Genomic DNA, 144,179 nt, shown 5'->3' with positions numbered 1-144,179 from the left:
TCTTCTCTAGCCGCGGTGCATGATGCGTCCGATGTCATCCACACTCGCCGGCATTCAGGTCCTGAGCAGGGCAGTTCAAAGTATTTCAGTGTGTTTGCGCAGGACTGGCGAGTGTGTATTAATTAGACGCGTCATGCACACAGGAGTCAGAAGGAGGACGAAAGAGGCGGCGCCGGCACTGGAGAGCGGAGATGCCCATATGGCCAACCTAGCGACCGTTAGGTAAGTATTATAAAGTATTTTTTATGTTCTCACAGTGGCCTGGGCTCTTATATACAGGATGTTAGAATTCTGTATTTAAGAGCCCGGTGGTGGTGGCCGCAGCTTATACGCCAAAAAAGGGGTGACAGGTTCCCTTTAATAGGAATCTTTAGGAAATATGTTTTCCATTGGATGACATATTTCAGAAATGGTCTTGGCTATACATATTGCTTTCAAGAGAAATACCTCTATAATATATTTCCATAGGAAGGCACAGCACACCAGCGGATGGACTAGTCTCTGCTATGTGCTTGATGACTGATAATAGTAGCAAAAGAAACAACTATGTGGGCAGTGTCTATGCTTTGTCTGTGGATTTTCAAATTGAAAACAGATCTAAACTTGATTCACAAGTAAAGGCAAGTTGCATTGGTCCAATTAGTTTGGGTCACCTAAGCAAAAAAATACAAAACATATTAGGTGCAAATTCACTCAAATTACCAAGGACACTAATGAAAAGAGACAAGAAAATCTAGCTAAAACCAGACAAACATCACTACTTTTGATCACAGTCTCATAGGAGTGAATGTACTACATTAATAATAATATTTATTACTCATATAGCACTATTAATTGAACAGCGATTTACATACATACAACACTGTCCCCATTGGGACTCACAAGCTAAAGACCCTATTAGTATGTCTTTGGAGTGTGGGAGAAAACCAAAGAACCCAGAGGAAACCCACACAACCTCCATGCAGATCTTAGCCTTGTTGGGATTTGAACCCAGGATCACAGTGCAGCAAGACTGGAATGCTAACCACTGAGCAACCGTGCTGCCCTATGACTTAACTTTCTGTTATCCTCTCCATCAGCATTATCATTAGACATAATGAGAACACCATCTAAGATGTCAATAAGGGGTTAAGAGTGAAGTTACATAGTGCTTGGTCTATATTCTTTTCATATGGTGTCCAGGGCTGCTGAAAAGTACTATAATTATCTGAAGCCAATGCAGGAAAACCTATTGTCCTTCTGTGCTGCTGACTAGAGATGAGCGACCATGATCAAAAAATATCAGAAAATTTCAAAACCATACAATCCTTGGCAGGATCAAAAAAACGAAAATTTGACCAAACAGTCGGAAATGTTTGGTTTGGATCAATACATGTTCTGTTTGCAGAAACCATCCTCTCCCAGCCCCATCACAGCCATGTGAAGTATTGGAAAGGCTATGATTGGCCAGGGAAATCACTGAAAATATTCACTGCTTTCCCCACCTACGGCATCTCTGATTGGATGCAGTGAGACCGCGCCCCCATCCTCTCTGACAGCATCTGTGATTGCTTGGAATCACACATGCTGTCTACGACCTAAGACTGGTGTAAAATACATAAATTAATTAAAACAATAGCATGCAGTCTGCCCATATATTGATAAAGCCCATGACTACAGGCTGCAGCCCCCAGCCATGCACTGATATTGGCTGTGTATCAAAATAAGAGGAGCGACATGCAGCTTTTTTTTTTTTTTTTTTTTTAATCTTAAATAAATAATTTAAAAAAACAATGTGCAGTCCCCCCAATTTTGATACCCAGCTAAGATAAAGCCAAACAGCTAGGGGCTGGTATTCTCAGGCTGGCGAAACCCATGTTTATTGACCCCCAGTCTAAAGATAGTAGCCTGCAGCTGCCAAGGATTGCCGCATCCATTAGGTGTGACAATCCAAGAACTTTTTCCGGCTCTTCCCAATTGCCCTGGTGTGATGGCAATCAGGGTAATAAGGGGCTAATGACAGCTCACAGCTGTCACAAATCCCTAGATTAGTAATGGGGAGGGTCTATGAGACCCCGCATTACTATTCTGTAAGTAGAAAGAAATAAACACAAACACCAAAAAAGTTATTTATTTGAAATAAAATACAAAACGATACCGCACACTTTCATCACTTTACTAACCCCCAATAGACCCAGGTCCAGCAAAATCCACACAACAGTCATATTGTTTGCATACTGTAGTGTATTCCATTGCTGAATTATGTCAATTGTTATTAGATTGGATATTGACAATTTTGGTGAAATCCTATCACAAATTTTTATTAAAGCTCCTAAACTATTACAGGTTGGGGTCTTTTACCCATGGCTATTCTTGGCCCTGAGGAAAAAGAGGTACTTGACAGCTTTTCACTTTCCCACGTATCCAAATGATAAAATCAATGGTGATGCAACATTTCCGTGACATCAGACATGCTATGTGCAGCTATCTTAACTGTCTGACGACTATAGGTACTTAAGCTCAATTTACATTGAGCATTCCTTTTGACATCCATTAAGTTCCTGTGACATCATACCTTCTATGTGCAGCCACTGTAGCTAACTAAAACCTCTGGTGACCAGCACTCATTTGGAATTCACCACCCATCATTTCTACACTATGTATGTCCCTATGCCTTTGACATCACATACTTAAGTGCCCTTTAGAGCACTCATCAGGCATGTCCTTGACAACTTCTCTGGCTACATCATAAACAAAATGTATCCCTAATGCAGTGCACTGACTATGGGTTGATGTTTCCATGTTTTTATTAGCTTCTATAAAATAAACTTTTGTGTACTATTTCAAGGAGTCACATGTGGACACTAATTTAATCCACTGTAAATATTCCCCTTTACAAAAAGGGCCCAGGGCACGGAACCGGGCAACTGCTACCAAAGTGACATTTCCCAGATATTCACTGCCCGGGACTGAGTACCCCATATCCCTGGGCGCGGCACTCATACACCAGAGACCAAAATTCTACACAGTATTCTAAGTGTGGTCGCACTAGTGGCTTGAATAACAACAAAACTATGTACTTCTTTTTTTGGAACCCATTATTTTATTAGACTTGGAAACAGCTGCCTGACACTGGTCAGTAAAGTTGATTTTGCCATCCACTCATACACCAAACTCTTTTTCAGTGACAGTTTTATCCAGTGTTTAACAATTGAATACATAATTATACATTTTATTTTCTCTGTCTAAAGCCTGCTTTACACGGGACGACCGATTGTGCGATTTCACAATCGATCGTACCCGCCCCCGTCATTTGTGCATCATGGGCAAATCGCTGCCCGTGTCGCACAAAGTCGTGAAACCCCCGTCACACGTACTTACCTGCTGAGCGACCTCGCTGTGGGCGGCAATTGTCCACTTCCTGAATGGGAAGGGACGTTCAGCGTCACAGCGACGTCACACAGCGGCCGGCCAATAGAAGCGGAGGGGCGGAGATGAGCGGGACGTAAATATCCCGCCCACCTCCTTCCTTCCACATAGCCGGCGGGTGCCATGGGACGGAGGTAAGCTGCTGTTCATCGTTCCCGGGGTGTCACATGGAGCGGCGTGTGCTATCCCGGGAACGATGAGCAACCGGCGCCATTTTAATTAAACGAGATTATGAAACCAAGCGACGAGTACACGACTCATGATTTGTTAGCGATACCGCGTCGCTCGGAGGTGTCACACAGCCCGATGTCGCAAGCGATGCCGGATGTGCGTAACAAAAACCGGGACCCCTGCGATCTATCGCACGATAGATCGTCTCGTGTAAAGCACCCTTAAGTGACCTTTCATTTATCCAAATTAAACTTCAATTGCCATTTTTCAGCCCAAGCCTCTAGCTTACATAAATCTTTCTGTACTATTAGATTATCGTCCTCTGTACTGATTATCCTGCAAAGTTTAGCATCATCTGCAAATATTTTACTCTGTATGCCCTGCCCCCTACAAGCTCACAGTGTTCGGACAAATTCGATGGCCGCTCGCTGTGCCTTCAGATGTAGCATAGCTGAAATTATTATGGGACCTTGTGTGGATTACGTCAGACCTTGGTGCTTGAGGGGTTAATAAATTGGTGAAAGAGAGTTTTTTTATTTATTTTTTTAACTAAAGGATTTTTTTGTGTGTTCGTGTTTATTTATTTTTATTTATAGGATTAGTGATGGGGGGGTGTCACAGACTCCTCTATCCATCACTAATCCAGGGTTTAGTGGCAGCTATAAGTTGACATTAACCCCTTATTTCACCAATTGCCATCGCACCAGAGCAATCGGGAAGAGCCGTGGAAAGTGTCGGAACTGTCATAGGTAATGATGCGGCAATCTTGTTACTACAGGCTGCTATTTTTAGGTTAGGGGAGGCAGTAACCAGGGGCCACCCTATCCAAAATATGAATATTCCAAGCTTTATCTTGGCTGAGTATGAAAATTGGGGGGGGACACCATGGGCTGTTTTTTTTTAATTATTTATTTAAGTATTAAAAAAAAAGCTGCATGTGGTTCCTCTTATTTTGATACACAGCCAAGAAAAGACCGCAGCTGGGGGCTGCAGGCGATATTCATGGGCTTTATCTGTGCTGGTATCAATACATGGAGACCCTGCGCCAATTGTTTTATTTATTTATTTATCACCAGTATAAGGACACAGACAGAATTTGTGGTTCCAATCAATCAAAATGCTGTCTCAGTTGGTGGAAGCATGGTCCAATAGCAGCCATTCACAGATGTACTGCTTTAACCCTTATTTATTTGCTTTCGTTTACAGCCCCCCCCAACAACATTTTAAAGCACATCACTTTTGCCCCCCCTGAATTTTATGGGTTCAGCTAGGATCGACGATTGAATCGGCTAGGATCGCCAATCCGATTGGTGATCATAAGCGGGCTCTGCAATCCTGAACCAATTTGATCCTTGGCAGGATCGCTTTTCTTTAATTATGGGGCCTTTTTTACTTATTTCCCTTGTGAAAACTTGAAAGCTGGAGTTAAAGCAACATTTTTGGGGTAAAAATAACGATTTTTTTTTCTTCACAGTCCAATAGTATAAAATTTTGTGACACATTTGTAGTGTAGTGTAGTGTAATGCTCACTAATTCATTGAGGAGTGCAGTTTGTAAAGCAGGCTCACTTTTGGGGGTTTTCTGCAGTTCTGGCCACCTCAGGGGCTCTGCCAATGTGACATGGTGCCCCAGAAATATTCCAACTAAATCTGAACTCAAATATGGCGCTCTTTCTTTACTTTGTGCTGTACCTCAGAACTAGTTTTTGACCACATATAGGGTATTGACGTACTCAGGAGAAATACCAAAACAAATGTTATAGTCCATTATCTCCTGTTATCCTAATAAAAAAATATAAATTTGGGATTTAAGCAACATTTTAGTGGTTAAAAATTTATTTTTTCATTTTCAAGGCTCAATGTTATTAAATTCTGTGAAGTACCTGGAGGTTCAAAGTGCTCACCAAACATTTGGATAAATTCCTTAAGGGGTCTAGGTTCCAAATTGGGATCTCATATGGGGGTTTTTCCACTGTTTAGGCACATCAGGGAATCTCCAAATGCGATATGACATACACTGATGATTCCAGATAATTTTGAGTTCAAAGAGTCAAATTACGCTCATTCCCTGCCGAGCACTGCTGTGCGCTCAAACAGTAGTTTTTCACCACATGTGGGATATTGACATACTCAGGACAAATTGTTCAATAAATTGTATTGTGCATATTTTCCTGTTACCCTTGTGAAAATTAAATATTTGAAACTAAAGAAACATTTTTGAGGTAAAAATGTATTTTTTTTTCATTTTCATGGCTCAATGTTATAAACTTCTGTGAAGCACCTGGGGGTTGAAGGTTCTCACCAAACATCTATATAAATTCTTTGAGAGGTCTAGTTTCCAAAATTGGGTCACATTTGGGTGATTTACACTGTTTAGGCACATCAGGGGCCCTCCAAATGCGACATCAAAACCATTACCTATTCCAGACAATTTTTCGCTGTTGAATTCAAATGGCGCTCCTTCCCTTCCGAGCCCTGCTGTGCACCTAAACAGTAGATTTTCACCACACATTGGGTATTGGTGTACTCAAGACAAATTGCACAAGTAATTTTATGGTGCATTTTCTCATTTACCGTTGGAAAATGGAAAATCTGGGGCAAAAGTAACATTTTTGTGGGAAAAAGTAAAATTTTCATTTTTTTCTTCCACATTTCTATAGTTCCTGTGAAAATACTAAAGGGTTAATAAACTTCTTGGATGTGGTTTCCAACAGTTTGAGGGGTGCAGTTTTTAGAATGGTGTCACTTTGGGTATTTTCTGTCACCTAGGCCTCTCAAAGTCACCTCAAATGTGATATGGTCCCTAAAAAATGGTTTAGTATTTTTTGTTGTGAAAATGAGAAACTGCCGATTAGTAGAGATGAGCAAACCTGTGGAAACTTTGTTTCGCGGGTTCAGATGAACTTTAAATTAAGATTTGTTTAGAATACAAACTTGACCTGAATGAAAATCACTAATTGGGCAGTTTGGGTCTCCACCCACATGCAGGTAGCCATAAACATAAACTTCCAGGAGTGGGTGAGAGGTGTTTTTTCTTTAATTCTTTTGGTACACACGTTATCCGATCATGCCGCCGTTACCCTCAAGGTATTGTAAAGCTCGATGCAAACCACTTACAGTGTTTAAATGACTTGCACTAAGGGGTACAACAGCATTATCATATGTAGTGTACACCCAAAAAATAAAATGGAAAAACCCTGCCCATCTTCTCCCGGAAGTGATTTGTTGATGGCTGGCTGCATGTGGGTGGAGACCTGAACTGCCCAATTTTTGAGTTCCATTTAGGTTCAGGTCCAGTCCAGGTCCCAAACCAAACTTTATATAAAGTCCGGCTAAACCCGCCGAAGCGAACTTCAACTTGTCCGCTCATTTCTGTTGCTGATAAACTTTGAACCCTTCTAACTTCATAACAAAAAAAATATGCTTCAAAAATTTTGCTGATGTAAAGTAGACAAGTAAGAAATGTTAGCTTTGCAAGCTTTTGATATTCATTGCAATGATGCAAAACCTCTATTTGCCCAGAAAATGTGTATTATTATTATTATTATTATTTATTTATTTATAGAGCACCATTAATTCCATGGTGCTGTACATGAGAAGGGGTTATATACAGAATACATATACAAGTTGCAATAGACAGACTGACAAAGAGGGAAGAGGACCCTGCCCTTGCGAGCTTACATTCTATAGGATTCTGAAGAGGAGAAAGTAGGTGGGGTGTTGGTCGGGCGGCAGCTCAGCACGGTGGTGAGGTGGCGGCAGCTCCGCACGGTGGTGAGGCAGCAGATCCGCACGGTGGTGAGGCAAGAGAGGTGGATCAGTCAGGCAGCAGAATTAAGTGTATAACACTAAGAAGTCTCCAATTACTTTATCACTGTGTGAAGCCCCTCCAGTGTTGTGTCGGTGCATTACCTTCAGGGACTCCACTCGGCTGGATCTTGTCACAGGTAGGAGATCTTCTATTTAGGATTGTCGTGACGCCACTCTCAGAATTGTGGTCAGTGGGGACCGCCACTGCAGGTTAAGGGATGCCTGGGGCTGATGGTGGGTGCAGCCAGTTGTAATAGCCTCCTGAGAGTGAGGCAAGCCCCAGGGCCCTGTGTAGGTGTGTAGAACCACAAGGCGCAGAATAACTCAACACAAGCAGAATGTCTTTCAGGGGTTTTACTCACAGAAGGTGGCAGGGTGAGTAACCCGGGCGTAGCTGGGATGAACCAGGCTGGAACCAGGTGTCCTTCAGGCTGACTGATGAGGGTGGCTACCGACTCGCCTTCCTTAGCCCTTCTGTGGTTTGTGGTAACCCCGACTTTTAGTCCCTATGGGGGTCACCCAGGGAAGTAGCTGCTCCCCTCGTTTGTTTGCCGTTTGCTTGTCGCCTGGACCAGATCACTCCAGCTGCTTGCCTCCTGTGAACTATGGGCCCTAACTGTGGCTACGTGACTGCGGCTTTTGGGGTGTTGTGGCGTGGGCTTTAAGGGCCCCACACCGGCAGGTTTAGCAAGGAAAGGTGGATCTATCCCCGCACCGGGATCTGCCGCCCGTTTGGGCCTGGTACTCCCTGACAGTCTCCGTACTTTCCACTACACTGCTCTCTCTCCAGCTGTGTGTGGTGTTCGGGCAGCACTACCAGGTGACCGTTCTCCCCCGTCGGTAGTCACTGCGCGGACGCTGTTAGACTGCAACAGCTCCAGGGTCTGCTTCTGCTCTTCCTGAGCTGCACACTAAACTGGCTCACTCGTGGGACCTGCACTGCTACTCCTGTCTGAGCTCCACTTCCATGCTCCTCACTCCTCCACACTCTGCTTCAGACTGTTTACTCCTCCTTCTCTTTTCCCCTTGTGCCTGCCTACGCCACCTAGCAACCAGGCTCTCTACCACACCCCTTGAGTGGAGATGGAGGCTTTGCACCGGCTTCGCCCCCTCCTGGGATCCCCAGGGGTCCTCCCAAAGGTACATGTGTGAGACCTGATCACTATGCGCCTGTGTAGTCACACCTCGGTCAGCCTTCTGGATTACCTGTTTGTACTGTCCCCAGCATGGGTGCAGTACTCAGTGGTGCCTGACCAGGTCAGGGGCGCCACAACTGCATTAGTACACTACAATAGAATTTAAGCCTTTATAGATTCCGACATTTGATGAGCTGAGTACTTTGACTTACTATACCTAAGCATGTAAAAGCTTAAAATAGCATTTCCTGGCTGTCCCTCATCTCTTGTAGACCTTGGATTAGCCCTCTGATTGGCTGTACTAGATCATGTGATATGATAACTTCAAGCCATAATGGGTAAATCCATGCAGTCACACCTGACGTCATTAGTCCACTCTCCTGCTGCTGCAGTCTTCAGCAGTATGCAATATGGAGCTCGGTATTCATTTATTTTTTACATTCTTGCAAACTGATCACAATTTTTTTAAATTTTCAGAGTTTCAGTAAATTCAACTCTATGTTGAATCTCGGCAGATTCATCCACTTATCTCTACCATTACCCCTTTAATATCAGTGCTCACAATTCCCATATCTCTGATGTCACTACGTGTTCTGGGGTTTTAAGAAAGGGAAGTTAGCCAATATCATTTGTATTCTGTTTTATTGCTCTTTGACATCATCTATCAGGTGACCTACAATCATGGACCCCTGACAATTCCTATTATGACATCATCCAAACAATGTATTTGGCCCTCTAGATGTCACTTTTATTTGAGCTTTAATTAGGACTAGGGATGATCGAATACCTCAAATATTCGGCTTTGCGAATATCCGACGAATAGATCGCCGCTATGCGAATACTCAATGCACAATGTAAGTCTATGGGAAGCCTGAATAGTTCTGAATAGTTGTCATTCGGGTTTCCCATAGACTTACATTGCCCATCGAATATTCGCGAATATTCGAATAGCAGCAAGCTATTCGGCAAATATTCACGAAGCCGAATATTTGAGGTAATCGATCATCCCTAATTAGGACCTATCCACCTTTAGGCCACCCCTGCTATTAGGTGCATCACTAATACAGATACTGCCACTCTATTCATGAGGGTTAGTGTGAAGCCCCCGCTCACCTGCAGGTCACCTCAGGGTCTTCACGTGCTTGGAATCTTCCGGCAACAAGTATGTCAGGTTAACTTCAATAGGAATCATGACGCCACTCTCGGTAATTGCGGTCAGGGGGTGACTGGCACTGCAGTTTAGCGAGCATCTGGGGCTGATGGTAAATGCAGTCTGGTGTTATGGCCTCCCGAGAGTGAGGCTGGCCCTAGAGGCTCAGGTGTAGGTGCGTGTGTCGCGGGCGGAGGAGGGGACGCTGCGCTCTCCCACTGCTCGGGTCCGGCCGCTGCTGCTGCGGCTGCCGCTGCTCGGTGGTGGATCGAGCGGTGGGCCGGATCCCGAGGACTCGAGCGGCGCTCCTCGCCCTTGAGTGAAAAGGGTGGGGATTGATTGTGGGGGATTTGAGATTGTTCGTGACGCCACCCACGGTTGTGGTGAGATTGGTGACACCACCGCTGCTCTGGATGGGGGATCCCGGGAGCGATGACAGGGAGCAGCCTGGATGTTAGTTCTCCCCTCCGTGGGTAGGGGGTTGATTGTCCCGGGGCCCGGTGATGGCGTAGGGATGGATGGCAGGCGGGTTACGGGGCCTGGTGAGGTGCAGGGTCGCGGGGGCAGCGCTGTGCCGTACGGCACGGTGGTACTCACTCAGCCAATGATGTACACAGAGTCTCCGGTAAAACAAACGGCTGGATGGACGGGTCCCACAGATGGCTGCGGTGTTTCTCCTCCCGGCAGGTTGATGGTGACTGCCTTTCCCTGCACCTGTGTAACGTGTATGGTTCCAATGGGTTCCCACCGGTAACCCGCTCCCCAGCTTGGATGGGTGCTGAAGGAGCCCCTTTTGCCTGCAGGCTCTGGCCCTGGGAACTTTAGCCATGGCGGTGACTGTGTTTCCCTCTCTCGGTTGGACTGTTGCCTTCTGTTGGGACTTGGCTGCTGGGAAACCCAGGAGGTTCCCTTCGCTAACGGATTTGGCAAATTCACGGTGACTCCTAGCCTTGCCGGGGTCCGTAAGCCCCTGCCGGATGGTGCTGGCTTCTCTTTGCGTACCGGTCCGGTACCGCCGGGCCACCGCCCGTCCACGGTCCTTATGGATAGCTACAATAGGCCACTCCTGCAGACGGTCACCACCGTCTGCCAACCTTGCCGATCCGTCCGGGCCACACACCCGGACCACTTTCTGTCTGCTTAACTGCCACTTTACTCCTCTCTCAACTCTACTCAAAACTGATCCAGACTCACTGCTTTTCCCGCCTCCAGGACTGTGAACTCCTTGGTGGGCGGGACCAACCGCCTGGCCCACCCCCTGGTGTGAACATCAGCTCCTGGAGGAAGGCAACAAGGGTTTTTGTCTGACTTTGGTGTGCCTGACCGGGAGTGTGGGGTGTGTTGGTGTAGTGCTCGTGACGTCCTGGCTTGTCCAGGGCGCCAAATTCCCCCTTAGTAAAATGCAGACCGTCCGCGGGCTGCCCGTCCATCACCGGTTTTATTTTCACAAACTGAAAAAGATAAACGGTAAACAGAGATTACAAGTATAATAACATCTTCTCACATCGGGAGGCATGGTTACTTAAACATTGCTAAACGGTAACGGCTTCCGCTCTCTCCCACCCAAGTAACCTGGCCCTGATGCTGCCCCTAAGCAAACAGGCAGCACCCCTTGATCCCAGTCCAGCACAAGTTACCCGAGCGGGTTCTGTCCTTTCCAGGGGACCCACGTCCATGGGGAACCCCTGAAACCCCCGGAGGATTGCAACCGGTTGTGGTAGTGGCGGGCCTGGGCCATCACTTCCCTCCAGGCCCATTATCCAAATCAGCCTCTCCGGAGGCGGTAACGGTTAAGCCATAAAACACATTTTATTTACAAACCACAAGTTCGTGGTTGCCCTGCCAGTTCTTAGGCTTGTCCGTAGCAGTTTCTACGCATTGATTGCAAACAATCCCCACGGGGACAACAGTGCTTCGTAGCCAACGGGCTACCACAAACAAAACTGTAGGGTCCCAACGGAGATTGTCAGCTGGGTCCCAGGGGCCATCCACAACACCTGGCTCCGATACAGCTTCCTCCTGCAGCTTTCCCACAGTCCACCATTGAACAGCACGAGCCCCCAACGCCACCCTCACACAGGGGTGGCACTGTCCCACAGGACTCCATTTTCAGCTGCCGATGATGCGGGTACGACTGCTCCTCCAACCGGACTCCTTAGCCTTGAGGGCCGTCTGGAATGTCAGCAGAGTCCCAATGGGGACCGACAGCAAGGTAACCGGGAACCGCTACCATGCTCTAACTTTTCTTTCTTAATCAGCAATCCCGCGGCGCAGCTGCCTTTGCTGCCGCTCCCAGTGCAGAGCACTTTCTGCTTGCTCCGGTTCAGGCGGGGTGGGGGAGGGGCCCAGCCGGAGTCCCCCGTGCTGGCTACGACCGGTACCTTCGGTAATGAGGGTCCCCGCTGTGACATGGCCTGCTCTGCCTCCTGGCAGCTGCATCCCCGCCGTGCCTCCGGTGCATCTTTGCTGATGGGCTCAGCCTTTGGCTTCTTCCATGGAAGCGGATCAGGGTGGTCACGGGCTTCGGCTGCAGGTCGGTCCGCCTGGGCGGATTGGCAGGGTACCGCTACCGGTGGTGGTGGTAGCGGGCCTAGTGGCGGGGCAGCAGCAGCCAACACGGGTAGCGGGGAAGGTAGCAGGGCGAGCGGGTATGGACCGGGTCCCTCGGCCGCGATGACCGACCCACTAGGGGTACAGGGGCATGGGTCACTTACCCTCCCTTCCAAGACTCCCTCCACCTCGCTTCACCGTATGGCCGCCACCACTTCCGCCATGTCGGCCTCCCACTTCTCCAGGAGGAGCTGCATGCGGACCTGCAGACGGCGGCTTAGCTGGACGGTCCGGACTTCCTCCCACGTTGCGGTGCCAGGCGCGGGGACCACGGTGTTGTCGGTCGGACTCAGCATCTTTAGCAGCGGCCTCTTCCAGGAACCAGTAAGTGGCTGCAGGGTCCTGGCGTCCCTGCTTCCATAGCCGCGGGCTACATGCGGCCAGACGCCATCAGTACCCCTTAGTCTCTTTCCGGCTCCTCCTCTACAGGGGTGGGGTTTTGGCCTTCGCGCCTCCACTGCTCGAGGAGACGCTCGAGCGGGAATTTTTCGCGCCGAAGGTGGCGGCTTCTCAAATTTTTCGGCCGGACACCTCCGGCGGTCACAAGGCGCACCTCTACCAGATGGCAGAGCGGTAAGATCCTGTTTGTGACGCCAAGTTGTCGCGGGCAGAGGAGGGGACGCTGCGCTCTCCCACTGCTCGGGTACTCACTCAGCCAATGATGTACACAGAGTCTCCGGTAAAACAAATGGCTGGATGGACGGGTCCCACAGACGGCTGCGGTGTTTCTCCTCCCGGCAGGTTGATGGTGACTGCCTTTCCCTGCACCTGTGTAACGTGTATGGTTTCAATGGGTTCCCACCGGTAACCCACTCCCCAGCTTGGATGGGTGCTGAAGGAGCCCCTTTTGCCCGCAGGCTCTGGCCCTGGGAACTTTAGCCTTGGCGGTGACTGTGTTTCCCTCTCTCGGTTGGACTGTTGCCTTCTGTTGGGACTTGGCTGCTGGGAAACCCAGGAGGTTCCCTTCGCTAACGGATTTGGCAAATTCACGGCGACTCCTAGCCTTGCCGGGGTCCGTAAGCCCCTGCCGGATGGTGTTGGCTTCTCTTTGCGTACCGGTCCGGTACCGCCGGGCCACCGCCCGTCCACGGTCCTTACGGATAGCTACAATAGGCCACTCCTGCAGACGGTCACCACCGTCTGCCAACCTTGCCGATCCGTCCGGGCCACACACCCGGACCACTTTCTGTCTGCTTAACTGTCACTTTACTCCTCTCTCAACTCTACTCAAAACTGATCTAGACTCACTGCTTTTCCCGCCTCCAGGACTGTGGACTCCTCGGTGGGTGGGACCAACCACCTGGCCCACCCCCTGGTGTGAACATCAGCCCCTGGAGGAAGGCAACAAGGGTTTTTGTCTGACTTTGGTGTGCCTGACTGGGAGTGTGGGGTGTGTTGGTGTAGTGCTCGTGACGTCCTGGCTTGTCCAGGGTGCCACACGTGTAGAACCACAGGTCGCAGAAGAACTCACACACAGTCCAGAAATGTCTTTCAGGGTTTTAACTCACTTTATGCTGGTAGAGTGAGACAACCCGGGTGATGCTATGATGGACCAGGTGGAAATGTCCTTCAGGCTGATATAGGGGTGACTGCTGACTCGCCTTCCTGCACCTTTGTTTCGGACCACCCCTGACTTGAAGTATATCGTGGGATGCGTCCAGGGAAGTCGCTACTGCCTTTCTCCCCTTTATGACCCATTTGCTGACAGCGTGGACCAAGGAAAAGATAGCTCCAGGCTCGATCCTCCTTATGGGCCCCCTCGTTGCTGTTGATGCTGCGGGTTCTATGTTGGTTGGCGTGGAACCTCTAGTCCCACCGCCTACAGGATTTAGCAGACCACTAAATGAATGTCTGGCATTAGGGACCTGTACCCCGTGTGTGCGTTCATTACCAGGAGTCCTCGTACTCGACTCCTTACTGCTCTCCTTCTTCGGGTGTCTTTCAGTCTGACCCAGTGGTAATGTTCTCCCCCGCCACCAGCCACTACAGGTGCAGGGTCTGACTAGTGTCCTGCTCTTCAGCTCTACACTTCAGACACGGCTGCTCCGCTCCTTCTCCTCTGACTGCCACTGAACAACTCTCCATCTCCAGTCCCACTACCCACCACTAGCTGGGATGCGAGGGCTACGCCCCCTCCCTGGGTCCCCTTTAAGCTGTGTGTGTGTCCTGGCTACTTCGTTTCTGTGCGTACACACCCTACTCAGCCTTTGGGATTACCTGTTTGTACTGACCCAGCATGGGTGCAGTACTCAGTGGTGCCTGACCAGGTCAGGGGCGCCACATTAGCATTTCTTGTGACATTACTCACCACTTAATTCCTCCAGCTGTGATCTCATGATGAACCATTCTGAATACTAAGTATCAATATATTTTCCTAAAAACCCCTTTAACAGATGGATATACAGTATAAGGTTCAGTAAAGTATAGTTTGCCAATACAGTATGTATTCTAAAAGAAGAGATTCCATAGAAAATATGCGACACCAACCACAAAAGATATAAATATAAGTTTCAGAATACAATGGATGTTGCTATAGTGAGTTAATATTTTTAATCAGCATTAAAAATTAAATATTAAAAATTTAAACGGTGTCTAGCAATGGCTATAGCCTGACGATTATTCAACCAATTTGTTGTATTAGAAAAAAATCTTTCCAATCCCTAACGAAGGGTGGAAAGATTAATAACCTTCCATTGTATAAATATAGTTCTGTAAATCCTCAAGCCATCCTCCAGTCCATTGAAGATAAACTTGCCTTCTGGTCAAAAGTTCTCTTATCTTGGAAGCACAAGGTTAATCTCATAACAATTACCTTCTTGAAAACATGTAGACATCTATTTAGAAATTCTACTATCTGGCTGCCTCAGTACTATTTCTTAGGAATAGAGCAAATTGGTTTGCCTTTTCTTCAGGGGTATTTCATTTCACCAAATCGAACTTAAACTACTGGAGCTTCAAGCCTCTTTCCATTATGGACTGATAGATCTTACCATACTTGCATACATTTCTGTACACTCAAAGATACAATCCACCAATGGCTTTACCCTTAGAGATTATAGATGTAAAATTCTTCTTAGCATAGTAAATACACATAAATAAAGGAACTCAACAAAAACGTGTGGCCAGAACAACTAGATCAAAAAACTCAAAATAATTAAAAAATATTGTATTTTATTGGGACATATTTAAAACTACATGTAACAAACAAATAAATAGAAGTCACTAGGAGTTAATGCATAGATATACCACAGATGGGGGAACAAACAGAACCAATAGATGGGTTTAACATACAGTACAGGTCACGAGAGTTTACAAGTGACTAGACAGATATTTCAATCATAATGATCAACCAGTGTAATGTCCTAGACACAAAACAGTGTTAATACATCACCTAAAACGATCATATAGTACACAACTCACCCATAAGGAAGTCCACCACACAAGACCCAATGCGCGTTTTACTTAATATTTTATGAAGGGAGGAGTGGCCAATTTACCATTAACTCCTTTGGTAGAGAAAGTATATCAGCCATTGGGCACTGTGTTGATGTACTACTAATTAAAGATCGGCAAGTTTAGTCAGGTGGAGGTAAATTCTTTTGAAGTTTTACAAAAATTTGCATTTTCCAGAATACAAATTTTTGGCAATTTATTAATGACTTCAGTAAATTGGCAGCCATCTGGGACTGTCATTTTGCTAAATTGTAGAGTGCCTGTAAAAAAATAATTGTTTAAAAAATAATACTTTACCGCTTACCTGTCTTGCAGTCCACCATCCCCAGTATTCCAAACCTCTTTTGTTCACCTTCCCAATCACGCGCATTCTCTGCAGCCTGATTTACTCTAGGCCAGGGCTTCCAGTGTAAACTAGGCTTCTGTCGTCAGTGTGGGCCATGCCGTTGCTACACTTGGTTTTCCTGATGTGTTAACATTACTACATGGATTTAAACAGGCCGAGGAGGCTTTGTGCTTTGGGTGAAGAAGAAAAGAAGAGGCACAAAGGACTCAAAGGTCTACTATAGCAGTGTTCCGCAACTCCACTACTCAAGGTCAACCAACAGTGCATGTTTTCAGGATTTCCTTAGCATTGCACAGGCAATGGAATAATCACCTGTTCAGGAGATAAAATTATCACCTCTGCAATACTAAGGAAATTTGGAAAACATGCACTGTTGGTGAGCCTTAAGGAGTGGAGTTGGGGAAGAATGTCCTATAGGACACATGATTTGAGAATGACTCAGATGCAAATTGAATTTTTATGTTAAATTTGATTTCCTGAATTTGAATATTGGCAGATTGGATCATCTCTACTACTGTTCTTTCTCACTTTAATGCCCAAGTGTTATAGCTCTATTTTATACACTGTTGTAATAGGGATGCCATAGACGTTCATGAAACCTTTACAATATCTCTGTATACCAAAGGATATAAACATGGCTGGTGGTTGCAAATGGTCAAACAGCTCAGGTTCTGGTCAACTGCACTACTAAAATTGTATACAAAATGTGCAGTGGTTTTATTTTTTTCTGTTTTTTTCCATTACCTAGAACAGTTCAGTGTCTAATGGCCTCTTATGGAAAGTATGTCACTAACGTGTTGGCAGGATGAAGCTAAATCAGCTGGATGTTGAATATTGAAGTGTCACCCAGAAGATGTTTAGCGGTTAATGTGGCCCCATAACACAGGTTTGTTCAGGCCATGGTGGCATTCTTTTTGGCTCCTGTTCCCGTGCAGATCCCAGAACATGCAAGCTGGGGCAAGGTTTTTCAATTACCATCTGCTAAAGCAAACGAGTAGATGGTTTGTTCTTTAATCCATGTGTCGAAACCAGGAAGGTGCTACAGCGAGACATCTGGCACTCTGCCCAAACTATTTATAATTGATTTGCAAAGGGAGCAGTAGGAGGATGGATTCTGCATGCATAACATCTAAAATTATACAAAGAGCGAATACTGTACAGGCAAGATGATGCCAATGACACTGTCCACGAGCAGCACTTTGTTATTGCATCCCTAATTAGCTAACTATTCTTGAGCCCCGGCCAAAAGGACTGAATAGGTGTGAAAATTAGACATGAGAACAAATCTGCAGCCAAACTAACTCATATTTCTCTTGTTCCATGCTGTTTTACAATCATTTTCTACTCAAACACATTTTTCTCATCCTGTCTCCAGATAACTGCCATCTGAATATAGCGTAAAATCACCATATAGCAAAAGCCGTCTTATCTGGGATATTTACATCTCTCGGTGGAGGGAAGGGGTTAATTTTCTGCGTGCCATGTCTCTCAAAGTATTTTATCATGGCCAATCCATTATTGCACATGACAACACAACCATATACAATACTGAGAAATCGAGAGAGGGAAATGCAGAATTTCTGCTTCACTGTGAACCATTAATGCCATCCTCCCCCGATGCAACCCCTCCCCCCAACCTTATAAATTAAGCAGCCTGTGAGGAAAAAATAAAATAAATAAAACCCATAGAACAACCGCTTGCAACTTTTTTATGGATGTTTGGGAAGTTTAATCATTTTGCAAAATGCAATTCTTGGTCGTAAATTCTGCCACCACCGCGGATTTAGGAAGATGTAAAGGACTGGAGCGGGTTGATAGGTAAGTTTTAATCTGACAAGGCCAAAAAGCCTGCTAGATTTATACCTAGCTGGTTTCTTCCTAGTAATTACCATAGGACATACACTTACTCTATCTAAGCAGGGAAGAGACGGCTTGATACACAAGAAAGAGGCAAAGTCATCTTTGTAATATTTGCTTTTCAGAACATTGGAAACATTCTGAGTGTCCACAATTACACTTTGCGTAAGGGATTGGTTTACAGATATATACAGGGAGTAATATGTCAATCTAAAAGGAGGGTAAAGGCATAGAGCGTGGTGGGGGACACAACAGAAAAAAAATCACTTTTTGGAATTTATGACTTCAAACCAGGTTTTGTTATAAAGATCATTATATACAATGATACAAGGGTTAAATAGGGGAAGGTGGTGGCGGCTGGCTTATTAAGGTTCGCTAAAATGTCCAAATCTTATCGATATGGCCAAACTAATTACGGTAAATTAGCAGAACGTGTCATCATCATTTCTGATTGGGGACCATGCAATCAATCCTAGGGTTGGGAACATTTTTCCTAGTATAAACTGGTCATATAACGACTTTATTTATAAATGAAATATGTAAAAACTATTCAGATCACACAATGAAAATAAGTCATATGGGAGACAAGACTGTGAAACATAATTTATTCCCATGAGTGCACAGGACAGCCAGTCATCAAGTAGAAGCAGATTTAATTTCTGCACTTGGTGTCGACTTCCAGACTGATATAAACAGAGTATGTTGTGCAAAAAAATTCCGAATGTGCTAGTGTCAATCACTGGCAGCTAGAGATGCAGTGGAGATGGGTTTGCCTATGTATTACAGTGGGTTATCGGAAGGACAGCTGCTACCGAGTAAAAAAACAAATTCAGCATTGCTACATCTGTATATGGACAATACAATGCCTGGGGTCACATGAGCATACAAAAAAATTCATCCAGAAAAATGGGACGATTTTGTTCTCACTTGTCATCCGTGTTCAATTTATTTTATATCAATAGTTATTAATCATTTACAGCAATATATACAGGTTCCTATGTTACAGAATTGTAATGTATCCCTAAAAATCAGATGCGATACTGTGGCATCCGCTTTTTTTTCTTGCATCCATAGACTTGAATGGGGGAATTTCATCCGGTTTTGAGCATGCTGCAGTTTTTTCACACACAGATTTTGCCAGTGAAAAAAATTGGTCATATGCACTACTAACATTGGTCCGTTTTTTTTGCGAATGACACAGTAAGATAGGGTCATGTGCAACAGGCCTAAATCATAGTTATCTACAGGCTTGATATTGATGTGGCAGGAGTGCAAAATGGTGAAGGAGTCATAGCTAAACTCTGCCCAAAACAGGGGGAAAGAGGACCTGACTAAACTGCCCAAAATAGGGGGGAAGGAGGGCCTAGTTAAATTCTGACTAAAATACGGGGGACAGAGGACTTGGCTAAACTCTGCCCAAAATAGGGGGGAAGAAGGGCCTAGCTAAACTCTGTCCAACATGGGGGGGAAGAGGACCTAGCTAAACTCTGCCCAAAATAAGGGAAAGGAGGGCCTAGCTAAATTCTGCCCAAAATAGGGGGGAAAGAGGGCCTAGTTAAACTCTGCACAACATAGGGGGGAAAGAGGATGTAGCTCAACTCTGCCCAAAATAGGCGGAAGGAGAGCCTAGCTAAATTCTGCCCAAAATAGGAAAGTAGGAGGGCCTAGCTAAACTGTGCCCAAAATTGGGGGGAAAGGAGAGCCTAGCTAAACTCTGCTGAAAATAGGAGGGAAAGAGGATGTAGCTCAACTCTGCCCAAAATAGGGGAAAGGAGGGTCTAGCTAAATTCTGCCCATAATAGGGGGGGGGAAGCCTAGCTAAACTCTACCCAAAACAGGGAAGTAGGAGAACCTAGGTAAACTCTGCCCAAAACAGGAAAGTAGCAAGGCCTAGCTAAACTGTGCCCAAAGTGGGGCACCTAGCTAGACTCTGCCAAAAATCAGACTTCTTTGGTATTTAGGGGTTGTACTGAGAATTCTCATGGTGGGGTCTAAATTTCCTAACTTTGATAAATATTGGTCAGTAAATGCAAACATTTACAACAATCTAAAGGTGAATGATAATGATCCGTTCACCTGTTAATTATCATATCCTTTGTGCCGACATAAAAATCATTATTTGTAATCAGATCATCAACCCTCACGCGGTAATTATGGGTTTGGGGAAACAAACGATCAACACTCACCCATTAGTAAGTTACAGTATGTGCCACCTTTAATTACATCACAGTGAGGAATCATTCAGATGTCAGTTTTTCAAGTATAAGTGCTATCTGTTTTTTTTCACGGATAGCAGTCATGCCTATGAAAGTCTATGTATGCATAAAAATTCATAAAATCTATGCATCTGTTTACATGTCAGTGATTTTTTGCAGAATGATTGGTCTGTGCAAAGTCACGGAGATATGTCCAATATTGATTCGAGTATTACATCAAACTTGGCAATGAGAATCCATGGCTTCATGAAAAAATCATGCAGCACTCAGATGCTATCCAGTTGCTTCTGTTTTCACTGACTGATGAGAAAAAAAACATTTTTTTTCCACCTTTTCCTATCAGTAAAAAAAACTAAGACCAAACTCTGATGAAAATCTAATGAAACTAGGAAGAAAATCACTGATTAAACTGGTCCGTTTTTCTCATGCGTAAAACAAACCTCATGTCTGAATGAGGTGTGAGGTAGCGTGGTCGGCTGCGCGGCAGAAGACACGGGATCCAGGCACCAATGGTCACAGCACACGGTTTATTGCACAAACCAAAAGTCCAAAACAGCACACATGTCTTTCTCTGGCAGAAACTCAGGGAGTTGTGTTCACTCCCTCACACTAGGGACCCACGCCCATGTTCCTGTTTCCTTTTAACCCTCCTTTCAGCCTGCAGGGAAACAGCATTAACCCTGGAGTGGAGTTGCTTTCTATAAATGGAGGGAGCACAACCGGGGCGAGACGTACCGGCCGTCATAGACAACCCCGGTCACAGTCTCACATACCCCCCCTCAGTTCAAGCGTGCGGGGTTGAACTCCCGCCATCAAACACGGGCCGCGGGACAAGGCATCGGCGTTGCCCTGCAACCTACCGGCCCGGTGTTCAACCGTAAACCAGAAGTTCTGCAGAGAAAGGAACCACCGGGTAACCCGGGCATTCCGTTCCTTGGCGGACCTCATCCAGACCAGCATAGAGTGATCAGTCACCAAGCGAAACTGCCGTCCCAGTAGGTAATAGCGTAGGGACTCCAAGGCCCACTTGATCGCCAGGCACTCCTTCTCCACTACGCTATAATTCCGCTCGGGAGGGGTGAGTTTCGTACTTAAGAAGGTGACGGGGTGTTCCTCCCCCTGAACCATCTGAGACAGCACTGCCCCCAGGCCGATCTCAGAGGCGTCAGTCTGTACTACGAACTCCTTCCGGAAATCAGGGTTGACAAGAACGGGCTGTCCGCACAGGACCCCCTTCAGGGCCCGGAAGGAGTCCTCGGCCTGCGGAGTCCAGCGCACCATGACGGACTTCTTGCCTTTGAGAAGGTCCGTCAAGGGGGCCGATAGTCCCGCAAAATTTTTTACAAACCTCCTGTAGTACTCCACAATACCCAGGAAGGCCCTAACCTGCTTCGTGGTCAGGGGTCTAGGCCACTTCTGGATCGCCTCAACTTTGTTAATTTGGGGCTTAATCACTCCTTGGCCTATTACGTAGCCCAAGTAGCGGGCTTCCGTGAGCCCCAACGCACATTTCTTGGGATTGGCTGTCAATCCGGCTGTTCGGAGCGCGTTCACCACCGCTTGTACTTGTTCCAAGTGGGTCTGCCACTCAGAGCTGTAAATAATGATGTCATCAAGGTACGCTGATGCATATGCCTGGTGGGGTTCCAGCACCAAGTCCATCAACCTCTGGAACGTGGCCGGAGCGCCATGTAACCCAAAAGGCAAGACAACATAGTGGAAGAGACCCTCCGGCGTAACAAAAGCGGTTTTCTCCCTGGCGGACTCCGTCAGTGGCACCTGCCAGTACCCCTTGGTCAGGTCGAGTGTGGTGAAATATCGCGCCTGTCCCAGCCTATCAATCAGCTCATCCACCCGGGGCATGGGGTAGAGATCGAACTTGGATATTTCGTTCAATCTCCTAAAGTCATTGCAGAACCTTAAGGAGCCATCGGGTTTTGGTATTAGGACAATGGGACTAGCCCATTCACTCCGGGACTTTTCGATGACCCCCAGGCGTAGCATTGTCTTCACTTCCTCTGATATGGCTTGTCTTCGAGCCTCCGATACCCGGTATGGCTTCAGGCGTACCTTCAGGTGAGGCTCGGTGACAATGGCATGTCGTATCAGACTTGTCCTACCAGGCAGCTTGGAGAAGACATCGGGGTTCTGCTGAACCAGCCGTCTGGCCTCTCGCCTCTGTTGCTTGATGAGGGCTTCTCCAATCCTTACTTCCAGTTCGTGCTCTCCGGAGGTCGCTGGAGCCGGGTTTGAACGACCCGAAGAGGAGGGAGATGGGGAAAAATCAACCATCAGGCTTTCCCGTTCCTGCCACGGTTTTAACAGGTTGACATGGTATATTTGTTCAGGTTTCCGCCTACCGGGCTGCAATACCTTATAGTTGACCACCCCGATTCTTTCCTTTATCTCGTAGGGGCCTTGCCACTGAGCCAGGAATTTACTCTCTGCCGTGGGGATCAATACCAACACCCGATCCCCGGGTTTAAAGGTCCGCACGGTGGCTTGTCTATTGTAGCGGCCGCTTTGCGCGGCCTGGGCCTCCTGTAAATGCTCCTTCACAATTGGCATGACCGCGCTTATGCGGTTCTGCATTCCTAAAATGTGTTCAATCACACTTTTATGGGGGGTGGGCTCCTGCTCCCATGTTTCCTTTGCCAGGTCCAACAATACTCGGGGATGACGCCCGTATAACAACTCAAAAGGCGAAAACCCCGTGGATGCCTGTGGCACCTCTCGGATGGCAAACATCAAATAGGGAAGCATCATATCCCAGTCTTTCCCGTCTTTGGAAATCACCCTTTTGAGCATGGTTTTCAGGGTTTTATTGAATCGCTCCACTAAACCGTCCGTTTGAGGATGATACACAGACATACGCAACTGCTTGATCTGGAGTAGCCGGCATAGCTCTTTGGTCACTTTAGACATGAATGGGGTCCCCCGATCCGTAAGGATCTCCTTGGGCACCCCCACCCGGCAGAACAGAGCAAACAACTCCCGAGCTATAAGCTTCGCCGCAGTATGTCTGAGAGGTATCGCCTCTGGATACCGGGTGGCATAGTCAACGATCACTAGGATGTGTTGGTGCCCTCGAGCGGACTTTACGAGGGGCCCCACCAGATCCATCCCTATCCGTTCAAAAGGGACTTCTATAATGGGTAACGGTACCAACGGACTGCGAAAGTGGACCAGGGGTGCGGTAAGCTGACACTCTGGGCAGGTTTCGCAGAACCGTTTTACCTCCCCAAAGACCCTGGGCCAATAGAACCTTTGCAATATTCACTCCTGCGTTTTCTTGACCCCTAGGTGGCCACTCATCAGGTGTTTATGAGCCAAGTCGAGGACCCGCCGGCGATACGGCTGGGGCACCACCAACTGCTCTACCCTCACGCCCCGTATTTCATCTACCCAGTAGAGTAAATCCTGCTTAAGAGCGAAATGGGGGTACCTTACCTGGGCACCGGGCAGCTGTGCCACCCCGTCAACCACTGTCACCCGACTCCGGGCATGTATTAATGTAGGGTCCTGGAGTTGGGCTGTCCCAAACGTATCCGGGGACGCCTCCAAATCCGGGATGGGCTCGACCATCTCAGCCTCTCCTGCCAATACCTCTAGGGGCGACCTATCGGGTTCACATTCTGTCCCTATCATGGGGACCCCTACGGCAGGCGTCCCGGATTCGGGATTGTCGGGCTCAGGTCCCGGACTGTCCAATACCTGAGGGGACTTAGGAGGCCCCTTCCATAGAGTCCAAAAATACGGCAGATCCCTTCCTAGGATCACGTCATAGGGAAGAGTGTTCATAAGTCCCACCTCATGTTGCACCTGACCGCAGGGTGCTGTGATGGTGACAATCCCCGTGGGATAGTCTCGGCGGTCCCCATGTATGCAAACCACCCCCACGGTACGTCCTGTGGCCTTTACTTCAGCCCTTAGGGTTGACCGCACAAGGGTCACTAAGCTTCCGGAATCCAACAAGCCTGTAACCGGACATCCATTCACCTGTATTTGGCACAAGTGGGGCTCAGTCTCCTGGGAGACAAGGTCCGCGGTACACACCGCCTGAGCATACATTGAACCCCGCCGGGTAACCCCACAATCCATGGGCTCCGTGGTGAGTGGACACTGGGCTTCCATATGTCCCACCCGCTGGCACCGCCAACATCTAATAGGGAAGGAAACCCCCTTGACGAGTTGTCGTTTAGGGTACATAGCCTTTCGGACCTCAGGGATGGCGGGCGCGGCCTCAGACGGGACGGTAGCGGACTCCCGCACCAGTGTCAGCGGTGGATCCTTGGCCCGAGGCTTGGAGGGGCCGGACCGACGGGCGGCACGCAAAGTCTCAGTGTCCCGTATCAAGTCCTGCATAGCCACATGCCGCTCCACCAGGCACACTAATTGGTCCAGGGTACTTGGGTCGCCCTGTCCTACCCACCGTTGAATGGTGACGGGTAAAGTGCGCACAAAGCGATCAACCACTACCCTTTCCACCATTTGCACAGGGCTCAGAGTGTCAGGCTGCAACCACTTCTTTACCAGATGCAACAAGTCATAGGCCTGGGAGCGTACGGGTTTGACTTCCTCATAGAACCACTGATTTACCCACTGAGCCCGTACATAGGTATTCACCCCCAACCGAGCAAGTATTTCGGCTTTCAGGGTCTCATATTCTATGGCGTCCTTGGTACAGAGGTCCAGGTACGCTTTTTGGGGCTCCCCCGTCAGATAGGGCGACAATACCTCAGCCCACTGGGGGGTCGGCAGCTTTTCCCGCTCGGCCACCCGCTCAAACACCGCCAGGAACGCTTCCACATCGTCCCCCGGGGTCATCTTTTGCAACGCTTGTCTCACCGTTTTCCGGACGCTGCCATCGTCACCCGGTCCCGGGGTTGTTGCTGCCAGTCCGGCACGGATCGACTTGGCCAGGAGAACCATCTGTTCTTGGTGCCTTTGTTCCTGCAATTGCAAGGATTGCTGCTGACGATCCAATGACCGGAGCAGGTGTGCATTGGTCTGTTGTTGCTGTGGATTAGCCTGAGCCAGCTCCTTTAGTATGTCCTCCATGGCGTCGCCGGGTTTGGGCTGTAGTATAGCCACTCGAATCCAGGACATGCGCTGCTGGGTCACCAGGGATGGATGCTACACCTCACCGAGCTGGCATGCCCGCATTCTCCACCATCTGTGAGGTAGCGTGGTGGGTTGCGCGGCAGAAGACACGGGATCCAGGCACCAATGGACACAGCACACGGTTTATTGCACAAACCAAAAGTCCAAAACAGCACACATGTCTTTCTCTGGCAGAAACTCAGGGAGTTGTGTTCACTCCCTCACACTAGGGACCCACGCCCATGTTCCTGTTTCCTTTTAACCCTCCTTTCAGCCTGCAGGGAAACAGCATTAACCCTGGAGTGGAGTTGCTTTCTATACATGGAGGGAGCACAACCGGGGCGAGACGTACCGGCCGTCATAGACAACCTCGGTCACAGTCTCACAGAGGTCTTAGGGCTAGTTGAGAAGTCCATATTATACGGATGGTGCTGTCTGATTTAGGCTATGTTCATGTGGCGCCCTGGACTAGCCAGGTCGTCACAGGTAACACTCACACACCCCCACCCCCCACTAGACAGCAACATTAGCCAAACAAAAATCCTTGTTGCCTCCCTTCAGGGTCTGATGTCCACACTAGGTGGGGCGGAGCCAAGTGGTTGGCCCCACCCACCAAGGAGTTCACAGGCCTGGAGGCGGGAAAAGTGACAGTTGAGTTCAGGAGTCAAGTTGAGGAGGTTGAAGTGAGGAGTGTCTGGGTTGTGGCCCAGGCACTGACAACAAGGTTGGCAGACGGTGGTGGCTGTCTGCAGGAGTGGTGAATCAACGCGGAACCGTAGGACCGGGGTCGGGTGTTGGGCCGCCGATACCGACCGGGAAGCGAAGTGAAGCCAGCACACACAGGCAGCGCTATCGGACCCCGACTAGGCTTGGAGTCACCGTCAACAGTCAAATCCGAGTGTGACAGGAACCCCAGGGGTTTCCTAGCAGCCAAAGACCCATTAGAAGGCAACCGTCCGCACCGTGAGGGTATACAGCTACCGCCTAAGGCTAGACGCAAGGGCCAGCGCCTGCGGGCAAAAGGGCTCCTCCGATATCCATACACCGGGGAGCGGACAATCGATCCATCATAGTCAAGACAGTACACAAAAGTGCAGGGAAAGACAGCCGCCATCACCTGTCCGGGGAGAGACATTGCAGCTGGCTGCGGGACCCGTCCATCCAGCCATTTGGTTTGCCGGGGGTTTTGTGCATCTCTTGCTGGGTGAGTGCACGCGTGCCATCCGGCACCGCACCGCGCTATCCCTGCAACCCTGCATCTCACCTACCCTGCCTCCCTGTCACACCACCGGGCCCCGGGACCACCGAAGCTTACCCACGGAAGGGGAAAACAACATCCCAGCTGCACCCCACCATCGCTCCCAGGATCCCCGTCACCAGAAGCGGTGGTGCCCATCTTCACCACAACCCGTGGGTGGCGTCACGAACTAAATCCCCCATACCAACCACCCTTTTCACTCACGGGCGAGGAGAGCCGCTCGAGTCCCCGGATCTGGCCCACCGCTCGAGCCACCGAGCAGCAGCAGCAGCGCCGGACCCGAGCGTTAACGCGTGCGCAGCGGCGGCGTCCTCCCCGCCCGTGACAACTTGGCGTCACAAACAGGATGGGACCCATCTACTTACCAGTAGAAGTTCGCCTTGTGATCTCCGCCGGCGGTGTCTGGCCGAAAATTTTGAAGCGCGAAAATCTCCCGCGTCTTCTCCGAGCAGGGAAGGCGCAAAAGCGAAGCCCCGCCCCCAACAAGCGGAAGTGCTGAAGAGAACCAAGGAGGGGCGGGTGTGTGTCTGCCTAATGTAGCCGAGGCTATAAAAGCAGGGACGCCAGGACTCTGCAAACATAACCGGTTCCTGGAAGCAGCTTGCAACATGTCCGCACCACCTGAGAGGCCTGAGTCTCCGGAGTCTGCCCCAGGGACGGCGGCTTGGCTGAATACCCAAGTGATGCTATTGTGCTGCCGTAACCGAGCCCAGGTACGGGACCTGCTAAATCGCTGGACCGCTGAGATGGAGTAGCTGGCTGCGGTTGTGCGGGCGCATGAAATAGAGGCCATGCTAGAGGAGCTGGTGAGTGACCCACGCCCTTGTGTCCCTGAAGGACCGGCCGCTGCGGCTGAAGGGTTCGGTCTACCCCTGGCCCCAGCAGGGCCCGACCCATCGCCTGTTCTGACCGCCCGTACAACCCCGCTCAGACCGCCATCCCCGATGGAGGTGGCAGAGTCTGTGTTGCCCCGCCAGGGCCCGGAGGCCCAAGAGGAAGCCAGCCAATCAATAGCTGGAGCGGGTGACTTAGAAGAACCGATGGCAGACCTCCATACACCGGCCAATGACGGGTCACTTGCCATTGAGGAGCCACGAGTCTGGGCTCAGCTGGAAACCGTTACCGACCTGCCAAGTCCCACCATTAATTCCCTGGAGTCAGATGACAGCAGCTCGGGGGCTGACACAGAGACGGTCTCGGAGTTCGAGGAAGCGGGTGAGAGCCTTCCTAATGGCAATGCGCCAGTAGCTCTCTATGTCCTGTGTGGTGGAGGGAACGGATGCCGGGCGGCCCTCTCCCACCAGGCCTGCCACTGGATGTTTGCAATATTAACAGCGGAGGGCGAGGCCACCTCAGAGGAAGAGGTGGATTAGGCAGCGGTCCGTCGTTGCAAACAAGTTGTCCCCCGTTGGGACCCTCAGCAGAATTAATGACAAAAATCAACCGAAGATCATCTGATTAGCTACAGTGATTATTCCGGCCGTTGCCGGCAAGTTGTCCCCGGAGGGACTCTGTGTGTCTTTACCACCCACATGAAAAACTGCTCATGAACATGGCTGAGAACTTGCAGGCCACCCACGAACTGGTGGGCTTGTAAATAGTTTTGTGGGATGGAAACCATTGCCGCCTCCGGAGAGGCAGACTGGAGGAAGGGCCTGCAGCAGAGCAGACTTGGGTCCGGCCACCACCAGGACCGGTGGCCATCCTCCGGGGGTCAGGGGTCCACCTGGACGTGGGGTCCCCTGAAGTGACAGTCAGGTGCGAGTTACCGTACCTGTTCCCGCTCCGGCAGCCTGAACCTGGACTGGGGTCAAGGGGTGCTGCCTACTTCTTAGGGGCAGCATCAGGGCTAGGTTGCTTGGGTGGGAGAGCGGAAGACATCCGTCCGTCCGTCAGTATTAAAAATGTTTTTGTGTGCAACGTTCAAGTGACCTGACAAAAATGCTTATGTTTTATATGTTTACATGTTATTTATTTGTTACCGTTTTAAAGAAAAAAAAAAAAATAAAACCGGTGATGGACGGGCAGCCCGCGGACGGTCTACATTTCACCAAGGGGGAAAGTGGCGCCCTGGACTAGCCAGTTCGTCACAGGTAACACTCACACACCCCCCACTAGACCGCAACATTAGCCAAACAAAAATCCTTGTTGCCTCCCTCCAGGGCCTGATGTCCACACCAGGTGGGGCGGAGCCAAGTGGTTGGCCCCACCCACCGAGGAGTTCACAGGTCTGGAGGCGGGAAAAGTGACAGTTGAGTTCAGGAGTCGAGTTGAGGAGGTTGAAGTGAGGAGTGTCTGGGTTGTGGCCCAGGCACTGACAACAAGGTTGGCAGATGGTGGTGGCTGTCTGCAGGAGTGGTGAATCAACGCGGAACCGTAGGACCGGGGTCGGGCGTTGGCCCGTTGGTACCGACCGGTGAGCGAAGTAAAGCCAGCACACACAGGCAGGGCTATCGGACCCCGACTAGGCTTGGAGTCGCCGTCAACAGTCAAATCCGAGTGTGACAGGAACCCCAGGGGTTTCCTAACAGCCAAAGACCCGTTAGAAGGCAACCATCCACACCATGAGGGTATACAGCTACCACCTAAGGCCAGAGACCCAAGGGCCTGCGCCTGCGGGCAAACGGGCTCCTCCGGTATCCATACACCGGGGAGCGGACTACCGTTGGGGATCCATCGTAGTCAAGACAGTACACAAAGGTGCAAGGAAAGAGAGCCGCCGTCACCTGTCCAGGGAGAGATACTGCAGCCGGCTGCGGGACCCGTCCATCCAGCCATTTGGTTTGCCGGGGGTTTTGTGCATCGCTTGCTGGGTGAGTGCACGCGTGCCATCCGGCACCGTGCAGCGCTGTCCCTGCAACCCTGCACCTCACCTACCCTGCCTCCCTGTCACACCACCGGGCCCCGGAACCACCGACCTCTACCCACGGAGGGGGAAAACAACATCCCAGCTGCTCCCCACCATCGCTCCCGGGATCCCCGTCACCAGCAGCGGTGGTGCCCATCTTCACCACAACCCGTGGTTGGCGTCACGGACTAAATCCCCCAAAACAACCGCCCTTTTCACTCACGGGCAAGGAGCGCCGCTCGAGTCCCCGGATCCGGCCCACCGCTAGAGCCACCGAGCAGCAGCCGCAGCAGTGTCGGACCCGAGCGTTAACGAGCGTGCAGCGGCGGCGTCCTCCCCGCCCGCGACATTCATACAATCAGTATCTGGTCAGTTTATTTTACCTCAGTATTTGTAAGCTAAAATCAGAGGTAAATCAGAGGAGAAATATAATAGTTCACAGAATGGGAAGGTGAGTGTACAGCTCCTTTCACAGTGTGCTTGTGCTGTGTGGTGGTTTTGTACCTCTGGGGTGGGGTGGCTTGGAGACATGGGGACTCAGCCTTACAGCATGGTTGTTGTGAGGCACCAGGTCATCTGTGCTTCTGGTACATTGTTGCTGTGGCGGTGGTTGGTACCTTTTAAGGTTTCATATAAGTTAGGAACCCATTCTGAGGTTCTTCATGACGTGGCAGTGGGCTTCATACAGTCTGATCAGAATGTTAAATAAAGAACCTCATGTTTTTGGTATATACTTTGTTGCCTAGCGGCACTAGATCAACTTATGATTTTTGAATTGTGCGGTTCATGTCTAATTCTCTAGCTATATTGCCAAATATAATATAAACACGGGCACCACTTCTCCATTTTTTAGCCTCTCCTGGTTTTTGCTTATATATACTGAGGTAAAATACGTCCTATTGAAACGTGCACCGCAGCTCAGTTTACACTGAGTAAATGAAGTACAGCGGGCAGGAGATTTCTATTAATCCATCTTCTTTGCTGGAAATTTAAGGCTATGTTCACACGCGGCATGTTTTTTGTCAGTTCATCTTGAGTACATCTTAAAATGCACCAAAAACTCACCAAGGCAAATACGCATCATAAACGCAATGCATTTTTACCGCGTTTTTGACGCGTTTTTACCAATGCATTTTTTAAGTCAAATCTATTGACTGGAAGGGCTCAAAAATGCAGCAAAAACGCAAAAAGAATTGACATGCTGCAGTTTGAAAAACGCAGCAAAGATGTAGCCAACAAAAGATGCCCAGTGTGGACAGCAAAATAGAAATTTCATGAACTTTGCTGGGAGAAGAAAACGCAAGCATTTAGGTGCATCTTTATAACCTCAAAAATGCACCAAAAGATGCACTGTGTGAACATAGCCTTACATGCTGAGATTTTGACATAGCAAAAATATGGAGAATCAAAAGATCACTAAAAAGCCATTAGAAAACATGCAAGTGGGCCTAAAAATTATAAAGACTATATTGCAAGCTGAATAATAATACTGAAATAGGGCTTTCATTGGGGAAAGAACTGCGCCCCAATCTGGATATAGCCTAGCTATATTTATTTTTGTACCTAAATTCCTGCTTCATTCTGTTATTTACGATCCATTGCCGAACAATCGAAAAGATTACAAACAGCGCCTCTACTGTTCAAAGACAGATTGTGGCATTGCAGCTAGGTGTCTTTACACGTCCTAGTAAAAAAACACAAACGTTGCATGGTCCATTTTGTCCATCCGTGTGTGTCATCCGTGTGTCATCCGGTATGGATAAAGGAGGAATTAAATTACAAGGCTTTTCCTATATTTGCAATGTTAAACACAGATGGCACACAGTTGTCACATGGATGTCATGACTTGTATGGATCCATGTATCCGTGCTGCCGGTTAAAAACAGACATGTCTTCGTGTGGATAACATGGATACGCGGTCCGTGTGAAAACATGGAGGTGTGAAGATCACCATAGATTTTTATGAGGATCCATGTGAACGTGATTCTGGGACATTTGAAAATGGATGCCACACGTGCCGGGACAAGGAGGTGTGAAGGAGGCCTAAGACTGAGCTATAATATTAAAATTTGTAGTTACTGTTTGGCTAAGTTCCCACAAGCGTATAAAATATCCTTTGATATTTATCCAGAAAAAACAGACAATTTTTTATATGTATTGTGATTAATTTTTATACATTAGCAATGAATACAATTTAAAAAAACAAAATCAGTTTCCTATGTTAAGAATTGCAATGTATGCATAAAAATCCATACAGATCCTTTTTCATTTTGCCCATCTCTAGACTTATATGAGTCTAATCTGAAATCCGGAAGAGTCTAGTGTATGCTGCGATTTTTTTTCAAGGAAACGTGTGATCCATTTTGTAAAAAATGGACATATGAACTGTCCAACTGAATAACATTAGTTTGAGTACTGTAAGATTTTTCCATGCGCAACACTCAGTCGAAAATTTGGTTGTGTGAACGTAGCCTTAGCCCTCCTTCACATGTCCAGTACGTGTCGAATCATAACCTATGGTGCTGCTATCATGTCCTTGTTTTCACATGGACCACACGGAGTCACGTCCATTTTTTCCTGCACCACGAATGATAAGGGCCAAAATAAGTCTATCAGTCCATGAGAAACACGTACAGCAAAGCGATGGCATCCGTGTGCAATCAGTGTGCTTTATGTGTTTCACTTTGATATAGGAGAAGCTGTGTAATATCTTTATCTATGCTGGAAAAACACGGATGGCACACGGATGGCATACAGATGGCACACGGATGGCATATGGATGGCACATGGATGCCATACAGATTTTACACGGATGGCAGATGGATGGAACACGGATTGCACATGAATAAATGGATGTCACATGGATGGCACATAGATGGCAAACGGATGACATACGAATTGCACATGGATGGCCCATGGATGGCACACAGATGGCACACAGATGGCAGCTTGATTAGACACAAATGGCACACGGATGGCACATTGATGACATATTATTGGAACACTGATGGAAAATGACCGGTTTTACACTTACATTTTTTATACACACGTGAAGGGGGCTTAGACCAAGGCTAATAGTACATGGAACACATTCAGATTACGTGGATTCAGATGCTTGGTTTTGAGGAGCTCTATAGAATGAGAATTGGTCTTTGTAATGGCTCTCTCCACACAGTTTCTCAGAAGGGGCCCCTCCATTATGTCTATATGCTCTTTTAAGGTATATGAGAAAAGGACTGCCCAAAGGTAATAGTTCCTTTACATTGTGTTTCCTATATTGTTGGTATAATTTATTCTATTCATAGGCTGTAATTAAGGACATTCCTTTTCTACCTTCTTGAACACACATTTTCAATCTCTATGCCCAATTCCCATCTAAATACACTATTTGCATCTAACAATATCACAGTCATCTAATTTTCCCCCCAAAAAAGGTCTAATACATTGACCAGGTGAATCCATAAAGACGAGTTTTAATTTAATGCTTTACCATCGTTAGCAACACAAAATTTCCTGCAACCGTTAAGACAAGAAAAGGAAATCAATAATTAAGGTCAAGAAGACCCTGGCCAGGAGGATAATTGCTGCATCTGGGCTCCTGTTTCGCAACAATGCCATCAGTATTATTTAGGTGCACTATATTAGGGAAATTAAAATGACTAAATTGATATATAGTATTATTGCTTAACCCCTTCATAACTGGACTTGTTTGTTTCAGTTGCTATCTTAGTGCCTATATTTAGTCCCCACACATAGGAAAAGCTAGATCAGGGATTTGTTTTACTACTCTAAATTAAAGACAAAATAATTACTTCATGACAGCTGATTAAAGTTACATCCCTCATCGAGGTAGCATGAAATAACTGCTAAATGCGAAAAGTGAATGGATGTATAAAGTTTTACATTGAGGAAAATATGCGATGCAATATATACATTATTGCAATTAGGTGAGCACCTCTACCAGTACTACTATGATAATCCCAGGCAGCCATAGTCACACACTCTACCTGATGATGAGACCCCAAGTGGTAAGGGGTCAGCAGTGCACATAGAAATGGAAAGATTGCTCATAAAACATTACCATCCACCACCAACACACTGACAAAGAGAATATATCATGACAAAAAAGAGCAGCTACATACATCTCAAGCTTGGGGGGAATTTTTAAAAAATATTAGTCGTTCACGTGAGATTTAAATGGATTCATAAGCTTGTATGAAATGGAGTTATCCCTTGCCCTTCCGAGACGCACCACATAAAGTGTCTAGCTGCAAAAACATGGTTCTTAGATTCAAAGATTTAAAGACATAGGAAATAAGTGAGTTTTAATTGGACTCTGAGAATTTTTGGTGACCTGACAGTCTTCCAGGGTCAACAAATCCCTGTACAGCTTTAATCCAGCAAGTTCTAGAGGAGGTCAGAGGTGCAGACCACACGGCCTGTATGTTTTTAGAATCAATAAGAGGGTGCCATTATTATGCAGTTCGGCTCTTGCTGCCAGATCCCAAGAGCTCATCCGATAGTCATTGGATATCACTAGAACACCACAAGATATAATAAAGAAGAGTGGAATTTTGAGGAGATCTGATAATCATAATCTTTTTAGAATAAAGATGAAAAGCCTTTTTTTCCCAATGTTCATGATTCTGTGTTATCGCTACAAATCTCAACAAGCTGTTAAATGTTTGTCTTATATCACTGCATTACAAAATCTCATAGAGACATTAAAAAAAAATCCCCATACAGATTAGATCCCACTACCATTAGAAATTAATAGAGGTGATCTAGATAGATTCTCAAAGAGGTACAACAGAAAGTCACACCACTACCACAAATAACCCATGTGGCAAACCTATCCATGTAGACCGCTATCATACATCCAACCTTGATGGTCTGAGAATAGACTATCATGTTTGCAGCAGCTCTGACCTATACTAAGCACCATCATATATGTATATGAGACTATTATGTTTGGGTTAGGAGAACCATGACTGACCTGGACAGCCCAAGCCGCATTAGACCGTGAATGTCAGACTTGTGAAACTGGCCTTACTATTTTAGTAACTACTTATATTCCATATTAAATAACAATTTTGGAGAATGCATTTATAGAATTTACAAAACACTTCCGCTTGGATAACACTATTAACCCCTTAGTAGTGATGGGCAAACCCAACCTAGAGTGTATGAAATTGGAATTGGTACTGGATATGATTGTAGTAATTATGGATGAGTGAACCTGAACTTTAAAGTTTGGGTGCATACGGGGTCTCGGCTCAAACATGGACTTTTAAAATGGTCTCTGTCCGAGTTCGGATATTCTTAGTATATTAAAATCTGTTGAAAGGCTGCAACGCACCCAGTCAACAAGCTTCATTGCATGTAGAAGTTGCCTGTACATGGCTGTGAACAAAAAAATAAAAATAACGTTGGATCCCGCCTATTTTTGATAACCAGCACAGGTAAAGCCAAGAACTAGGGAACTGGTATTATCAAGCTGGGAAGTTCTGTGGTTATTGGCCCCTTCCCAGCCTAAAATACCTACCCGCAGTCACCCCAGAAGTGGCGCTTCAAATTAGATGTGCCATTTCTGGTGCTTTGTCTCAGCTCTTCATGATTGCCCTGATACATAGGCCGTCAGGGAAATATTTTTGGGGGTTGATGTTATCTGAGTAATGTCAGCTGACAGCAACCCTTAGCTGTCGGCTTTACCTTGGCTGGTTATCAAAATTAGAGTGAAATAATTAAAAAATATGGAGTGGAATCCCCCAAATTTTTTATAACCAGCCAAGGTAAAGCAGACAGCTGGTGACTGGAGTCAATTGGTGACTAATCGCTCCACCACACTCCCTTGTTTATTATGGTCCAGCGTCGCTTCCAGCTCTGCTGCATGAAGGTGACCGGAGCTGCAGAATACACCGCCGCTCCTGTCAGCTCCACGCAGCTAATGAAGGGAATAGCGCGATCAGCTGAGCTGTCACTGAGGTTACCCGCTGACACTGGATACAGCAGTGGCCACGGGTAACCTCAGTGACAGATCAGCTGATCGCACGGCTGTCTTCAGTTGCTACGTGGAGCTGACAGGAGCGTCGGTGTCTTCTGCAGCTCCGGCCACCTTCACGCAGCAGAGCTGAAAGCGACGCTGGACCATCCTGGATTACGCCGGACATGGAGGGCTTTTTCGGGCTTATTAAAGTGGTAAACGAGGGTATATGTTTGTGTTTTTTATTTCTAATAAAGGATTTTTTCGGGTGTGTGTGTTTATTTACTGTCACTTACAGATTAATCATGGAAGGTATCTCGGGGAGACGCCTGACATGATTAATCTAGGAGTTATTGGCAGCTATGGGCTGCCAATAACTCCTTATTACCCCGATTGCCAAAGCACCAGGGCAAATCGGGAAGAGCCGGGTACAGTCCCAGAACTGTCGCATCTAATGTATGCGGCAATTCTGGGCGGCTGCTGGCTGATATTGTTAGGCTGGGGGGCTCCCCATAACGTGGAGCTCCCCATCCTGAGAATACCAGCCTTCAGCTGCATGGCTTTATCTGGCTGGTTTTAAAATTGGGGGGGACCGCACGCCGGTTTTTTTAATTATTTAATTATTTATTTCACTGCACAGTATAGACACGCCCACCGGCTGCTGTGATTGGGTGCAGTGAGACACCTGTCACTCAGCGTGGGGGCGTGTCTCACTGCAACCAATCATAGACGCCGGTGGGCGGGGAAAGCAGGGAATATGAGATTGTTTAATGAGCGGCCGGCTTTTTCAAAATAGTAAAAGCCGCCGGAGCAGTCTGAATGCCGTGCAGCGCCGTGCTGGTGATCGGGGATCGGTGAGTATATGAGAGAGGGCTGCTCAATTCAGGTACTCAGGAGTTTAGCGGTCACCTTCACGGGTGACCGCTAATCAGGACGCGACACAGACAGAGCCGCAGCATGACAATGAAGTCGGGTGAAGTTAACCCGAGTTCATTCTGATTGTGCGTCTCTTTCTGTGTCTGCTGTCATCTGCCATTCAGCTCTGCTACATGGCTGTCTGTGTCTGCTGTTAGCGGCCATGTAGCAGAGCTGAATGGCAGATAACAGTAAAAGCACATCTCTACACATTACACACGCTTGGCAAGTCAATAAATAAAAAAAAAAAAAAAGGGGTGCTCAATGCATACGTCACAGAACACATGATCTAAAGGATTGCACACAAAATTGATCAATTTAACATAGACTACTAACGCACGTGTGACAGCAAATGAACGACCTACGTGCGATCTCATTAAATCGCATATGCGACCTGGGCGTGTCACATCGCATACGAGATCGCACACCTAATTGTAAGGTGTAAAGCTGGCTTAAGTCTTTCCTGATCCCAGCTCTGTTCATCTTGGATCATTTTTAAAAACAATGTAAGCAAGGGTTACTCCAAGCAAAGTCTCCTTTTTTTCCAAAAATTGGGCCCTACACACCAACCCCTTCAGTGGCAGCACTTGTGCCCCAGTTGTACACTTCACAGGTAGATTTGCATCAAGCACATTCAAAAATACGCCTTACTTAACCGTCCCCAGGATGACCGCCGGGTAGGTAGCAAAGTATTTGCTGAACCATGACTTGTTCACCTTGGCTCCTTTTAAAAAACACAGCAAGCAAGGGTTACTCCAAGCGGAGTCTCCCTTTTTTCCAAAAATTGGGCCACACACACACCCACCCCTTCAGTGGCAGCACTTGTGCCACAGTTGTACACTTCACAGGTAGATTTGCATCAAGAACATTCCAAATCCACAAGAATTTACTCTCCCCAGTATGACACAGGGGTAGTAAATTCCTTGAGGATCCATGACTTGTTCATTTTAATGAACGTTAGCCTGTCCACATTGTCACTGGACAGACGCGTGCGCTCATCTGTCAGCACACACCCAGCAGCACTGAAGACACATTCAGAGACAATGCTGGCAGCTGGACACGACAAAATCTCCAAGGCGTAAGTGGAGAGCTCTGGCCATTTTTCAAGATTTGAAGCCCAAAATGAGCAAGGCTCCATTTGCAAAGTCATGGCATCAATGTTCATTTGGAGATATTCCTGTATCATCCTCTCCAGCCGTTGGCTATGTGTCAGACTTGTTGTCTCTGGTGGCCTTGCAAAGGATGGTCTAAAAAAATTATGAAAAGATTCATATAATTGCTGTTACCAGCACCAGATACGGTGCTACTGGTACGGGTAGACTGCTGAAGATGACGAGACCATCCCATGTTTGTCAAGTTACAACTGGGAGATTCACTCCCTGCACCATGGTTGTTTGGTGGAAAAGCCGAGCTAAGATCGAGTAACAGCTTTTCCTGATACTCCTGCATACGTGCGTCCCTTTCTATGGCTGGAATTATGTCACAAAATTTGGACTTGTACCGGGGATCTAATAGTGTGGCAAGCCAGTAGTCATCATCACTTCTAATTTTGACAATACGAGGGTCATGTTGGAGGTAGTGCAGCAAGAAGGCGCTTATGTGTCTGGCGCACCCATGCAGACCAAGTCCATGCTGTGTTTGTGGCATAGAGGTGCTAACCATTCTTTCTTCCTCTGACATCTCCCCCCAAACCTCTTTCAACTCAAATTTGACCAAGGTCTCCCTCATCCGCTGCGTCTTCCATGTCCATGGACAGTTCGTCCTCCATTTCTTCATGTTCTCCTGCATCTTCCTCAACATTTCGCCTGCTACCATGCGCCCTTGTTGATCCCTGTCCCCCATGGTCCCATGCCTGCCGCGTTGGTGATGATGAACGTCTGGACCTTGGTGATGTTGTTCTCTCTTGCACATATGAATCCTCCTGTAGTTCCTCTGCTTCCTGTTGTCCCACGCCCTGACTCCGAATAGTGTTTAGCGTGTGCTCCAGCATGTAAATGACTGGAATTGTCATGCTGATAATGGCATTGTCAGCGCTAAACATATTCGTCGCCATGTCGAAACTGTGCAGAAGGGTGCATAGGTCCTTGATCTGAGACCACTCCATCAGGGTGATCTGCCCCACCTCTGCATCTCGTTGGCCCAGGCTATACGTCATGACGTATTGCACCAGGGTTCGACGGTCCTGCCACAGTCGCTGTAACATGTGGAGATTCGAATTCCAGCGTGTCGGCACATCGCATTTCAGGCGATGAACCGGCAGGCCGAAAGACTTCTGGAGTGATGCAAGTCGCTCAGCAGCAACGGTTGAATGGCGGAAGTGAGCAGACAGTTTTCGTGCCCTGTTCAGAAGGCCATCTAGGCCGGGATAGTGTGTTAAAAGTTGCTGGACAACAAGGTTCAACACGTGAGCCATACAGGGCACGTGTGTCACCTTGCCCAGGCAAAGGGCCACACCCAGGTTTGCAGCATTGTCGCACACGGCCTTACCAGGCTGCAGGTTGAGTGAAGACAACAATTTACCAAACTCAGTCTCCAGAGCTGCCCTCAACTCATCCGCTGTGTGACTTATTTCCAAGACATTTCAAGCTAAAGACTGCCTGATGCCGTTGCGCTCTGCTGCCAGCATAATAATGAGGGGTGCGTGATTCCTTTTGCGCAGTTAGAACGCTGGTGGCCTGACCAGGCAGGCTTGGGGCGGAGGTGGAGGACCCAGACAAGGTGGAGGAGGCAGAAGCAGTGGCGGAACTTGGACAGACAGAGGATTGACACACAAGTCGTGGGGACGGCAAGATTTGTGCAGCAGACCCTTCACCATCTATCACCAAAGTTACCCAGTGCCCACTCAGCGACATGTAACGTCCCTGTCCATGCTTACTGGTCCAAGTATCGGTGGTGAAATGCACCCGTTCACACACAGAGTTTCTCAAGGAAGCGGTGATGTTGTGTGCGACATGCTGGTGTAGCCCAGGCACACCTTTCTTAGAGAAGTAGTGGCAACTGGGCATCTGGTACTGGGGCACAGCTACAGACATAAGGTCTCTAAATCTAAAATCCTGTGTGTCCACCAGGCGGTAAGGCAGCATTTCGGTAGCCAAGAGCTTACAGAGGGATAAAGTCAACCTCTTAGCTTTTTCATGGGTCGCAGGAAATGGCCTTTTATTTGTCCACATCTGAGGGACAGAGATCTGGCTGCTGTGTGTAGACGGTGGTGAGTAGGGTGTCCCTGAAAAAATGCAGGTTTGTGAGGAAAGTGCAGGCGTAGACATGATGTTGCCTTCATCCAACGTTGATGCTATCGATGTCTGAGAGAGCTGTACACACGCACTTGTTTCCCCTTCCAAACCAAATGACGACCTACCAAGCAAACTGCCTGTTGCACTTACAGTGGTGGAAGTTGTGCATGGAAAACCAGGTGTGACAGCTGTCCCCACAGTCCTAGAAGATGAAGAGCGCGCAGAAGGGGCAGGCAGTGGATGGTTCGCTCCGCTAGACAGCATTGCAGCACGGTGAGCTTCCCACTGGGACATATGATATTTATTCATGTGACGATTCATGGAAGAAGTTGTCAAACTCCTGAGGTTTTGCCCTCTACTAACAGAATCACGACAAATTTTACATATCACATGATTTGGGAGATCTTTTGCTATGTCAAAAAAGGTCCAGGCTAGGCAAGGCTTAGAGGGCATGCGACCTGCTGAGCCCCCCGACTAGTGCTCAGAGGCAGAGTGGTGGCTGAGGATGCAGTTGTAGACGTGCTACCAGTACAACTCCTCTGTCCTGGAAGGCGCAAGGTAACTTCGTCGTCAGTAGCATCCTCCTCCACCGCCTCTGTTGACCTCCTCGAGTGCCTGACTGTGGGTTGACAGTAGGTGGGATCTAGAACTTCCTCATCAAGTGTTGTGTTTGCACTCCCCTCACCCTCAGACTGAGCCTCTTCCTGACGTGAACCAATATTTAAGTTGTCATCCCAATCTGGTATCTGCGTCTCATCGTCATCAGTATGTTCCTCATTGTCTATAACAACAGGTGTTACAGTTTGTGAATAAGGGTCAACATTATGCTCAGAAACTTGGTCCTCACGGCCAAAATCAGAGTCACAAGGGTTCTGGGCATCACTGAAGACCATTTCCTAGTCTGTACTCACTGTAGCTTGGGAGCAGACCTCTGATTCCCAGGCTATAGTGTGACTGAACAGCTCTGCAGACTCAGCCATCTCAGCTCCACCAAACTGTTCAGGGCGGATGGAGACTTCAGAGCTGGGAGAAAGCAAGTGTGATTAGGATGACAACTCAGAGGACTGGTGTTTTTTGGATGCGGTAGTTGAGGTGGCGGAGAGGGCACTTGTTGGACCACTTGAAATCCATTCAAGCATTTTCTTTTTTTGGCCATCATCTACCTTTGTTCCAGTTGTTCGTGTCCGTAAAAAAGGGAGCACATCGGATTGTCCACGCTAAGTAGTAGACATCTTACTTTTGCTGGAAGATGGTCTATCTTCAGCAGATGTTAATGGAGCTTTGCCACCTTCCCAACGGACAAACCCTTTTTTTCCTTTTCCAACACGCCTCTTCCCCTTTCCATCAGCATCTGTCCTTCAATCTTTCCTGCCACTCATTTTGATTGCGACAAGATTGTGCACTTAAAATGTGGTAGTAAAAATTCAGAGGTGGTGTAGATTGCAGCGGTGGTCTAGCTGTATTAACAGCAGAATAAACAACAATAACTATCCCTGACAATGCAACTACGGCCCTTAAACTGGCAGCATAGTTTGCTATTAGAATGGCTTAGTAACAATGAGTTTGAGTGTGCAATGCAGTGGTGCCGCAAATAGCTTTGCACCAGTGGGACAATAATGGATGTCCAACAGCCACTTTTAGGATGCCACTAAGTTTACTCAGTGTTTGCTAGTATAATGGCTTAGTAACAATGAGTTTGAGTGTGTGATGCAGTGTTGCCGCAAATAGCTTTGCACCAGTGGGACAAGAATGGAAGTCCAACAGCCACTTTTAGGATGCCACTAAGTTTCCTCACTGTTTGCTAGTGTAATGGCTTAGTAACAATGAACTTGAGTGTGCAATGCAGTGGTGCTGCAAATAGCTTTGCACCAGTGGGATAATAATGGAAGTCCAACAGCCACTTTTAGGATGCCACTAAGTTTACTCAGTGTTTGCTAGTATAATGGCTTAGTAAAAATGAGTTTGAGTGTGCAATGCAGTGGTGCTGCAAATAGCTTTCCACCAGTGAGACACTCATGGAAGTCCAACAGCCACTTTTAGGATGCCACTGTTTCCTCAGTGTTTGCTAGTTTAATGGCTTAGTAAAAATTAGTTTGAGTGTGCAATGCAGTGGTGCTGCAAATAGATTTGCACTAGTTGGACACAAATGGAAGTCCTACAGCCACGTTTAGGATGCCACTAAGTGTCCTCAGTGTTTGCTAGTATAATAGCTTAGTAAAAATGAGTTTGAGTGTGCAATGCAGAGGTGCTGCAAATAGATTTGCACTAGTGGGACACAAATGGAAGTCCTACAGCCACGTTTAGGATGCCACTAAGTCTCCTCAGTGTTTGCTAGTATAATAGCTTAGTAAAAATGAGTTTGAGTGTGCAATGCAAGTCCTACAGCCGCGTTTAGGATGCCACTAAGTTTCCTCAGTGTTTGCTAGTATAATAGCTTAGTAAAAATGAGTTTGAGTGTGCAATGCAGTGGTGCTGCAAATAGCGTTGCACCAGTGGGACAATAATGAAGTCCAACAGCCACTTTTAGGATGCCACTAAGTTTCCTCAGTGTTTGCTAGTAAAATGGCTTAGTAACAATGAGCTTGAGTGTGCAATGCTGAGGTGCTACAAATAGATTTGCACTAGTGGGACACTAATGGAAGTCCAACAGCCACTTTTAGGGTGCCACTAAGTTTCCTCAGTGTTTGCTAGTATAATGGCTTAGTAAAAATGAGTTTGAGCGTGCAATGCAGTGGTGCTGCAAATAGATTTGCACTAGTGGGACACTAATGGAAGTCTAACAGCCACTTTTAGGATGCCAATAAGTTTCCTCAGTGTTTGCTAGTATAATGGCTTAGTAACAATGAGTTTGAGTGTGCAATGCAGAGGTGCTGCAAATAGATTTGCACTAGTGGGACACAAATGGAAGTCCTACAGCCACGTTTAGGATGCCACTAAGTGTCCTCAGTGTTTGCTAGTATAATAGCTTAGTAAAAATGAGTTTGAGTGTGCAATGCAGTGGTGCTGCAAATAGATTTGCACTAGTGGGACACAAATGGAAGTCCTACAGCCACGTTTAGGATGCCACTAAGTCTCCTCAGTGTTTGCTAGTATAATAGCTTAGTAAAAATGAGTTTGAGTGTGCAATGCATGTCCTACAGCCGCGTTTAGGATGCCATTAAGTTTCCTCAGTTTTTGCTAGTATAATAGCTTAGTAAAAATGGGTTTGAGTGTGCAATGCAGTGGTGCTGCAAATAGTGTTGCACCAGTGGGACAATAATGAAGTCCAACAGCCACTTTTAGGATGCCACTAAGTTTCCTCTGTGTTTGCTAGTATAATGGCTTAGTAAAAATGAGTTTCAGTATGCAATGCAGTGGTGCTGCAAATAGCTTGGCACCAGTGGGACACAAATGGAGTACAACAGCCACTTTTAGGATGCCACTAAGTTTCCTCAGTGTTTGCTAGTAAAATGGCTTAGTAACAATGAGCTTGAGTGTGCAATGCAGAGGTGCTACAAATAGATTTGCACTAGTGGGACACAAATGGAAGTCCTACAGCCTCGTTTAGGATGCCACTAAGTCTCCTCAGTGTTTTCTAGTATAATAGCTTAGTAAAAATGAGTTTGAATGTGCAATGCAAGTCCTACAGCCGCGATTAGGATGCCACTAAAATTCCTCAGTGTTTGCTAGTATAATAGCTTAGTAAAAATGAGTTTGAGTGTGCAATCCAGTGGTGCTGCAAATAGCGTTGCACCAGTGGGACAATAATGAAGTCCAACAGCCACTTTTAGGATGCCACTAAGTTTCCTCAGTGTTTGCTAGTATAATGGCTTAGTAACAATGAGATTAAGTGTGCAATGCAGAGGTGCTACAAATATATTTGCACTAGTGGGACACTAATGGAAGTCCAACAGCCACTTTTAGGGTGCCACTAAGTTTCCTCAGTGTTTGCTAGTATAATGGCTTAGTAAAAATGAGTTTGAGTGTGCAATGCAGTGGTGCTGCAAATAGATTTGCACTAGTGGGACACAAATGGAAGTCCTACAGCCACGTTTAGGATGCCACTAAGTCTCTTCAGTGTTTGCTAGTATAATAGCTTAGTAAAAATGAGTTTGAGTGTGCAATGCAAGTCCTACAGCCGCGTTTAGGACGCCACTAAGTTTCCTCCGTGTTTGCTAGTATAATAGCTTAGTAAAAATGAGTTTGAGTGTGCAATGCAGTGGTGCTGCAATTAGCGTTGCACCAGTGGGACAATAATGAAGTCCAACAGCCACTTTTAGGATGCCACTAAGTTTCCTCAGTGTTTGCTAGTAAAATTGCTTAGTAACAATGAGCTTGAGTGTGCAATGCAGAGGTGCTACAAATAGATTTGCACTAGTGGGACACTAATGGAAGTCCAACAGCCACTTTTAGGGTGCCACTAAGTTTCCTCAGTGTTTGCTAGTATAATGGCTTAGTAAAAATGAGTTTGAGTGTGCAATGCAGTGGTGCTGCAAATAGATTTGCACTAGTGGGACACTAATGGAAGTCCAACAGCCACTTTTAGGATGCCACTAAAATTCCTCAGTGTTTGCTAGTATAATAGCTTAGTAAAAATGAGTTTGAGTGTGCAATCCAGTGGTGCTGCAAATAGCGTTGCACCAGTGGGACAATAATGAAGTCCAACAGCCACTTTTAGGATGCCACTAAGTTTCCTCAGTGTTTGCTAGTATAATGGCTTAGTAACAATGAGCTTAAGTGTGCAATGCAGAGGTGCTACAAATATATTTGCACTAGTGGGACACTAATGGAAGTCCAACAGCCACTTTTAGGGTGCCACTAAGTTTCCTCAGTGTTTGCTAGTATAATGGCTTAGTAAAAATGAGTTTGAGTGTGCAATGCAGTGGTGCTGCAAATAGATTTGCACTAGTGGGACACAAATGGAAGTCCTACAGCCACGTTTAGGATGCCACTAAGTTTCTTCAGTGTTTGCTAGTATAATAGCTTAGTAAAAATGAGTTTGAGTGTGCAATGCAAGTCCTACAGCCGCGTTTAGGACGCCACTAAGTTTCCTCCGTGTTTGCTAGTATAATAGCTTAGTAAAAATGAGTTTGAGTGTGCAATGCAGTGGTGCTGCAATTAGCGTTGCACCAGTGGGACAATAATGAAGTCCAACAGCCACTTTTAGGATGCCACTAAGTTTCCTCAGTGTTTGCTAGTAAAATTGCTTAGTAACAATGAGCTTGAGTGTGCAATGCAGAGGTGCTACAAATAGATTTGCACTAGTGGGACACTAATGGAAGTCCAACAGCCACTTTTAGGGTGCCACTAAGTTTCCTCAGTGTTTGCTAGTATAATGGCTTAGTAAAAATGAGTTTGAGTGTGCAATGCAGTGGTGCTGCAAATAGATTTGCACTAGTGGGACACTAATGGAAGTCCAACAGCCACTTTTAGGATGCCACTAAGTTTCCTCAGTGTTTGCTAGTATAATGGCTTAGTAACAATGAGTTTGAGTGTGCAATGCAGAGGTGCTGCAAATAGATTTGCACTAGTGGGACACAAATGGAAGTCCTACAGCCACGTTTAGGATGCCACTAAGTGTCCTCAGTGTTTGCTAGTATAATAGCTTAGTAAAAATGAGTTTGAGTGTGCAATGCAGTGGTGCTGCAAATAGCGTTGCACCAGTGGGACAATAATGAAGTCCAACAGCCACTTTTAGGATGCCACTAAGTTTCCTCAGTGTTTGCTAGTATAATGGCTTAGTAAAAATGAGTTTCAGTATGCAATGCAGTGGTGCTGCAAATAGCTTGGCACCAGTGGGACACAAATGGAGTACAACAGCCACTTTTAGGATGCCACTAAGTTTCCTCAGTGTTTGCTAGTATAATGGCTTAGTAACAATGAGCTTGAGTGTGCAATGCAGAGGTGCTACAAATAGATTTGCACTAGTGGGACACTAATGGAAGTCCAACAGCCACTTTTAGGATGCCACTAAGTTTCCTCAGTGTTTGCTAGTATAATGGCTTAGTAAAAATGAGTTTGAGTGTGCAATGCAGTGGTGCTGCAAATAGATTTGCACTAGTCGGACACTAATGGAAGTCCAACAGCTACTTTTAGGATGCCACTAAGTTTCCTCAGTGTTTGCTAGTATAATGGCTTAGTAACAATGAGTTTGAGTGTGCAATGCAGAGATGCTGCAAATAAATTTGCACTAGTGGGACACAAATGGAAGTTCTTCAGCCACGTTTAGGATGCCACTAAGTGTCCTCAGTGTTTGCTAGTATGATAGCTTAGTAAAAATGAGTTTTAGTGTGCTATGCAGTGGTGCTGCAAATAGATTTGCACTAGTGGGACACAAATGGAAGTCCTACAGCCACGTTTAGGATGCCACTAAGTCTCCTCAGTGTTTGCTAGTATAATAGCTTAGTAAAAATGAGTTTGAGTGTGCAATGCAAGTCCTACAGCCGCGTTTAGGATGCCACTAAGTTTCCTCAGTGTTTGCTAGTATAATAGCTTAGTAAAAATGGGTTTGAGTGTGCAATGCAGTGGTGCTGCAAATAGCGTTGCACCAGTGGGACAATAATGAAGTCCAACAGCCACTTTTAGGATGCCACTAAGTTTCCTCTGTGTTTGCTAGTATAATGGCTTAGTAAAAATGAGTTTCAGTATGCAATGCAGTGGTGCTGCAAATAGCTTGGCACCAGTGGGACACAAATGGAGTACAACAGCCACTTTTAGGATGCCACTAAGTTTCCTCAGTGTTTGCTAGTAAAATGGCTTAGTAACAATGAGCTTGAGTGTGCAATGCAGAGGTGCTACAAATAGATTTGCACTAGTGGGACACTAATGGAAGTCCAACAGCCACTTTTAGGGTGCCACTAAGTTTCCTCAGTGTTTGCTAGTATAATGGCTTAGTAAAAATGAGTTTGAGTGTGCAATGCAGTGGTGCTGCAAATAGATTTGCACTAGTCGGACACTAATGGAAGTCCAACAGCTACTTTTAGGATGCCAATAAGTTTCTTCAGTGTTTGCTAGTATAATGGCTTAGTAACAATGAGTTTGAGTGTGCAATGCAGAGATGCTGCAAATAAATTTGCACTAGTGGGACACAAATGGAAGTTCTTCAGCCACGTTTAGGATGCCACTAAGTGTCCTCAGTGTTTGCTAGTATGATAGCTTAGTAAAAATGAGTTTTAGTGTGCTATGCAGTGGTGCTGCAAATAGATTTGCACTAGTGGGATACAAATGGAAGTCCTACAGCCACGTTTAGGATGCCACTAAGTCTCCTCAGTGTTTGCTAGTATAATAGCTTAGTAAAAATGAGTTTGAGTGTGCATTGCAAGTCCTACAGCCGCGTTTAGGATGCCACTAAGTTTCCTCAGTGTTTGCTAGTATAATAGCTTAGTAAAAATGGGTTTGAGTGTGCAATGCAGTGGTGCTGCAAATAGCGTTGCACCAGTGGGACAATAATGAAGTCCAACAGCCACTTTTAGGATGCCACTAAGTTTCCTCTGTGTTTGCTAGTATAATGGCTTAGTAAAAATGAGTTTCAGTATGCAATGCAGTGGTGCTGCAAATAGCTTGGCACCAGTGGGACACAAATGGAGTACAACAGCCACTTTTAGGATGCCACTAAGTTTCCTCAGTGTTTGCTAGTAAAATGGCTTAGTAACAATGAGCTTGAGTGTGCAATGCAGAGGTGCTACAAATAGATTTGCACTAGTGGGACACTAATGGAAGTCCAACAGCCACTTTTAGGGTGCCACTAAGTTTCCTCAGTGTTTGCTAGTATAATGGCTTAGTAAAAATGAGTTTGAGTGTGCAATGCAGTGGTGCTGCAAATAGATTTGCACTAGTGGGACACTAATGGAAGTCCAACAGCCACTTTTAGGATGCCACTAAGTTTCCTCAGTGTTTGCTAGTATAATGGCTTAGTAACAATGAATTTGAGTGTGCAATGCAGAGGTGCTGCAAATAGATTTGCACTAGTGGGACACAAATGGAAGTCCTACAGCCACGTTTAGGATGCCACTAAGTGTCCTCAGTGTTTGCTAGTATAATAGCTTAGTAAAAATGAGTTTCAGTATGCAATGCAGTGGTGCTGCAAATAGCTTGGCACCAGTGGGACACAAATGGAGTACAACAGCCAATTGTAGGATGCCACTAAGTTTCCTCAGTGTTTGCTAGTATAATGGCTTGGTAACAATGAGCTTGAGTGTGCAATGCAGAGGTGCTACAAATAGATTTGCACTAGTTGGACACTAATGGAAGTCCATCAGCCACTTTTAGGATGCCACTAAGTTTCCTCAGTGTTTGCTAGTATAATGGCTTAGTAACAATGAGTTTGAGTGTGCAATGCAGAGGTGCTGCAAATAGATTTGCGCTAGTGGGACACAAATGGAAGTCCTACAGCCACGTTTAGGATGCCACTAAGTTTCCTCAGTGTTTGCTAGTATACTAGCTTAGTAAAAATAAGTTTGAGTGTGCAATGCAGTGGTGCTGCAAATAGCGTTGCACCAGTGGGACAACAATGAAGTCCAACAGCCACTTTTAGGATGCCACTAAGTTTCCTCAGTGTTTGCTAGTATAATGGCTTAGTAAAAATGAGTTTCAGTATGCAATGCAGTGGTGCTGCAAATAGCTTGGCACCAGTGGGACACAAATGGAGTACAACAGCCACTTTTAGGATGCCACTAAGTTTCCTCAGTGTTTGCTAGTATAATGGCTTAGTAACAATGAGCTTGAGTGTGCAATGCAGAGGTGCTACAAATAGATTTGCACTAGTGGGACACTAATGGAAGTCCAACAGCCACTTTTAGGGTGCCACTAAGTTTCCTCAGTGTTTGCTAGTATAATGGCTTAGTAAAAATGAGTTTGAGTGTGCAATGCAGTGGTGCTGCAAAAAGATTTGCACTAGTGGGACTCTAATGGAAGTCCAACAGCCACTTTTAGGATGCCACTAAGTTTCCTCAGTGTTTGCTAGTATAATGGCTTAGTAACAATGAGTTTGAGTGTGCAATGCAGAGGTGCTGCAAATAGATTTGCACTAGTGGGACACAAATGGAAGTCCTACAGCCACGTTTAGGATGCCACTAAGTCTCCTCAGTGTTTGCTAGTATAATAGCTTAGTAAAAATGAGTTTGAGTGTGCAATGCAAGTCCTACAGCCGCGTTTAGGATGCCACTAAGTTTCCTCAGTGTTTGCTAGTATAATAGCTTAGTAAAAATGAGTTTGAGTGTGCAATGCAGTGGTGCTGCAAATAGCGTTGCACCAGTGGGACAATAATGAAGTCCAACAGCCACTTTTAGGATGCCACTAAGTTTCCTCAGTGTTTGCTAGTAAAATGGCTTAGTAACAATGAGCTTGAGTGTGCAATGCTGAGGTGCTACAAATAGATTTGCACTAGTGGGACACTAATGGAAGTCCAACAGCCACTTTTAGGGTGCCACTAAGTTTCCTCAGTGTTTGCTAGTATAATGGCTTAGTAAAAATGAGTTTGAGTGTGCAATGCAGTGGTGCTGCAAATAGATTTGCACTAGTGGGACACTAATGGAAGTCCAACAGCCACTTTTAGGATGCCAATAAGTTTCCTCAGTGTTTGCTAGTATAATGGCTTAGTAACAATGAGTTTGAGTGTGCAATGCAGAGGTGCTGCAAATAGATTTGCACTAGTGGGACACAAATGGAAGTCCTACAGCCACGTTTAGGATGCCACTAAGTGTCCTCAGTGTTTGCTAGTATAATAGCTTAGTAAAAATGAGTTTGAGTGTGCAATGCAGTGGTGCTGCAAATAGATTTGCACTAGTGGGACACAAATGGAAGTCCTACAGCCACGTTTAGGATGCCACTAAGTCTCCTCAGTGTTTGCTAGTATAATAGCTTAGTAAAAATGAGTTTGAGTGTGCAATGCAAGTCCTACAGCCGCGTTTAGGATGCCATTAAGTTTCCTCAGTTTTTGCTAGTATAATAGCTTAGTAAAAATGGGTTTGAGTGTGCAATGCAGTGGTGCTGCAAATAGTGTTGCACCAGTGGGACAATAATGAAGTCCAACAGCCACTTTTAGGATGCCACTAAGTTTCCTCTGTGTTTGCTAGTATAATGGCTTAGTAAAAATGAGTTTCAGTATGCAATGCAGTGGTGCTGCAAATAGCTTGGCACCAGTGGGACACAAATGGAGTACAACAGCCACTTTTAGGATGCCACTAAGTTTCCTCAGTGTTTGCTAGTAAAATGGCTTAGTAACAATGAGCTTGAGTGTGCAATGCAGAGGTGCTACAAATAGATTTGCACTAGTGGGACACAAATGGAAGTCCTACAGCCTCGTTTAGGATGCCACTAAGTCTCCTCAGTGTTTTCTAGTATAATAGCTTAGTAAAAATGAGTTTGAATGTGCAATGCAAGTCCTACAGCCGCGATTAGGATGCCACTAAAATTCCTCAGTGTTTGCTAGTATAATAGCTTAGTAAAAATGAGTTTGAGTGTGCAATCCAGTGGTGCTGCAAATAGCGTTGCACCAGTGGGACAATAATGAAGTCCAACAGCCACTTTTAGGATGCCACTAAGTTTCCTCAGTGTTTGCTAGTATAATGGCTTAGTAACAATGAGCTTAACTGTGCAATGCAGAGGTGCTACAAATAGATTTGCACTAGTGGGACACTAATGGAAGTCCAACAGCCACTTTTAGGGTGCCACTAAGTTTCCTCAGTGTTTGCTAGTATAATGGCTTAGTAAAAATGAGTTTGAGTGTGCAATGCAATGGTGCTGCAAATAGATTTGCACTAGTGGGACACAAATGGAAGTCCTACAGCCACGTTTAGGATGCCACTAAGTCTCTTCAGTGTTTGCTAGTATAATAGCTTAGTAAAAATGAGTTTGAGTGTGCAATGCAAGTCCTACAGCCGCGTTTAGGACGCCACTAAGTTTCCTCCGTGTTTGCTAGTATAATAGCTTAGTAAAAATGAGTTTGAGTGTGCAATGCAGTGGTGCTGCAATTAGCGTTGCACCAGTGGGACAATAATGAAGTCCAACAGCCACTTTTAGGATGCCACTAAGTTTCCTCAGTGTTTGCTAGTAAAATTGCTTAGTAACAATGAGCTTGAGTGTGCAATGCAGAGGTGCTACAAATAGATTTGCACTAGTGGGACACTAATGGAAGTCCAACAGCCACTTTTAGGGTGCCACTAAGTTTCCTCAGTGTTTGCTAGTATAATGGCTTAGTAAAAATGAGTTTGAGTGTGCAATGCAGTGGTGCTGCAAATAGATTTGCACTAGTGGGACACTAATGGAAGTCCAACAGCCACTTTTAGGATGCCACTAAGTTTCCTCAGTGTTTGCTAGTATAATGGCTTAGTAACAATGAGTTTGAGTGTGCAATGCAGAGGTGCTGCAAATAGATTTGCACTAGTGGGACACAAATGGAAGTCCTACAGCCACGTTTAGGATGCCACTAAGTGTCCTCAGTGTTTGCTAGTATAATAGCTTAGTAAAAATGAGTTTGAGTGTGCAATGCAGTGGTGCTGCAAATAGCGTTGCACCAGTGGGACAATAATGAAGTCCAACAGCCACTTTTAGGATGCCACTAAGTTTCCTCAGTGTTTGCTAGTATAATGGCTTAGTAAAAATGAGTTTCAGTATGCAATGCAGTGGTCCTGCAAATAGCTTGGCACCAGTGGGACACAAATGGAGTACAACAGCCACTTTTAGGATGCCACTAAGTTTCCTCAGTGTTTGCTAGTATAATGGCTTAGTAACAATGAGCTTGAGTGTGCAATGCAGAGGTGCTACAAATAGATTTGCACTAGTGGGACACTAATGGAAGTCCAACAGCCACTTTTAGGATGCCACTAAGTTTCCTCAGTGTTTGCTAGTATAATGGCTTAGTAAAAATGAGTTTGAGTGTGCAATGCAGTGGTGCTGCAAATAGATTTGCACTAGTCGGACACTAATGGAAGTCCAACAGCTACTTTTAGGATGCCACTAAGTTTCCTCAGTGTTTGCTAGTATAATGGCTTAGTAACAATGAGTTTGAGTGTGCAATGCAGAGATGCTGCAAATAAATTTGCACTAGTGGGACACAAATGGAAGTTCTTCAGCCACGTTTAGGATGCCACTAAGTGTCCTCAGTGTTTGCTAGTATGATAGCTTAGTAAAAATGAGTTTTAGTGTGCTATGCAGTGGTGCTGCAAATAGATTTGCACTAGTGGGACACAAATGGAAGTCCTACAGCCACGTTTAGGATGCCACTAAGTCTCCTCAGTGTTTGCTAGTATAATAGCTTAGTAAAAATGAGTTTGAGTGTGCAATGCAAGTCCTACAGCCGCGTTTAGGATGCCACTAAGTTTCCTCAGTGTTTGCTAGTATAATAGCTTAGTAAAAATGGGTTTGAGTGTGCAATGCAGTGGTGCTGCAAATAGCGTTGCACCAGTGGGACAATAATGAAGTCCAACAGCCACTTTTAGGATGCCACTAAGTTTCCTCTGTGTTTGCTAGTATAATGGCTTAGTAAAAATGAGTTTCAGTATGCAATGCAGTGGTGCTGCAAATAGCTTGGCACCAGTGGGACACAAATGGAGTACAACAGCCACTTTTAGGATGCCACTAAGTTTCCTCAGTGTTTGCTAGTAAAATGGCTTAGTAACAATGAGCTTGAGTGTGCAATGCAGAGGTGCTACAAATAGATTTGCACTAGTGGGACACTAATGGAAGTCCAACAGCCACTTTTAGGGTGCCACTAAGTTTCCTCAGTGTTTGCTAGTATAATGGCTTAGTAAAAATGAGTTTGAGTGTGCAATGCAGTGGTGCTGCAAATAGATTTGCACTAGTGGGACACTAATGGAAGTCCAACAGCCACTTTTAGGATGCCACTAAGTTTCCTCAGTGTTTGCTAGTATAATGGCTTAGTAACAATGAATTTGAGTGTGCAATGCAGAGGTGCTGCAAATAGATTTGCACTAGTGGGACACAAATGGAAGTCCTACAGCCACGTTTAGGATGCCACTAAGTGTCCTCAGTGTTTGCTAGTATAATAGCTTAGTAAAAATGAGTTTCAGTATGCAATGCAGTGGTGCTGCAAATAGCTTGGCACCAGTGGGACACAAATGGAGTACAACAGCCACTTGTAGGATGCCACTAAGTTTCCTCAGTGTTTGCTAGTATAATGGCTTGGTAACAATGAGCTTGAGTGTGCAATGCAGAGGTGCTACAAATAGATTTGTACTAGTGGGACACTAATGGAAGTCCATCAGCCACTTTTAGGATGCCACTAAGTTTCCTCAGTGTTTGCTAGTATAATGGCTTAGTAACAATGAGTTTGAGTGTGCAATGCAGAGGTGCTGCAAATAGATTTGCGCTAGTGGGACACAAATGGAAGTCCTACAGCCACGTTTAGGATGCCACTAAGTTTCCTCAGTGTTTGCTAGTATACTAGCTTAGTAAAAATAAGTTTGAGTGTGCAATGCAGTGGTGCTGCAAATAGCGTTGCACCAGTGGGACAACAATGAAGTCCAACAGCCACTTTTAGGATGCCACTAAGTTTCCTCAGTGTTTGCTAGTATAATGGCTTAGTAAAAATGAGTTTCAGTATGCAATGCAGTGGTGCTGCAAATAGCTTGGCACCAGTGGGACACAAATGGAGTACAACAGCCACTTTTAGGATGCCACTAAGTTTCCTCAGTGTTTGCTAGTATAATGGCTTAGTAACAATGAGCTTGAGTGTGCAATGCAGAGGTGCTACAAATAGATTTGCACTAGTGGGACACTAATGGAAGTCCAACAGCCACTTTTAGGGTGCCACTAAGTTTCCTCAGTGTTTGCTAGTATAATGGCTTAGTAAAAATGAGTTTGAGTGTGCAATGCAGTGGTGCTGCAAAAAGATTTGCACTAGTGGGACTCTAATGGAAGTCCAACAGCCACTTTTAGGATGCCACTAAGTTTCCTCAGTGTTTGCTACTATAATGGCTTAGTAACAATGAGTTTGAGTGTGCAATGCAGAGGTGCTGCAAATAGATTTGCACTAGTGGGACACAAATGGAAGTCCAACAGCCACGTTTAGGATGCCACTAAGTCTCCTCAGTGTTTGCTAGTATAATGGCTTAGTAAAATTGAGTTTGAGTGTGCAATGCAAGTCCTACAGCCGCGTTTAGGATGCCACTAAGTTTCCTCAGTGTTTGCTAGTATAATAGCTTAGTAAAAATGAGTTTGAGTGTGCAATGCAGTGGTGCTGCAAATAGTGTTGCACCAGTGGGACAATAATGAAGTCCAACAGCCACTTTTAGGATGCCACTAAGTTTCCTCAGTGTTTGCTAGTATAATGGCTTAGTAAAAATGAGTTTCAGTATGCAATGCAGTGGTGCTGCAAATAGCTTGGCACCAGTGGGACACAAATGGAGTACAACAGCCACTTTTAGGATGCCACTAAGTTTCCTCAGTGTTTGCTAGTATAATGGCTTAGTAACAATGAGCTTGAGTGTGCAATGCAAGTCCTACAGCCGCGTTTAGGATGCCACTAAGTTTCCTCAGTGTTTGCTAGTATAATAGCTTAGTAAAAATGAGTTTGAGTGTGCAATGCAGTGGTGCTGCAAATAGCGTTGCACCAGTGGGACAATAATGAAGTCCAACAGCCACTTTTAGGATGCCACTAAGTTTCCTCAGTGTTTGCTAGTAAAATGGCTTAGTAAAAATGAGTTTCAGTATGCAATGCAGTGGTGCTGCAAATAGCTTGGCATTAGTGGGACACAAATGGAGTACAACAGACACTTTTAGGATGCCACTAAGTTTCCTCAGTGTTTGCTAGTAAAATGGCTTAGTAACAATGAGCTTGAGTGTGCAATGCAGAGGTGCTACAAATAGATTTGAACTAGTGGGACACTAATGGAAGTCCAACAGCCACTTTTAGGGTTCCACTAAGTTTCCTCAGTGTTTGCTAGTATAATGGCTTAGTAAAAATGAGTTTGAGTGTGCAATGCAGTGGTGCTGCAAAAAGATTTGCACTAGTGGGACACTAATGGAAGTCCAACAGCCACTTTTAGGATGCCACTAAGTTTCCTCAGTGTTTGCTAGTATAATGGCTTAGTAACAATGAGTTTGAGTGTGCAATGCAGAGGTGCTGCAAATAGATTTGCACTAGTGGGACACAAATGGAAGTCCTACAGCCACGTTTAGGATGCCACTAAGTGTCCTCAGTGTTTGCTAGTATAATAGCTTAGTAAAAATGAGTTTGAGTGTGCAATGCAGTGGTGCTGCAAATAGCGTTGCACCAGTGGGACAATAATGAAGTCCAACAGCCACTTTTAGGATGCCACTAAGTTTCCTCAGTGTTTGCTAGTATAATGGCTTAGTAAAAATGAGTTTCAGTATGCAATGCAGTGGTGCTGCAAATAGCTTGGCACCAGTGGGACACAAATGGAGTACAACAGCCACTTTTAGGATGCCACTAAGTTTCCTCAGTGTTTGCTAGTATAATGGCTTAGTAACAATGAGCTTGAGTGTGCAATGCAGAGGTGCTACAAATAGATTTGCACTAGTGGGACACTAATGGAAGTCCATCAGCCACTTTTAGGATGCCACTAAGTTTCCTCAGTGTTTGCTAGTATAATGGCTTAGTAAAAATGAGTTTGAGTTTGCAATGCAGTGGTGCTGCAAATAGATTTGCACTAGTCGGACACTAATGGAAGTCCAACAGCCACTTTTAGGATGCCACTAAGTTTCCTCAGTGTTTGCTAGTATAATGGCTTAGTAACAATGAGTTTGAGTGTGCAATGCAGAGGTGGTGCAAATAGATTTGCGCTAGTGGGACACAAATGGAAGTCCTACAGCCACGTTTAGGATGCCACTAAGTTTCCTCAGTGTTTGCTAGTATAATAGCTTAGTAAAAATGAGTTTGAGTGTGCAATGCAGTGGTGCTGCAAATAGCGTTGCACCAGTGGGACAATAATGAAGTCCAACAGCCACTTTTAGGATGCCACTAAGTTTCCTCAGTGTTTGCTAGTATAATGGCTTAGTAAAAATGAGTTTCAGTATGCAATGCAGTGGTGCTGCAAATAGCTTGGCACCAGTGGGACACAAATGGAGTACAACAGCCACTTTTAGGATGACACTAAGTTTCCTCAGTGTTTGCTAGTATAATGGCTTAGTAACAATGAGCTTGAGTGTGCAATGCAAGTCCTACAGCCGCGTTTAGGATGCCACTAAGTTTCCTCAGTGTTTGCTAGTATAATAGCTTAGTAAAAATGAGTTTGAGTGTGCAATGCAGTGGTGCTGCAAATAGCGTTGCACCAGTGGGACAATAATGAAGACCAACAGCCACTTTTAGGATGCCACTAAGTTTCCTCAGTGTTTGCTAGTATAATGGCTTAGTAAAAATGAGTTTCAGTATGCAATGCAGTGGTGCTGCAAATAGCTTGGCATTAGTGGGACACAAATGGAGTACAACAGCCACTTTTAGGATGCCACTAAGTTTCCTCAGTGTTTGCTAGTAAAATGGCTTAGTAACAATGAGCTTGATCGTGCAATGCAGAGGTGCTACAAATAGATTTGCACTAGTGGGACACTAATGGAAGTCCAACAGCCACTTTTAGGGTGCCACTAAGTTTCCTTAGTGTTTGCTAGTATAATGGCTTAGTAAAAATGAGTTTGAGTGTGCAATGCAGTGGTGCTGCAAAAAGATTTGCACTAGTGGGACACTAATGGAAGTCCAACAGCCACTTTTAGGATGCCACTAAGTTTCCTCAGTGTTTGCTAGTATAATGGCTTAGTAACAATGAGTTTGAGTGTGCAATGCAGAGGTGCTGCAAATAGATTTGCACTAGTGGGACACAAATGGAAGTCCTACAGCCACGTTTAGGATGCCACTAAGTGTCCTCAGTGTTTGCTAGTATAAAGCTTAGTAAAAATAAGTCTGAGTGTGCAATGCAGTGGTGCTGCAAATAGCGTTGCACCAGTGGGACAACAATGAAGTCCAACAGCCACTTTTAGGATGCCACTAAGTTTCCTCAGTGTTTGCTAGTATTATGGCTTAGTAAAAATGAGTTTCAGTATGCAATGCAGTGGTGCTGCAAATAGCTTGGCACCAGTGGGACACAAATGGAGTACAACAGCCACTTTTAGGATGCCACTAAGTTTCCTCAGTGTTTGCTAGTATAATGGCTTAGTAACAATGAGCTTGAGTGTGCAATGCAGAGGTGCTACAAATAGATTTGCACTAGTGGGACACTAATGGAAGTCCAACAGCCACTTTTAGGGTGCCACTAAGTTTCCTCAGTGTTTGCTAGTATAATGGCTTAGTAAAAATGAGTTTGAGTGTGCAATGCAGTGGTGCTGCAAAAAGATTTGCACTAGTGGGACTCTAATGGAAGTCCAACAGCCACTTTTAGGATGCCACTAAGTTTCCTCAGTGTTTGCTAGTATAATGGCTTAGTAACAATGAGTTTGAGTGTGCAATGCAGAGGTGCTGCAAATAGATTTGCACTAGTGGGACACAAATGGAAGTCCAACAGCCACGTTTAGGATGCCACTAAGTCTCCTCAGTGTTTGCTAGTATAATGGCTTAGTAAAATTGAGTTTGAGTGTGCAATGCAAGTCCTACAGCCGCGTTTAGGATGCCACTAAGTTTCCTCAGTGTTTGCTAGTATAATAGCTTAGTAAAAATGAGTTTGAGTGTGCAATGCAGTGGTGCTGCAAATAGCGTTGCACCAGTGGGACAATAATGAAGTCCAACAGCCACTTTTAGGATGCCACTAAGTTTCCTCAGTGTTTGCTAGTATAATGGCTTAGTAACAATGAGCTTGAGTGTGCAATGCAGAGGTGCTACAAATAGATTTGCACTAGTGGGACACTAATGCAAGTCCTACAGCCGCGTTTAGGACGCCACTAAGTTTCCTCAGTGTTTGCTAGTATAATAGCTTAGTAAAAATGAGTTTGAGTGTGCAATGCAGTGGTGCTGCAATTAGCGTTGCACCAGTGGGACAAAAATGAAGTCCAACAGCCACTTTTAGGATGCCACTAAGTTTCCTCAGTGTTTGCTAGTAAAATGGCTTAGTAACAATGAGCTTGAGTGTGCAATGCAGAGGTGCTACAAATAGATTTGCACTAGTGGGACACTAATGGAAGTCCAACAGCCACTTTTAGGGTGCCACTAAGTTTCCTCAGTGTTTGCTAGTATAATGGCTTAGTAAAAATGAGTTTGTGTGTGCAATGCAGTGGTGCTGCAAATAGATTTGCACTAGTGGGACACTAATGGAAGTCCAACAGCCACTTTTAGGATGCCACTAAGTTTCCTCAGTGTTTGCTAGTATAATGGCTTAGTAACAATGAGTTTGAGTGTGCAATGCAGAGGTGCTGCAAATAGATTTGCACTAGTGGGACACAAATGGAAGTCCAACAGCCACGTTTAGGATGCCACTAAGTCTCCTCAGTGTTTGCTAGTATAATGGCTTAGTAAAATTGAGTTTGAGTGTGCAATGCAAGTCCTACAGCCGCGTTTAGGATGCCACTAAGTTTCCTCAGTGTTTGCTAGTATAATAGCTTAGTAAAAATGAGTTTGAGTGTGCAATGCAGTGGTGCTGCAAATAGCGTTGCACCAGTGGGACAATAATGAAGTCCAACAGCCACTTTTAGGATGCCACTAAGTTTCCTCAGTGTTTGCTAGTATAATGGCTTAGTAACAATGAGCTTGAGTGTGCAATGCAGAGGTGCTACAAATAGATTTGCACTAGTGGGACACTAATGCAAGTCCTACAGCCGCGTTTAGGACGCCACTAAGTTTCCTCAGTGTTTGCTAGTATAATAGCTTAGTAAAAATGAGTTTGAGTGTGCAATGCAGTGGTGCTGCAATTAGCGTTGCACCAGTGGGACAAAAATGAAGTCCAACAGCCACTTTTAGGATGCCACTAAGTTTCCTCAGTGTTTGCTAGTAAAATGGCTTAGTAACAATGAGCTTGAGTGTGCAATGCAGAGGTGCTACAAATAGATTTGCACTAGTGGGACACTAATGGAAGTCCAACAGCCACTTTTAGGGTGCCACTAAGTTTCCTCAGTGTTTGCTAGTATAATGGCTTAGTAAAAATGAGTTTGTGTGTGCAATGCAGTGGTGCTGCAAATAGATTTGCACTAGTGGGACACTAATGGAAGTCCAACAGCCACTTTTAGGATGCCACTAAGTTTCCTCAGTGTTTGCTAGTATAATGGCTTAGTAACAATGAGTTTGAGTGTGCAATGCAGAGGTGCTGCAAATAGATTTGCACTAGTGGGACACAAATGGAAGTTCTACAGCCACGTTTAGGATGCCACTAAGTGTCCTCAGTGTTTGCTAGTATAATAGCTTAGTAAAAATGAGTTTGAGTGTGCAATGCAGTGGTGCTGCAAATAGCGTTGCACCAGTGGGACAATAATGAAGTCCAACAGCCACTTTTAGGATGCCACTAAGTTTCCTCAGTGTTTGCTAGTATAATGGCTTAGTAAAAATGAGTTTCAGTATGCAATGCAGTGGTGCTGCAAATAGCTTGGCACCAGTGGGACACAAATGGAGTACAACAGCCACTTTTAGGATGCCACTAAGTTTCCTCAGTGTTTGCTAGTATAATGGCTTAGTAACAATGAGCTTGAGTGTGCAATGCAGAGGTGCTACAAATAGATTTGCACTAGTGGGACACTAATGGAAGTCCAACAGCCACTTTTAGGATGCCACTAAGTTTCCTCAGTGTTTGCTAGTATAATGGCTTAGTAAAAATGAGTTTGAGTGTGCAATGCAGTGGTGCTGCAAATAGATTTGCACTAGTCGGACACTAATGGAAGTCCAACAGCTACTTTTAGGATGCCACTAAGTTTCCTCAGTGTTTGCTAGTATAATGGCTTAGTAACAATGAGTTTGAGTGTGCAATGCAGAGGTGCTGCAAATAGATTTGCACTAGTGGGACACAAATGGAAGTTCTACAGCCACGTTTAGGATGCCACTAAGTGTCCTCAGTGTTTGCTAGTATGATAGCTTAGTAAAAATGAGTTTTAGTGTGCAATGCAGTGGTGCTGCAAATAGATTTGCACTAGTGGGACACAAATGGAAGTCCTACAGCCACGTTTAGGATGCCACTAAGTCTCCTCAGTGTTTGCTAGTATAATAGCTTAGTAAAAATGAGTTTGAGTGTGCAATGCAAGTCCTACAGCCGCGTTTAGGATGCCACTAAGTTTCCTCAGTGTTTGCTAGTATAAAAGCTTAGTAAAAATGGGTTTGAGTGTGCAATGCAGTGGTGCTGCAAATATCGTTGCACCAGTGGGACAATAATGAAGTCCAACAGCCACTTTTAGGATGCCACTAAGTTTCCTCTGTGTTTGCTAGTATAATGGCTTAGTAAAAATGAGTTTCAGTATGCAATGCAGTGGTGCTGCAAATAGCTTGGCACCAGTGGGACACAAATGGAGTACAACAGGCACTTTTAGGATGCCACTAAGTTTCCTCAGTGTTTGCTAGTAAAATGGCTTAGTAACAATGAGCTTGAGTGTGCAATGCAGAGGTGCTACAAATAGATTTGCACTAGTGGGACACTAATGGAAGTCCAACAGCCACTTTTAGGGTGCCACTAAGTTTCCTCAGTGTTTGCTAGTATAATGGCTTAGTAAAAATGAGTTTGAGTGTGCAATGCAGTGGTGCTGCAAATAGATTTGCACTAGTGGGACACTAATGGAAGTCCAACAGCCACTTTTAGGATGCCACTAAGTTTCCTCAGTGTTTGCTATTATAATAGCTTAGTAAAAATGAGTTTCAGTATGCAATGCAGTGGTGCTGCAAATAGCTGGGCACCAGTGGGACACAAATGGAGTACAACAGCCACTTTTAGGATGCCACTAAGTTTCCTCAGTGTTTGCTAGTATAATAGCTTAGTAAAAATGAGTTTCAGTATGCAATGCAGTGGTGCTGCAAATAGCTTGGCACCAGTGGGACACAAATGGAGTACAACAGCCACTTGTAGGATGCCACTAAGTTTCCTCAGTGTTTGCTAGTATAATGGCTTGGTAACAATGAGCTTGAGTGTGCAATGCAGAGGTGCTACAAATAGATTTGCACTAGTGGGACACTAATGGAAGTCCATCAGCCACTTTTAGGATGCCACTAAGTTTCCTCAGTGTTTGCTAGTATAATGGCTTAGTAACAATGAGTTTGAGTGTGCAATGCAGAGGTGCTGCAAATAGATTTGCGCTAGTGGGACACAAATGGAAGTCCTACAGCCACGTTTAGGATGCCACTAAGTTTCCTCAGTGTTTGCTAGTATACTAGCTTAGTAAAAATAAGTTTGAGTGTGCAATGCAGTGGTGCTGCAAATAGCGTTGCACCAGTGGGACAACAATGAAGTCCAACAGCCACTTTTAGGATGCCACTAAGTTTCCTCAGTGTTTGCTAGTATAATGGCTTAGTAAAAATGAGTTTCAGTATGCAATGCAGTGGTGCTGCAAATAGCTTGGCACCAGTGGGACACAAATGGAGTACAATAGCCACTTTTAGGATGCCACTAAGTTTCCTCAGTGTTTGCTAGTATAATGGCTTAGTAACAATGAGCTTGAGTGTGCAATGCAGAGGTGCTACAAATAGATTTGCACTAGTGGGACACTAATGGAAGTCCAACAGCCACTTTTAGGGTGCCACTAAGTTTCCTCAGTGTTTGCTAGTATAATGGCTTAGTAAAAATGAGTTTGAGTGTGCAATGCAGTGGTGCTGCAAAAAGATTTGCACTAGTGGGACTCTAATGGAAGTCCAACAGCCACTTTTAGGATGCCACTAAGTTTCCTCAGTGTTTGCTAGTATAATGGCTTAGTAACAATGAGTTTGAGTGTGCAATGCAGAGGTGCTGCAAATAGATTTGCACTAGTGGGACACAAATGGAAGTCCTACAGCCACGTTTAGGATGCCACTAAGTCTCCTCAGTGTTTGCTAGTATAATAGCTTAGTAAAAATGAGTTTGAGTGTGCAATGCAAGTCCTACAGCCGCGTTTAGGATGCCACTAAGTTTCCTCAGTGTTTGCTAGTATAATAGCTTAGTAAAAATGAGTTTGAGTGTGCAATGCAGTGGTGCTGCAAATAGCGTTGCACCAGTGGGACAATAATGAAGTCCAACAGCCACTTTTAGGATGCCACTAAGTTTCCTCAGTGTTTGCTAGTAAAATGGCTTAGTAACAATGAGCTTGAGTGTGCAATGCTGAGGTGCTACAAATAGATTTGCACTAGTGGGACACTAATGGAAGTCCAACAGCCACTTTTAGGGTGCCACTAAGTTTCCTCAGTGTTTGCTAGTATAATGGCTTAGTAAAAATGAGTTTGAGTGTGCAATGCAGTGGTGCTGCAAATAGATTTGCACTAGTGGGACACTAATGGAAGTCCAACAGCCACTTTTAGGATGCCACTAAGTTTCCTCAGTGTTTGCTAGTATAATGGCTTAGTAAAAATGAGTTTGAGTGTGCAATGCAGAGGTGCTGCAAATAGATTTGCACTAGTGGGACACAAATGGAAGTCCTACAGCCACGTTTAGGATGCCACTAAGTGTCCTCAGTGTTTGCTAGTATAATAGCTTAGTAAAAATGAGTTTGAGTGTGCAATGCAGTGGTGCTGCAAATAGATTTGCACTAGTGGGACACAAATGGAAGTCCTACAGCCACGTTTAGGATGCCACTAAGTCTCCTCAGTGTTTGCTAGTATAATAGCTTAGTAAAAATGAGTTTGAGTGTGCAATGCAAGTCCTACAGCCGCGTTTAGGATGCCATTAAGTTTCCTCAGTTTTTGCTAGTATAATAGCTTAGTAAAAATGGGTTTGAGTGTGCAATGCAGTGGTGCTGCAAATAGTGTTGCACCAGTGGGACAATAATGAAGTCCAACAGCCACTTTTAGGATGCCACTAAGTTTCCTCTGTGTTTGCTAGTATAATGGCTTAGTAAAAATGAGTTTCAGTATGCAATGCAGTGGTGCTGCAAATAGCTTGGCACCAGTGGGACACAAATGGAGTACAACAGCCACTTTTAGGATGCCACTAAGTTTCCTCAGTGTTTGCTAGTAAAATGGCTTAGGAACAATGAGCTTGAGTGTGCAATGCAGAGGTGCTACAAATAGATTTGCACTAGTGGGACACAAATGGAAGTCCTACAGCCTCGTTTAGGATGCCACTAAGTCTCCTCAGTGTTTTCTAGTATAATAGCTTAGTAAAAATGAGTTTGAATGTGCAATGCAAGTCCTACAGCCGCGATTAGGATGCCACTAAAATTCCTCAGTGTTTGCTAGTATAATAGCTTAGTAAAAATGAGTTTGAGTGTGCAATCCAGTGGTGCTGCAAATAGCGTTGCACCAGTGGGACAATAATGAAGTCCAACAGCCACTTTTAGGATGCCACTAAGTTTCCTCAGTGTTTGCTAGTATAATGGCTTAGTAACAATGAGCTTAAGTGTGCAATGCAGAGGTGCTACAAATAGATTTGCACTAGTGGGACACTAATGGAAGTCCAACAGCCACTTTTAGGGTGCCACTAAGTTTCCTCAGTGTTTGCTAGTATAATGGCTTAGTAAAAATGAGTTTGAGTGTGCAATGCAGTGGTGCTGCAAATAGATTTGCACTAGTGGGACACAAATGGAAGTCCTACAGCCACGTTTAGGATGCCACTAAGTCTCTTCAGTGTTTGCTAGTATAATAGCTTAGTAAAAATGAGTTTGAGTGTGCAATGCAAGTCCTACAGCCGCGTTTAGGACGCCACTAAGTTTCCTCCGTGTTTGCTAGTATAATAGCTTAGTAAAAATGAGTTTGAGTGTGCAATGCAGTGGTGCTGCAATTAGCATTGCACCAGTGGGACAATAATGAAGTCCAACAGCCACTTTTAGGATGCCACTAAGTTTCCTCAGTGTTTGCTAGTAAAATTGCTTAGTAACAATGAGCTTGAGTGTGCAATGCAGAGGTGCTACAAATAGATTTGCACTAGTGGGACACTAATGGAAGTCCAACAGCCACTTTTAGGGTGCCACTAAGTTTCCTCAGTGTTTGCTAGTATAATGGCTTAGTAAAAATGAGTTTGAGTGTGCAATGCAGTGGTGCTGCAAATAGATTTGCACTAGTGGGACACTAATGGAAGTCCAACAGCCACTTTTAGGATGCCACTAAGTTTCCTCAGTGTTTGCTAGTATAATGGCTTAGTAACAATGAGTTTGAGTGTGCAATGCAGAGGTGCTGCAAATAGATTTGCACTAGTGGGACACAAATGGAAGTCCTACAGCCACGTTTAGGATGCCACTAAGTGTCCTCAGTGTTTGCTAGTATAATAGCTTAGTAAAAATGAGTTTGAGTGTGCAATGCAGTGGTGCTGCAAATAGCGTTGCACCAGTGGGACAATAATGAAGTCCAACAGCCACTTTTAGGATGCCACTAAGTTTCCTCAGTGTTTGCTAGTATAATGGCTTAGTAAAAATGAGTTTCAGTATGCAATGCAGTGGTCCTGCAAATAGCTTGGCACCAGTGGGACACAAATGGAGTACAACAGCCACTTTTAGGATGCCACTAAGTTTCCTCAGTGTTTGCTAGTATAATGGCTTAGTAACAATGAGCTTGAGTGTGCAATGCAGAGGTGCTACAAATAGATTTGCACTAGTGGGACACTAATGGAAGTCCAACAGCCACTTTTAGGATGCCACTAAGTTTCCTCAGTGTTTGCTAGTATAATGGCTTAGTAAAAATGAGTTTGAGTGTGCAATGCAGTGGTGCTGCAAATAGATTTGCACTAGTCGGACACTAATGGAAGTCCAACAGCTACTTTTAGGATGCCACTAAGTTTCCTCAGTGTTTGCTAGTATAATGGCTTAGTAACAATGAGTTTGAGTGTGCAATGCAGAGATGCTGCAAATAAATTTGCACTAGTGGGACACAAATGGAAGTTCTTCAGCCACGTTTAGGATGCCACTAAGTGTCCTCAGTGTTTGCTAGTATGATAGCTTAGTAAAAATGAGTTTTAGTGTGCTATGCAGTGGTGCTGCAAATAGATTTGCACTAGTGGGACACAAATGGAAGTCCTACAGCCACGTTTAGGATGCCACTAAGTCTCCTCAGTGTTTGCTAGTATAATAGCTTAGTAAAAATGAGTTTGAGTGTGCAATGCAAGTCCTACAGCCGCGTTTAGGATGCCACTAAGTTTCCTCAGTGTTTGCTAGTATAATAGCTTAGTAAAAATGGGTTTGAGTGTGCAATGCAGTGGTGCTGCAAATAGCGTTGCACCAGTGGGACAATAATGAAGTCCAACAGCCACTTTTAGGATGCCACTAAGTTTCCTCTGTGTTTGCTAGTATAATGGCTTAGTAAAAATGAGTTTCAGTATGCAATGCAGTGGTGCTGCAAATAGCTTGGCACCAGTGGGACACAAATGGAGTACAACAGCCACTTTTAGGATGCCACTAAGTTTCCTCAGTGTTTGCTAGTAAAATGGCTTAGTAACAATGAGCTTGAGTGTGCAATGCAGAGGTGCTACAAATAGATTTGCACTAGTGCCTACAACCTACAATAGCCCTCAGCCCAGTAGACCACTGCGCAACCAGCTCTGTCCTCACCTATTGTACCATCACCCATTCCCTGTAGACTGTGAGCCCTCGCGGGCAGGGTCCTCTCTCCTCCTATACCAGTCTGTCTTGTACTGTTAATGATTGTTGTACGTATACCCTCTTTCACTTGTAAAGCGCCATGGAATAAATGGCGCTATAATAATAAATAATAATAATAATAATAATAATAATAATAGTGGGACACTAATGGAAGTCCAACAGCCACTTTTAGGGTGCCACTAAGTTTCCTCAGTGTTTGCTAGTATAATGGCTTAGTAAAAATGAGTTTGAGTGTGCAATGCAGTGGTGCTGCAAATAGATTTGCACTAGTGGGACACTAATGGAAGTCCAACAGCCACTTTTAGGATGCCACTAAGTTTCCTCAGTGTTTGCTAGTATAATGGCTTAGTAACAATGAATTTGAGTGTGCAATGCAGAGGTGCTGCAAATAGATTTGCACTAGTGGGACACAAATGGAAGTCCTACAGCCACGTTTAGGATGCCACTAAGTGTCCTCAGTGTTTGCTAGTATAATAGCTTAGTAAAAATGAGTTTCAGTATGCAATGCAGTGGTGCTGCAAATAGCTTGGCACCAGTGGGACACAAATGGAGTACAACAGCCACTTTTAGGATGCCACTAAGTTTCCTCAGTGTTTGCTAGTATAATGGCTTAGTAACAATGAGCTTGAGTGTGCAATGCAGAGGTGCTACAAATAGATTTGCACTAGTGGGACACTAATGGAAGTCCAACAGCCACTTTTAGGGTGCCACTAAGTTTCCTCAGTGTTTGCTAGTATAATGGCTTAGTAAAAATGAGTTTGAGTGTGCAATGCAGTGGTGCTGCAAAAAGATTTGCACTAGTGGGACTCTAATGGAAGTCCAACAGCCACTTTTAGGATGCCACTAAGTTTCCTCAGTGTTTGCTAGTATAATGGCTTAGTAACAATGAGTTTGAGTGTGCAATGCAGAGGTGCTGCAAATAGATTTGCACTAGTGGGACACAAATGGAAGTCCAACAGCCACGTTTAGGATGCCACTAAGTCTCCTCAGTGTTTGCTAGTATAATGGCTTAGTAAAATTGAGTTTGAGTGTGCAATGCAAGTCCTACAGCCGCGTTTAGGATGCCACTAAGTTTCCTCAGTGTTTGCTAGTATAATAGCTTAGTAAAAATGAGTTTGAGTGTGCAATGCAGTGGTGCTGCAAATAGTGTTGCACCAGTGGGACAATAATGAAGTCCAACAGCCACTTTTAGGATGCCACTAAGTTTCCTCAGTGTTTGCTAGTATAATGGCTTAGTAAAAATGAGTTTCAGTATGCAATGCAGTGGTGCTGCAAATAGCTTGGCACCAGTGGGACACAAATGGAGTACAACAGCCACTTTTAGGATGCCACTAAGTTTCCTCAGTGTTTGCTAGTATAATGGCTTAGTAACAATGAGCTTGAGTGTGCAATGCAAGTCCTACAGCCGCGTTTAGGATGCCACTACGTTTCCTCAGTGTTTGCTAGTATAATAGCTTAGTAAAAATGAGTTTGAGTGTGCAATGCAGTGGTGCTGCAAATAGCGTTGCACCAGTGGGACAATAATGAAGTCCAACAGCCACTTTTAGGATGCCACTAAGTTTCCTCAGTGTTTGCTAGTATAATGGCTTAGTAAAAATGAGTTTCAGTATGCAATGCAGTGGTGCTGCAAATAGCTTGGCATTAGTGGGACACAAATGGAGTACAACAGACACTTTTAGGATGCCACTAAGTTTCCTCAGTGTTTGCTATTATAATAGCTTAGTAAAAATGAGTTTGAGTATGCAATGCAGTGGTGCTGCAAATAGCTGGGCACCAGTGGGACACAAATGGAGTACAACAGCCACTTTTAGGATGCCACTAAGTTTCCTCAGTGTTTGCTAGTATAATGGCTTAGTAACAATGAGTTTGAGTGTGCAATGCAGAGGTGCTGCAAATAGATTTGCGCTAGTGGGACACAAATGGAAGTCCTACAGCCACGTTTAGGATGCCACTAAGTTTCCTCAGTGTTTGCTAGTATACTAGCTTAGTAAAAATAAGTTTGAGTGTGCAATGCAGTGGTGCTGCAAATAGCGTTGCACCAGTGGGACAACAATGAAGTCCAACAGCCACTTTTAGGATGCCACTAAGTTTCCTCAGTGTTTGCTAGTATAATGGCTTAGTAAAAATGAGTTTCAGTATGCAATGCAGTGGTGCTGCAAATAGCTTGGCACCAGTGGGACACAAATGGAGTACAACAGCCACTTTTAGGATGCCACTAAGTTTCCTCAGTGTTTGCTAGTATAATGGCTTAGTAACAATGAGCTTGAGTGTGCAATGCAGAGGTGCTACAAATAGATTTGCACTAGTGGGACACTAATGGAAGTCCAACAGCCACTTTTAGGGTGCCACTAAGTTTCCTCAGTGTTTGCTAGTATAATGGCTTAGTAAAAATGAGTTTGAGTGTGCAATGCAGTGGTGCTGCAAAAAGATTTGCACTAGTGGGACTCTAATGAAAGTCCAACAGCCACTTTTAGGATGCCACTAAGTTTCCTCAGTGTTTGCTAGTATAATGGCTTAGTAACAATGAGTTTGAGTGTGCAATGCAGAGGTGCTGCAAATAGATTTGCACTAGTGGGACACAAATGGAAGTCCTACAGCCACGTTTAGGATGCCACTAAGTCTCCTCAGTGTTTGCTAGTATAATAGCTTAGTAAAAATGAGTTTGAGTGTGCAATGCAAGTCTTACAGCCGCGTTTAGGATGCCACTAAGTTTCCTCAGTGTTTGCTAGTATAATAGCTTAGTAAAAATGAGTTTGAGTGTGCAATGCAGAGGTGCTACAAATAGATTTGCACTAGTGGGACAATAATGAAGTCCAACAGCCACTTTTAGGATGCCACTAAGTTTCCTCAGTGTTTGCTATTATAATAGCTTAGTAAAAATGAGTTTCAGTATGCAATGCAGTGGTGCTGCAAATAGCTGGGCACCAGTGGGACACAAATGGAGTACAACAGCCACTTTTAGGATGCCACTAAGTTTCCTCAGTGTTTGCTAGTATAATAGCTTAGTAAAAATGAGTTTCAGTATGCAATGCAGTGGTGCTGCAAATAGCTTGGCACCAGTGGGACACAAATGGAGTACAACAGCCACTTGTAGGATGCCACTAAGTTTCCTCAGTGTTTGCTAGTATAATGGCTTGGTAACAATGAGCTTGAGTGTGCAATGCAGAGGTGCTACAAATAGATTTGCACTAGTGGGACACTAATGGAAGTCCATCAGCCACTTTTAGGATGCCACTAAGTTTCCTCAGTGTTTGCTAGTATAATGGCTTAGTAACAATGAGTTTGAGTGTGCAATGCAGAGGTGCTGCAAATAGATTTGCGCTAGTGGGACACAAATGGAAGTCCTACAGCCACGTTTAGGATGCCACTAAGTTTCCTCAGTGTTTGCTAGTATACTAGCTTAGTAAAAATAAGTTTGAGTGTGCAATGCAGTGGTGCTGCAAATAGCGTTGCACCAGTGGGACAACAATGAAGTCCAACAGCCACTTTTAGGATGCCACTAAGTTTCCTCAGTGTTTGCTAGTATAATGGCTTAGTAAAAATGAGTTTCAGTATGCAATGCAGTGGTGCTGCAAATAGCTTGGCACCAGTGGGACACAAATGGAGTACAACAGCCACTTTTAGGATGCCACTAAGTTTCCTCAGTGTTTGGTAGTATAATGGCTTAGTAACAATGAGCTTGAGTGTGCAATGCAGAGGTGCTACAAATAGATTTGCACTAGTGGGACACTAATGGAAGTCCAACAGCCACTTTTAGGGTGCCACTAAGTTTCCTCAGTGTTTGCTAGTATAATGGCTTAGTAAAAATGAGTTTGAGTGTGCAATGCAGTGGTGCTGCAAAAAGATTTGCACTAGTGGGACTCTAATGGAAGTCCAACAGCCACTTTTAGGATGCCACTAAGTTTCCTCAGTGTTTGCTAGTATAATGGCTTAGTAACAATGAGTTTGAGTGTGCAATGCAGAGGTGCTGCAAATAGATTTGCACTAGTGGGACACAAATGGAAGTCCTACAGCCACGTTTAGGATGCCACTAAGTCTCCTCAGTGTTTGCTAGTATAATAGCTTAGTAAAAATGAGTTTGAGTGTGCAATGCAAGTCCTACAGCCGCGTTTAGGATGCCACTAAGTTTCCTCAGTGTTTGCTAGTATAATAGCTTAGTAAAAATGAGTTTGAGTGTGCAATGCAGTGGTGCTGCAAATAGCGTTGCACCAGTGGGACAATAATGAAGTCCAACAGCCACTTTTAGGATGCCACTAAGTTTCCTCAGTGTTTGCTAGTAAAATGGCTTAGTAACAATGAGCTTGAGTGTGCAATGCTGAGGTGCTACAAATAGATTTACACTAGTGGGACACTAATGGAAGTCCAACAGCCACTTTTAGGGTGCCACTAAGTTTCCTCAGTGTTTGCTAGTATAATGGCTTAGTAAAAATGAGTTTGAGTGTGCAATGCAGTGGTGCTGCAAATAGATTTGCACTAGTGGGACACTAATGGAAGTCCAACAGCCACTTTTAGGATGCCAATAAGTTTCCTCAGTGTTTGCTAGTATAATGGCTTTGTAACAATGAGTTTGAGTGTGCAATGCAGAGGTGCTGCAAATAGATTTGCACTAGTGGGACACAAATGGAAGTCCTACAGCCACGTTTAGGATGCCACTAAGTGTCCTCAGTGTTTGCTAGTATAATAGCTTAGTAAAAATGAGTTTGAGTGTGCAATGCAGTGGTGCTGCAAATAGATTTGCACTAGTGGGACACAAATGGAAGTCCTACAGCCACGTTTAGGATGCCACTAAGTCTCCTCAGTGTTTGCTAGTATAATAGCTTAGTAAAAATGAGTTTGAGTGTGCAATGCAAGTCCTACAGCCGCGTTTAGGATGCCATTAAGTTTCCTCAGTTTTTGCTAGTATAATAGCTTAGTAAAAATGGGTTTGAGTGTGCAATGCAGTGGTGCTGCAAATAGTGTTGCACCAGTGGGACAATAATGAAGTCCAACAGCCACTTTTAGGATGCCACTAAGTTTCCTCTGTGTTTGCTAGTATAATGGCTTAGTAAAAATGAGTTTCAGTATGCAATGCAGTGGTGCTGCAAATAGCTTGGCACCAGTGGGACACAAATGGAGTACAACAGCCACTTTTAGGATGCCACTAAGTTTCCTCAGTGTTTGCTAGTAAAATGGCTTAGTAACAATGAGCTTGAGTGTGCAATGCAGAGGTGCTACAAATAGATTTGCACTAGTGGGACACAAATGGAAGTCCTACAGCCTCGTTTAGGATGCCACTAAGTCTCCTCAGTGTTTTCTAGTATAATAGCTTAGTAAAAATGAGTTTGAATGTGCAATGCAAGTCCTACAGCCGCGATTAGGATGCCACTAAAATTCCTCAGTGTTTGCTAGTATAATAGCTTAGTAAAAATGAGTTTGAGTGTGCAATCCAGTGGTGCTGCAAATAGCGTTGCACCAGTGGGACAATAATGAAGTCCAACAGCCACTTTTAGGATGCCACTAAGTTTCCTCAGTGTTTGCTAGTATAATGGCTTAGTAACAATGAGCTTAAGTGTGCAATGCAGAGGTGCTACAAATAGATTTGCACTAGTGGGACACTAATGGAAGTCCAACAGCCACTTTTAGGGTGCCACTAAGTTTCCTCAGTGTTTGCTAGTATAATGGCTTAGTAAAAATGAGTTTGAGTGTGCAATGCAGTGGTGCTGCAAATAGATTTGCACTAGTGGGACACAAATGGAAGTCCTACAGCCACGTTTAGGATGCCACTAAGTCTCTTCAGTGTTTGCTAGTATAATAGCTTAGTAAAAATGAGTTTGAGTGTGCAATGCAAGTCCTACAGCCGCGTTTAGGACGCCACTAAGTTTCCTCTGTGTTTGCTAGTATAATAGCTTAGTAAAAATGAGTTTGAGTGTGCAATGCAGTGGTGCTGCAATTAGCGTTGCACCAGTGGGACAATAATGAAGTCCAACAGCCACTTTTAGGATGCCACTAAGTTTCCTCAGTGTTTGCTAGTAAAATTGCTTAGTAACAATGAGCTTGAGTGTGCAATGCAGAGGTGCTACAAATAGATTTGCACTAGTGGGACACTAATGGAAGTCCAACAGCCACTTTTAGGGTGCCACTAAGTTTCCTCAGTGTTTGCTAGTATAATGGCTTAGTAAAAATGAGTTTGAGTGTGCAATGCAGTGGTGCTGCAAATAGATTTGCACTAGTGGGACACTAATGGAAGTCCAACAGCCACTTTTAGGATGCCACTAAGTTTCCTCAGTGTTTGCTAGTATAATGGCTTAGTAACAATGAGTTTGAGTGTGCAATGCAGAGGTGCTGCAAATAGATTTGCACTAGTGGGACACAAATGGAAGTCCTACAGCCACGTTTAGGATGCCACTAAGTGTCCTCAGTGTTTGCTAGTATAATAGCTTAGTAAAAATGAGTTTGAGTGTGCAATGCAGTGGTGCTGCAAATAGCGTTGCACCAGTGGGACAATAATGAAGTCCAACAGCCACTTTTAGGATGCCACTAAGTTTCCTCAGTGTTTGCTAGTATAATGGCTTAGTAAAAATGAGTTTCAGTATGCAATGCAGTGGTCCTGCAAATAGCTTGGCACCAGTGGGACACAAATGGAGTACAACAGCCACTTTTAGGATGCCACTAAGTTTCCTCAGTGTTTGCTAGTATAATGGCTTAGTAACAATGAGCTTGAGTGTGCAATGCAGAGGTGCTACAAATAGATTTGCACTAGTGGGACACTAATGGAAGTCCAACAGCCACTTTTAGGATGCCACTAAGTTTCCTCAGTGTTTGCTAGTATAATGGCTTAGTAAAAATGAGTTTGAGTGTGCAATGCAGTGGTGCTGCAAATAGATTTGCACTAGTCGGACACTAATGGAAGTCCAACAGCTACTTTTAGGATGCCACTAAGTTTCCTCAGTGTTTGCTAGTATAATGGCTTAGTAACAATGAGTTTGAGTGTGCAATGCAGAGATGCTGCAAATAAATTTGCACTAGTGGGACACAAATGGAAGTTCTTCAGCCACGTTTAGGATGCCACTAAGTGTCCTCAGTGTTTGCTAGTATGATAGCTTAGTAAAAATGAGTTTTAGTGTGCTATGCAGTGGTGCTGCAAATAGATTTGCACTAGTGGGACACAAATGGAAGTCCTACAGCCACGTTTAGGATGCCACTAAGTCTCCTCAGTGTTTGCTAGTATAATAGCTTAGTAAAAATGAGTTTGAGTGTGCAATGCAAGTCCTACAGCCGCGTTTAGGATGCCACTAAGTTTCCTCAGTGTTTGCTAGTATAATAGCTTAGTAAAAATGGGTTTGAGTGTGCAATGCAGTGGTGCTGCAAATAGCGTTGCACCAGTGGGACAATAATGAAGTCCAACAGCCACTTTTAGGATGCCACTAAGTTTCCTCTGTGTTTGCTAGTATAATGGCTTAGTAAAAATGAGTTTCAGTATGCAATGCAGTGGTGCTGCAAATAGCTTGGCACCAGTGGGACACAAATGGAGTACAACAGCCACTTTTAGGATGCCACTAAGTTTCCTCAGTGTTTGCTAGTAAAATGGCTTAGTAACAATGAGCTTGAGTGTGCAATGCAGAGGTGCTACAAATAGATTTGCACTAGTGCCTACAACCTACAATAGCCCTCAGCCCAGTAGACCACTGCGCAACCAGCTCTGTCCTCACCTATTGTACCATCACCCATTCCCTGTAGACTGTGAGCCCTCGCGGGCAGGGTCCTCTCTCCTCCTATACCAGTCTGTCTTGTACTGTTAATGATTGTTGTACGTATACCCTCTTTCACTTGTAAAGCGCCATGGAATAAATGGCGCTATAATAATAAATAATAATAATAATAATAATAATAATAATAATAGTGGGACACTAATGGAAGTCCAACAGCCACTTTTAGGGTGCCACTAAGTTTCCTCAGTGTTTGCTAGTATAATGGCTTAGTAACAATGAATTTGAGTGTGCAATGCAGAGGTGCTGCAAATAGATTTGCACTAGTGGGACACAAATGGAAGTCCTACAGCCACGTTTAGGATGCCACTAAGTGTCCTCAGTGTTTGCTAGTATAATAGCTTAGTAAAAATGAGTTTCAGTATGCAATGCAGTGGTGCTGCAAATAGCTTGGCACCAGTGGGACACAAATGGAGTACAACAGCCACTTGTAGGATGCCACTAAGTTTCCTCAGTGTTTGCTAGTATAATGGCTTGGTAACAATGAGCTTGAGTGTGCAATGCAGAGGTGCTACAAATAGATTTGTACTAGTGGGACACTAATGGAAGTCCATCAGCCACTTTTAGGATGCCACTAAGTTTCCTCAGTGTTTGCTAGTATAATGGCTTAGTAACAATGAGTTTGAGTGTGCAATGCAGAGGTGCTGCAAATAGATTTGCGCTAGTGGGACACAAATGGAAGTCCTACAGCCACGTTTAGGATGCCACTAAGTTTCCTCAGTGTTTGCTAGTATACTAGCTTAGTAAAAATAAGTTTGAGTGTGCAATGCAGTGGTGCTGCAAATAGCGTTGCACCAGTGGGACAACAATGAAGTCCAACAGCCACTTTTAGGATGCCACTAAGTTTCCTCAGTGTTTGCTAGTATAATGGCTTAGTAAAAATGAGTTTCAGTATGCAATGCAGTGGTGCTGCAAATAGCTTGGCACCAGTGGGACACAAATGGAGTACAACAGCCACTTTTAGGATGCCACTAAGTTTCCTCAGTGTTTGCTAGTATAATGGCTTAGTAACAATGAGCTTGAGTGTGCAATGCAGAGGTGCTACAAATAGATTTGCACTAGTGGGACACTAATGGAAGTCCAACAGCCACTTTTAGGGTGCCACTAAGTTTCCTCAGTGTTTGCTAGTATAATGGCTTAGTAAAAATGAGTTTGAGTGTGCAATGCAGTGGTGCGGCAAAAAGATTTGCACTAGTGGGACTCTAATGGAAGTCCAACAGCCACTTTTAGGATGCCACTAAGTTTCCTCAGTGTTTGCTAGTATAATGGCTTAGTAACAATGAGTTTGAGTGTGCAATGCAGAGGTGCTGCAAATAGATTTGCACTAGTGGGACACAAATGGAAGTCCAACAGCCACGTTTAGGATGCCACTAAGTCTCCTCAGTGTTTGCTAGTATAATGGCTTAGTAAAATTGAGTTTCAGTATGCAATGCAGTGGTGCTGCAAATAGCTTGGCACCAGTGGGACACAAATGGAGTACAACAGCCACTTTTAGGATGCCACTAAGTTTCCTCAGTGTTTGCTAGTATAATGGCTTAGTAACAATGAGCTTGAGTGTGCAATGCAAGTCCTACAGCCGCGTTTAGGATGCCACTAAGTTTCCTCAGTGTTTGCTAGTATAATAGCTTAGTAAAAATGAGTTTGAGTGTGCAATGCAGTGGTGCTGCAAATAGCGTTGAACCAGTGGGACAATAATGAAGTCCAACAGCCACTTTTAGGATGCCACTAAGTTTCCTCAGTGTTTGCTAGTATAATGGCTTAGTAAAAATGAGTTTCAGTATGCAATGCAGTGGTGCTGCAAATAGCTTGGCATTAGTGGGACACAAATGGAGTACAACAGACACTTTTAGGATGCCACTAAGTTTCCTCAGTGTTTGCTATTATAATAGCTTAGTAAAAATGAGTTTCAGTATGCAATGCAGTGGTGCTGCAAATAGCTGGGCACCAGTGGGACACAAATGGAGTACAACAGCCACTTTTAGGATGCCACTAAGTTTCCTCAGTGTTTGCTAGTATAATAGCTTAGTAAAAATGAGTTTCAGTATGCAATGCAGTGGTGCTGCAAATAGCTTGGCACCAGTGGGACACAAATGGAGTACAACAGCCACTTGTAGGATGCCACTAAGTTTCCTCAGTGTTTGCTAGTATAATGGCTTGGTAACAATGAGCTTGAGTGTGCAATGCAGAGGTGCTACAAATAGATTTGCACTAGTGGGACACTAATGGAAGTCCATCAGCCACTTTTAGGATGCCACTAAGTTTCCTCAGTGTTTGCTAGTATAATGGCTTAGTAACAATGAGTTTGAGTGTGCAATGCAGAGGTGCTGCAAATAGATTTGCGCTAGTGGGACACAAATGGAAGTCCTACAGCCACGTTTAGGATGCCACTAAGTTTCCTCAGTGTTTGCTAGTATACTAGCTTAGTAAAAATAAGTTTGAGTGTGCAATGCAGTGGTGCTGCAAATAGCGTTGCACCAGTGGGACAACAATGAAGTCCAACAGCCACTTTTAGGATGCCACTAAGTTTCCTCAGTGTTTGCTAGTATAATGGCTTAGTAAAAATGAGTTTCAGTATGCAATGCAGTGGTGCTGCAAATAGCTTGGCACCAGTGGGACACAAATGGAGTACAACAGCCACTTTTAGGATGCCACTAAGTTTCCTCAGTGTTTGCTAGTATAATGGCTTAGTAACAATGAGCTTGAGTGTGCAATGCAGAGGTGCTACAAATAGATTTACACTAGTGGGACAATAATGAAGTCCAACAGCCACTTTTAGGATGCCACTAAGTTTCCTCAGTGTTTGCTATTATAATAGCTTAGTAAAAATGAGTTTCAGTATGCAATGCAGTGGTGCTGCAAATAGCTGGGCACCAGTGGGACACAAATGGAGTACAACAGCCACTTTTAGGATGCCACTAAGTTTCCTCAGTGTTTGCTAGTATAATAGCTTAGTAAAAATGAGTTTCAGTATGCAATGCAGTGGTGCTGCAAATAGCTTGGCACCAGTGGGACACAAATGGAGTACAACAGCCACTTGTAGGATGCCACTAAGTTTCCTCAGTGTTTGCTAGTATAATGGCTTGGTAACAATGAGCTTGAGTGTGCAATGCAGAGGTGCTACAAATAGATTTGCACTAGTGGGACACTAATGGAAGTCCATCAGCCACTTTTAGGATGCCACTAAGTTTCCTCAGTGTTTGCTAGTATAATGGCTTAGTAACAATGAGTTTGAGTGTGCAATGCAGAGGTGCTGCAAATAGATTTGCGCTAGTGGGACACAAATGGAAGTCCTACAGCCACGTTTAGGATGCCACTAAGTTTCCTCAGTGTTTGCTAGTATACTAGCTTAGTAAAAATAAGTTTGAGTGTGCAATGCAGTGGTGCTGCAAATAGCGTTGCACCAGTGGGACAACAATGAAGTCCAACAGCCACTTTTAGGATGCCACTAAGTTTCCTCAGTGTTTGCTAGTATAATGGCTTAGTAAAAATGAGTTTCAGTATGCAATGCAGTGGTGCTGCAAATAGCTTGGCACCAGTGGGACACAAATGGAGTACAACAGCCACTTTTAGGATGCCACTAAGTTTCCTCAGTGTTTGCTAGTATAATGGCTTAGTAACAATGAGCTTGAGTGTGCAATGCAGAGGTGCTACAAATAGATTTGCACTAGTGGGACACTAATGGAAGTCCAACAGCCACTTTTAGGGTGCCACTAAGTTTCCTCAGTGTTTGCTAGTATAATGGCTTAGTAAAAATGAGTTTGAGTGTGCAATGCAGTGGTGCTGCAAAAAGATTTGCACTAGTGGGACTCTAATGGAAGTCCAACAGCCACTTTTAGGATGCCACTAAGTGTCCTCAGTGTTTGCTAGTATAATGGCTTAGTAACAATGAGTTTGAGTGTGCAATGCAGAGGTGCTGCAAATAGATTTGCACTAGTGGGACACAAATGGAAGTCCTACAGCCACGTTTAGGATGCCACTAAGTCTCCTCAGTGTTTGCTAGTATAATAGCTTAGTAAAAATGAGTTTGAGTGTGCAATGCAAGTCCTACAGCCGAGTTTAGGATGCCACTAAGTTTCCTCAGTGTTTGCTAGTATAATAGCTTAGTAAAAATGAGTTTGAGTGTGCAATGCAGTGGTGCTGCAAATAGCGTTGCACCAGTGGGACAATAATGAAGTCCAACAGCCACTTTTAGGATGCCACTAAGTTTCCTCAGTGTTTGCTAGTAAAATGGCTTAGTAACAATGAGCTTGAGTGTGCAATGCTGAGGTGCTACAAATAGATTTGCACTAGTGGGACACTAATGGAAGTCCAACAGCCACTTTTAGGGTGCCACTAAGTTTCCTCAGTGTTTGCTAGTATAATGGCTTAGGAAAAATGAGTTTGAGTGTGCAATGCAGTGGTGCTGCAAATAGATTTGCACTAGTGGGACACTAATGGAAGTCCAACAGCCACTTTTAGGATGCCAATAAGTTTCCTCAGTGTTTGCTAGTATAATGGCTTAGTAACAATGAGTTTGAGTGTGCAATGCAGAGGTGCTGCAAATAGATTTGCACTAGTGGGACACAAATGGAAGTCCTACAGCCACGTTTAGGATGCCACTAAGTGTCCTCAGTGTTTGCTAGTATAATAGCTTAGTAAAAATGAGTTTGAGTGTGCAATGCAGTGGTGCTGCAAATAGATTTGCACTAGTGGGACACAAATGGAAGTCCTACAGCCACGTTTAGGATGCCACTAAGTCTCCTCAGTGTTTGCTAGTATAATAGCTTAGTAAAAATGAGTTTGAGTGTGCAATGCAAGTCCTACAGCCGCGTTTAGGATGCCATTAAGTTTCCTCAGTTTTTGCTAGTATAATAGCTTAGTAAAAATGGGTTTGAATGTGCAATGCAGTGGTGCTGCAAATAGTGTTGCACCAGTGGGACAATAATGAAGTCCAACAGCCACTTTTAGGATGCCACTAAGTTTCCTCTGTGTTTGCTAGTATAATGGCTTAGTAAAAATGAGTTTCAGTATGCAATGCAGTGGTGCTGCAAATAGCTTGGCACCAGTGGGACACAAATGGAGTACAACAGCCACTTTTAGGATGCCACTAAGTTTCCTCAGTGTTTGCTAGTAAAATGGCTTAGTAACAATGAGCTTGAGTGTGCAATGCAGAGGTGCTACAAATAGATTTGCACTAGTGGGACACAAATGGAAGTCCTACAGCCTCGTTTAGGATGCCACTAAGTCTCCTCAGTGTTTTCTAGTATAATAGCTTAGTAAAAATGAGTTTGAATGTGCAATGCAAGTCCTACAGACGCGATTAGGATGCCACTAAAATTCCTCAGTGTTTGCTAGTATAATAGCTTAGTAAAAATGAGTTTGAGTGTGCAATCCAGTGGTGCTGCAAATAGCGTTGCACCAGTGGGACAATAATGAAGTCCAACAGCCACTTTTAGGATGCCACTAAGTTTCCTCAGTGTTTGCTAGTATAATGGCTTAGTAACAATGAGCTTAAGTGTGCAATGCAGAGGTGCTACAAATAGATTTGCACTAGTGGGACACTAATGGAAGTCCAACAGCCACTTTTAGGGTGCCACTAAGTTTCCTCAGTGTTTGCTAATATAATGGCTTAGTAAAAATGAGTTTGAGTGTGCAATGCAGTGGTGCTGCAAATAGATTTGCACTAGTGGGACACAAATGGAAGTCCTACAGCCACGTTTAGGATGCCACTAAGTCTCTTCAGTGTTTGCTAGTATAATAGCTTAGTAAAAATGAGTTTGAGTGTGCAATGCAAGTCCTACAGCCGCGTTTAGGACGCCACTAAGTTTCCTCCGTGTTTGCTAGTATAATAGCTTAGTAAAAATGAGTTTGAGTGTGCAATGCAGTGGTGCTGCAAATAGCGTTGCACCAGTGGGACAATAATGAAGTCCAACAGCCACTTTTAGGATGCCACTAAGTTTCCTCAGTGTTTGCTAGTATAATGGCTTAGTAAAAATGAGTTTCAGTATGCAATGCAGTGGTCCTGCAAATAGCTTGGCACCAGTGGGACACAAATGGAGTACAACAGCCACTTTTAGGATGCCACTAAGTTTCCTCAGTGTTTGCTAGTATAATGGCTTAGTAACAATGAGCTTGAGTGTGCAATGCAGAGGTGCTACAAATAGATTTGCACTAGTGGGACACTAATGGAAGTCCAACAGCCACTTTTAGGATGCCACTAAGTTTCCTCAGTGTTTGCTAGTATAATGGCTTAGTAAAAATGAGTTTGAGTGTGCAATGCAGTGGTGCTGCAAATAGATTTGCACTAGTCGGACACTAATGGAAGTCCAACAGCTACTTTTAGGATGCCACTAAGTTTCCTCAGTGTTTGCTAGTATAATGGCTTAGTAACAATGAGTTTGAGTGTGCAATGCAGAGATGCTGCAAATAAATTTGCACTAGTGGGACACAAATGGAAGTTCTTCAGCCACGTTTAGGATGCCACTAAGTGTCCTCAGTGTTTGCTAGTATGATAGCTTAGTAAAAATGAGTTTTAGTGTGCTATGCAGTGGTGCTGCAAATAGATTTGCACTAGTGGGACACAAATGGAAGTCCTACAGCCACGTTTAGGATGCCACTAAGTCTCCTCAGTGTTTGCTAGTATAATAGCTTAGTAAAAATGAGTTTGAGTGTGCAATGCAAGTCCTACAGCCGCGTTTAGGATGCCACTAAGTTTCCTCAGTGTTTGCTAGTATAATAGCTTAGTAAAAATGGGTTTGAGTGTGCAATGCAGTGGTGCTGCAAATAGCGTTGCACCAGTGGGACAATAATGAAGTCCAACAGCCACTTTTAGGATGCCACTAAGTTTCCTCTGTGTTTGCTAGTATAATGGCTTAGTAAAAATGAGTTTCAGTATGCAATGCAGTGGTGCTGCAAATAGCTTGGCACCAGTGGGACACAAATGGAGTACAACAGCCACTTTTAGGATGCCACTAAGTTTCCTCAGTGTTTGCTAGTAAAATGGCTTAGTAACAATGAGCTTGAGTGTGCAATGCAGAGGTGCTACAAATAGATTTGCACTAGTGCCTACAACCTACAATAGCCCTCAGCCCAGTAGACCACTGCGCAACCAGCTCTGTCCTCACCTATTGTACCATCACCCATTCCCTGTAGACTGTGAGCCCTCGCGGGCAGGGTCCTCTCTCCTCCTATACCAGTCTGTCTTGTACTGTTAATGATTGTTGTACGTATACCCTCTTTCACTTGTAAAGCGCCATGGAATAAATGGCGCTATAATAATAAATAATAATAATAATAATAATAATAATAATAATAATAATAGTGGGACACTAATGGAAGTCCAACAGCCACTTTTAGGGTGCCACTAAGTTTCCTCAGTGTTTGCTAGTATAATGGCTTAGTAAAAATGAGTTTGAGTGTGCAATGCAGTGGTGCTGCAAATAGATTTGCACTAGTGGGACACTAATGGAAGTCCAACAGCCACTTTTAGGATGCCACTAAGTTTCCTCAGTGTTTGCTAGTATAATGGCTTAGTAACAATGAATTTGAGTGTGCAATGCAGAGGTGCTGCACATAGATTTGCACTAGTGGGACACAAATGGAAGTCCTACAGCCACGTTTAGGATGCCACTAAGTGTCCTCAGTGTTTGCTAGTATAATAGCTTAGTAAAAATGAGTTTCAGTATGCAATGCAGTGGTGCTGCAAATAGCTTGGCACCAGTGGGACACAAATGGAGTACAACAGCCACTTGTAGGATGCCACTAAGTTTCCTCAGTGTTTGCTAGTATAATGGCTTGGTAACAATGAGCTTGAGTGTGCAATGCAGAGGTGCTACAAATAGATTTGTACTAGTGGGACACTAATGGAAGTCCATCAGCCACTTTTAGGATGCCACTAAGTTTCCTCAGTGTTTGCTAGTATAATGGCTTAGTAACAATGAGTTTGAGTGTGCAATGCAGAGGTGCTGCAAATAGATTTGCGCTAGTGGGACACAAATGGAAGTCCTACAGCCACGTTTAGGATGCCACTAAGTTTCCTCAGTGTTTGCTAGTATACTAGCTTAGTAAAAATAAGTTTGAGTGTGCAATGCAGTGGTGCTGCAAATAGCGTTGCACCAGTGGGACAACAATGAAGTCCAACAGCCACTTTTAGGATGCCACTAAGTTTCCTCAGTGTTTGCTAGTATAATGGCTTAGTAAAAATGAGTTTCAGTATGCAATGCAGTGGTGCTGCAAATAGCTTGGCACCAGTGGGACACAAATGGAGTACAACAGCCACTTTTAGGATGCCACTAAGTTTCCTCAGTGTTTGCTAGTATAATGGCTTAGTAACAATGAGCTTGAGTGTGCAATGCAGAGGTGCTACAAATAGATTTGCACTAGTGGGACACTAATGGAAGTCCAACAGCCACTTTTAGGGTGCCACTAAGTTTCCTCAGTGTTTGCTAGTATAATGGCTTAGTAAAAATGAGTTTGAGTGTGCAATGCAGTGGTGCTGCAAAAAGATTTGCACTAGTGGGACTCTAATGGAAGTCCAACAGCCACTTTTAGGATGCCACTAAGTTTCCTCAGTGTTTGCTAGTATAATGGCTTAGTAACAATGAGTTTGAGTGTGCAATGCAGAGGTGCTGCAAATAGATTTGCACTAGTGGGACACAAATGGAAGTCCAACAGCCACGTTTAGGATGCCACTAAGTCTCCTCAGTGTTTGCTAGTATAATGGCTTAGTAAAATTGAGTTTGAGTGTGCAATGCAAGTCCTACAGCCGCGTTTAGGATGCCACTAAGTTTCCTCAGTGTTTGCTAGTATAATAGCTTAGTAAAAATGAGTTTGAGTGTGCAATGCAGTGGTGCTGCAAATAGTGTTGCACCAGTGGGACAATAATGAAGTCCAACAGCCACTTTTAGGATGCCACTAAGTTTCCTCAGTGTTTGCTAGTATAATGGCTTAGTAAAAATGAGTTTCAGTATGCAATGCAGTGGTGCTGCAAATAGCTTGGCACCAGTGGGACACAAATGGAGTACAACAGCCACTTTTAGGATGCCACTAAGTTTCCTCAGTGTTTGCTAGTATAATGGCTTAGTAACAATGAGCTTGAGTGTGCAATGCAAGTCCTACAGCCGCGTTTAGGATGCCACTAAGTTTCCTCAGTGTTTGCTAGTATAATAGCTTAGTAAAAATGAGTTTGAGTGTGCAATGCAGTGGTGCTGCAAATAGCGTTGCACCAGTGGGACAATAATGAAGTCCAACAGCCACTTTTAGGATGCCACTAAGTTTCCTCAGTGTTTGCTAGTATAATGGCTTAGTAAAAATGAGTTTCAGTATGCAATGCAGTGGTGCTGCAAATAGCTTGGCATTAGTGGGACACAAATGGAGTACAACAGACACTTTTAGGATGCCACTAAGTTTCCTCAGTGTTTGCTAGTAAAATGGCTTAGTAACAATGAGCTTGAGTGTGCAATGCAGAGGTGCTACAAATAGATTTGAACTAGTGGGACACTAATGGAAGTCCAACAGCCACTTTTAGGGTTCCACTAAGTTTCCTCAGTGTTTGCTAGTATAATGGCTTAGTAAAAATGAGTTTGAGTGTGCAATGCAGTGGTGCTGCAAAAAGATTTGCACTAGTGGGACACTAATGGAAGTCCAACAGCCACTTTTAGGATGCCACTAAGTTTCCTCAGTGTTTGCTAGTATAATGGCTTAGTAACAATGAGTTTGAGTGTGCAATGCAGAGGTGCTGCAAATAGATTTGCACTAGTGGGACACAAATGGAAGTCCTACAGCCACGTTTAGGATGCCACTAAGTGTCCTCAGTGTTTGCTAGTATAATAGCTTAGTAAAAATGAGTTTGAGTGTGCAATGCAGTGGTGCTGCAAATAGCGTTGCACCAGTGGGACAATAATGAAGTCCAACAGCCACTTTTAGGATGCCACTAAGTTTCCTCAGTGTTTGCTAGTATAATGGCTTAGTAAAAATGAGTTTCAGTATGCAATGCAGTGGTGCTGCAAATAGCTTGGCACCAGTGGGACACAAATGGAGTACAACGGCCACTTTTAGGATGCCACTAAGTTTCCTCAGTGTTTGCTAGTATAATGGCTTAGTAACAATGAGCTTGAGTGTGCAATGCAGAGGTGCTACAAATAGATTTGCACTAGTGGGACACTAATGGAAGTCCATCAGCCACTTTTAGGATGCCACTAAGTTTCCTCAGTGTTTGCTAGTATAATGGCTTAGTAAAAATGAGTTTGAGTTTGCAATGCAGTGGTGCTGCAAATAGATTTGCACTAGTCGGACACTAATGGAAGTCCAACGGCCACTTTTAGGATGCCACTAAGTTTCCTCAGTGTTTGCTAGTATAATGGCTTAGTAACAATGAGTTTGAGTGTGCAATGCAGAGGTGGTGCAAATAGATTTGCGCTAGTGGGACACAAATGGAAGTCCTACAGCCACGTTTAGGATGCCACTAAGTTTCCTCAGTGTTTGCTAGTATAATAGCTTAGTAAAAATGAGTTTGAGTGTGCAATGCAGTGGTGCTGCAAATAGCGTTGCACCAGTGGGACAATAATGAAGTCCAACAGCCACTTTTAGGATGCCACTAAGTTTCCTCAGTGTTTGCTAGTATAATGGCTTAGTAAAAATGAGTTTCAGTATGCAATGCAGTGGTGCTGCAAATAGCTTGGCACCAGTGGGACACAAATGGAGTACAACAGCCACTTTTAGGATGCCACTAAGTTTCCTCAGTGTTTGCTAGTATAATGGCTTAGTAACAATGAGCTTGAGTGTGCAATGCAAGTCCTACAGCCGCGTTTAGGATGCCACTAAGTTTCCTCAGTGTTTGCTAGTATAATAGCTTAGTAAAAATGAGTTTGAGTGTGCAATGCAGTGGTGCTGCAAATAGCGTTGCACCAGTGGGACAATAATGAAGTCCAACAGCCACTTTTAGGATGCCACTAAGTTTCCTCAGTGTTTGCTAGTATAATGGCTTAGTAAAAATGAGTTTCAGTATGCAATGCAGTGGTGCTGCAAATAGCTTGGCATTAGTGGGACACAAATGGAGTACAACAGACACTTTTAGGATGCCACTAAGTTTCCTCAGTGTTTGCTAGTAAAATGGCTTAGTAACAATGAGCTTGAGTGTGCAATGCAGAGGTGCTACAAATAGATTTGAACTAGTGGGACACTAATGGAAGTCCAACAGCCACTTTTAGGGTTCCACTAAGTTTCCTCAGTGTTTGCTAGTATAATGGCTTAGTAAAAATGAGTTTGAGTGTGCAATGCAGTGGTGCTGCAAAAAGATTTGCACTAGTGGGACACTAATGGAAGTCCAACAGCCACTTTTAGGATGCCACTAAGTTTCCTCAGTGTTTGCTAGTATAATGGCTTAGTAACAATGAGTTTGAGTGTGCAATGCAGAGGTGCTGCAAATAGATTTGCACTAGTGGGACACAAATGGAAGTCCTACAGCCACGTTTAGGATGCCACTAAGTGTCCTCAGTGTTTGCTAGTATAATAGCTTAGTAAAAATGAGTTTGAGTGTGCAATGCAGTGGTGCTGCAAATAGCGTTGCACCAGTGGGACAATAATGAAGTCCAACAGCCACTTTTAGGATGCCACTAAGTTTCCTCAGTGTTTGCTAGTATAATGGCTTAGTAAAAATGAGTTTCAGTATGCAATGCAGTGGTGCTGCAAATAGCTTGGCACCAGTGGGACACAAATGGAGTACAACAGCCACTTTTAGGATGCCACTAAGTTTCCTCAGTGTTTGCTAGTATAATGGCTTAGTAACAATGAGCTTGAGTGTGCAATGCAGAGGTGCTACAAATAGATTTGCACTAGTGGGACACTAATGGAAGTCCATCAGCCACTTTTAGGATGCCACTAAGTTTCCTCAGTGTTTGCTAGTATAATGGCTTAGTAAAAATGAGTTTGAGTTTGCAATGCAGTGGTGCTGCAAATAGATTTGCACTAGTCGGACACTAATGGAAGTCCAACAGCCACTTTTAGGATGCCACTAAGTTTCCTCAGTGTTTGCTAGTATAATGGCTTAGTAACAATGAGTTTGAGTGTGCAATGCAGAGGTGGTGCAAATAGATTTGCGCTAGTGGGACACAAATGGAAGTCCTACAGCCACGTTTAGGATGCCACTAAGTTTCCTCAGTGTTTGCTAGTATAATAGCTTAGTAAAAATGAGTTTGAGTGTGCAATGCAGTGGTGCTGCAAATAGCGTTGCACCAGTGGGACAATAATGAAGTCCAACAGCCACTTTTAGGATGCCACTAAGTTTCCTCAGTGTTTGCTAGTATAATGGCTTAGTAAAAATGAGTTTCAGTATGCAATGCAGTGGTGCTGCAAATAGCTTGGCACCAGTGGGACACAAATGGAGTACAACAGCCACTTTTAGGATGCCACTAAGTTTCCTCAGTGTTTGCTAGTATAATGGCTTAGTAACAATGAGCTTGAGTGTGCAATGCAAGTCCTACAGCCGCGTTTAGGATGCCACTAAGTTTCCTCAGTGTTTGCTAGTATAATAGCTTAGTAAAAATGAGTTTGAGTGTGCAATGCAGTGGTGCTGCAAATAGCGTTGCACCAGTGGGACAATAATGAAGACCAACAGCCACTTTTAGGATGCCACTAAGTTTCCTCAGTGTTTGCTAGTATAATGGCTTAGTAAAAATGAGTTTCAGTATGCAATGCAGTGGTGCTGCAAATAGCTTGGCATTAGTGGGACACAAATGGAGTACAACAGCCACTTTTAGGATGCCACTAAGTTTCCTCAGTGTTTGCTAGTAAAATGGCTTAGTAACAATGAGCTTGATCGTGCAATGCAGAGGTGCTACAAATAGATTTGCACTAGTGGGACACTAATGGAAGTCCAACAGCCACTTTTAGGGTGCCACTAAGTTTCCTCAGTGTTTGCTAGTATAATGGCTTAGTAAAAATGAGTTTGAGTGTGCAATGCAGTGGTGCTGCAAAAAGATTTGCACTAGTGGGACACTAATGGAAGTCCAACAGCCACTTTTAGGATGCCACTAAGTTTCCTCAGTGTTTGCTAGTATAATGGCTTAGTAACAATGAGTTTGAGTGTGCAATGCAGAGGTGCTGCAAATAGATTTGCACTAGTGGGACACAAATGGAAGTCCTACAGCCACGTTTAGGATGCCACTAAGTGTCCTCAGTGTTTGCTAGTATAAAGCTTAGTAAAAATAAGTCTGAGTGTGCAATGCAGTGGTGCTGCAAATAGCGTTGCACCAGTGGGACAACAATGAAGTCCAACAGCCACTTTTAGGATGCCACTAAGTTTCCTCAGTGTTTGCTAGTATTATGGCTTAGTAAAAATGAGTTTCAGTATGCAATGCAGTGGTGCTGCAAATAGCTTGGCACCAGTGGGACACAAATGGAGTACAACAGCCACTTTTAGGATGCCACTAAGTTTCCTCAGTGTTTGCTAGTATAATGGCTTAGTAACAATGAGCTTGAGTGTGCAATGCAGTGGTGCTGCAAAAAGATTTGCACTAGTGGGACTCTAATGGAAGTCCAACAGCCACTTTTAGGATGCCACTAAGTTTCCTCAGTGTTTGCTAGTATAATGGCTTAGTAACAATGAGTTTGAGTGTGCAATGCAGAGGTGCTGCAAATAGATTTGCACTAGTGGGACACAAATGGAAGTCCAACAGCCACGTTTAGGATGCCACTAAGTCTCCTCAGTGTTTGCTAGTATAATGGCTTAGTAAAATTGAGTTTGAGTGTGCAATGCAAGTCCTACAGCCGCGTTTAGGATGCCACTAAGTTTCCTCAGTGTTTGCTAGTATAATAGCTTAGTAAAAATGAGTTTGAGTGTGCAATGCAGTGGTGCTGCAAATAGCGTTGCACCAGTGGGACAATAATGAAGTCCAACAGCCACTTTTAGGATGCCACTAAGTTTCCTCAGTGTTTGCTAGTATAATGGCTTAGTAACAATGAGCTTGAGTGTGCAATGCAGAGGTGCTACAAATAGATTTGCACTAGTGGGACACTAATGGAAGTCCATCAGCCACTTTTAGGATGCCACTAAGTTTCCTCAGTGTTTGCTAGTATAATGGCTTAGTAAAAATGAGTTTGAGTGTGCAATGCAGTGGTACTGCAAATAGCTTGGCACCAGTGGGACACAAATGGAGTACAACAGCCACGTTTAGGATGCCACTAAGTCTCCTCAGTGTTTGCTAGTATAATAGCTTAGTAAAAATGAGTTTGAGTGTGCAATGCAAGTCCTACAGCCGCGTTTAGGACGCCACTAAGTTTCCTCAGTGTTTGCTAGTATAATAGCTTAGTAAAAATGAGTTTGAGTGTGCAATGCAGTGGTGCTGCAATTAGCGTTGCACCAGTGGGACAAAAATGAAGTCCAACAGCCACTTTTAGGATGCCACTAAGTTTCCTCAGTGTTTGCTAGTAAAATGGCTTAGTAACAATGAGCTTGAGTGTGCAATGCAGAGGTGCTACAAATAGATTTGCACTAGTGGGACACTAATGGAAGTCCAACAGCCACTTTTAGGGTGCCACTAAGTTTCCTCAGTGTTTGCTAGTATAATGGCTTAGTAAAAATGAGTTTGTGTGTGCAATGCAGTGGTGCTGCAAATAGATTTGCACTAGTGGGACACTAATGGAAGTCCAACAGCCACTTTTAGGATGCCACTAAGTTTCCTCAGTGTTTGCTAGTATAATGGCTTAGTAACAATGAGTTTGAGTGTGCAATGCAGAGGTGCTGCAAATAGATTTGCACTAGTGGGACACAAATGGAAGTTCTACAGCCACGTTTAGGATGCCACTAAGTGTCCTCAGTGTTTGCTAGTATAATAGCTTAGTAAAAATGAGTTTGAGTGTGCAATGCAGTGGTGCTGCAAATAGCGTTGCACCAGTGGGACAATAATGAAGTCCAACAGCCACTTTTAGGATGCCACTAAGTTTCCTCAGTGTTTGCTAGTATAATGGCTTAGTAAAAATGAGTTTCAGTATGCAATGCAGTGGTGCTGCAAATAGCTTGGCACCAGTGGGACACAAATGGAGTACAACAGCCACTTTTAGGATGCCACTAAGTTTCCTCAGTGTTTGCTAGTATAATGGCTTAGTAACAATGAGCTTGAGTGTGCAATGCAGAGGTGCTACAAATAGATTTGCACTAGTGGGACACTAATGGAAGTCCAACAGCCACTTTTAGGATGCCACTAAGTTTCCTCAGTGTTTGCTAGTATAATGGCTTAGTAAAAATGAGTTTGAGTGTGCAATGCAGTGGTGCTGCAAATAGATTTGCACTAGTCGGACACTAATGGAAGTCCAACAGCTACTTTTAGGATGCCACTAAGTTTCCTCAGTGTTTGCTAGTATAATGGCTTAGTAACAATGAGTTTGAGTGTGCAATGCAGAGGTGCTGCAAATAGATTTGCACTAGTGGGACACAAATGGAAGTTCTACAGCCACGTTTAGGATGCCACTAAGTGTCCTCAGTGTTTGCTAGTATGATAGCTTAGTAAAAATGAGTTTTAGTGTGCAATGCAGTGGTGCTGCAAATAGATTTGCACTAGTGGGACACAAATGGAAGTCCTACAGCCACGTTTAGGATGCCACTAAGTCTCCTCAGTGTTTGCTAGTATAATAGCTTAGTAAAAATGAGTTTGAGTGTGCAATGCAAGTCCTACAGCCGCGTTTAGGATGCCACTAAGTTTCCTCAGTGTTTGCTAGTATAAAAGCTTAGTAAAAATGGGTTTGAGTGTGCAATGCAGTGGTGCTGCAAATATCGTTGCACCAGTGGGACAATAATGAAGTCCAACAGCCACTTTTAGGATGCCACTAAGTTTCCTCTGTGTTTGCTAGTATAATGGCTTAGTAAAAATGAGTTTCAGTATGCAATGCAGTGGTGCTGCAAATAGCTTGGCACCAGTGGGACACAAATGGAGTACAACAGGCACTTTTAGGGTGCCACTAAGTTTCCTCAGTGTTTCCTAGTATAATGGCTTAGTAAAAATGAGTTTGAGTGTGCAATGCAGTGGTGCTGCAAATAGATTTGCACTAGTGGGACACTAATGGAAGTCCAACAGCCACTTTTAGGATGCCACTAAGTTTCCTCAGTGTTTGCTATTATAATAGCTTAGTAAAAATGAGTTTCAGTATGCAATGCAGTGGTGCTGCAAATAGCTGGGCACCAGTGGGACACAAATGGAGTACAACAGCCACTTTTAGGATGCCACTAAGTTTCCTCAGTGTTTGCTAGTATAATGGCTTGGTAACAATGAGCTTGAGTGTGCAATGCAGAGGTGCTACAAATAGATTTGCACTAGTGGGACACTAATGGAAGTCCATCAGCCACTTTTAGGATGCCACTAAGTTTCCTCAGTGTTTGCTAGTATAATGGCTTAGTAACAATGAGTTTGAGTGTGCAATGCAGAGGTGCTGCATATAGATTTGCGCTAGTGGGACACAAATGGAAGTCCTACAGCCACGTTTAGGATGCCACTAAGTTTCCTCAGTGTTTGCTAGTATACTAGCTTAGTAAAAAGAAGTTTGAGTGTGCAATGCAGTGGTGCTGCAAATAGCGTTGCACCAGTGGGACAACAATGAAGTCCAACAGCCACTTTTAGGATGCCACTAAGTTTCCTCAGTGTTTGCTAGTATAATGGCTTAGTAAAAATGAGTTTCAGTATGCAATGCAGTGGTGCTGCAAATAGCTTGGCACCAGTGGGACACAAATGGAGTACAACAGCCACTTTTAGGATGCCACTAAGTTTCCTCAGTGTTTGCTAGTATAATGGCTTAGTAACAATGAGCTTGAGTGTGCAATGCAGAGGTGCTACAAATAGATTTGCACTAGTGGGACACTAATGGAAGTCCAACAGCCACTTTTAGGGTGCCACTAAGTTTCCTCAGTGTTTGCTAGTATAATGGCTTAGTAAAAATGAGTTTGAGTGTGCAATGCAGTGGTGCTGCAAAAAGATTTGCACTAGTGGGACTCTAATGGAAGTCCAACAGCCACTTTTAGGATGCCACTAAGTTTCCTCAGTGTTTGCTAGTATAATAGCTTAGTAACAATGAGTTTGAGTGTGCAATGCAGAGGTGCTGCAAATAGATTTGCACTAGTGGGACACAAATGGAAGTCCAATAGCCACGTTTAGGATGCCACTAAGTCTCCTCAGTGTTTGCTAGTATAATGGCTTAGTAAAATTGAGTTTGAGTGTGCAATGCAAGTCCTACAGCCACGTTTAGGATGCCACTAAGTTTCCTCAGTGTTTGCTAGTATAATAGCTTAGTAAAAATGAGTTTCAGTGTGCAATGCAGTGCTGCTGCAAATAGCGTTGCACCAGTGGGACAATAATGAAGTCCAACAGCCACTTTTAGGATGCCACTAAGTTTCCTCAGTGTTTGCTAGTATAATGGCTTAGTAAAAATGAGTTTCAGTATGCAATGCAGTGGTGCTGCAAATAGCTTGGCACCAGTGGGACACAAATGGAGTACAACAGCCACTTTTAGGATGCCACTAAGTTTCCTCAGTGTTTGCTAGTATAATGGCTTAGTAACAATGAGCTTGAGTGTGCAATGCAGAGGTGCTACAAATAGATTTGCACTAGTGGGACACTAATGGAAGTCCATCAGCCACTTTTAGGATGCCACTAAGTTTCCTCAGTGTTTGCTAGTATAATGGCTTAGTAAAAATGAGTTTGAGTGTGCAATGCAGTGGTGCTGCAAATAGATTTGCACTAGTCGGACACTAATGGAAGTCCAACAGCCACTTTTAGGATGCCACTAAGTTTCCTCAGTGTTTGCTAGTATAATGGCTTAGTAACAATGAGTTTGAGTGTGCAATGCAGAGGTGCTGCAAATAGATTTGCACTAGTGGGACACAAATGGAAGTCCTACAGCCACGTTTAGGATGCCACTAAGTGTCCTCAGTGTTTGCTAGTATAATAGCTTAGTAAAAATGAGTTTGAGTGTGCAATGCAGTGGTGCTGCAAATAGTGTTGCACCAGTGGGACAATAATGAAGTCCAACAGCCACTTTTAGGATGCCACTAAGTTTCCTCAGTGTTTGCTAGTATAATGGCTTAGTAAAAATGAGTTTCAGTATGCAATGCAGTGGTGCTGCAAATAGCTTGGCACCAGTGGGACACAAATGGAGTACAACAGCCACTTTTAGGATGCCACTAAGTTTCCTCAGTGTTTGCTAGTATAATGGCTTAGTAACAATGAGCTTGAGTGTGCAATGCAAGTCCTACAGCCGCGTTTAGGATGCCACTAAGTTTCCTCAGTGTTTGCTAGTATAATAGCTTAGTAAAAATGAGTTTGAGTGTGCAATGCAGTGGTGCTGCAAATAGCGTTGCACCAGTGGGACAATAATTAAGTCCAACAGCCACTTTTAGGATGCCACTAAGTTTCCTCAGTGTTTGCTAGTATAATGGCTTAGTAAAAATGAGTTTCAGTATGCAATGCAGTGGTGCTGCAAATAGCTTGGCATTAGTGGGACACAAATGGAGTACAACAGACACTTTTAGGATGCCACTAAGTTTCCTCAGTGTTTGCTAGTAAAATGGCTTAGTAACAATGAGCTTGAGTGTGCAATGCAGAGGTGCTACAAATAGATCTGCACTAGTGGGACACTAATGGAAGTCCAACAGCCACTTTTAGGGTTCCACTAAGTTTCCTCAGTGTTTGCTAGTATAATGGCTTAGTAAAAATGAGTTTGAGTGTGCAATGCAGTGGTGCTGCAAAAAGATTTGCACTAGTGGGACACTAATGGAAGTCCAACAGCCACTTTTAGGATGCCACTAAGTTTCCTCAGTGTTTGCTAGTATAATGGCTTAGTAACAATGAGTTTGAGTGTGCAATGCAGAGGTGCTGCAAATAGATTTGCACTAGTGGGACACAAATGGAAGTCCTACAGCCACGTTTAGGATGCCACTAAGTGTCCTCAGTGTTTGCTAGTATAATAGCTTAGTAAAAATGAGTTTGAGTGTGCTATGCAGTGGTGCTGCAAATAGCGTTGCACCAGTGGGACAATAATGAAGTCCAACAGCCACTTTTAGGATGCCACTAAGTTTCCTCAGTGTTTGCTAGTATAATGGCTTAGTAAAAATGAGTTTCAGTATGCAATGCAGTGGTGCTGCAAATAGCTTGGCACCAGTGGGACACAAATGGAGTACAACAGCCACTTTTAGGATGCCACTAAGTTTCCTCAGTGTTTGCTAGTATAATGGCTTAGTAACAATGAGCTTGAGTGTGCAATGCAGAGGTGCTACAAATAGATTTGCACTAGTGGGACACTAATGGAAGTCCATCAGCCACTTTTAGGATGCCACTAAGTTTCCTCAGTGTTTGCTAGTATAATGGCTTAGTAAAAATGAGTTTGAGTTTGCAATGCAGTGGTGCTGCAAATAGATTTGCACTAGTCGGACACTAATGGAAGTCCAACAGCCACTTTTAGGATGCCACTAAGTTTCCTCAGTGTTTGCTAGTATAATGGCTTAGTAACAATGAGTTTGAGTGTGCAATGCAGAGGTGCTGCAAATAGATTTGCGCTAGTGGGACACAAATGGAAGTCCTACAGCCACGTTTAGGATGCCACTAAGTTTCCTCAGTGTTTGCTAGTATAATAGCTTAGTAAAAATGAGTTTGAGTGTGCAATGCAGTGGTGCTGCAAATAGCGTTGCACCAGTGGGACAATAATGAAGTCCAACAGCCACTTTTAGGATGCCACTAAGTTTCCTCAGTGTTTGCTAGTATAATGGCTTAGTAAAAATGAGTTTCAGTATGCAATGCAGTGGTGCTGCAAATAGCTTGGCACCAGTGGGACACAAATGGAGTACAACAGCCACTTTTAGGATGCCACTAAGTTTCCTCAGTGTTTGCTAGTATAATGGCTTAGTAACAATGAGTTTGAGTGTGCAATGCAGAGGTGCTGCAAATAGATTTGCACTAGTGGGACACAAATGGAAGTCCTACAGCCACGTTTAGGATGCCACTAAGTTTCCTCAGTGTTTGCTAGTATAATGGCTTAGTAACAATGAGCTTGAGTGTGCAATGCAAGTCCTACAGCCGCGTTTAGGATGCCACTAAGTTTCCTCAGTGTTTGCTAGTATAATAGCTTAGTAAAAATGAGTTTGAGTGTGCAATGCAGTGGTGCTGCAAATAGCGTTGCACCAGTGGGACAATAATGAAGTCCAACAGCCACTTTTAGGATGCCACTAAGTTTCCTCAGTGTTTGCTAGTATAATGGCTTAGTAAAAATGAGTTTCAGTATGCAATGCAGTGGTGCTGCAAATAGCTTGGCATTAGTGGGACACAAATGGAGTACAACAGCCACTTTTAGGATGCCACTAAGTTTCCTCAGTGTTTGCTAGTATAATGGCTTAGTAAAAATGAGTTTGAGTGTGCAATGCAGTGGTGCTGCAAAAAGATTTGCACTAGTGGGACACTAATGGAAGTCCAACAGCCACTTTTAGGATGCCACTAAGTTTCCTCAGTGTTTGCTAGTATAATGGCTTAGTAACAATGAGTTTGAGTGTGCAATGCAGAGGTGCTGCAAATAGATTTGCACTAGTGGGACACAAATGGAAGTCCTACAGCCACGTTTAGGATGCCACTAAGTTTCCTCAGTGTTTGCTAGTATAATAGCTTAGTAAAAATGAGTTTGAGTGTGCAATGCAGTGGTGCTGCAAATAGCGTTGCACCAGTGGGACAATAATGAAGTCCAACAGCCACTTTTAGGATGCCACTAAGTTTCCTCAGTGTTTGCTAGTATAATGGCTTAGTAAAAATGAGTTTCAGTATGCAATGCAGTGGTGCTGCAAATAGCTTGGCATTAGTGGGACACAAATGGAGTACAACAGCCACTTTTAGGATGCCACTAAGTTTCCTCAGTGTTTGCTAGTAAAATGGCTTAGTAACAATGAGCTTGAGTGTGCAATGCAGAGGTGCTACAAATAGATTTGCACTAGTGGGACACTAATGGAAGTCCAACAGCCACTTTTAGGGTTCCACTAAGTTTCCTCAGTGTTTGCTAGTATAATGGCTTAGTAAAAATGAGTTTGAGTGTGCAATGCAGTGGTGCTGCAAAAAGATTTGCACTAGTGGGACACTAATGGAAGTCCAACAGCCACTTTTAGGATGCCACTAAGTTTCCTCAGTGTTTGCTAGTATAATGGCTTAGTAACAATGAGTTTGAGTGTGCAATGCAGAGGTGCTGCAAATAGATTTGCACTAGTGGGACACAAATGGAAGTCCTACAGCCACGTTTAGGATGCCACTAAGTGTCCTCAGTGTTTGCTAGTATAATAGCTTAGTAAAAATGAGTTTGAGTGTGCAATGCAGTGGTGCTGCAAATAGCGTTGCACCAGTGGGACAATAATGAAGTCCAACAGCCACTTTTAGGATGCCACTAAGTTTCCTCAGTGTTTGCTAGTATAATGGCTTAGTAAAAATGAGTTTCAGTATGCAATGCAGTGGTGCTGCAAATAGCTTGGCACCAGTGGGACACAAATGGAGTACAACAGCCACTTTTAGGATGCCACTAAGTTTCCTCAGTGTTTGCTAGTGTAATGGCTTAGTAACAATGAGCTTGAGTGTGCAATGCAGAGGTGCTACAAATAGATTTGCACTAGTGGGACACTAATGGAAGTCCATCAGCCACTTTTAGGATGCCACTAAGTTTCCTCAGTGTTTGCTAGTATAATGGCTTAGTAAAAATGAGTTTGAGTTTGCAATGCAGTGGTGCTGCAAATAGATTTGCACTAGTCGGACACTAATGGAAGTCCAACAGCCACTTTTAGGATGCCACTAAGTTTCCTCAGTGTTTGCTAGTATAATGGCTTAGTAACAATGAGTTTGAGTGTGCAATGCAGAGGTGCTGCAAATAGATTTGCGCTAGTGGGACACAAATGGAAGTCCTACAGCCACGTTTAGGATGCCACTAAGTTTCCTCAGTGTTTGCTAGTATAATAGCTTAGTAAAAATGAGTTTGAGTGTGCAATGCAGTGGTGCTGCAAATAGCGTTGCACCAGTGGGACAATAATGAAGTCCAACAGCCACTTTTAGGATGCCACTAAGTTTCCTCAGTGTTTGCTAGTATAATGGCTTAGTAAAAATGAGTTTCAGTATGCAATGCAGTGGTGCTGCAAATAGCTTGGCACCAGTGGGACACAAATGGAGTACAACAGCCACTTTTAGGATGCCACTAAGTTTCCTCAGTGTTTGCTAGTATAATGGCTTAGTAACAATGAGCTTGAGTGTGCAATGCAAGTCCTACAGCCGCGTTTAGGATGCCACTAAGTTTCCTCAGTGTTTGCTAGTATAATAGCTTAGTAAAAATGAGTTTGAGTGTGCAATGCAGTGGTGCTGCAAATAGCGTTGCACCAGTGGGACAATAATGAAGTCCAACAGCCACTTTTAGGATGCCACTAAGTTTCCTCAGTGTTTGCTAGTATAATGGCTTAGTAAAAATGAGTTTCAGTATGCAATGCAGTGGTGCTGCAAATAGCTTGGCATTAGTGGGACACAAATGGAGTACAACAGCCACTTTTAGGATGCCACTAAGTTTCCTCAGTGTTTGCTAGTAAAATGGCTTAGTAACAATGAGCTTGATCGTGCAATGCAGAGGTGCTACAAATAGATTTGCACTAGTGGGACACTAATGGAAGTCCAACAGCCACTTTTAGGGTGCCACTAAGTTTCCTCAGTGTTTGCTAGTATAATGGCTTAGTAAAAATGAGTTTGAGTGTGCAATGCAGTGGTGCTGCAAAAAGATTTGCACTAGTGGGACACTAATGGAAGTCCAACAGCCACTTTTAGGATGCCACTAAGTTTCCTCAGTGTTTGCTAGTATAATGGCTTAGTAACAATGAGTTTGAGTGTGCAATGCAGAGGTGCTGCAAATAGATTTGCACTAGTGGGACACAAATGGAAGTCCTACAGCCATGTTTAGGATGCCACTAAGTGTCCTCAGTGTTTGCTAGTATAATAGCTTAGTAAAAATGAGTTTGAGTGTGCAATGCAGTGGTGCTGCAAATAGCGTTGCACCAGTGGGACAATAATGAAGTCCAACAGCCACTTTTAGGATGCCACTAAGTTTCCTCAGTGTTTGCTAGTATAATGGCTTAGTAAAAATGAGTTTCAGTATGCAATGCAGTGGTGCTGCAAATAGCTTGGCACCAGTGGGACACAAATGGAGTACAACAGCCACTTTTAGGATGCTACTAAGTTTCCTCAGTGTTTGCTAGTATAATGGCTTAGTAACAATGAGCTTGAGTGTGCAATGCAGAGGTGCTACAAATAGATTTGCACTAGTGGGACACTAATGGAAGTCCATCAGCCACTTTTAGGATGCCACTAAGTTTCCTCAGTGTTTGCTAGTATAATGGCTTAGTAAAAATGAGTTTGAGTTTGCAATGCAGTGGTGCTGCAAATAGATTTGCACTAGTCGGACACTAATGGAAGTCCAACAGCCACTTTTAGGATGCCACTAAGTTTCCTCAGTGTTTGCTAGTATAATGGCTTAGTAACAATGAGTTTGAGTGTGCAATGCAGAGGTGCTGCAAATAGATTTGCGCTAGTGGGACACAAATGGAAGTCCTACAGCCACGTTTAGGATGCCACTAAGTTTCCTCAGTGTTTGCTAGTATAATAGCTTAGTAAAAATGAGTTTGAGTGTGCAATGCAGTGGTGCTGCAAATAGCGTTGCACCAGTGGGACAATAATGAAGTCCAACAGCCACTTTTAGGATGCCACTAAGTTTCCTCAGTGTTTGCTAGTATAATGGCTTAGTAAAAATGAGTTTCAGTATGCAATGCAGTGGTGCTGCAAATAGCTTGGCACCAGTGGGACACAAATGGAGTACAACAGCCACTTTTAGGATGCCACTAAGTTTCCTCAGTGTTTGCTAGTATAATGGCTTAGTAACAATGAGTTTGAGTGTGCAATGCAGAGGTGCTGCAAATAGATTTGCACTAGTGGGACACAAATGGAAGTCCTACAGCCACGTTTAGGATGCCACTAAGTTTCCTCAGTGTTTGCTAGAATAATGGCTTAGTAACAATGAGCTTGAGTGTGCAATGCAAGTCCTACAGCCGCGTTTAGGATGCCACTAAGTTTCCTCAGTGTTTGCTAGTATAATAGCTTAGTAAAAATGAGTTTGAGTGTGCAATGCAGTGGTGCTGCAAATAGCGTTGCACCAGTGGGACAATAATGAAGTCCAACAGCCACTTTTAGGATGCCACTAAGTTTCCTCAGTGTTTGCTAGTATAATGGCTTAGTAAAAATGAGTTTCAGTATGCAATGCAGTGGTGCTGCAAATAGCTTGGCATTAGTGGGACACAAATGGAGTACAACAGACACTTTTAGGATGCCACTAAGTTTCCTCAGTGTTTGCTAGTAAAATGGCTTAGTAACAATGAGCTTGAGTGTGCAATGCAGAGGTGCTACAAATAGATTTGCACTAGTGGGACACTAATGGAAGTCCAACAGCCACTTTTAGGGTTCCACTAAGTTTCTTCAGTGTTTGCTAGTATAATGGCTTAGTAAAAATGAGTTTGAGTGTGCAATGCAGTGGTGCTGCAAAAAGATTTGCACTAGTGGGACACTAATGGAAGTCCAACAGCCACTTTTAGGATGCCACTAAGTTTCCTCAGTGTTTGCTAGTATAATAGCTTAGTAAAAATGAGTTTGAGTGTGCAATGCAGTGGTGCTGCAAATAGCGTTGCACCAGTGGGACAATAATGAAGTCCAACAGCCACTTTTAGGATGCCACTAAGTTTCCTCAGTGTTTGCTAGTATAATGGCTTAGTAAAAATGAGTTTCAGTATGCAATGCAGTGGTGCTGCAAATAGCTTGGCACCAGTGGGACACAAATGGAGTACAACAGCCACTTTTAGGATGCTACTAAGTTTCCTCAGTGTTTGCTAGTATAATGGCTTAGTAACAATGAGCTTGAGTGTGCAATGCAGAGGTGCTACAAATAGATTTGCACTAGTGGGACACTAATGGAAGTCCATCAGCCACTTTTAGGATGCCACTAAGTTTCCTCAGTGTTTGCTAGTATAATGGCTTAGTAAAAATGAGTTTGAGTTTGCAATGCAGTGGTGCTGCAAATAGATTTGCACTAGTCGGACACTAATGGAAGTCCAACAGCCACTTTTAGGATGCCACTAAGTTTCCTCAGTGTTTGCTAGTATAATGGCTTAGTAACAATGAGTTTGAGTGTGCAATGCAGAGGTGCTGCAAATAGATTTGCGCTAGTGGGACACAAATGGAAGTCCTACAGCCACGTTTAGGATGCCACTAAGTTTCCTCAGTGTTTGCTAGTATAATAGCTTAGTAAAAATGAGTTTGAGTGTGCAATGCAGTGGTGCTGCAAATAGCGTTGCACCAGTGGGACAATAATGAAGTCCAACAGCCACTTTTAGGATGCCACTAAGTTTCCTCAGTGTTTGCTAGTATAATGGCTTAGTAAAAATGAGTTTCAGTATGCAATGCAGTGGTGCTGCAAATAGCTTGGCACCAGTGGGACACAAATGGAGTACAACAGCCACTTTTAGGATGCCACTAAGTTTCCTCAGTGTTTGCTAGTATAATGGCTTAGTAACAATGAGTTTGAGTGTGCAATGCAGAGGTGCTGCAAATAGATTTGCACTAGTGGGACACAAATGGAAGTCCTACAGCCACGTTTAGGATGCCACTAAGTTTCCTCAGTGTTTGCTAGAATAATGGCTTAGTAACAATGAGCTTGAGTGTGCAATGCAAGTCCTACAGCCGCGTTTAGGATGCCACTAAGTTTCCTCAGTGTTTGCTAGTATAATAGCTTAGTAAAAATGAGTTTGAGTGTGCAATGCAGTGGTGCTGCAAATAGCGTTGCACCAGTGGGACAATAATGAAGTCCAACAGCCACTTTTAGGATGCCACTAAGTTTCCTCAGTGTTTGCTAGTATAATGGCTTAGTAAAAATGAGTTTCAGTATGCAATGCAGTGGTGCTGCAAATAGCTTGGCATTAGTGGGACACAAATGGAGTACAACAGACACTTTTAGGATGCCACTAAGTTTCCTCAGTGTTTGCTAGTAAAATGGCTTAGTAACAATGAGCTTGAGTGTGCAATGCAGAGGTGCTACAAATAGATTTGCACTAGTGGGACACTAATGGAAGTCCAACAGCCACTTTTAGGGTTCCACTAAGTTTCCTCAGTGTTTGCTAGTATAATGGCTTAGTAAAAATGAGTTTGAGTGTGCAATGCAGTGGTGCTGCAAAAAGATTTGCACTAGTGGGACACTAATGGAAGTCCAACAGCCACTTTTAGGATGCCACTAAGTTTCCTCAGTGTTTGCTAGTATAATGGCTTAGTAACAATGAGTTTGAGTGTGCAATGCAGAGGTGCTGCAAATAGATTTGCACTAGTGGGACACAAATGGAAGTCCTACAGCCACGTTTAGGATGCCACTAAGTGTCCTCAGTGTTTGCTAGTATAATAGCTTAGTAAAAATGAGTTTGAGTGTGCAATGCAGTGGTGCTGCAAATAGCGTTGCACCAGTGGGACAATAATGAAGTCCAACAGCCACTTTTAGGATGCCACTAAGTTTCCTCAGTGTTTGCTAGTATAATGGCTTAGTAAAAATGAGTTTCAGTATGCAATGCAGTGGTGCTGCAAATAGCTTGGCACCAGTGGGACACAAATGGAGTACAACAGCCACTTTTAGGATGCCACTAAGTTTCCTCAGTGTTTGCTAGTATAATGGCTTAGTAACAATGAGCTTGAGTGTGCAATGCAGAGGTGCTACAAATATATTTGCACTAGTGGGACACTAATGGAAGTCCATCAGCCACTTTTAGGATGCCACTAAGTTTCCTCAGTGTTTGCTAGTATAATGGCTTAGTAAAAATGAGTTTGAGTTTGCAATGCAGTGGTGCTGCAAATAGATTTGCACTAGTCGGACACTAATGGAAGTCCAACAGCCACTTTTAGGATGCCACTAAGTTTCCTCAGTGTTTGCTAGTATAATGGCTTAGTAACAATGAGTTTGAGTGTGCAATGCAGAGGTGCTGCAAATAGATTTGCGCTAGTGGGACACAAATGGAAGTCCTACAGCCACGTTTAGGATGCCACTAAGTTTCCTCAGTGTTTGCTAGTATAATAGCTTAGTAAAAATGAGTTTGAGTGTGCAATGCAGTGGTGCTGCAAATAGCGTTGCACCAGTGGGACAATAATGAAGTCCAACAGCCACTTTTAGGATGCCACTAAGTTTCCTCAGTGTTTGCTAGTATAATGGCTTAGTAAAAATGAGTTTCAGTATGAAATGCAGTGGTGCTGCAAATAGCTTGGCACCAGTGGGACACAAATGGAGTACAACAGCCACTTTTAGGATGCCACTAAGTTTCCTCAGTGTTTGCTAGTATAATGGCTTAGTAACAATGAGCTTGAGTGTGCAATGCAAGTCCTACAGCCGCGTTTAGGATGCCACTAAGTTTCCTCAGTGTTTGCTAGTATAATAGCTTAGTAAAAATGAGTTTGAGTGTGCAATGCAGTGGTGCTGCAAATAGCGTTGCACCAGTGGGACAATAATGAAGTCCAACAGCCACTTTTAGGATGCCACTAAGTTTCCTCAGTGTTTGCTAGTATAATGGCTTAGTAAAAATGAGTTTCAGTATGCAATGCAGTGGTGCTGCAAATAGCTTGGCATTAGTGGGACACAAATGGAGTACAACAGCCACTTTTAGGATGCCACTAAGTTTCCTCAGTGTTTGCTAGTAAAATGGCTTAGTAACAATGAGCTTGATCGTGCAATGCAGAGGTGCTACAAATAGATTTGCACTAGTGGGACACTAATGGAAGTCCAACAGCCACTTTTAGGGTGCCACTAAGTTTCCTCAGTGTTTGCTAGTATAATGGCTTAGTAAAAATGAGTTTGAGTGTGCAATGCAGTGGTGCTGCAAAAAGATTTGCACTAGTGGGACACTAATGGAAGTCCAACAGCCACTTTTAGGATGCCACTAAGTTTCCTCAGTGTTTGCTAGTATAATGGCTTAGTAACAATGAGTTTGAGTGTGCAATGCAGAGGTGCTGCAAATAGATTTGCACTAGTGGGACACAAATGGAAGTCCTACAGCCACGTTTAGGATGCCACTAAGTGTCCTCAGTGTTTGCTAGTATAATAGCTTAGTAAAAATGAGTTTGAGTGTGCAATGCAGTGGTGCTGCAAATAGCGTTGCACCAGTGGGACAATAATGAAGTCCAACAGCCACTTTTAGGATGCCACTAAGTTTCCTCAGTGTTTGCTAGTCTAATGGCTTAGTAAAAATGAGTTTCAGTATGCAACGCAGTGGTGCTGCAAATAGCTTGGCACCAGTGGGACACAAATGGAGTACAACAGCCACTTTTAGGATGCTACTAAGTTTCCTCAGTGTTTGCTAGTATAATGGCTTAGTAACAATGAGCTTGAGTGTGCAATGCAGAGGTGCTACAAATAGATTTGCACTAGTGGGACACTAATGGAAGTCCATCAGCCACTTTTAGGATGCCACTAAGTTTCCTCAGTGTTTGCTAGTATAATGGCTTAGTAAAAATGAGTTTGAGTTTGCAATGCAGTGGTGCTGCAAATAGATTTGCACTAGTCGGACACTAATGGAAGTCCAACAGCCACTTTTAGGATGCCACTAAGTTTCCTCAGTGTTTGCTAGTATAATGGCTTAGTAACAATGAGTTTGAGTGTGCAATGCAGAGGTGCTGCAAATAGATTTGCGCTAGTGGGACACAAATGGAAGTCCTACAGCCACGTTTAGGATGCCACTAAGTTTCCTCAGTGTTTGCTAGTATAATAGCTTAGTAAAAATGAGTTTGAGTGTGCAATGCAGTGGTGCTGCAAATAGCGTTGCACCAGTGGGACAATAATGAAGTCCAACAGCCACTTTTAGGATGCCACTAAGTTTCCTCAGTGTTTGCTAGTATAATGGCTTAGTAAAAATGAGTTTCAGTATGCAATGCAGTGGTGCTGCAAATAGCTTGGCACCAGTGGGACACAAATGGAGTACAACAGCCACTTTTAGGATGCCACTAAGTTTCCTCAGTGTTTGCTAGTATAATGGCTTAGTAACAATGAGCTTGAGTGTGCAATGCAAGTCCTACAGCCGCCTTTAGGATGCCACTAAGTTTCCTCAGTGTTTGCTAGTATAATAGCTTAGTAAAAATGAGTTTGAGTGTGCAATGCAGTGGTGCTGCAAATAGCGTTGCACCAGTGGGACAATAATGAAGTCCAACAGCCACTTTTAGGATGCCACTAAGTTTCCTCAGTGTTTGCTAGTATAATGGCTTAGTAAAAATGAGTTTCAGTATGCAATGCAGTGGTGCTGCAAATAGCTTGGCATTAGTGGGACACAAATGGAGTACAACAGCCACTTTTAGGATGCCACTAAGTTTCCTCAGTGTTTGCTAGTAAAATGGCTTAGTAACAATGAGCTTGATCGTGCAATGCAGAGGTGCTACAAATAGATTTGCACTAGTGGGACACTAATGGAAGTCCAACAGCCACTTTTAGGGTGCCACTAAGTTTCCTCAGTGTTTGCTAGTATAATGGCTTAGTAAAAATGAGTTTGAGTGTGCAATGCAGTGGTGCTGCAAAAAGATTTGCACTAGTGGGACACTAATGGAAGTCCAACAGCCACTTTTAGGATGCCACTAAGTTTCCTCAGTGTTTGCTAGTATAATGGCTTAGTAACAATGAGTTTGAGTGTGCAATGCAGAGGTGCTGCAAATAGATTTGCACTAGTGGGACACAAATGGAAGTCCTACAGCCACGTTTAGGATGCCACTAAGTGTCCTCAGTGTTTGCTAGTATAATAGCTTAGTAAAAATGAGTTTGAGTGTGCAATGCAGTGGTGCTGCAAATAGCGTTGCACCAGTGGGACAATAATGAAGTCCAACAGCCACTTTTAGGATGCCACTAAGTTTCCTCTGTGTTTGCTAGTATAATGGCTTAGTAAAAATGACTTTCAGTATGCAATGCAGTGGTGCTGCAAATAGCTTGGCACCAGTGGGACACAAATGGAGTACAACAGCCACTTTTAGGATGCCACTAAGTTTCCTCAGTGTTTGCTAGTAAAATGGCTTAGTAACAATGAGCTTGAGTGTGCAATGCAGAGGTGCTACAAATAGATTTGCACTAGTGGGACACTAATGGAAGTCCAACAGCCACTTTTAGGATGCCACTAAGTTTCCTCAGTGTTTGCTAGTATAATGGCTTAGTAACAATGAGTTTGAGTGTGCAATGCAGAGGTGCTGCAAATAGATTTGCACTAGTGGGACACAAATGGAAGTCCTACAGCCACGTTTAGGATGCCACTAAGTGTCCTCAGTGTTTGCTAGTATAATAGCTTAGTAAAAATGAGTTTGAGTGTGCAATGCAGTGGTGCTGCAAATAGCGTTGCACCAGTGGGACAATAATGAAGTCCAACAGCCACTTTTAGGATGCCACTAAGTTTCCTCAGTGTTTGCTAGTATAATGGCTTAGTAAAAATGAGTTTGAGTGTGCAATGCAGTGGTGCTGCAAATAGATTTGCACTAGTCGGACACTAATGGAAGTCCAACAGCCACTTTTAGGATGCCACTAAGTTTCCTCAGTGTTTGCTAGTATAATGGCTTAGTAACAATGAGTTTGAGTGTGCAATGCAGAGGTGCTGCAAATAGATTTGCACTAGTGGGACACAAATAGAAGTCCTACAGCCACGTTTAGGATGCCACTAAGTGTCCTCAGTGTTTGCTAGTATAATAGCTTAGTAAAAATGAGTTTGAGTGTGCAATGCAGTGGTGCTGCAAATAGTGTTGCACCAGTGGGACAATAATGAAGTCCAACAGCCACTTTTAGGATGCCACTAAGTTTCCTCAGTGTTTGCTAGTATAATGGCTTAGTAAAAATGAGTTTCAGTATGCAATGCAGTGGTGCTGCAAATAGCTTGGCACCAGTGGGACACAAATGGAGTACAACAGCCACTTTTAGGATGCCACTAAGTTTCCTCAGTGTTTGCTAGTATAATGGCTTAGTAACAATGAGCTTGAGTGTGCAATGCAAGTCCTACAGCCGCGTTTAGGATGCCACTAAGTTTCCTCAGTGTTTGCTAGTATAATAGCTTAGTAAAAATGAGTTTGAGTGTGCAATGCAGTGGTGCTGCAAATAGCGTTTCACCAGTGGGACAATAATGAAGTCCAACAGCCACTTTTAGGATGCCACTAAGTTTCCTCAGTGTTTGCTAGTATAATGGCTTAGTAAAAATGAGTTTCAGTATGCAATGCAGTGGTGCTGCAAATAGCTTGGCATTAGTGGGACACAAATGGAGTACAACAGACACTTTTAGGATGCCACTAAGTTTCCTCAGTGTTTGCTAGTAAAATGGCTTAGTAACAATGAGCTTGAGTGTGCAATGCAGAGGTGCTACAAATAGATTTGCACTAGTGGGACACTAATGGAAGTCCAACAGCCACTTTTAGGGTTCCACTAAGTTTCCTCAGTGTTTGCTAGTATAATGGCTTAGTAAAAATGAGTTTGAGTGTGCAATGCAGTGGTGCTGCAAAAAGATTTGCACTAGTGGGACACTAATGGAAGTCCAACAGCCACTTTTAGGATGCCACTAAGTTTCCTCAGTGTTTGCTAGTATAATGGCTTAGTAACAATGAGTTTGAGTGTGCAATGCAGAGGTGCTGCAAATAGATTTGCACTAGTGGGACACAAATGGAAGTCCTACAGCCACGTTTAGGATGCCACTAAGTGTCCTCAGTGTTTGCTAGTATAATAGCTTAGTAAAAATGAGTTTGAGTGTGCAATGCAGTGGTGCTGCAAATAGCGTTGCACCAGTGGGACAATAATGAAGTCCAACAGCCACTTTTAGGATGCCACTAAGTTTCCTCAGTGTTTGCTAGTATAATGGCTTAGTAAAAATGAGTTTCAGTATGCAATGCAGTGGTGCTGCAAATAGCTTGGCACCAGTGGGACACAAATGGAGTACAACAGCCACTTTTAGGATGCCACTAAGTTTCCTCAGTGTTTGCTAGTATAATGGCTTAGTAACAATGAGCTTGAATGTGCAATGCAGAGGTGCTACAAATAGATTTGCACTAGTGGGACACTAATGGAAGTCCATCAGCCACTTTTAGGATGCCACTAAGTTTTCTCAGTGTTTGCTAGTATAATGGCTTAGTAAAAATGAGTTTGAGTTTGCAATGCAGTGGTGCTGCAAATAGATTTGCACTAGTCGGACACTAATGGAAGTCCAACAGCCACTTTTAGGATGCCACTAAGTTTCCTCAGTGTTTGCTAGTATAATGGCTTAGTAACAATGAGTTTGAGTGTGCAATGCAGAGGTGCTGCAAATAGATTTGCGCTAGTGGGACACAAATGGAAGTCCTACAGCCACGTTTAGGATGCCACTAAGTTTCCTCAGTGTTTGCTAGTATAATGGCTTAGTAAAAATGAGTTTCAGTATGCAATGCAGTGGTGCTGCAAATAGCTTGGCACCAGTGGGACACAAATGGAGTACAACAGCCACTTTTAGGATGCCACTAAGTTTCCTCAGTGTTTGCTAGTATAATGGCTTAGTAACAATGAGCTTGAGTGTGCAATGCAAGTCCTACAGCCGCGTTTAGGATGCCACTAAGTTTCCTCAGTGTTTGCTAGTATAATAGCTTAGTAAAAATGAGTTTGAGTGTGCAATGCAGTGGTGCTGCAAATAGCGTTGCACCAGTGGGACAATAATGAAGTCCAACAGCCACTTTTAGGATGCCACTAAGTTTCCTCAGTGTTTGCTAGTATAATGGCTTAGTAAAAATGAGTTTCAGTATACAATGCAGTGGTGCTGCAAATAGCTTGGCATTAGTGGGACACAAATGGAGTACAACAGCCACTTTTAGGATGCCACTAAGTTTCCTCAGTGTTTGCTAGTAAAATGGCTTAGTAACAATGAGCTTGATCGTGCAATGCAGAGGTGCTACAAATAGATTTGCACTAGTGGGACACTAATGGAAGTCCAACAGCCACTTTTAGGGTGCCACTAAGTTTCCTCAGTGTTTGCTAGTATAATGGCTTAGTAACAATGAGTTTGAGTGTGCAATGCAGAGGTGCTGCAAATAGATTTGCACTAGTGGGACACAAATGGAAGTCCTACAGCCACGTTTAGGATGCCACTAAGTGTCCTCAGTGTTTGCTAGTATAATAGCTTAGTAAAAATGAGTTTGAGTGTGCAATGCAGTGGTGCTGCAAATAGCGTTGCACCAGTGGGACAATAATGAAGTCCAACAGCCACTTTTAGGATGCCACTAAGTTTCCTCAGTGTTTGCTAGTATAATGGCTTAGTAAAAATGAGTTTCAGTATGCAATGCAGTGGTGCTGCAAATAGCTTGGCACCAGTGGGACACAAATGGAGTACAACAGCCACTTTTAGGATGCTACTAAGTTTCCTCAGTGTTTGCTAGTATAATGGCTTAGTAACAATGAGCTTGAGTGTGCAATGCAGAGGTGCTACAAATAGATTTGCACTAGTGGGACACTAATGGAAGTCCATCAGCCACTTTTAGGATGCCACTAAGTTTCCTCAGTGTTTGCTAGTATAATGGCTTAGTAAAAATGAGTTTGAGTTTGCAATGCAGTGGTGCTGCAAATAGATTTGCACTAGTCGGACACTAATGGAAGTCCAACAGCCACTTTTAGGATGCCACTAAGTTTCCTCAGTGTTTGCTAGTATAATGGCTTAGTAACAATGAGTTTGAGTGTGCAATGCAGAGGTGCTGCAAATAGATTTGCGCTAGTGGGACACAAATGGAAGTCCTACAGCCACGTTTAGGATGCCACTAAGTTTCCTCAGTGTTTGCTAGTATAATAGCTTAGTAAAAATGAGTTTGAGTGTGCAATGCAGTGGTGCTGCAAATAGCGTTGCACCAGTGGGACAATAATGAAGTCCAACAGCCACTTTTAGGATGCCACTAAGTTTCCTCAGTGTTTGCTAGTATAATGGCTTAGTAAAAATGAGTTTCAGTATGCAATGCAGTGGTGCTGCAAATAGCTTGGCACCAGTGGGACACAAATGGAGTACAACAGCCACTTTTAGGATGCCACTAAGTTTCCTCAGTGTTTGCTAGTATAATGGCTTAGTAACAATGAGCTTGAGTGTGCAATGCAAGTCCTACAGCCGCGTTTAGGATGCCACTAAGTTTCCTCAGTGTTTGCTAGTATAATAGCTTAGTAAAAATGAGTTTGAGTGTGCAATGCAGTGGTGCTGCAAATAGCGTTGCACCAGTGGGACAATAATGAAGTCCAACAGCCACTTTTAGGATGCCACTAAGTTTCCTCAGTGTTTGCTAGTATAATGGCTTAGTAAAAATGAGTTTCAGTATGCAATGCAGTGGTGCTGCAAATAGCTTGGCATTAGTGGGACACAAATGGAGTACAACAGCCACTTTTAGGATGCCACTAAGTTTCCTCAGTGTTTGCTAGTAAAATGGCTTAGTAACAATGAGCTTGATCGTGCAATGCAGAGGTGCTACAAATAGATTTGCACTAGTGGGACACTAATGGAAGTCCAACAGCCACTTTTAGGGTGCCACTAAGTTTCCTCAGTGTTTGCTAGTATAATGGCTTAGTAAAAATGAGTTTGAGTGTGCAATGCAGTGGTGCTGCAAAAAGATTTGCACTAGTGGGACACTAATGGAAGTCCAACAGCCACTTTTAGGATGCCACTAAGTTTCCTCAGTGTTTGCTAGTATAATGGCTTAGTAACAATGAGTTTGAGTGTGCAATGCAGAGGTGCTGCAAATAGATTTGCACTAGTGGGACACAAATGGAAGTCCTACAGCCACGTTTAGGATGCCACTAAGTGTCCTCAGTGTTTGCTAGTATAATAGCTTAGTAAAAATGAGTTTGAGTGTGCAATGCAGTGGTGCTGCAAATAGCGTTGCACCAGTGGGACAATAATGAAGTCCAACAGCCACTTTTAGGATGCCACTAAGTTTCCTCAGTGTTTGCTAGTATAATGGCTTAGTAAAAATGAGTTTCAGTATGCAATGCAGTGGTGCTGCAAATAGCTTGGCACCAGTGGGACACAAATGGAGTACAACAGCCACTTTTAGGATGCTACTAAGTTTCCTCAGTGTTTGCTAGTATAATGGCTTAGTAACAATGAGCTTGAGTGTGCAATGCAGAGGTGCTACAAATAGATTTGCACTAGTGGGACACTAATGGAAGTCCATCAGCCACTTTTAGGATGCCACTAAGTTTCCTCAGTGTTTGCTAGTATAATGGCTTAGTAAAAATGAGTTTGAGTTTGCAATGCAGTGGTGCTGCAAATAGATTTGCACTAGTCGGACACTAATGGAAGTCCAACAGCCACTTTTAGGATGCCACTAAGTTTCCTCAGTGTTTGCTAGTATAATGGCTTAGTAACAATGAGTTTGAGTGTGCAATGCAGAGGTGCTGCAAATAGATTTGCGCTAGTGGGACACAAATGGAAGTCCTACAGCCACGTTTAGGATGCCACTAAGTTTCCTCAGTGTTTGCTAGTATAATAGCTTAGTAAAAATGAGTTTGAGTGTGCAATGCCGTGGTGCTGCAAATAGCGTTGCACCAGTGGGACAATAATGAGGTCCAACAGCCACTTTTAGGATGCCACTAAGTTTCCTCAGTGTTTGCTAGTATAATGTCTTAGTAAAAATGAGTTTCAGTATGCAATGCAATGGTGCTGCAAATAGCTTGGCACCAGTGGGACACAAATGGAGTACAATAGCCACTTTTAGGATGCCACTAAGTTTCCTTAGTGTTTGCTAGTATAATGGCTTAGTAACAATGAGCTTGAGTGTGCAAAGGGCTGGAGGGTACAGTGGCAGGGTTGTGGGTCTGTGTAGAGGAAAGGAAGCCTCACGTTATATCCCTCCTAATGGTGAAATGCAGCGACGAAGTCCCTGACCTTAGCTACACAGACGCTCTTATCTGTAGCTGTTAAAATCTCTTTCCACGGGCCTGACTGTTACCTATGGCTCTGAGCCTGCTGTTATTAGTCCTTACAAGGGCTAAAAGAAACTTCTATCCCTATTCTGTATAGCGCTGTGTGTAGAGCGTACACAGCAGTATCGAAGACAGGAGCTGCGCCAGCGGTGACTGACATCCAGACGCAGAAGGCAGATAATGGTGTCCTGATGGGCAGATACCCGTTTTTATAATGCAGGGACATGTGACATGGCCTCCTATCACACATGCCATTGCTTCTCTGGCTAAAAGTCCACTTAGCTGTGTGTGTGTCTGGGATTGGCTGACATGCTGGCCTGCCCCACTACACGCGCGCACTTAGGGAAGGAAGACAAGGAAAAAAAAAAAATGGCGATCACCATTATCCCAGCATCAGTGATCTGAATGCGCTGTTCCCGCACACTGTACGCTGAAATTTCATAATAGTGTGAGTCACAGAGTGACTTACACTTTTACAGCGGAAAACCAGCTAGTAATTAGCTTGGCTTTTTGCTGCTAGAACCGTTCTCGAACGTAACTAGAACTATCGAGCTTTAGCAAAAAGCTCGAGTTCTAGTTCAACTAGAACTTCCCCCAAAATCACTCGAACCGCGAACTGGAGAACCATGAACCACGAACCGCGCTCAACTCTAAGTAACAGTCTGAACATGGTGACACAGCATGGTTCAAAGTAGAGCAAGGCATCAGACAAGGCTGCATCCTGTCACCATTTCTCTTCAATTTATATACAGAAGCTATTTTCAGGAAGGCTGGATTTGCTAAAAAAGAATAAGGAATCAAAATTGCTTAAAAATCAATAGGAATTTTAAATATGCAGACGATACAGCATTGAGAGCATATCAAGATGGAAAGCTCAAACATGGGACTCCTACTCAATACAAAGAAAACAAAGATATTGACTTCTGCCAGGTATGACTGGGACACATTTGAAAAGGTCAGTGACAAACTGGAAGTTGTAAAGGACTTCAACCTACTCAGATCAATGCTCACTCAAGGTGCAGCGATGACATCTGAATTCAATATGCGAATGGCTATGGAAAAGGCTACAAAGAAGTCACTGGACAAGGTCTTCAAATCGAGAAACATTTACCCTGGCAACGAACACAAGACTTGTACATAGTCTGGTCTTTTCTATATTAATATATAGATACTGATTGATGAAGAAACAAAGAAGAAAAATCAAAGCCTTCGAAATGTGGTGTGTAAAATGATGTGATCAATTCCATGGATTTTCAAACAAATCCAGCCACACCTGTGGCTCAAACCAAGCATCACCAAGCTACAATTTGCCTACTTTGGGCACATCATATGTAGAGATCAATCCCTTGAGAAGAACATAATGTTAGGAAGAGTAGAAGAAACAAGGCAAAACGAAATACCAGCAACCCGATTGCTTGATACTATCAAGATTATGGCAGAGAGGACCCTTGTAGACCTATCTAGGCTTGCAATCAAATTTCACTGGATTTTATTTGAGGGGGTGGGTACCATATTGCTTTTCTAGAGTCTTTGTCTGACAGTAACATAGGAACCCCTGATATTTCCAGTGACAGATGATGAACCTCAGTGGGGGCTTTTTTTGTAGGATAAGTTAGGAGTCTTATTGGTAATAGTTTAGGGTATATAAACATTTTTTGATCGCTGTCAGTATAAGGCTGGGATCACATTCTTGTGTTCTACACTGAGCACTTAGGTGTTTCAGTGTAAATCCCATAAATATGGGACTCAGACGAAACCCAGGATAGAGCCGCTCACTATAATGAGGCAAATGGAGACACTTTGGTCTCTGGTGTCTTTTCTGATGGTATCTACATTTTTAGGCACTCAAAGAACTGTGGTTGACCACACTTGTGTGCTAAAAGAGATGCCTAAAATAATAGGACACTGCTGAAACAGAGACCAGACGGTGACTAAAAGTGACGGCATTTGCTTCATTATAGTGAGTAGTTTCCTTGCAGGTTTTGTTCTAATTGTGGGATTTACACGGAAACCTTAACACAAGCGCTTAGTGGAGAGCTCAGGATATATGTGAACCTAGCATTATTTCAATTTTTCGAAGGAAAAATTAACAAATAGACAACAGTATAAGAATAGTTCTTATTTTTGTGTAGTTCACCGTACGGGATAAGTAATAAGATGACTTTATTCTTCAGGTCAATGCAAATACAGCAATACCAGATTTACCATATTTTTCCATCTATAATATGCACCAAACCATAAACGCACCTAGGTTTTAGAGGCGGAAAATTGGAAAAAAATGTAACAAAAAAAGTGGTCATAATGCACTGTTATGGGGGGATCTGTAACTAACACTGTTATGGGGGATCAGATGCTGACACTGTTAAGGAGTAATGTCCTTCAATTTTGTACTAATGTTCCCCATCCTGGGTCTCTTCCTAATATATATGTGGCCCATCCTGGTGTACAATATATGTCCTCCATCCTGGTGTACAATATATGTCCTCCATCCTGGTGTATATGTCCTTCATCCTGGTATATGTTCCACATTCTGTGCCCCTTCCTCCTTTATATATTCCACATTCTGGTATTTATGTTCCTCATCCTGGTATACTGTATTTGTCCCTCATAATGGACCCATCCTGGTATATATGGCTTCCATTATGCCACACACAAAAAAATAAACCGTTTTACTTATTTTCCCTTCACCCCCTAGATGTGTGGCGTCCTTTTCTGATGCTTCCTACTAACTTTGATGTGTAAATGATGGATAGTGCATGACATCACTGCCATGCATCCCCAGTCACAGGTGTACCCAAATGCAGGAGCAGGGTTGCCGCTGCAGGAAGAGGGCAGCAATAGGAGCAGTGAATATTAATTTGTTCATTAAAGTGAAATGAATATTCACTGCTCCCACATCCATAATCCCGCCCACAACTCGACACCGGCATCAGTGATAGTAAAAATCTTTACTGTCATTTACTCTTACTGATCTTGGTGCCGAGAGGTGGGCAAGATTATGGGCATAGGCAGCAATGAATATTCATTTCACTTTAATGGGGGAATTAATATTCATTGCTCTTGGAACCATCATCACTGCCCTCCCACAGTGAGCCAGGCACATTCAGACTACAAGACGCACATCCATTTTCCTTCCAAATATGAGGGGAAAAATGCGTCTGCTAGTCCGAAAAAATAGGACATATAGGTTTTTTTTTATGTTTTGCTGCTAATACACATATAATAAAAAGATGTTTTTGTTGCCATATTTCGAGAACTGTAACTTTTTTTATTTTTTGGTAATCAAAGCTGTGTGAGGGCTTATTTTTGAATGATGAGTTGGACTTTTTTTGTACAATTTTAGGAAAACGACCTTTTTTATTACTTTGTTTTTAGATTTATGCAGATATAGAATGAATAAAAACTAGCAATTCAAAAATTGCTTGTTTTGTTTTTTGCATGTTTCACCGTGTGGTAAAGGTGATAAGACCAATTTACACTTTGTGTCAGTACGGTTACAGCTATACCAGTTTTATATCCATTTTTTCATCTTTTGCTACATTTACACACTAAAAACAATATTTTAAAAAAGTTCATTTGTTTTTGTGTCACCATATTTTGAGAGCTGTAACTTTTTTATTTTTTTCCTGAATGAACCACATTGTTGCTTGTTTTTTGCAGGACGGTTTGCTGCTTTCATTTATACCAGTGATTTTATTAATCATGACTATTTGATTTTTTTTCCTTATACTTTAATCATGCTACTATATCTGTAATTTCTATTATCTACTTGGTTATCCATATATTCATGTCATTTTTTGTTGGCCTCTTTATCCATACAGATATACTGCTACATTGTCAATAAACTTTATGATATCAGTATCTGAGTTCCATGATAATCTACATTTTCTATAAATATGCCTTGGCACTTTGCCTGACAGCCGCCTCTGCACTGATGCTTTGAAAAACTGTCAGTCAAAGTGCCAAGGCGTGCTTTTAGTCACCACTCTCACTACAGTAACTGTATAATTGAATTAATGTAATTGAAAACCAGCGGCTCCTGGGAGAAATAGATCATTTTCTCCTGGGTGCTGCACATTAAGGGCACCTTTATAATACTATAACTATAATAATAATAATAAAAATAATAAAAATAACAATCTTTAAAAAGAATGGGCACATTTTGATTTTTGAATATGTTTTAATTGTTCAGTTTAACCACTGTACACCCCACAACCATACCGCATACTATTTTTGCATGTTCATTTACACTCGTGAACCTACTTGTTGATACTTTGCTTTGCAGGGTTATATAACTTACGCTGCATTTTTCTTTAAGGATACATATTGATATACACAAATGAGCAAAAGGGTAACAATGTTTTGAATTTTTTATGTACATATTGTGAGACAGGGAATATAGCTCAGCTGGCATCTTTGCTTTGGTCCAAGCGAGTGGCTATGGATTCACAGATGACAGCGGCAGACTGGCAGGTTCCACACAGATACGGCCACTGCCGTCTTTACTGTGTACACTTATCTCTCAGTGTTACACAATCAAAAAAACAGGAAAATAAACGTCTAAGGCCTCCGACACACTCACGTGAAAATCACGCACGTGCCGAGAGACACATATTTTCATTGCGTGTTGCGTGCAGGTAAATACGTGTCTTTTATACGTGCGGGCCACGTGTGTTCTCCGCATGCTATCCGTGATAACATACGGAGAACAGGTTATTTACATACTCACGTGGTCCTTCCTGCTGTCCGTGGTGCTGATCTTTGGTCTCCAGCCCTCCCGTCTCCCCACTGCTGCTGCTGCCAGGCAATGAAGTGAATATTAAATGAGAATAATGAGCGGCGGTCGGCAGCAAGTGACAGCAGCGGCAGAGACAGGAGGGCTGGAGAAGGTGAGTAAATGTTTTGTTTTTTTTTCTCTGACACGTGTGTTTTCTCCGGCGCATGTCACACGGGACCGCATCCACACTACACCCGTGTGGTACGGGTGCGGGCCGTGTGACACCCGTGCTGACGGAGAAAAAACTGACATGTCAGCGTGTAGAAAAACGCACACACGTACAAACGCACACGGACACACGTTCCGTGTGGTTTTACGTGTGTGTGCCTGCTACAATAGGGTAGCATTGCTGAACGTGTCTCCGTGCCGCCGGTACGTGCAAAAAATGGCAAACACGTACCGGCGGCACGGATGTGTGTCGCAGGCCTAAGGCTGTATGGCCACTAACTAACAACAGAATGCTAACTACAAAATAAACCTATGTAACAAACAAAACAGTATTCTCTTACTGTGTCGGTTCCTCAGCACAGCAAGTGGAGGTATTGAGTCCCAACACCAGCAGCCATGAGCCTGTCCTGCTCTCCTCAGCAGTCTCCTTGTACTGAATGCTTCCTGATTATTTCAGCTGATCCAGTGAGGAATCAAAACCTAGATTGAATGTGGAGAAGGGAGCAACCAGTCCCCCTGCCATTCCTACTGATTGCTCCAGGAAAAACCGAGCCCAAAATTACACTGAAGTAAACAGGCTTCAGTAACTAACTTATTGCTGAGCCAGATATACAGTAGCTTTCCCAGCTTTTCCCAGCCCATTTGCATGGGCTGACCGCTCCATAATCAGTACATGGAGGCATATGAAATGAACCGAGGAGAAACATACCTGTTCTCTAGTACTTCTCCCCTCAGCATCTCACAATATATACTGACGAGGAAAAGGGTAACAATGTTTTGAACCTTTTATTTTCTGGCTCCCTATTTCCCCATCAACTACAGCTTGGAATGTGAGACTATCTCCATTTTATTGACAATCATCTTGACTATTTCATGCATAAATGGTAACAGTATACACAATTATGCTCTTCCCTTAATTTGTTGAAATCAGCTGGTTTTTGCATTTTTGCATTTAGCATGTATCCCTTACTCATGATGCGTTTGAAGAGCAGACACCTATTAACCACACAGCTGACTAAGAGAACGCTCTCTGCTTCTTGAGGAGTCCACATGTCCCTGTCTGTACAGTCAGTCATCATACCTGCACTGTGTCCTCTCTTGCAGATACCCTGATACGCAGAACCCCTGGACTTCTGTCTCTGGATATTGGATCACTGTCAAAAACTGACCTAGTGCAGGTGTACTGTGATGTCCAGCCTCTCTAGTGTCAGAGAGGTTAGTCAACATGGCCAGGAGTTTTGTCATCCCAAAACGAACCCCATTATCTGCCACATGCATTAGACAAAATGTATCCAGCATGGATCAATGCAAACATTCATTCACATAGACTGTTGCTAATGAATAAATTGGCAATATCCTCTATCTGCATTACTGTCTGGTGTCTGTCTTCTTCACATTTCTGCTGATGCCAGTGCCGAAGGCTTAAACCCTCTGAAAAGCAGAACTTTTTAGCTCAAGTCTCTATTTGAGCCAAGTATTCATAGTTTTAGAGACTTCGGTTTGTGTTCTCAGTTAACCTCTCTTGTTGTGGTACCCTCGGGGGAGGGGGGTGGAGAAGGGTGGATTAGAGATAAGATAACTTTGGGAACAATTGTGCCACATCACAGAAGGACCAGATTGTACACTCATCTATTTACACAGCTCTTCATATATTAACATCATGGCTGCTGTGTTAGGCGGAAGCAGCGGTTAGGTAAATTGCCGAGTCATTCCCTGGAACACTTCTGGTTCACATCGACTATGCAGCACAGGAATTCTGGGCAATCCAGTCTAGGTGTGCATTATATTTAAATTTGGTGTTCTTTTGTGTGACTTGGAGAAGCGTGCTATATCCAGAGTAAAGTTCTTCTACACGATCTGGTCTCGTTCTTTGTCCATCATCCTTTGTATCTTGAGGAGACCACCTCGGCATACGATTTACAAGAGTCTAGTTATTAACTATTTATTTACTGAAAAATATCTCTGTATGATCACTTCTTCAGAGAACCACTTATCCACCAAGTCAAATAATTTCTTTTTATCATTTTTCAGTTTTATTACTTAAATGCAGCATCAGTCTTCCAATGAAGCATCAGAATTTACCAGACCACCAAGATCTATAAAACACCCCATTGAACTCCTAGTGGTTGTGTCACCACCAAGACATGCAGAGAAGTGAAGAATATCTTGTATTTTCTGATTTCCATGAATTTTTACTGACAGTCTTCTGCGAAGTTCACCTTTTCTTTCCAGAGCTGCAATAAGAAATACTTGTTAAAGAATGTTTTCTGATCTTGCCTTCAGAATACCTACAATGTGACAGTAACAAATCACCATGTATTTAATCATTCCGTCACTCAGGACAGTAACTGACAGTAGCTTAGTAGTACAGTAGATACATTTCTCATTGCTTCTACTCTTGCTGTCAATCAAAGATACATACTGTTCACCTGGAAATCTCAGGTAAAAAAAAAATGTAATTGAATTTTCAATTGAGAATGTACATTAGGAACTCCCTAATTAAATAATTACTAACAACCTTGTGCTTTTTAATAAGTGTGGCCAGGTGACATGGCGCCATCCCCAGACTCCTTCATAGAGATGCGATATTGGCAGTCTATATTTACAGCACATGGTGCCAACACTTGCGAATACTTAGAACAATGGACCACTGAGCTAAAATTATGTATGATCCCCTTCCCTTTAGTAACACATCACATTAAAAAACATGTTATATGCACTTCAGAAATTCACATCACAAATGTCAGACAATCACCATGCACATCAAACATCTCAAACACACTGTACACATCTAATAAGTGACACAAGCACAGGAGACGCAAGTGTGGCGGGCGGAGGAGGGGACGCCGCGCTCTCCCACTGCTCGGGTCCGGCTGCCGCTGCGGCTGCTGCGGCCTGCTGCTGCTGCTCGGTGGCTCGAGCGATGGGCCGGATCCCGGGGACTCGAGCGGCGCTCCTCGCCCATGAGTGAAAGGGGATTGGTTTTTGGGATAGTTTATTGTCCGTGATGCCACCCACAGCTGTGGTGATTTGTTGACACCACCGCTGCTCTGTATGGGGATCCCGGGAGTGATGGTATGGAGCAACTAGATGTTAGTCCTCCCCTCCGTGGGTAGGGGGTTGGTTGTCCCGGGGCCCAGTGATGAAGTGGGTGATGCAGGGCTTGGTGGGGTGCAGGGACGCGGGGGCAGCTCTGTGCCTTGCGGCACTGTGGTACTCACTCAGCCTGAGACGATGACACAGTTCTCGGTAAAACACACGGCTGGAAAGACGGTTCCCACGGACGGCTGCACTTGCTTTCCCCAGTAGTTGACGGTGACGGTCCCTTTTTCCTGCACCTAAGATGATGATGGTTTCGATGGGTTCCCACCGGTAACCCGCTCCCCGGCTTGGATATGGGCCGGAGGAGCCCTACTTTGCCCGCAGGCGCTGGCCCTGAGAAACTTGTGCCCTGACGGTGGCGGTGTCTCTCTGTAACGGTTGGACTGTTGCCTTCAATCGGGACTTGCTTGTTGGGAGACCTAGAGGTCCCCTTCACTAACGGATTTGGCAAATTCACGGCGACTCCTAGCCTTGCCAGGATCCGAAAGGCCCCTGCCACTGGTGCTGACTGTTCTTCGTATACCGCTCCGGTACCGCCGGGTCACCACCCGTCCGCGGTCCTTTCGGCAACCTCCAAACAGTCACCCCTGCAGACAGTCACCGCCGTCTGCTGACCTTGCTGTCTCTGTCCGGGGCACACACCCGGACCAGCTTCAGGCTTTACAAACTGTTCCTTTGCACTGTCTCTACTCTTACTGTCCTCCTTTTTCACTTCCTTCTACTTCACTCCCCTAAACTGTTCTGCCTGGTTCTCCCGCCTCCAGGGCTGTGAACTCCTCGGTGGGCGGAGCCAACCGCATGGCCCACCCCCTGGTGTGGACATCAGCCCCTGGAGGAAGGCAACAAGGATTTTAGGTTAGCCTTGGTGTTCCTAACTGGGGTGTAGGGTGTGGTGGTGTTATGACCTGTGACCCCTGGCTTGCCCAGGGCGTCACACAAGCACAGTGCTTTAACACACAAGCGCAGCATATACATCACGGAATCACAGCACACATCATGCAAAAACAGCACAACATATGTCTCTCAAGTAGAGATGAGCAAACCCCCCACGGCTCGCCGAGCCGAGCTGAGCTAGGGGTGTGCTCGCGAGCCTATATCGAACCAAACCCGAACCTTTATCCAAGTCTTTATACCTTTAACTCGGATGACCTCCTGACGACAATCTCGCGACACCCAGAAGCACTGGTGTTATGGCAGTGTCGTCAGGAGGTCATCCGAGTTCATTAGATACTCCTGTCACTCACCGGTGATGCTGTCCCCGGAGATGCTGTTGCTTCCAGGTCCGCATGTCCACATCTGCTATGGTAATGTCTTAATCCCAGTGGCTAAAAGGACCTTTGCTTACGTCATGTCCATGTGACCAGAAGGGCCGCCCCTTATGGTTACATGGACATGACGTCAGCAAAGTCCTCCGCCAACATAGCTAATATGAGGAAGTAACATTATTTTTCTAAGTCCACGTGGGCATGGAGTTGATTATAATAACAGCAGGGGTCTGTGTGTCCACCATAATCATGCAAGGGGGGCTTTGCCCCCCCTGCACTCCCCCTATCTGGGGCGTCTCAACCCCAGACCCCCGCTTCTATTATAATCAACTACATGCCCACATGGATTTAGAAAAATAATGTTTACTCTGGCTGGAAATGTCAGACTGCATTTTGACCATGCCTTATCATGTGATAGCGGTGTGTTGAAATGATGTCATACATGGAAAGAGCCCGTACACTCTGGCATCTACAGTCAGTATCGTAGTTTAAAAATTAAAAAAATAAAACAATGGGCGCAGGATCCCCCTATACTATGATACCCAGCACAGAAAAAGCCCACGGCTACAGGCTGCAGCGTCAGCCATACACTCATGTACCACCCCCATGTCAGCGGCCAAGCCACTCAGATCCGGAACCGCGGTGGCTCGAGGGGTCTCCGGATCCGGAGGCTTGTGCGGACACTCGAGTTTGAAAAAGGGAGTATGTACAGGGGAGTTAGAAGTTTGTGACCCCACCCACGGTACATGGTAAGGTGGAGTACCACCGCTACTGTTGGGGAGCCCGGTGGTGGTGGTATGGCAGCAAGGTGTTTAACCCCTCCGTGGGTGGGGGGTTGTGTGCCCCGGGGCCCGATGATGGCAGTGAAGGGGTGCCATTGGGAAGGATAAGGGTTTCTGCGTACTCACTCAGTCCAAGGATACTGACACCGACAGCTTGTAAACCAGAATTCTGAGCACCGCTGAAGCCAGGATGGAGCACACTTGCATCCGTGCCCTTGGTGTTGCTTGTTAGCCTGTGACTCTTTCCGTTGCACTTTCTCACTGTTGGACCCTATAGTATAGAACTAATCGGGTCCTGCTCACCCATATGGCTAGCGGAGTGAGATTGCTCTCAGGGTTCACGCTTGGGATTTGATAGACTGTGTTTTTGGGAAAAATCCTATCCCATTGGTGCACTAGTACCCTGATTTTGCGGGTGAGGGAATTTCTCTTTATTCATATGTTCATGTCAGTAATGCAGATTCCATTTTTCATATTTTCATTCTTACCTATAGCTATTGGATTTTTCATGTCAGTACTCACACAGCAGTTTCTGCTTTTCATATATTCCCCTTACATAGTCACTGGTGTGCATACCATCTCTCCATATAGTGTAGATTTTTTAGGTTTTTGCACCCAGTTCAGACTCAGAATGGTGTTCCAGACGTTATTTCTTGATTAAAAATAGCAACCTGCAGCTGCCTGAGATTGTCAGATCCATTAGATGTGACAAGCTCTGTAATTTACCGGCTCTTCCGATTGCACTGGTGCTTAATGAGGGGTTAATAAAAGCGCACAACTGTCAAAAAGCCCAAAATTAGTGATGGGAAGGGGTCTTCTATGAGATCCCCCCATCACTAATCCTATAAGTAAAAAGAAATACACAAACACCGCGAAAAATCCTTTATTTGGAATAAATTACAAAATCACCCTTTTCACCACTTTATTAACCAAACAGCACCCAGGTCTGACATAATACACATAAATAAAAAAGCTGTGGAAAAGAAAGCACAATAGGGTCTTACCCAGGTGATGGAAAGGGTAAAAACAAGTGTTACACTCACCTATAATGGTTGTGCCAGTCACAACCACTATGCACGCATATAGGAATCCAAGTCCAGCAGCAGTCCCAAAATTGGCTGATAACAGAGAGTAAACGGGAAACGGGTTGTAAATCCGCGCCAAGGACTCAGAAAATTCAAAGGAGATTTATGCTTCTTTTATAGGCATGCACATGTCTACGTGTTTCAGGAGTCACAGCTCCCTTCGTCAGGACAGCAGGCAAGGAACATCAAATCTCAAATACACATAAAGTCCCACGATAGTCCTGGCTCTGCTATACCAAGCCTGGAGAGACCGATCTCTTCAGGCTTCGGGAAACACTGACAAGAAAGACCTGGCTGGCAGCAGTGATGTCACTAGGATCATCGGAGGTCATACCCGGGTTCCCACGGTATCACATCTGGTGACCTGAAGCACACTTAAATTGCGAGGCCGTGTCCCACACCCCACTAGCACTTTAACAGTGACAGTGCCGGCATGTAGATGCAGGCTGCCCCGCATTCCACGGATTGCTCTGTCAGTGTTGAAGGGATGGCAGGGTGCGGGACACGGCCCTGTACTTTAACAGTAACAGTGCCGGCAGGGGGACAGCTGCAATCTCAGGCATCTACAGAAAACTATTTTTAGGCTAGGGGGCCTAATATCCAAAGGCCTTCCCAGGCTGAGAATACCAGCTCCAGCTGTCAGGCTTTATCATGGTTGGGCATCAAAATTGGGGGGCACCGCACGTCGTTTTTTTAAATTATTTATTTAAATAGTTAAAAAAAAACGCATGTGGTTCCTCTTTTTTTGATACATAGCCAGATGACGGAGGCTGTAGCCTGTAACAATATACTTTGTCTGTGTTGATTATCAGAATATGGGGGACTCTATGCCAATTATTTTATTTATTTATTTATTTATTTTTATACCATGTTACTGACCCGCAGACAGCGCTTGTGAGTGACTGCAGTCAGACACTGTCACACAGGCTGGGGGTTTGTCTGACTGCAACCAATCACAAACACCAGGCCGGCCAGTGGGCAGGGAAAACAGTGCATATGCATATGTGATGAGTGGCACAGGAAGTAAAGCAGAGGCTGCGAGAGCAGCATACAGATGCACAGGAGCAGTGTGACAGCCGCCTCGGTGAAACGGTGAGTATGAAGTGAGTATGAAGTGCTTGTACCGGATTCCAAATGTATTCTTGGAAATGCGGTGTTTGTGGGAAAACCTAAAGCTGACTTTTAGGTGTAATGTTAGTGTTTGCGGAGCCTGAATGAACAAGCTCAGGCTTGCATAGAACCCGAGTTTGACGAGCCTTTATCGAACAGGTTCACTCATCTCTACTCTCAAGCAAAGCGAACATATCATGTAAGCACAATGGATGACACACAAGCACAGTGCACACAACACACTAGCATAACGCACACATCACACAACCCCAGTTTACATCACACAAGCACATCACACATTTTTCACAAGCCCAGGGTACACATCACACATGAACAGCACGGAGGTCAGACTAGCACAGTGCACATCGCACAAACACAGTATATATAAGGCAAGCAATGCACATATGCCTCACAGTGTACATATAAAATAGGCACAGGATACTTATCACAAAAACACATGCACAAGCAACAGCACCCATGCAACACTAAAAAGTACACAAATCAGGAAAGTAGAGTGAACAACCCTACAAAAAGGTTAAGAGTGCTATAAGTTTGAGAGGCAGTGCTCCCTTGTTTTCTGTGTGTTATATACTTGCCGGTTCAGCTGGCAACCACCCTTCTGAATTGCTGACTTGGACTTACCTGGCCCAAAATGTGCAGGAAGGAGAGAAAGAGTGGGAGAAAGAGTTTGGGTGGGAACAGGAGCAATTGAGTTGCCTAAGAGTATGAGAGATGCTGCCTGTAGTCTGTCCGAGAACGGCGGTTTGGGAAAGGTACAATGCCGGCTGTGAGAGAAACAGCGAGCCGGATTGTGAGTTAGCCTTGGTCACCATCGAGGGAGTACCGGACTGAGATGATCCTAGGTTGTCGAATCCAAAGGGAAGAAGACGTCACCCAGAGCAGTCGGAAGACCCTGGGGAAGTGAGAGAAGGAGAATTCCCCCCCTGCCTTTCAAGGAGGAGTGCGCACCGACGAGCATCATAGCACCGAGCTCCCGGGAGTAGACTTGTTCCCCCTTGACTGTACATTGAGTCTTTACTGGTGTGCGCACTTAATAGGGCATAGCATAGGCTTCAGTAGTCTGAGCGCAGTAACCACATGTCCCGAGTAGCAGAGGCCAGCTAGGTTGTTAGCGCAGTCCAGTTGTGAATAATATGTGCTTGCCTATTCTGTTGAATTGATCTTTGTAATAGCTGAGGTGATGTATAGTTGGGTGCCCCAGGTAAAATCTGCAGTGTGCTAAATTTGACTCTTACTACAATACTTATCCCATTTACTTGCATAAACACATATTTCCCCCCTGAAAACAAAGCTGTACCCTTGTTTCTGTCACCTCGTCTTGCGTACCATAATTGAACTCTGCACAACGGTGGTCCCTTTGCCACTGCAACAGAAGCACACATCAGAAACCTAAGCACAGTTCACATCATGCAAGCAAAGTGCACACTTCACGCAAGAACAGTGCACACATCACATAAGTACTATGCATACATGGCACAAACACAGACCACGCATCATGCAAGAACACCAGACATGTCACACTCATGCAGCGCACATTTCATACAAGCACAGCACACAAATCACACAAGCACAGCACACAAATCACACAAGCACACAAATCACACTAGCACACAAATCACACTAGCACAGAGCACATATCACACAAACACATTGCAAAGTTTACAAACACAAAGTACACATCACACATGTGCAGCATGCTAAAAAAAATACAGAGTACATATTTCACAGTTTCATGTCACACAAGAAAATGCACAACATGAAAACACAGTGAGCATGTCATGTAAGCATAGCAATACAATAGGATAAAGAGTTGCATGCAAGTCACAATGTACATGGGAATAATGACCAGCAAAACTGCTATGGGAATACTAGACAAAGGGACAAAGCTATATATGTGGAGTGAGACAAATGGCTCTGGGTGGGGCAGGGTTCTCAGACAAAAAGTGCATACTAACTAACGAATGTATGTCTGGAACACCAATGGTGTGAACATGGTGCAAGACTCAAAAACATATAACTATACAATAGGATAAAGAGTTGCACACTAGAGATGAGCGAACCTCTAGAGGCTCGAGTTTGACTCGGTTCGTCAAACGTAGGCCGCGTTCGAGTTCAGTTCGGCGAGCCGTTCGACGAACCTCTCGAGCCCCCATTGAAACCAATGGGAGGCAAACACAAACACATAAAAACACATTATAAATGTACACATACAGTTAATAAACATTCCCATAACACTTACCTGTCCCCTCGATGCGTCCTGCACTCTGTCTCCCACCGCTTTTCCTTCCGATAATAGCTGCGTCCTCTCGGTAACCAGCACCAGCATAGGACCTATCGTGACGTCAAAATAGCCATGTGATCAGTCAATTGTCTATTATCTCATTGGCTACAGACTGGTCACATAGCTTTGTCGTCATGCTAGGACCTGTCAGTGCATCTCTCCAGTACTCGGTGATCGTTTGTGTATCTCCGTGTACCGGCGACATGCTCTGGCACACGGTCGACTCCCCGTTCTGCTTCCCTGTTCTGTTATTCACCGGCTGCCAAAGCCGGTCAATAACGGAGATCACCGTTGCTATAGCAACCGACTGTCAGCGGTGACGTTACCGCTTACAGGTAGCAGCTTCTGGTCACTCACGGAGTGAAAAGACTGCATGGGAACAGCAGTGTCTTCCTCCCATGCAGCGCTGCTGATGTAGCAGAGCTGCATGGGTTGAAGGAGAAAGAAGACAGAAGAGCAGGATCGTGGAGGGATAAGAGGGAGTAATAAACATGGAGTCTCTAAGTGTGTCTGTATATTTATTTCTATTAAAGTATTTTTTCTCTGTGTGGTGTCTTTTTTTTAACCCTTTATTGGAGATTCTTAATGGCTGGGTCAAACTTGCCTGACATTAAGAATCTCTGACTTAATACTAGCTAGTAAAACAAAGCTAGTATTAACTCATAATTACCCAGCAAGCCACCTGGCTCCAGGGCTGTTCGAAGAGTTGGATACAGCGTCAGATGATGAAGCTTCTATGAAAGTGCCATTTTCTGGGGCGGCTGCAGATTGCAATTCGCAGCAGAGGGGCCCAGAAAGCTCGGGCTAACCTGTGCTGCGGATTCCAATCCCCAGCTGCCTAGTTGTACCTGGCTGGACACAAAAATGGAGCGAAGCTCATGTCGATTTTTTTTAAAATTATTTCATGAAATTCATGAAATAATTAAAAAAAGGGCTTCCCTATTTTTTTTTGTTCCCAGACGGGTACAAATAGGCAGCTGGGGGTTGGGGGCAGCCGTACCTGCCTGCTGTACCTGGCTAGCATACAAAAATATGGTGAAGCTCATGTCATTTTTTTTGGTGGGCAAAAAACTCCTGCATACAGTCCTAGATGGAGTATGCTGAGCCCTGTAGTTCTGCAGCTGCTGTCTGCTCTCCTCCATACAGACAGACAGCAGCTGCAGAACTACAAGGCTCAGCATACTCCATCCAGGACTGTATGCAGGAGTTTTTTGCCCCCCAAAAAAATTATGTGGGCTTTGCCATATTTTTGTATGCTAGCCAGGTACAGCAGGCACCTACGGGCTGCCCCCAACCCCCAGGTGCCTATTTGTACCCGGCTGTGAGCCAAAAATATAGGTAAGCCCTTTTTTTATTAATTATTTCATGAATTTCATGAAATAATTAAAAAACAAATTATGTGGGCTTCGCCATTTTTGTATGCTAGCCAGGTACAGCAGGCAGGTATGGCTTCCCCCAACCCCCCAGCTGCCTATTTGTACCCATCTGGGAACAAAAAAAATAGGGAAGCCCTTTTTTAATTATTTCATGAATTTCATGAAATAATTAAAAAAAAAAATCAACATGAGCTTCACCCCATTTTTGTGTCCAGCCAGGTACAACTAGGCAGCTGGGGATTGGAATCCGCAGCACTGGTTAGCCCGAGCTTTCTGGGCCCCTCTGCTGCGAATTGCAATCCGCAGCCGCCCCAGATAAGGGCGCTTTCATAGAAGTGCCATCTTCTGGCGCTGTATCCAACTCTTCCAGCTGCCCTGGTGACGGGTGGCTCACTGGGTAATAATGGGGTTGGGGATAGCTGTATATTATCAACTGTCCCTAAGCCCGAAATTCATGGTGTCACTCCAATATTAGACATGGCCACCATGAATTTCTAGTACCGATAAAAAAAACCACAACAGACAGAAAAATATTTTTATTATAAATAAAACACAACACAATTAGTGACTCCATCTTTATTGAAATAAAGAACCCTCTCCGCAGTACTCCTGGGTCAAGGGTCCCGCACCGTCCAATCCAGATCCAATATCATCTGATCGGTTTGCTGGAAGGCAAAGCGATCAGATGATGTGTCAGGTTCAAGGGCCTGAATCACATGACACAGCAGCTGATTGTATAAACGGCTTTTATACAATCAGCTGATGGATCAGTGCAAAAAAACCAAAACAAACTACACACTTCAGTGCAGACTCCTGTCCAATGGCATCAAATGATAGTTTAGTCGGCCGGGCGGTAAAAAGTTGGCCTCATCGCTCGACTTATAGTGTCAGCTGATTCCATCAGGTGTGCGCATCAGCTGATCATCGCCAGGTCTGAGAAAAAAAGAGAGAAAGAACAGAGAGAGAAAGAGAGAGAGAGAGAGAAAGAAGAGAGAGAGAGAAAAAGAGAAAGAAGAGAGAGAAAGAGAGAAAGAAGAGAGAGAAAGAAGAGAGAGAAAGAGAAAAAGAAGAGAGAGAGAAAGAGAGAAAGAAGAGAGAGAGAAAGAGGAGAAAGAAGAGAAAGAGAAAAGGAAGAGAGAGCGAGAAAGAGAGAAAGAAGAGAGAGCGAAAGAAGAGAGAAAGAGGAGAAAGAAGAGAAAGAAGAGAAAGAAAGGAGAGAGAGAAAGGAGAGAAAGAAAGGGGAAAGAGAAAGGAGAGAGAGAAAGGAAAGAAAGAAAGGAGAGAGAGAAAGGAGAGAGAAAGAAAGGAGAGAGAGAAAGGAGAGAGAGAGAAAGAGAGAGAGCTCACAGCTGATGTCCAGCTCCTCCCCTCAGTGCATAATTAAATTATAATTATAAATATATTATAAATATATTATAAATATAATTAAATTAAAAAAAAATATTACCGGGACTAGAACTCGCGCCCTCATGCTTTTTTTATTAATTATTTCATGAATTTCATGAAATAATTAAAAAACAAATGACGTGGGTTTCGCCATATTTTTGTATGCTAGCCAGGTACAGCAGGCACCTACGGGCTGCCCCCAACCCTCAGCTGCCTATTTGTACCCGGCTGGGAACCAAAAATATAGGAAAGTCCTTTTTTCATTAATTATTTCATGAATTTCATGAAATAATTAAAAAACAAATTATGTGGGCTTCGCCATATTTTTGTATGCTATCCAGGTACAGCAGGCACCTATGGGCTGCCCCCTACCCCCAGCTGCCTATTTATACCCAGCTAGGAACCAAAAATATAGGGAAGCCCATTTTTTTTAATTATTTCGCTTATTACATGAAATAATTAAAAAAAAAATGACGTGGGCTTCACCATATTTTTGTGTTCAGCCAGGTACAACTAGGCAGCTGGGGATTGGAATCCACAGCACAGGTTGGCCTGAGCTTTCTGGGCCCCTCTGCTGCAAATTGCAGTCAGCAGCTGCCCCAGAAAAGAGCGCTTTCATAAAAGCACCATCTTCTGGAGCTGTATCCAACTATTCCAGCTGCCCTGATGACGGGTGGCTCGCTGGGTAATAATGGGGTTGGGGCTAGCTGTATATTATTAACTGGCCGTAAGCCCGAAATTCATGCTGTCTCACCAATATTAGACATGGCCACCATGAATTTCTAGTACCGCTAAAAAAAAACACAACACACAGAAATTTTTTTTTATTATAAATAAAACACAACACAATTAGTGACTCCATCTTTATTGAAATAAAGAACCCCCTCCGCAGTAATCCTGGGTCAAGGGTCCCGCGCCGTCCAATCCGGATCCAATATCATCTGATCGGTTTGCTGGAAGGCAAAGCGATCAGATGATGTGTCAGGTTCAAGGGCCTGAATCACATGACACAGCAGCTGATTGTATAAACGGCTTTTATACAATCAGCTGATGCATCAGTGCAAAAAAACCCAAAACAAACTACACACTTCAGTGCAGACTCCTGTCCGATAGCATCAGTTAATAGTTTAGCCGGCCGGGTGGTAAAACATAGTGTCAGCTGATGCCGTCAGGTGACCGCATCAGCTGATCATCTCCAGGGCTGAGAAAGAGAGAGAGAAAGAAGAGAGAGAAAGAGAGAGAGAGAAAGAAGAGAGAGAGAGAGAAAGAGAGAAAGAAGAGAAAGAAAGAGAGAAAGAAGGGAGAGCGAGAAAGAGAGAAAGAAGAGAGAGAGAAAGAGAGAAAGAAAGAAGAGAGAGAGAAAGAAGAGAGAGGAGAGAGAGAAAGAAGAGAGAGAAGAGAGAGCAAGAAAGAGAGAAAGAAGAGAGAGAAGAGAGCGAGAAAGAGAAAGAAGAGAGAGAGAAAGAGAGAAAGAAAGAGAGAAAGAAAAGAGAGAAAGAAAGAAGAGAGAGGAGACAGAGAAAGAAGAGAGAGAAAGAGAGAAAGACAGAAGAGAGAAAGAGAGAAAGAAGAGAGAGAAAGAGGAGAAAGAAGAGAAAGAGAGAGAGAAAGAGATAAAGAAGAGAGAGAGAAAGAAGAGAGAGAGAAAGAGGAGAAAGAAGAGAAAGAAGAGAAAGGAGAGAGAAAGGAGAGAGAGAAAGGAGAGAAAGAAAGGAAAAAAAAAAGAAAATGTTTACCGGGACCAAAGGTTTGGACACACCTTCTCATTCAAAGAGTTTTCTTTATTTTCAGGACTCTGAAAATTGTAGATTCACATTGAAGGCATCAAAACTATGAATTAAAACATGTGGAATGAAATACTTAAAAAAGTGTGAAACAACTGAAAATATGTCATATTCTTGGTTCTTCAAAGTAGCCACCTTTTGCTTTCATTACTACTTTGCACACTCTTGGCATTCACTTGATGAGCTTCAAGAGGTAGTCACCAGAAATGGTTTTCCAACAGTCTTGAAGGAGTTTCCAGAGATGCTTAGTACTTGTTGGCCCTTTTGCCTTCACTCTGCGGTCCAGCTCACCTCAAACCATCTGGATTGGGTTCAGGTCTGGTGACTGTGGAGGCCAGGTCTTCTGGCATAGCACCCCATCACTCTCCTTCTTAGTCAAATAGCCTTTACACAGCCTGGAGGTGTGTTTGGGGTCATTGTCCTGTCGAAAAATAAATGATGGTCTAATTAAACGCAAACCGTATGGAATAGCATGCCGCTGCAAGATGCTGTGGTAGCCATGCTGGTTCTGTATGCCTTCAATTTTGAATAAATCCCCAACAGTGTCACCAGCAAAGCACCCCCACAACGTCACACCTCCTCCTCCATGCTTCACGGTAGGAACCAGCCATGTAGAGTCCATCCGTCCACCTTTTCTACAAAGACACAGTGGTTGGATCCAAAGATCTCAAATTTTGACTCATCAGACGAAAGCACATATTTCCACTGGTCTAATGTCCATTCCTTATGCTCTTTAGCCCACACAAGTCTCTTCTGCTTGTTGCCTGTCCTTAGCAGTGGTTTCCTAGCAGCTATTTTACCATGAAGGCCTGCTGTCTCCTCTTAACAGTTGTTCTGGAGATGAGAAGGTGTGTCCAAACTTTTGGTATGTACTGTATATGTTTTTGAGTCTTGCGCCATGTTCACACCATTGGTGTTCCAAACATACATTCTTTAGTTAGTATTCACTTTTTGTCTGAGAACCCTGCCCCACCCATAGCCATTTGTCCACCCACAGCCATTTGTCTCACTTCACATATATAGCTTGGTCCTTTGCTTCCCATACAGAGCAAGTTTTTTAACTGCAGGTGAGGTTACATATAGGCTAGGGACCCCAAAAATAGAGATTACCTTGGGGTTGGTTTTGGGGCTCCTTTGCATTGATCAATACAATGGCTAAACATTTCTTATATTCCTATTATTCATAGCAGTTATGCATATTCCATTTTCATGTTTTTCACTTTTTCAGATAGTCAATTGTATTTTTCAGTCTAGTATTCCCATAGAAGTTTTGCTTTTCATCATTACCCTATACATTGTGACTTGTGTGCAACTCTTTATCCTGTTGTATAGTTATATGTTTTTGAGTCTTGTACCATGTTCACACCAATGGTGTTCCAGACATACATTCTTTAGTATGTAAGCATAGCAGACACATCACACAAGTACTATGCACATATCTTACAAAATACCACATGTCAAACAAACATACATGAGTACAGAGAAGACTTCTCCCAAGAACTAGGCACACATTACACAAGCACAGTGCACTGTTTACACAAACACAGTTCTCATGTCATACGCCCCGCAAGTAGAGCACACATCTCACAAAAGCACTGCGTACACATCACACAAGCACACGCTTCATATATAGTATTTACACAATTATTACTGCTCAAATTACATTATAAACATCTCAAAGTATGGGAGCAGTTTATTGAGAGAGGGATAGTGTGAAAGCACAGTATGGGGAGCAACTACCAAAGTAGGGGTAGTATGAGAGCAATTAATGGGGGGTTGTCTACAGAAGGATGGACAGTTAGGGCATAGTATGGAGAGAAAGCAGTGGGGGGCAGTGAATATGATAACAACATGTAGGCCACAGTCTGCAAAGCAGAAAGTGTAGAAGGGATACATAGTATAGGCTATAGTTCATAAATGAGATTTGTGTGATGATTATTTCATTCATAAGGGGGCATAGTGTGATGGTCATCGTCCTTAAGGCGATTGGTATGTAATAGTCATAGTATATAAGGGAGATGGTGTGAAGGAAATATTGTATATAAGAGAATAAATGGGTAGCCATGTATCATAAAAGGTACAGTGTGGGGGAATTTTTGTGTAAGTAGCATAGTTAGGGGCAATTATTTATTCAGGGGGTACAGAATATGGTTTTTGGGATGCACAATATGTGTGGATATTTTAATTTAGAGGGCATTTAATTAAGTCAGTTAATTTTAAAGATACTGTGTCATTATGTGCTGTTTAAGACCAGAGAAGAGTGAAGTCTGTAGAAATGAGTTGTGGCTGTAAAACCCTAGTTTTATGGACCAGATGAAGGGTGAGAAGATCTCAATTCAGAGACAGAGACATTGTCATTGATAAGGTACCTGAACCTAAGGGTGCATTTACACTGGACTATCATCACCTTTAAATGAAGATGATGGGCAGTAATTAAATAGCTTGCATATAGCTGGCATTGTGATTGATCGCTGTACTAAGCTCATTCACGTAATTATGATTGTTTGAGAGCTTTATTCATGTACTGACGATGGGTCTGGTGCTGCATTCATGTACTGATGATGATTATGATGAGGTACTCATGTTTTGATGGTGGTTCTCATGCTATATTCACATACTGATGGTGATTCTGATTATGTATTTATGTAATAATGTGGTTCTGGTGATGTATTCATGTACTGATGATGGTTCTGGTGCTGTATTAATAGACTGATGATGATACTGATATATTATGTACTGATGGTGGTTTTCATGCTATAATCATGTAGTGATGGTGATTCTGATTATGTATTTAATATTTAATGGTGGTTCTGGTGACGTATTTTAGATAATTGTCGGCCAAATGAGTGTTCGGCCAACAGCTACGTTGTCTCATTCTCTTGCCGATGTTTTCTATAAGAAATCCAGTATCAGAGTTCTTTGGCTGTTGATTAGCTCTTAGAGAATAAAAGGATCTGTAGACCAAAATCAGACAGACTGAATCCTTATCTTCCCCAACAATCATCTATTAGGGGCCCTATAGACATTAGATTGTCGGCCAAATCCTTCAATAGCAATGGATTCAGACAACTTTGGGCTAATGCAAATGAGGGCTTTAACTACTATCTAAAGAGCATGTGCATTTGAAGGGCTAGCTCACATGAGCGTATAACTCAGACGAGTGCTATGTGATCTTTTGTCGGATAGCACTTGGTCCAACAAGGATATGCTATGGGGCAGTGCATATCAGCGCTTTTTTTCTCATGCTGATTCGGACAGAATGCACCCATTCAGGTCTATGGGTGGGCCTGCACTTGGATGACATTCGAATGCAATCCAATTTCCACAGACCCATGGAATGGAGAAGATGGAGAAACTTTGTTTTCCATCTTAACCTCACCTGTGCTACGATTCTCCCATGCGAGAGAACACTAAGTTGACACTCGGATAAACTCGTATTAGAGTTTGATTGGTGTGTTATTTGATGATTTTCTTGCTGAGAGAATATACGATTGTATAACCATTTAGTGTCCAGGGAAGCATGAATGTCAAATATGACCCTGCCTCTAAGGTATCCATTGCTATTTTTCCTAAAGTAAAATAAAAAGCGGAGCAGTTGCCAGTGTCCTCAGAGTTTACCAGCACACTTGGTAAAGGCCAGTGTCGAACGGAAAATAACGGGTGTCTCATATCAAAGCTGTGTTCTTTATTCCATGTACCAGCGTGCAGAAGACAAGAGAATTGCTACTATTGCATTCTACTAGATTTGATTGCTGTAGTGTATGACGTGGAAACAGAGCTTGGTTAGTCCCCCTCAGTGACACAATATACATTATACACTTTATTCTTATTTTACAATACTTATTGGGAAAGATTTTTCGGACCCTTTAGAAAACTTAACTTAGGTCATGTCCTTTCCTTCGAAAATTTTTAACTTTGTCTGCAAAGTTAGTATTATTTTCTGGCACCAGCAAAAAGAAAAAAAAAAAAGCTACACCTAAAATGAGGACAGACTCCCATATGGTTACTCTGAGGGACAAAGGCATATAAAATATATATTAGGATTAGTCAAATGGAATTAATGTTTCTAATATTGCCTTAAGCTGGCTCATATGCATCCGATCTTTATAATATTGTACTTTATCAAGATGGGATATTGTAGATATATATTAACCACCTGTCTCTCCATCTTTCTGTCTTCTACCAAATGAAGCAGGAACAATCCTCAGTGTTAAAATAATGTATCTGCAGACAGGAGATGAAAAGGCCTTGCCCCCTGAAAACATATGAATATTTAAATTGCACTTAATTATTTAACATTCAGATTTTTTATTATTATGTGATATTGTGTGTGAATTTATAGATATACATTTTTTTTTTAATTCTTTGCATCCCTGTCAGACATATGAATTAACCTCTGTGAAGCCAGAAGTGCCAGCTATTTTATTTTCACAGTGAAAGTCTTAGATGCAATAACATTAAAAGTCTAGACCATGGTAAATATTAAATGAAATAAATAATAAGCTCATGTCAGTGGAAATGAATCCTGGACTGTTCACATTGTGTCTTAACACATCACTATAGGACAATAATCCTGAGAAGTGATGTGTGCAATCTAGTAACATTTACTGAATACCCTGACATTAGTTAAAATTGCACATGTGCTGAGTAGATACATAATAAAATGGATTCTGAGATGAAGCAGCACCACTGCTATACACAATGAGAGTAATGGTTGTGCGCCACGCACCAACATGCAGCCCCAGTGAGAAATTTCTAATTTGGTCTCTCACCTACAATGCACATTCCTTGTTATGGGGTAGGAGGACCTTTAGACCCCAGAAGAACCTCCCATAACAATTGCGCTGGTGTCCAAACTGAAAGTCATGGTACAATGTTGGACTGATCTGTCAAGAGCCCACCAGTAACATTGACTTTGGGGTCCACCATTCAGTTACAGACAAATATTACATTAGTCTGTTTCACACATTTATCTGACCTTCTATGTAATAATTAGAGTTGAGCGCGGTTCGTGGTTCGTGGTTCTCCAGCTCGCGGCTCGAGTGATTTTGGGGCATGTTCTAGATCGAACTAGAACTCGAGCTTTTTGCAAAAGCTCGATAGTTCTAGAAACGTTCGAGAACGGTTCTAGCAGCCAAAAAACAGCTAAATCCTAGCTTGGTTTCTGCTGTAATAGTGTAAGTCACTCTGTGAATCAAACTATTATCACATTTCAGTGTATAGTGTGCGTGAACAGCGCCTTCAGATCACTGCTGTTTCTATAATGGCGATCGCCATTTTTTTTTTTTTTTTTCTTCCTTCCCTAAGCGCGCGCGTCTTGTGGGGCGGGCCAGCATGTCAGCCAATCACAGACACACACACACCTAAGTGGACATTGAGCCAGAGAAGCAACGGCATGTGTGATAGGATGTCCATGTCACATGTCCCTGCATTATAAAACCGGACATTTTCTTCACGAACGCCATTATCTGCCTTCTGCGTCTTTGGTGTCAGACATCAGTGTCGCAGCTCCGTCCTCCTGAGTCCTATAGCCGATACAGCTGTATGCGCTGCATACACAGCGTTAGACAGCTTAGGGAGAGCACATTCTAGCAGTCCTTTTAAGGGCTCAAAGCGGCAGGGTCAGAGAGCCATAAGTGACAGGTCCTGCAAACAGCAACAGCATCTGTGTAGCCCAGGTCAGGGATTTCCTCCCTGCATTTCACCATTAGGAGGGAATAGAAAGGCAGGCTTCCATTCCTCTACCCAGAGCACCACAATCCTGCCACTGTACCCTCTTGTCCTCTGCACACTCCAACTCATTCTAAGTAAGCCATTATACTAGCAAACACTCAGTGTACCTAGTGGCATCCTAAACGTGGCTATTGGACTTTGCTATAGTCCCACTAGTGCAAAGACATTAGCAGAGCACATCTGCCTGCATTGCACACTCCAAGTTTTTTAAACTAAGCAATTTTACTAGCAAACACTCAGTGTACCTAGTGGCATCCTATACGTGGCTATTGGACTTTGCTATAGTCCCACTAGTGCAAAGACATTTGCAGAGCACGTCTGCCTGCATTGCACACTACAACTTTTTTAAACTAAGCAATTTTACTAGCAAACACTCAGTGTACCTAGTGGCATCCTATACGTGGCTATTGGACTTTGCTATAGTCCCACTAGTGCCAAGACATTTGCAGAGCGCATCTGCCTGCGTTGCACACTCCAACTAATTATAACGAAGCCATTATACTAGCAAACACTCAGTGTACCTAGTGGCATCCTATACGTGGCTATTGGACTTTGCTATAGTCCCACTAGTGCAAAGACATTAGCAGAGCACATCTGCCTGCATTGCACACTCCAAGTTTTTTAAACTAAGCAATTTTACTAGCAAACACTCAGTGTACCTAGTGGCATCCTATACGTGGCTATTGGACTTTGCTATAGTCCCACTAGTGCAAAGACATTTGCAGAGCACGTCTGCCTGCATTGCACACTACAACTTTTTTAAACTAAGCAATTTTACTAGCAAACACTCAGTGTACCTAGTGGCATCCTATACGTGGCTATTGGACTTTGCTATAGTCCCACTAGAGCAAAGACATTTGCAGAGCACGTCTGCCTGCATTGCACACTACAACTTTTTTAAACTAATCAATTTTACTAGCAAACACTCAGTGTACCTAGTGGCATCCTAAACGTGGCTATTGGACTTTGCTATAGTCCCACTAGTGCAAAGAGATTAGCAGAGCACATCTGCCTGCATTGCACACTCCAAGTTTTTTAAACTAAGCAATTTTACTAGCAAACACTCAGTGTACCTAGTGGCATCCTATACGTGGCTATTGGACTTTGCTATAGTCCCACTAGTGCAAAGACATTTGCAGAGCACGTCTGCCTGCATTGCACACTACAACTTTTTTAAACTAAGCAATTATACTAGCAAACACTCAGTGTACCTAGTGGCATCCTATACGTGGCTATTGGACTTTGCTATAGTCCCACTAGTGCAAAGACATTTGCAGAGCACGTCTGCCTGCATTGCACACTACAACTTTTTTAAACTAAGCAATTTTACTAGCAAACACTCAGTGTACCTAGTGGCATCCTATACGTGGCTATTGGACTTTGCTATAGTCCCACTAGTGCCAAGACATTTGCAGAGCGCATCTGCCTGCGTTGCACACTCCAACTAATTATAACGAAGCCATTATACTAGCAAACACTCAGTGTACCTAGTGGCATCCTATACGTGGCTATTGGACTTTTGTCAATTTACAGTATTGGAACGTTATTTGCATGACATCTGCCTGCATTGCACACTCTAACTTTTTTAAACTCAGCCATTATACTAGCAAACACTCACTGTACCTAGTTGTATCCTAAACGTGGCTATTGTACTTTTGTCAATTCACAGTATTGGAACGTTATTTGCAGGACATCTGCCTGCATTGCACACTCAAACTTTTTTAAACTCAGCCATTATACTAGCAAACACTCACTGTACCTAGTTGTATCCTAAACGTGGCTATTGTACTTTTGTCAATTCACAGTATTGGAACGTTATTTGCAGCACGTCTGCCTGCATTGCACACTCAAACTTTTTTAAACTCAGCCATTATACTAGCAAACACTCACTGTACCTAGTTGTATCCTAAACGTGGCTATTGTACTTTTGTCAATTCACAGTATTGGAACGTTATTTGCAGGACATCTGCCTGCATTGCACACTCAAACTTTTTTAAACTCAGCCATTATACTAGCAAACACTCACTGTACCTAGTTGTATCCTAAACGTGGCTATTGTACTTTTGTCAATTCACAGTATTGGAACGTTATTTGCAGCACGTCTGCCTGCATTGCACACTCAAACTTTTTTAAACTCAGCCATTATACTAGCAAACACTCACTGTACCTAGTTGTATCCTAAACGTGGCTATTGTACTTTTGTCAATTCACAGTATTGGAACGTTATTTGCAGGACGTCTGCCTGCATTGCACACTCAAACTTTTTTAAACTCAGCCATTATACTAGCAAACACTCACTGTACCTAGTTGTATCCTAAACGTGGCTATTGTACTTTTGTCAATTCACAGTATTGGAACGTTATTTGCAGCACGTCTGCCTGCCTTGCACACTCAAACTTTTTTAAACTCAGCCATTATACTAGCAAACACTCACTGTACCTAGTTGTATCGTAAACGTGGCTATTGTACTTTTGTCAATTCACAGTATTGGAACGTTATTTGCAGGACATCTGCCTGCCTTGCACACTCAAACTTTTTTAAACTCAGCCATTATACTAGCAAACACTCACTGTACCTAGTTGTATCCTAAACGTGGCTATTGTACTTTTGTCAATTCACAGTATTGGAACGTTATTTGCAGGACGTCTGCCTGCATTGCACACTCAAACTTTTTTAAACTCAGCCATTATACTAGCAAACACTCACTGTACCTAGTTGTATCCTAAACGTGGCTATTGTACTTTTGTCAATTCACAGTATTGGAACGTTATTTGCAGGACATCTGCCTGCCTTGCACACTCAAACTTTTTTAAACTCAGCCATTATACTAGCAAACACTCACTGTACCTAGTTGTATCCTAAACGTGGCTATTGTACTTTTGTCAATTCACAGTATTGGAACGTTATTTGCAGCACGTCTGCCTGCATTGCACACTCAAACTTTTTTAAACTCAGCCATTATACTAGCAAACACTCACTGTACCTAGTTGTATCCTAAACGTGGCTATTGTACTTTTGTCAATTCACAGTATTGGAACGTTATTTGCAGCACGTCTGCCTGCATTGCACACTCAAACTTTTTTAAACTCAGCCATTATACTAGCAAACACTCACTGTACCTAGTTGTATCCTAAACGTGGCTATTGTACTTTTGTCAATTCACAGTATTGGAACGTTATTTGCAGGACGTCTGCCTGCATTGCACACTCAAACTTTTTTAAACTCAGCCATTATACTAGCAAACACTCACTGTACCTAGTTGTATCCTAAACGTGGCTATTGTACTTTTGTCAATTCACAGTATTGGAACGTTATTTGCAGGACGTCTGCCTGCATTGCACACTCAAACTTTTTTAAACTCAGCCATTATACTAGCAAACACTCACTGTACCTAGTTGTATCCTAAACGTGGCTATTGTACTTTTGTCAATTCACAGTATTGGAACGTTATTAGCAGCACGTCTGCCTGCATTGCACACTCAAACTTTTTTAAACTCAGCCATTATACTAGCAAACACTCACTGTACCTAGTTGTATCCTAAACGTGGCTATTGTACTTTTGTCAATTCACAGTATTGGAACGTTATTTGCAGCACGTCTGCCTGCATTGCACACTCAAACTTTTTTAAACTCAGCCATTATACTAGCAAACACTCACTGTACCTAGTTGTATCCTAAACGTGGCTATTGTACTTTTGTCAATTCACAGTATTGGAACGTTATTTGCAGGACGTCTGCCTGCATTGCACACTCAAACTTTTTTAAACTCAGCCATTATACTAGCAAACACTCACTGTACCTAGTTGTATCCTAAACGTGGCTATTGTACTTTTGTCAATTCACAGTATTGGAACGTTATTTGCAGCACGTCTGCCTGCATTGCACACTCAAACTTTTTTAAACTCAGCCATTATACTAGCAAACACTCACTGTACCTAGTTGTATCCTAAACGTGGCTATTGTACTTTTGTCAATTCACAGTATTGGAACGTTATTTGCAGCACGTCTGCCTGCATTGCACACTCAAACTTTTTTAAACTCAGCCATTATACTAGCAAACACTCACTGTACCTAGTTGTATCCTAAACGTGGCTATTGTACTTTTGTCAATTCACAGTATTGGAACGTTATTTGCAGGACATCTGCCTGCATTGCACACTCAAACTTTTTTAAACTCAGCCATTATACTAGCAAACACTCACTGTACCTAGTTGTATCCTAAACGTGGCTATTGTACTTTTGTCAATTCACACTACTGCAAATCTATGTGCAGCACCTCTGCATGACAACCTCGTGCTCTGTTTTTAATAAGCTATAATGATAGCACAAAATACTGCCATTTTGTGGCATCATAGAACTGGCTGTTGTATTCCATTAGTGCCCCACTGGTGACAAGCTATTTCTAGCACCTCTACATCACACCCTCATGCACATTTTGCTACGCTAATGTTATAGCAAACTCATGGAATTCATTGCTGCATTTCATAATTCGGAGGGATAGAAAGTCAGGCTTCCTTTAGCTTTTCCTTCTGTTCATAGACAGCATCTCCAAGACAAATTTCCCCTCCACGTCTAAGTGTGGAGAGGCAGCTAGTGCGCATGCGTGTGCCGATGTACCCCAGCTGCAGCATAATTACAGTGTTTCGCCTAGTGAGTATGCTCAGCCTGACTGTGCCATTCCTGACGCTAAGTTTTCATTTCGGGATACAGCGCATGCTCCCACACTAAGTGTGAAAAGCCTCTTTGCACAGGTGCTTGCATTCCGTGCCGGGTATAAGTCCTGTTTTGGGCATAGACACCATGCTAAAGCAGATAGTCTTTTTTCAGAGACTGTATTTCATGCTACTGAGCATGCTCAGGCACTTCCTGCATCAGAGACTAGGTCCGGTAATGAACTCTTTGGCCCTGGCCCTGATGTGGGGGTCCCATATAGACCACAGGGCATCAGGTGTCCTCCCAAATGGCTTGCAGAGGCCCACACCTATGACTTGTCACCGCATTATTGATGCTCAGACGATGACTGGTGAGGTGTTTGGGTCATGGCAGCCATGAGGTCATCATTGAAGTTGCGTTTCCAAATAGGACGCTAGTTATGCCACTCATGACGTGTCACTCTACTTTTGTCTCCAGGAGGTGCATTGTGGTTCACCCTGGTTTGGGGCGGACCCAGGTTATAAAAGGGGCTGGAGCCAACAAGGAGGTGCGCAGTCTTCTATTATGCTCCGAAAGAGCACACCTCCATGTGTTGAACCCATTGCGGCTTTAGGCCAGAGGTAGGCAGGGATCGGGTGGTGGATGCAGGCCACCACCACAGTTGGTAACGCAGAACGGTTAAGACCAGCTCCTGTCCTAACAGTCCTGCTTGTGCAGCCCAGTGGCATTAACAGGCCTGCTGCTGCTGATGCGCCTGCTGTCCACAGGTGTGGCCCCTACGCACACGGTCAGCGTACTCAATGGCCCCTGTGTTGTTAACAGGGAGTTCCTGGGCTGGGTGGGCATGTGGACCCTGTGACGCTAACAGGGCTCACAGTCTCCAGATCCGAATGGCGTCTAACTCGGTTCAGGCTACTATTAGTTTCATAGCCACACAGCTCTGTATCCTCCACCAAACCTTCAAGTTGCCAACCTCTCCTTTTCCAACTGGGAGCACGGTGGACACTGACTGCTGATGGGGATATATACCTTTCTCTTTCTTTTCTTATTAATTTTCGTTATATAGCGGTCACAGATTATATACCACTTTATCCAAATCTGCCAGTCCCACTGTAACAGATGTTGTTTCTTCAGCAAATGTTACAGTTGCTTAACCACCAAATCCACGGACCAAAACTTTTTTCCCCTTTCCAACACACCTGTTCCCCTTTCCAACAGCATCTGTCCTTTTTCAACTCATTTTGGGATATGACCAAAAGTGCAACTGTGCAGGGACACCGTACTCAACGCCATCTCAGCACAGCAGCCATCCCTCGGTCCCTCCGATGTGGACAAGTAAAAGACCATTTCCTCCTATCCATGACAAAGCGTTGAGATTCACTCTGTGCAGCACTGGTGTTTAGTGGACAAGTAGATCTAAGATTGCGTACCACATTCTGCAGATACTCCTGTATACGTGCGTCTATTTCTATGGCAGGAATTAGTTCGCCAAATTTTGTCTTGTACCGGGGATCTAACAGTGTGGCAACCCAGTATTCAGGATTAGTTCAAATTCATACAATCCGAGGGTCATGTAGGTAGTGCAGCAAGAAGGCGCTCATGTGTCTTGTGCATCCAGGAGGACCAAGTCCTTGGTGTGTTGGTGGCAGAGAGGTGAGAATCGTGCATCCTTCCTCTGCCCTCTCCCCCCAACCTCGCACAACCGAAATGTGAGCAAGCTCTCACTCATCTGCTGAGTCTTCCATGCCCATCGCCAGTTCGTCCTCCATTTCTTCATGGGCTCCTGCACTTTCATCAACACTTTTTGCTGATACTATGCGCCCTTGTTAATCCCTCTCCCTCACCATGACTGCCGCATAGGTGCCGCTGACCATCTGGACCTCGTAGATCTTGTTATCCCTTCCGCATATGACTCCTCCTGTACTTCCTCCCCTTCCTCTTGTCCCAACACCTGACTCCGAATAATAATTACAGTGTGCTCCATCATGTAGATGACCAGAATTGTCACGCTGAGAATGACATTGCCAGTGCTAAACATCTTCGTCGACATTTCAAAACTGTGTAGCAGGGTGCATAGGTCCTTGATCTGACACCACTCCAGCAGCGTGATCTGCACCACCTCTGGATCAAGTTATCCCAGGCTATATGTCTTACCGTATTTCAGCAGGGCTCTGCGGTGCTGCCACACACGCTGCAACATGTGCAGATTCCAATTCCTGCGTGTCGAAACATCGCATTTACGGCGTTTAACTGCCAGACCCTAAGACTTCCGGAGTGATGAAAGTTGTTGAGCTGCTGTGTGCGCACGATGGAAGTGAGCACATAGCGAGCGTGCCCACTGCACAAGGCCATGTAGGCCGTGATGGTGTTTTAAAAATTGCTGGCGAATTCGGTTCAACACGTGAGCCCTAAAAGGCACGTGTGTCACATTGCCCTGAGGATGGCCCGCAGCCAGGTTTGCATCATTGCCGCACACGGCTGTTAAGTCACCAACGGAGTCCGCTCCGTCAATTTGTACTCCGGTCGCCAGGTGACAACGTGTTCCTTTCATGAATAGTGCTGATGATGGGAGAGTAGTCGATGCCAGCGGCGCAGGTGGACGCAGGTTATGCTCACCCACTGGGCTGCATTACCTTGACAGATGCAGAATCTCTGGCTGAATGTAGCTGGTGGGTATCTCACAGATGAAATACCATCATTCAGCTACAACCAATGGGAAGACACCACACCCTTTTTTATGCCCATCCTGTCTGCAGACCACTGCCAGACATAGCTATGAACCTCTGGTTAATTTTACCCCCAGTTCAGTTTTATGATTTTGTGTGCTTGTTACCTGACTACTTTTCCTGCTTGCTGTTTATGTACCTTGTTGGCCGATACGCATTTCACCTCTGCTTGTTTTCTGATTCTTTCCTGGCCGTCCCATTCTGTTCCTGTTCCTCAATTAATGTTTTGACCCTGCCTGACTACTATTCTCTGTAATAGCGGTGTGACTCACATTTCCCATACATTTCAAAGTAAAACTTTGACCGCCTGATGGCATTGAGCTCTGCTGCCAGCATAGTAAGGAGGTGTGTGGTAGTCCTTGTGCGCAGTTGCAAGGAAGGGTGGCCTGACCACACAGGGTTTGCGCCAAGGTAGAGGACCCACACGAGGTTGAAGAGGCAGAAGCAGTGTATTAACTTCTACATACAGAACAAGGATTGAAACAACTCGTGGGGACGGCAAGACTTGTACAGCAGACCCTTCTCCATCTCTCACCATAGTTTGCCAGTGCCCAGTCAGTGACATGTAATGACCCTGTCTATGCTTACTGGTCCAAGTATCTGTGTTGAAATGCACCCTGTCGCACACAGATTTTCTCAAGGAAGTGGTGATGTTGTGTGCGACATGCTGGTGTAGCACGGGCATGCTTTTCTTGGAGAAGCAGTGGTGATTGGGCATCTGGTACTGGGGCACAGCGACAGACATAAGGTCTGTAAAATCCTGTGTGTCCACTACGCGTAAAGGCAGCATTTCGGTAGCCAACAGCTTACAGAGGGATAGAGTCAACCACTTAGCTTTGTCATGGGTCGCAGTAAGTGGCCTTTTATTTGACCACATCTGAGGGACAGAGATCTGGCTGCTGTCTGTAGACGGTGTTGAGTAGGGTGTCCCTGGAAAAATGCAGGTTTGTGAGAAAAGTGCAGGCGGAGACATGATGTTGCCTTCATCTTGCCTTCAGATCTGTTCATCTTGTATCATTTTTAAAAAACACAGCAAGCAAGGGTTACTCCAAGCGGAGTCTACCTTTTTTCCCCAAATTGGGCACACAGACACCCCATCAGTGGCAGGACTTGTGCCCTAGTTGCAAACAGGATGTTTTGATTTGCATCAAGCACATTCCAAATCCACAAGCATTTACTCTCCCCAGGATGACACAGGGGTAGTAAATTCCTTCTGGATCCATGACTTGTTCATTTTGATGAACGTCAGTCTGTCCACATTGTCACTGGACAGACGCGTGCGCTTATCTGTCAGCACACACCCAGCAGCACTGAAGACACGTTCAGAGACAACGCTGGCAGCTGATCAAGAAGGGTAATCCCGGCACACAGCATATGAAAAAATGGTAAGTCCAGGTATGGTATGCTTGAACAAAATTTCTTTATTTTTCAACAATTATTGTACTGCCCGCCCAACGTTTTGGCTCACGCAGGAGCCTTCATCAGGGGTCAAGAGCACTAAGAAAAAGAGATATGGTATACAAAGAAAAACAAACAGAAACAGTGTTTACAAAATGCATCATGACATTACATCAAACAAGTAATAAGGTAAGTAACCTATTGGGGACTATGCAAAAAAAGGGGGAAACCATTGTCGTAGTGTGAGGGGTAACCTAAAGGGATCTAACCGCTAGAAAAGGAGAAATCCTATGAGTATGAAGGGTGAAAGGAGGAAGAGAACAATGCAAAGGAAAAAAGAGATATAGTGAGAAGGAGAGGGAAACAGGGAAAAGAGCGAAGCTGAAAAGTATGCAATAGTCAAGAAGTAAAGGAAAAAATGGGAAACATACCCGTGAAAATGGTTATAATGGTTATAATGAAGAATCATGTAGGTACAGCAGGACCTATGAGCAAGAGGAAAATGTAAGGAAAAAAAGGGGAGGAAAAAAAGGAGATGCATAAGATGTCACCAAGTGTAATTAAGGTGGTAAAAGTAGTAGGACCATGTTTGACTTACTTAGTAAAGTCAGCAGATGGATTAGTCCAACAGGAGGAATTGGTTGCTACCGATAAGGTAGGCAAGGAAAACCCTGATATGAGGACATATAATTAGTATAGGTGGAGAAAGAGTTAAAGGGACAACAGGGAAAAAAAAAGGGGGGAGGGGGGGGGGGGGGGAAACAAGAGGGGGTTGTATATAACGATACATACCAAAAAGGGAGGGTGAGGTAGGCATATAATGAGAAGGGGCTCACACTGTAGTATAGGATATAAGGTGAATGCTGTCAAAGGAGAACAGTATCAGTAAAAAGTGTATATAATGAAAAAAGTAGAATATAGGGAAGGGGATACATACCAAAGGGACATAGTCATATGTGTGCTGCGATTATCAATCATATGCAATATGACAAATGGATGGGCAATATGACATCCGTGATACTAGGGAAAGAAAAGGAGATCATGACTATCAAGGTATGTAAAAGGCAAAAAAGGAGGAGGCAAGGAAAGGATAAGAACATACCTAGGGGCCTCTGGATAAGGGTGAGAGCACCAAGAAAAGGCCTGTAAAGTATCAGGGAGTAAAGTAAGTCACATGAAAAAAGAAACCGAAGTAGAGCAAAGTAAAGCATCATAGCAAAAAGGTCTTACCTAGAGTGGCATGGTAGTGTAATAACTACGTGGTGGGAGCCCAGGGACTGTGTAGGAAGTGAGCCTCTATATACAGGCACTTGAATCTCCATTGGTGGAGTGTGAGTCACCGCTATCAGGTGTGGAGGGGAGTCCTGAGTGCGTGCAAGACACGCAGCCGACGCCCACCAGTGGGCGGGGTAAAGGCGGTCGGTGCGTGCTGATGCCCCCATACAGGAGTAGCAGTGTGGATGTGTAGGCGTGTGCGTGACGCGCGGCCCCCGCCATGCCCACCGTGGGCGGGACATCGGCGGGCGGCTCGCGCCAGGCACACACGGAGAGGAGGTGACAGGAGGGCGTACGCGTGACGCGCGGCGGCCGCCACGCCCCTGTGGGCGGGGTATAGGCGGGGGACGCGTGCCAGGCAAACGCCCACACTGTGTGATGAGTCAGGAGAGATGACGCGCTGATGACGTGCAAGCGCATGCGCGTTGCACAATACCCAATCCACGCTCCAGTATATGGAGCGTGGATGGGCGGCGTGGAACGGGCGCATGCGCCGTGCGATGGGAT

The 144,179-nt window shown here is 44.1% G+C and overlaps 1 long non-coding RNA gene across 1 annotated transcript; it reads right to left on the bottom strand.

Annotated features, from left to right (window-relative positions):
* Positions 1-143,203: 143,203 nt before the first annotated feature.
* Positions 143,204-143,856, bottom strand: LOC142290163 (uncharacterized). The gene is made up of 3 exons (XR_012750228.1): positions 143,500-143,856; positions 143,335-143,417; positions 143,204-143,260 (listed from the first exon to the last, which is right to left on the bottom strand). It is a non-coding gene; the product is annotated as an uncharacterized LOC142290163 (long non-coding RNA).
* Between the last annotated feature and the right edge of the window lie 323 nt (positions 143,857-144,179).

This window comes from Anomaloglossus baeobatrachus, chromosome 2, assembly GCF_048569485.1.
Source record: "Anomaloglossus baeobatrachus isolate aAnoBae1 chromosome 2, aAnoBae1.hap1, whole genome shotgun sequence".
NCBI classification, from domain to species: Eukaryota; Metazoa; Chordata; class Amphibia; order Anura; family Aromobatidae; genus Anomaloglossus; species Anomaloglossus baeobatrachus.
Note: the sequence above shows the minus strand (reverse complement) of the source record. Positions and strands in the feature narration are given on the sequence as shown.